Source organism: Ptychodera flava, chromosome 6 (genome assembly GCF_041260155.1).
Source record: "Ptychodera flava strain L36383 chromosome 6, AS_Pfla_20210202, whole genome shotgun sequence".
NCBI lineage: Eukaryota > Metazoa > Hemichordata > Enteropneusta > Ptychoderidae > Ptychodera > Ptychodera flava.
The window spans coordinates 11,322,097-11,439,530 of record NC_091933.1 but is presented as its reverse complement, the minus strand read 5'-3'; the positions used below and the strand labels follow the sequence as shown (position 1 = coordinate 11,439,530).

Genomic DNA, 117,434 nt, shown 5'->3' with positions numbered 1-117,434 from the left:
GAGAAAGTTAATATATAATATCGCATTTATGCAAATTAGGTACCCTTGTTAATTATGCAAATTAGGAGGTTAAGCCTGCCGCACACGAGAGAAATTAGCTGAGCAAAATTTCATTCGAGGCTGTTTGCTCAGCTAGTTTACTCTCGTGTGCGGTCGATTTTTCGTGAGTTTTTGTCCTCGCGAGGCGTTGAGCAAAATATCCGTGTTTGATATTTTTTGCCTCGCGAGGCAAATTCCTCACCGTGTGCGCTGGAGAAAGTCATTTTCCTCACGTCTTTTGACTAAAGCGCGCGTGTTGAGATCACATGACAGTGCAAAATGACCGCCCGTAGCCTGGCCCGTAGCATTGAAAACGCAGTCGCTTGCGGTTCGATACACGGTGACTGCCGTTAAAATACATGACAAAAAAGAAAAATTGACCTATCTTTCTAATGCGTACAGCAGCCTTCGCGTGTATTGAACCCAAGCGACTGCGTTTTCAGTAATACGGGCCAGGCTACGGGCGTTCATTCTCGTTCATTTTACACTGTCATGTGATCTCAACACGCGCGCTTTAGTAAAAAAAACGTGAGCAAAATGACTTTCTCCGGCGCACTAGTCAAAAAAAACGTGAGCAAAGTGACACAAAATTGGTCGAGCTTCGCTCTATGGGCAATCCCATACACGATCCCTCAGACAGGAGACACTACAAAAGTTTTTGTGATCAGTTTATTGATTTCCATTTTCACAGATCACGGTTCGAGCGCCTGAATAATACCACTCCGGTCGGGAGCCGCCATATTGATTTAAGAAAGCGTGCGCAAAGGACTGTGGGATCGGCCGAAAATAATTCGAGCAAACACATATAATTAATTCGAGCGAACACATATAATTAATTCGCTCAAACACATAATTAATTCGAGCGAACACACATAATTATTTCGACCGAACACAAAATTAATTCAAGACACTAGTAGAAATTAATTCTAGCACACATTAAATTAATTGCAGCATGTGAAAACATTTTGAACCCAAAATTAATTGAAGGAATTAATATATTAAATCTAGACTACATAAAATTAATTCCGGCACATAAAAAACATATAAATAATTTGAAATGTTAGCAAAATAATTCTAGATTATGTAAAATTAATTACAGCAAAGATAAGCAGAAATAATTAATTGGAACACATAAAATTAATTCGGCAATTAATTCGGCACTATACAAAATTAATTAAAGCATATAAAAATTAATTAAAAGAAACATACAATTAATTCGAGGTGCTAGTAAATTAATTCCAGTCTACATAAATTAATTCTAACATACTAAAATTAATAAAACATAATTTGACCAGAACGGGCCCCCATATATGGTCCTTTAAAATCCGTTCCGTGATTGAAATTTAGTTCACGCCTACGCATTTTTGTGTTTTTATTGCTGTGAAGCCCTGCGTACAATGCTGTGTGACATGTGATCCCGGCGTTATACAGCCACCACAGCCCTATAAGGTCCATTGACAACGGACCCTTTAGATACGTTCATGCGAGGTATGGTTGCCCACCGCACTGAGCAGTTAGTTGAGTGATTCGGATTAGCATAGATCTGAATCGACTTTATTTCGGCCAAAAGTAGTTAGAAAAGCAGTTTTTCTTGCGCGAGCAAAATTTGAGTGAGGTAAAATAAAGTAAGGTAAGATAAAATGCGAACATAACCAGCGGGAATAATTCAATTTCTTGGCCACACGCCCAGATCGAGACGGGCGCGGAACTCAGGTTTACTTCCGCATTTTACCTTTGATTGGGTGACGGGGTCAGCGACGGTACTATAGTCAGAGTGTGTTGCATGAACTCCTGTTTGCAAGGAGCTATATTTACACAATTGCGGCAAATTTTGGTGCCATGGGCAGCGAGCCCCTTGAAACCATCCAAAATTGACTTTGGCTCATAGCGTGCAAATGTCGGGGAAGCAGCGTCCGTCCCGGACCAAATGATTGGAGCGGATTTGCACATGAATTTACAATTGGCCGAGCTGTCCCTTGCTCAGACCTCGCGTATACTGTCCCTCTCTAGCTTCCAACAAAACCACAAGTACTAAAACAAGATTTCCCTTCTGCATAGGGCAAGGAAGCGTAGAAAGCATCGTCGAGCGACGACCGGTCTTTCAGTCTAGTGCCTAATGGGTAGAATATAATACAAACATTATCTTACTCACTTACAAAATCCTCTTTGTTATCGCTTCTGTTTAGTACCTGGTTGACGTAAAGGCTACATCCCACCTTCAGTGCTACAATGACAAACAACTGTCACATCTTCCATGGTGCAGCTGGACGTACTACAGTGAAAGTTCCTTTTACTGTAGGGCTGTTCATATGGACTAGAACTTTACTTGCCATCTCCTTAGCCCGGTTTTTAGAGAGGCTTTCTGTCTAATCTCTTTGAATATCTTATAATTTATTCTTATTTTCTGCAAATGTCTTCAAAGTTTCAAACTACGTCGACTGGTGTCATTTTATTTGGTTTGTCTTGCAACAGATACCTCGTTAGCGACAGTTCATTGGCGCCAAGATTAAACGTATTCCCATTTACTTTCTCAGCGCACAAAGGCCGTACTGTGATTCTTACCTTACCATAACGGGACACTGGCCACTTTGATTTTCGTCATTCTTGACCCGGACTGATCTTTGTAGCAGTGCCAAGTTACTCCGGGCTTTAGATATTTGTAGAATCATCATTCAAAAGTGATTGTCTCCGAGAATAGGATTTAGTTTTGTAATTGAAGTTGTCAAAAACATGCTGTGGTATCAAAAGTCATTATAATTGTTGAAATTAGAAAATGTTTGGTAAAAGTTACTTATACCATGGCTATTCTCTGCATCGCGAATGAGTGTACTATAAATAACTCAGCACAATGGCCACTCCACCTTGGAGACTTTTGTCATTTAAATTATACAAACAGCAGGAACGGGTAAGCGAAAACTAATCTTTGACACTTCGTGTTTCGTAAAAAGAGAAACTACTTGGTAAATCTCCACCTTTGCATCATAGCAGGCTAAGAATGAACCTGCCAACTTTGTAAACTCCATTCAAAATGATCTTGTCCATTGTATCCAGGTCAGGACTGGAAGAACTTCTTCGATTTTTGTACCAAATATGTAACACGTAGTTTTAAGGTCGATTCTAACTTTTGCATCTTAAAATCAGCTGTTTGTGTCTTTCTAAACTATTTGTTGTTGCTATTTTAACGTGTTATAATGTTGGCATGCAGACTTGTTAGTGGCATTTCGGTCTCATTGTACTCGTTTACTGGTTTGCGTGGAGCTTTGTTTATAAATACATGAAGTCGAGTAAGTGGTTTGCCATCTGCTATTGTGCCTTATAGACTGAAAGGGCACGTCGAGTAATTGGCCACTCCGCCTTGGAGACTTTTGTTATTTAAATTATACAACCAGCAGGAACGGGTAAGCGGGTAAGCCTTATAGACAGAAAGGGCACTTCATCTTAACGTGTTATAATGTTGGCATGCAGACTTGTTAGTGGCATTTCGGTCTCATTGTACTCGTTTACGGGTTTGCGTGGAGCTTTGTTTATAAATATATGAAGTAGAGTAAGTGGTTTGCCATCTTCTATTGTGCCTTATAGACAGAAAGGGCACGTCGAGTCTTTGAGCGACGGAACCTGCCCCCAATAAGCCCATTTGCAGTTCCGCTCAACAGCGTTCTATACCCATGATGCTTTGCGAAACTCTCGGGTTCGAGAAAAGTATCTTGTATTCTTTAGCAAGGGTCTGCTATAACCAGAATGATTTTTCGTGTGTTTTCAGACTCATTCTGCAAGGAAATGTGAGCTAGGCAGTCATATTTTATATGTCGATGTATTTATAGCTTTTGATGCAACAGTTTGCCAATTGCTCAACAATTTTACGGAAATCTGGAAAACGTTTGTTGGATTCGCGTTTGTTTTACATCTGCCGTCAGTGCAAATGTAGCAAGCATCCCTGATTTTGCAAAAATTAGATTTGTATAGATGCAACAAAACCTTTTCACGAGACACCTTCAGGACATGTCTCACCCAACTAACGTTGGAATAGTGTATTTCTCTTCTCCGGTCTAATGATTGCTGCTGTGTCGTATCAACTTTTACGTGTTTGTAAACATGAGCAGAGTTAGTCCAGTCAAAATAGGGTTAGACCCACAACAATTGAAACAGACTATTTTTCTTCGGAATGCATTTTAGAGAGGTACCAAGAACAACATATCAAAAGTTTACTCAAATCTACCTTGGGGAAATATGTCTAATTTGCATAAATCAAATATGGCTGCCTGCCGTCCTACAAAATAACATAATTGGCAATATATCACACGTTAAACAAGCTATTTCAGTGATTTCAAAGTCTGACACTACTGATTTGAAATGGGGAATCATTTTGGAGATATAATGTTGCGTATAGGCAGTTCATTAATTTGCATAATTCCAATATAGCTTCTAACATTCCTAAAGAATACATTTTTGGTCATATACCACGTATTAAACAAGCTATTTCAGTGATTTTAAAGTTAAAAGTATATTTCTTTGGCACGGACAAACAATTTTGGAGGTACAATGTTCTACACAGGCACTTTGTTAATTTGCATAAATCCAATATGGCGGCCAACATTTATACAAAGGACATTTGCGGTCATATACCACGTATTAAATAAGCTATTTCAGTGATTTTAAAGTTTAAATATACTTCATGAAGAAACACTTTTAGTGTTTCATTGTTTTGAAAGGCATTTTGAAAATTTGCATAAATTAAATATGGCTGCCAAATTAATACCGACTGCTTAATAGTTTTTAATATAAATAAGGTTCTGGTATAGTTTATAGCACTAAGAACCTATCAGAAAGAAGCTGTTAAGTCCTTGGACATTCGTGTTTGAAATGGTGGTTTATATGATGACTATTAATGATTGTTAGCCGTCTGAATAATTTTTTTTCTCAATAACATGGATTCACCTGTACACGACATAATTTGTACGTTGTATGGGTGTTTACTCTATACAGTGTCAAAACATTTAATCTGTTTTGTTTACTGTTAAAAGAAAAGACATTTTAATACTGATGTTTGGTTTATTTGATTCTCTTAGTTTTAATGTATGGACTTCATTGTTATGAAAACTAGACTATCTTCGTTGGTTTTATTTGCTACTTTTCGTTCCACTTGCCTTCTTGCTTTACGCACTTTTCCTCCGATGATATGTTCTATTTCCCGTTTTTGTAGTGTCGATCTTGTCGGGTTTCACACAGTATGTCACCTCTGTGTAAAATCATTTTTGTTTTTGCATGTTCTAATGTTCCCCAATGTTTCACTTTAAATGAGGCCCTTCAATGTTGCCCTAGCGTGACATGGCTTTCTGTGTTTTAACTGGAATGTATCAGTTGCTTTTGTGTATTCCGGTGGCAAGAATTTTCTTTGTTGTGTCGGTGACCTTTATAATAGACAATTGGGCCTGAATATGTTATTTCTTGATAAGAGTTTCAACCGAAAATTTAAAAGTTGATGCATTTTGTTGAAGATGTTCGATTTAAATTTATTGAGCTCTTGGTAAATTCCAATAAAGAAACATTCCATCTCAGAATCTCAGCCAAAAGATGTTTGTTAGGCATGTTGCTGTATTATTCCTATCTGTATTGTGATATGCAATATCACCTACTTATCCTGTGAAGCTGAAGATTCCATACAGCACCGTCTCAAATATTTTTCTTCCGAATTCATTGTCAAATTCAAACATGTTATTTCTCTATTTATCTCTAGCATGGCTGGCATATATTTTGTTTGTGTTTTTCGGATCATGTAGTTGTTTGGTAACGTGTCTAGATTTAATGCCCTGTTGACTGAGTCAAATACTTTATTATGTGATGTACTAGTACGTCCATTTACTCTTCCTGTAATGTTACCAGTTTCTTCTTGATAGATTTCTAGTGCTAAAAACTATACCAGAACTTTATTTATATTAAAACCTATTAAACAATGGGACATTAATTTGGCAGCTTAATTTAATTTATGCAAATTATAAAAGCGCCTTCTCAAAACATTGAACCACCCAGAGTGTTCCTTCATGCCCAAGAAATATATTCAAACTTTATATTCACTGACACAGTTTATTTAATACGTGGTATATGAAAGCAATTGTCCTTTGTAGGTATGTTGGCCGCCATATTGGATTTGTGCAAATTGACAAAGTGCCAACTCAACCCATTATAATCTCAGAAATTGTTTGTTTGTGCCAAAGAAATATACTTGTAACCTAAAAATCACTGAAATAGCCTTTTTAATACGTGGTATATGGCCGAAAATGTATTTTTTTAGGAATGTTAGCCGCCATATTCGAATTATGCAAATTAACGAACTGTCTATACACAACATTATATCTCCAAAATGATTCCCCGTGCAAAATAAGTAGTGTCAGACTTTGAAATCACTGAAATAGCTTGTTTAACATGTGATATATGGCCAATTATGTTATTTTGTAGGACGGCTTGCAGCCATATTTGATTCGGGTGGGTGCTAAAATCTCGTAGATTGACTGGACTAAGTCTCCCATTTATCTCAAAGCTAAAAATATTTTTAAACGGATTTCGTCAGTGGATATTAAAATCACCAGTGTTTTTTGTACTTACTCTTTACATGCTCAATGCTGCCTCTACATTCAATTTGACGACAGTAATATTATTGTATACTTTCGCGTGAAATCCAATGTCAAAAGCAACAGCCGATTATTGTGATCAACATCCACAGGTGTAAATAAATTAAAACGACACAAATTTCTTCCTCATTTCCATAAAACTGTAAAAATTTGGCGAACTTTATATTCAACAGCTTTCAAATAGACTTACATATACAAAATGACTAATTAGCGTACTTTTTTCGACAGAATAAGTCGGAAAACAAGCAAAAAATGATTCTGGTTATAGCAGACCTGTGTTAAAGAATCGGCGATACACTCAAAGTGGTACCCTCGAAGCAGTGAGTTTTGCAAAGCATCATGGGTATAGAACGCTGGTACGCGGAACTGTAAAGGGCTTCAGTTGAAAACTTAGAGTCACATGACTGTTATGGAGGCTGCCATCCATGTTGAATACATAGAGGATTTTTTTACATAAAATGGAAATGTGGCATTTTGTTTCGCAGTGTAATTAAACTGAAAATTCGAAACAAAGCCGAAACAGAAGAGGTTAAAACTGAAAATTCAAAAAAACAGTCAAACAAAAACTGCAAAAATCTCAATCAATGGTTTTGTAGTAACTGTTGAATTGAATGTTTACTCGGCGTTCGTCACTGTTGCGGTTTGAGGGGGGTTTGAGGTCAGAGTTGACTTACTCAAATTAATTTTTCTGTCACATCTTGGAGAGAAGCAAACTTTACTTTTGAATTAAAAAAAAAACAAGTTTTAAACACGCAAAAAACTAAACAAGTATTTGTTGCAGTTGCTTTGAAAAAAATCATCCATTTATCTAGAAATTTATAGAAAATAAAATATGGATATTGTTCAGTACAAGACATATAATAGCATGTTTGCTTACCCGAAATTCTGTAATATCGGTTTTATTGCGCAAACAAATATAAACTTTTGATCAGAGAAAAGTCTAAGTTCAATGTCTATCGATAGACTGCGTAATATCTTCCTAGGGCTGTGTCATCAAATTATATCTGAGAATTTTCTGCGTTTTGTCATCTACATTTGTACATCGAAATGTCTGATCAAACTTTGTGGGCGTGACGTTTTCAAATTATGAGGGGAAGTCGATAGTGCACTTATTAGATACGTCAACATTGCTGAGTCATCAACTCACCAAAAATTGCACTGGATACGTATACTGCAGCCAGACTTGTACTCTATGGTATTGTTCCTGTTTATATGTTTGACCTGATTTACCTAAAGGTTGCATCCTAACTTCTACGATCAAATCACGAATCCAATTTCATTCACGGGATTCTAGACCCAGACTGACCTTTGAATCAGTTCCAAAATTACCACGCACTGAGTATTTGTAGAATCATTTAAGTTATCGAAAAAATGACACAATAGGATAAGCCGTCACTTACTGTTCCGACTGATTTGGTCAATGGAGGCATCATGGGCCAGTGGCTAGAGCAGTGGACTCACGATCACAGGATGGTGAGTTCGAGCCCCGGCATGGCCATGGTGTTGTGTCCTTGAGCAAGGCACTTTATTCCTCATTGCTCCTCCCCACCCAGGAGTGATGGGTACCTGGTAGGACAGTGGTTGTAATGTGTGTGTTTAGCTCTGCTGCGCTTATTGGCTGCACATGTGAGCTGTAGTTTGCTCCCCAGGGAGTTGAGTGGTATCATATTAGGTCCAATGACCAGGGTAATAATAATTGTAAAGCGCCTTGAGCACATGTACTTGTGGATATGTGCACTGTATAAGAACCCAATATTATTATTATTATTATTAAATCTTTTGAGATCATAACTTAACAAGTCTTTGCATCGCGAAGTATAGAAAACAACTCAACTGTACGTTTACCTCACCCAGCAGTTTATTGTTATTTAAATTTTGTCACCAAGGAAAGATAAGCGAAAAATGATCCGGATGTGTCATATGGAACAGTAAAATTGTATCCGCGAATTTTCCACCTTATTGTCACAGCTAGACATGTTTCTGACAACGGATGTAATTAATGGGTCCAATTCGTACTCTCCCTTGTCTAATTTCCCCAGAACGGTATATTAGATGAACCCCTCCTGCTTGTTCCGTGTCAATCGTTACTTCACCTGTCATGTTGTGACCAACTTATGTGTGTCATTCTAATCTAATCGTTGCTGCTATTTGGTACTAAATGTTTCTGATTTGCAATACAAGGATATATATATATATATATATATATATATATATATATATATATATATATAATTTTCAATTACGTGTTCTTACCCAACCAACTCAACTCTCCACTGAGGATCAACTGCAAATGTTCTTAATGCTGAAAGCATTTGTCAGCACTTGGTGTCATGTCGGCACTGGCTGATCATGGTGTATAGCCTATCACATAAATCATTAAATGGGCAAATGAGCAAATTATGACTTACTATAGGTAAAACCAGTATAACTACAGAAATTTGATCAAATTCATTAAGTTTACTTTTGAGAAATAACCTGATATCAGAAAGTTAATAGATATGTACTATAATAAGCATACAGTATTTTCAAAAATCTCAGCATATAAATCTAAGAATTTCTTAAAATTCATTTGTGTTCAACTTTGGTGTATTAAAGGTCTAATTAAAGCAATTCATTAAATATTCAAATGAGCTAACTATCAGAATGTCATGCTCATCAAACTTACAGTAGTGATAGACCTTAGCATGATTAATTAATAGCAGTTTGGTCAAATTCAGTGTGTTAATTATTGATATAATTAATTCGAGGCTTCCTCAGACTTTGAAAAAGCTGATTTGTTCAGTAAATTTTTCAGTTCAGATTTCAAAAACAATATTGATGATGATTTTCTCAATGTCGCCGCTATAATTGATGACCAATGTTCTATTGATATTGATGTCGATAGTTTCAGGAAATTGTTGTGCATTAACACCAACAAAGCTATTGGTTATGATGGCATTCCCATTATACTTTTTAAGGAACATACAAATGAACTCGCTATTTCAATTACCATCTTATTCAACAGGTCAATCAATGAGGGGATTTTCTTGATATTTGGAAACGTGCCAACATTATCCCCATTTTCAAACCAGGAAGTCGTTCGAAAGTTGAAAATTACCGGCCGATACCCATGTTACCCAGTCCGTCCAAAATCTTTGAAAAGATAGTTCACAAATGACTTTTGCACCATGTTTCTAATGTCATATCTGCCAATCGGCATGGATTGTTCCAGGTAGATATTGTATCACTAATTTATCTATTCTTATGAAAGATCTCCTTTTGCAGTTAATAGCAAATCACAATGTGATATTTAATGCATATAAACTGATTTTGCTTGAGCATTCGATAGTATTAATCATAAATTTTACATCATAAGTTGACTTCTTTTGGTGTCCAGGGCACCTATCTGAAATGGTTCAATTCATATCTTCATAATAGGCTAAACAGAGTGATTATAAAAATGCCTTTTCTGTTGTTTCAGGTGTTCCCCAGGGATAGCACCTTGGTCCGCTTTTATTAATTTTTTTTTCATTAATGACATCTGTGACAATCTCGTGTCAGACTCGCTACTTTTGCTAATGACATAAAGATTTATTGCATTATTGATTGGATATGACTCTATAACACTGCAATCTGATATCGACAGAATTGTCAGCCGGTCTGAAACATGCTTATTGAGTCTTAATTCTACCAAATACAAGGTTTCAATTGTTGCATTGAAAAGAAATTCCTTTTTCCCTTAAAAACTCGATACCCATGCATTGAGTAGAGCTAATAGCATGAGAGATCTTGGTGTAATTATTGACCAAAGATCGAATTTTTGTGACCATGTGAATAGCATGATTCAGGGTGGAGAAAAGCTCTTGGATACATTATGAGGAATAGCTATTGTTTTTCAGTGAGCACGTTTTAAAATTGTTGTACTTTACCATGTAAGATCTAAACTTGAATGTGCTTCGGGTATCTGGAATAGCATAAGTATACACCAGTCTGACAGAATTGAAAGAGTGCAGCATAATTTTTTAAAATTTTTTCAATGGCATAAAAATATAACTGATTTTTACTGTTACGACGTTAACTTTTTGTGCAATATTCACATGCAAGTCTAGGCCTCTGCATAACGAATGAGTGTTATAAAAATAACACGGTGACTATGACCATCTACCAGACTTAATCATTGCGTAAATTGTGCCACCTTGGAAAAGATAAGATAAAAATTATCTTGTTTGTTTCATAAAATATATAAATTTATTTGGCATATTCTCCATCAACTCGTTATCATGGGTAAATTTGTACGCTCGATTGTCACTGACCTTCTCAATCTTCAAAGGTTAGGTAAGGCAGAAACACGTTTAATTTGTTCCTAACATACAGAATCGACGTCGAGCTAACTTTTGTGGTAGTCAATTTGCTTTTCGTTGTTGGAATCTATATTGCTAATACCGCGATGCTCTTTCTCTCCGTTTTATTATCATGGTTATAATGACTCGTTAGTGCTTGATCTCATTTCTGTAGTCTTATTGTAAATTTTCCTCAGTAAATGAATCCTCTCGCAGATTTCCATGACAGTTAAATTTATAAACATGTTTGTTGAATAAAGAGTCAGAACATGAAACTTTCGTATAATTCGAGCATTGGTAGTTGCCTTTTATCATTTACCTCTGAAGGTGTACATAACATTTTCCACGTTCCATGCACGGAGAATTTTCTGGTCAATTCCGCATTGGGATATGACATTCTTTGGTTTCGGTGTAATTAAATGGAAATTTGCAACATAAGCTAAACAAAATCGTTGAGAAAAGTCGGTCGAAGGTTTTAACAACTGTTAGTTCACCAGATAAGAGTGACACAAGTACACCACAACCACAGCCATCGACACCAACGACACCAACACCACGATAACATGACAGAATTTATCTTTTTGCACGAGCAGATTTGTTGCCTTCGCTTGACCTAATTTTGCATTTCTTTCAACAGAGAAACCTGTGCATTAGGCATGTCCCCGGATGCAACCATGGTTGAATGCACAACTGTATTGCTGGCGCTGCTCATACTACTTCTGAACAGCAATGGAGCTATGAGTTGTCCTTCAATGTGCAGCTGCGGTTCGAATAGCTATGTCGACTGTGACTTCAGATCCTTGACAGTGATACCCTCGGGTATTCCAGCTGAAACTGTCACCCTTGACCTTGATCACAATAGCATAACATCACTTCCCACAGAGGCGATCAGTTCTTTGACACGGCTGAAGAACTTATATCTCAACAGCAACGCGATTTCAGTCATTTCATCTGGAGCATTCCGTGGACTGACAAGTCTAGAGACATTATACCTTCACTACAATAACATCACGTCACTGTCATCTGACGCCTTCAATGGTTTATCCAGTTTACAGTATCTGTATTTGTACAACAACAAGATAGCAATATTACCATCAGGAATCTTTTCCGGTTAAGTTCGTTAACACGTCTTTACCTCTATAACAATGACATCACAACATTGTCATCTGACGCCTTCAATGGTTTATCCAGTTTACAGTATCTGTATTTGTACAACAACAAGATAGCAATATTATCGTCAGGAATCTTCTTTGGCTTAATTCGTTAACACGTCTTGACCTCTATAACACTGACATCACAACACTGTCATCTGACGACCTAACTGGTTTGTCCAGTTTACAGTATCTGTATTTGCACAACAACAAGATAGCAATATTACCATCAGGAATCTTTTCCGGTTTAAGTTCGTTAACACGTCTTTACCTCTATAACAATGACATCACAACAATGTCACCTGATGCCTTCAATGGTTTGTCCAGTTTACAGTATCTGTATTTGTACAACAACAAGATATCAACATTACCATCAGGAATCTTCTCTGGTTTAAATTCGTTAACACGTCTTCACCTCTATAACAATGACATCACAACAATGTCACCTGACGCCTTCAATGGTTTGTCCAGTTTACAGTATCTGTATTTGTACAACAACAAGATATCAACATTACCATCAGGAATCTTCTCCGGTTTAAATTCGTTAACACGTCTTTACCTCTATAACAATGACATCACAACAATGTCACCTGATGCCTTCAATGGTTTGTCAAGTTTACTATATCTGTATTTGTACAACAACAAGATATCAACATTGCCATCAGGAATCTTCTCTGGTTTAAATTCGTTAACACATCTTCACCTCTATAACAATGACATCACAACATTGCCATCTGACGCCTTCAATGGTTTGTCCAGTTTACGATATCTGTATTTGTACAACAACAAGATATCAACATTACCACCAGGAATCTTCTCTGGCTTAAATTCGTTAAGAAAGTTACGATTAGAAAGAAATGAAATCACAGCAGTTGCCAAGCTTACCAACTTACCACAGCTTACTTACTTGAACCTGAATAATAATAGCATCCCCACATTGCAAGATGGGGTGTTGAAAGATTGACGAAGCTAAGTACTCTTTACCTGCAAAACACCTGCATCGAAATATATCCCCTTCAGCATTCCGGGGATTGATTAATCTCACATATTTGTATCTTAACAACAACAAACTCCAAGCATTGCTAATTGCGGTCTTCGATGATATGAAAACAGGATCACACACCTACGTTTATCTACGTGACAATCCATGGGCATGTGATTGCCGCCTCCGTGGACTGCGACAGTGGGTCGAGGATAAAAGAGAGACAATCAACATTAACCTACATGGGTTCACGTGCCGAACACCACAGACTTATGTCGGACTTGATTTCATGGATATTTCAGAAGAGAATATGACATGTACATCTCCTGAGTTCTCCGAACTCATAAGATGGATTGACGTTGATGAAGGCGATACCGTAGAATTGACCTGTAATGCAACAGGTGTGCCTGAACCAAATGTTTCTTGGATGACCCCAAATGGAGACATTGTAAATAAAAGCAGCAACAACAACGACACAAGTGTTGAATTCGGCGATCTGGCGCTTAACAACCAAGGTACAATTGTTATATTGAGATCTCAGATGAAGCATTCCGGATTATATGCATGCATAGCTGTAAACTTACAAGGCAACGCGGCTTGCATTAAACATTTGCGTATCGTTCAGAAAGTGATATCTTCCACCAAATACAGTACGACGGCTATGGATCACAACGCTACAATACCGATTTCTAACGCAAAATCGATTTCAGAACACAAAAGCACCGTAGGCATAGCAACCGGAACATTCTTTGCCGGACTTTTTTTAGGTGTAGGTGTGATAATTATGATTTTGATGATCGCTGTTATAAGGAACCGCACGAGTACAGAAGGTAACTGTCAAGAACAAACATCAAACCTTACGGTCAGATTCAGTGACTTAAAGGACGCCTTCAAAAGTCGACACGATAGCGAAAAAAGCAATGATAGCATTGTTGATTTGAATACCACTGTCAAGAAAAATGAGGGTGCTGATGTAGCAAATCGAGGGGAAATAACTGATGGATATTTAAGCCTCCAGAAATATCTGATCAACTTTCACAAACGCAAATCTATGAAAATGCAAATGCGATGGAAACGGGTGATTCAACATACACCTCTATCTCACCTGATACAAGGGCTCCTGCTCATATGTATGAAACCGTTACATGAAATTAGATCAGGCAAGACGTCACAGTTCCTCAGATCGAAAAGTAAATTACTAGTAAAATAAAAATAGTCAAAGATTATCAACTGTTTCGCGATTATCAACACAAAGCTGAACGTATTGTGGCAACGTGACAAACAATACTCGATTTGAAAATAAGAATATGCTACTATACGAAATTGTGTTTATTAGACAATACTTGTCGAACGACGGTAATATGTAAATGACGAGAATATGTAAATGATGACAAATTGTAAAAAGGCAAGGCATACCCCTGATGAGGTGAAACAAAGCCGCAGTTCTAACGGATTTAAAATAAAGTTTACATACGTGAATTGACAAGGGTCATCGGTAAAATGATGTTATGTACATGATGTCAAGTATTCCTTTAAAAGACATCAAAGGAATATATGTAATGTTCCATTTCCATGGTATATATACTAGTATAGAGATTTACAATGCAATTCATTTTATATTCCTTTGATTCTAAGACTCTTTGCCCATCAGCTTTGCGTAAGCAGGGATTCACTGTACGACATATACATGAAGAACACTTTGCGAAATTATTGTTACGAGAGGAAATGTGTTTTCTCAAAGGTTTCTCCATATCGTTTTGCAGCAACTGGACCCCCTGGAAATACGCTAATTTGTAACACTCTACAGTATTGGCACAGTCTTCTTCAACTTTTCTTACTCTTATCCTTCAATTAATGTGGAATATAATGGTAATATTTGGATATTTGGGGGCTATAACAGCTCTACATCACTCTCGTTTTGCCGCTTGAGGATTTTTATCGTGTGTTCTATATGTTAGCAGCCTTTCTCGAGTCAATGATGTACGTATCCGTAGTGATAACCTCGTAATATGTTTAACGATACAAGTAATGTAGAACATGTATTTTGAACAAAGTAAATTCAATTATGGTTGATAACTAAAGGATAGCTTTCTTTCGAAGTATCTTGTAATGCTAGTTAAGTACGTTAAAAGATTTTGATCACATTTTAACATGAATTGTTGGCAGTGGTAAACTGATGTCGATTTTGGTGTGAGTAATTTCGCTTATTATATGTTGAATATTTCTGTTGTTAAGTTCAAGAAGTTACATTCAATTTTAGTTTAATTAGCATTTTTAGAAATGAGTTAACTTCCGAAATTTCACCTTGTATCACTAAAAGTTTGAATATTTTGTGGAACTATGACATGATGATATGGCCATTATCGTCATACTTTTCAGATATTAATATTTGCAACAGGTGTCAATACAAATACAGATCCGTGCAGAGTTTAGCCAGCTGTAGTAAAACTGAAGGAAACAATTAGGTTATTACTTTAATACATTTTGGTTTACTTTTTGAATTTGTACGTAATTGAAGTATATTATTAATATTTAGCTGTAATACGCTTGGAACTAATTCGGGATAATTGGATTTTCACATTTTTTTAAATTTCTCAAAAGTTTTAGGTGCCAGATAGTTGAATGTTGCAAAAATACAAATTACACATGAAAACAAGTGTGTAATGTTCAAAGAAAAGCAGATGAGATCACACTTGTAGATTAAATCGGCATAACTTCACCATCCAATTATCACAAACTTGTTCCAATCGTTTTTTGTTCCCTTATTGTAAGTAGTTCCCATATTTTAGTATTGATATTAATACCTGACACGAACCGAGAGATTTCTTTGGTCTTACAACCCATTTAATGTCTTTTTTAATCTTTTATACAGTAATGATATAAAGTTAATTTTCAGCAGTGTGCAGCAACATAAGGGTCAGATGATCATGCTTGTGAGTGGACGTTGATTTCCGTGCTGGACTTGTTCTCCTCCCTTTTCTCATAACCCCAACATACATACGTACGGACACACATACATAGACGCACACACACACACACACACACATCCATCCATCCATCCATCCATCCATCCGTCCGTCCGTCCGTCCGTCCGTCCGTCCATCCATCCATCCATCCATCCATCCATACATACATACATACATACATATATACATACATATGTCTCAGTGTGTGGTTTTACGAGTGCGCAATATACTTTGATTTGATTGGATACCAGGATAATTGTCTTATCGTGATTGGTCGTTTTGTATTTTATATGTTGGTTGAATGTGCGCTGAGTGTTTGTCACGTTTTCATCTGACTGACTTTCATTTAGCCAATCATTACACTGTACATATCGCATTTGTATCTTAATCCACCAATAGAAACACACACACGTCGCAGTACTTGCACGTTTTGTGTACATCTGTATGTCTCATTTGCATTTTTATCCACCAATAGTAATACAGACGTAGCATTACTTGCACCTTTTGCCACGTTTCAGTCCGTTAAAAGCAAAAGTGGGAGGAAACGTGCTTCAGTTCAAGCCTGTAGCCAGAACGGCAACATGTAAAACTGTGTTTCTGTATATTTCAGGTTAGTAGTTATATTTTTCACAGCCAGTTATATTTTCACAATTTTAATGTACTTTTGCAACTCAGTACTGGAATAATTCAGTTAGTTTCTGTTTAATGTTTAATGTGAAAGCGTTGTAATTAGTCTTTTGTCAAAATAGTTCTTTCTGTCGGGATTATATATGTATGTACGTGTATTTTCTTCTGCAAACAGTGTATTTTCTAATGAAAGTGTTTTGTGTTTTGTATAGTTCAGTTCAAGCCTGTAGCCAGAACGGCAACATGTAAAACTGTGTTTCTGTATATTTCAGCATAATAAAAGTTGGCTGTTTCAACTGCCATTGCTGGAGTGCCGTGTATCCATGTAAGAGCGGAACCGTGACAGATACATACATACATACATACATACATACATACATACATACATACATACATACATACATACATACATACATACATACATACATACATACATACATACATACACCAAAGTATACATGGACTTTAACTTTCCATTTTTTAAACTTAAAATTTTGAATAACAAATGAAATAAACAGAAAGGTGCGATCTTCTCTGTCAAAGTTTGTTTCTTTTGAAAAGGAGACAGGAAGATTCGATTCAGTCATCAAACTCTTCTGTAAATGTAATATAATAATCATTAATAAAGAGATCAAAGTGAGAATGTGAAGATGCATCTCTTTTTATTGACCTCCGTTCATTCAAATTCGATCAATGGACACACCACAGGTCAGTAATTGTTTGTACAGAGAAAGACTGTATGTTGTATTTGGCGATGCGTTTCAGTAGGTATACTCTCGGAAAAAGACCATCTATAGTTTTCAAGTTGTTACGTAACAATTACGTTTCTTCAATATGCTGGTCATCATTGTGAGCTGTTGTTGATACAGTTTCAGAATCGACTGAATATGAAAATAACAGGGAATAGATTGGCTTATGACTGTTATGATCGGTAAACCTAGACACAGATTCCTATTATGTGGAATTGAAATATCAAAAACTTCTTCTTGGGCATTATAACGTCACAGATATCGAGTGAGCAAAGTATGCGACATGAGGTAAAATTTACATTTCTTCTCGTTTTCAGCTGTTTATGTTGAGGAAATATAAGCATAAAACAGAAGACGACTTGTTTCAAGATTTACAACTTTTTATTTAATGAGCTATTCTGTTATTTGGTCGGAAATAGTTAATTTTATGACAGAGATTCAAATACCGTCAAAGTAATCGGTCCACAGTAAACCGATGTCAAGGTCTCGCACTTAAACAATTTCAAATCATTTGATTCATGATAGTTTGATCTAAGAGAAGATAAATTTCTCTTAAAATTTGTCACTTTCTCTAATGTCCATTTCCCTTTTGAAATTAGTGTCTGAGAAGACAGACATGAGTGGATTGTTTCGGTATGCCCCTCCGGGAAAGTTGTGATTTACTAGCAAATTATTTGTGATACCATAAGACGAAAATGAATCTCTTAAGTTGTCTATTTGACTAGTCAGTATTTTCTGCCAAGGTTCATATGAAAACAACAGTGAACTATAAAAGGGTAACGTTTGTACGTTATGCAGTTTTTTGGTGATTTGGCTCTTTAAAGAGGGCTAAATCTGACAACAGAATACCATGTGTAATTGTCTTTCTCATCTGCATTGTACAAAAAAACCCATCGCTATCAAGACTTTATGGATATAAACGAATGGTGATCGTTGATATCAGTATAACATCGCATACAGACGTACAGAGGAACCAGAAATAGAGGGCGAGGGCGAAAGCAAGGCAAAAACCGAGATGCATGGCTGAAGCAGTTGCCGGCAGTCTGCGTCAATATAGAGCCCATGGAGGTTTTTGATATATTGGAATTGGCAATGGCAATTTGAATCACAGACCCTCGAGAAAAGAGGGTGTGTTATGTCACTACCGCCTCGTCTCTGTGTAGTCTCATCTGTATCCTGAGCAAGCATTTCAGGCGTGAAATGCGACTTCATGACTGTTCTATCAAAAGTTTTATGTCCATTTCTGATCAATAGAGCTGACAAATCACTGAAAGCTGTTAGTATTCCTTAATATTGTGAAATCCTTCAGGTAAGGTTGTGTTCACAAAAACGGTGAGGGGTGGGCTGGAGGAATTCAGGGGAATTCGAAATTTTTGGGTAGTAGAGGGGGACTTGAAGTTTTGGTCTGCCAATGCGTGCAATGGGGGACCTGAAAATTTTTCATTCTCTTTTACTTTTTACATGTTCCGATTCAAAGGCTTTGTAGGTAATTCAATGAAAAATGAATAACATTTTAATGTCATCCAATTGTTCTAATGTTAGTTGTAATTAAACAAAATCTAGAACCATTCTGTCACATTTCATGACTTTCATCTCGAAAAATCTAAACATGTATGATTTGTCGTAAAAATACAAACTTGGGCCTAGTAACGGGGCAGAAGCTGCAACTGTTGAATGATTTTTGCAATATTTCTATGCAATATATCAACTACACTTTCTTGCTGTCTCCCTTCAGCATGCTGAAACAAACAATATTTAATTTAATTTTCTAAATTTTCACATTCTCATCGTAAACTATTGTAAAAGCAAACATTTGAACAGTAAAGACTAATTTAAATGAAAATAAATTGTGACTAAATTGGTTCATACATTTTCAACCAAATTTGCCGTTATTACACCCAAAATTTCTGAGATGAGGGCGTTTATTTGATGGAATAGTTTAAGTTGAACTTCCAGTATTGTCAATTTTGAGTAACATCTAAAACAACTTTAGAAACATTTTTGGTAGGTCACTGAGCTCAGTGTTTTACAATTTGGCAATAAGCCAGTGATTCACAATTTGCATACTCTCTCACGGTCGTTATTTTATGTGCTCTTTAGCAGGTGCCATTAACCTGGTCAGAGTTGGATAACGCAAGTCGGCTGAGACTGATAAATCCAAAGAAATTCACTGATGCGTTTAAAAATCAATTTAAGAACTTGCCTTAAGAATATAACTCTAAAAACTGCTAATATTTGGGGAGACTTGAAACATTGTGATCATATAGAGGGTGGATTTGAATTTTTTTAGGGTATTGAGGGGGGAATCAAGGAAAAAAATAAGATCTCAATCGCGATTCCTCCAAACCCCTTAATCGTTATTTTTCAACGTAGTCTAAAATGTTCATTTTTTTCGGAACAAAGGAAAAACTGCATGTAAAAATTTAATGCTCAGTCTCAGTCTACCTCCGTCAACAATGGTCCGATTTACGACGCGCTGCCAGACATTTCCCGATCTCTAGTAGTGGCAGATACATGTATACTACACTGGGCAAAGCTTTCATATAAATATAGCATGCAGATACCTCGCCCTAAACATGTTAAATTTCCTAAAAGTTGCACGATTAGAATGTTTTTTAGAGCATCCAAGAAAAATAAATGTTTCATTATGATACATGATATGTATACAAAAACATTTGCCATTGAGCTACATTTTTATCGACGAATCATTTTTACAGAAATGTAACGACTGTGTCAGTGACCTTAGCAACATTTCAGATGCATTTTGTTTAAATATGATGATGTTCGATCATTAGTAGACACTTTTTATTTTAGTTTTAAAGCAGGAATGTTCTCATAATGAATGTGTTACATGCAGGCTTATGAGGTATTGAGAAAATCATATATTAACTTTTTTTAAAAGTTGAATGCTGTTTCTAAAGTTGTTTTTAAATTATCAAGGTACGTACGTACGTAACTTTTAAAGAGACCTGTGGCCCTGAAGAATACCTAGAGGTAAATCTATGTCGGAGCCAGAGGTCTCTCATTGCTCAGTTGAGATCAGGTACGCTCCCCTTGCGTATTGAAACGGGTAGATTTCAAGACCTAGACGTAGAAGATAGAATTTGTGAATTTTGTGATTTGCGTACCCCAGAAACGGAAACGCATTTTCTGTTTTACTGTAAGGCATATGACCATCATCGTAGAATATTATATGACAAAATTATAGAAAAATTAGCAAACTTCAGTGACTTATCAGACCCTGAAAAGTTAAAATTTTTATTTACAAATTGTTGTAGACCGTTAGCACGCTTTGTTGAAGCAGCTTATACTGACAGGAAAACTTTTTTGTATCACCAGTGCTAATTTATTGTACTTTACTGCTTTGAAGTGACCTGTAAGCCCGTGTGGGCTGGTTGCACGTATTGTATTTTTACAGTTTTGCATTTTGTATTTTGTCTCAGTTGCAGCGGAGAGCTGCGAGTGCAAATGTCACTATAATAAATATCCATACCATACCATATTTATATCAGGCATAGACGTATGTTTCCACCATTCACTTGTAAAATCAAAAGTGCCGCACTTTGAAAACACCGAATGCTTGTTGAATACTGGAAATAAAGTTCGGGTGACCATTTTAACGAACAAACGTCTTTCTACATCATTGTACACATTGAACCGATGATGTTACACACTTAACAATTATATCGTGCATGTGTCTTCAGAAGGAAAATGAACTGGGAAGTATAATTGATAGAGTGAAAAATATTACTTTTTCGTGTGTACTGAGTCTCCCTATAAGGCGGACTGTGTTATCGGACAAAATAGCTTGAAAGGTGTAGGGTACTGTCTGTGGTAGTCTACGCACTTACAATAGCTGGCACTCAGTAAAAAATAGTATCGGTATCAACACAATTTACTGTTCATTGACCTTCCCTCACAAAGGTCGTCCTTTCATCTCCTTGACAGCAGGCTTTATTCATGAATCGCCTGAAGGCGAAAAGCGGCAGCCTGAGACTGCTTTCATTGTGTTCGAACTGTTTCCACCACAAACAGGTACACGGCGCCTCCATGCATTGGATCGTGGGAATAGCAAAATGTTTTGAGTGATAAATACATGTAGGTTCTCAGTTCATCGAGGTCAGGCGCAGATCCACCCATTGCTCTATTAAATTTAAATAGGTCGCCTACGCGAAAAGGACGTGTGGGGCGCATGAGGACATCTCGGACAACACTCTACATGGAAAAAGGCTTAAAGGAAATTGATATTGATGCATAACACAAGGACAAGCATACTGGACGTTAATGTGAACTAACAGTGAGTACAGTTAATTTTTAAACACTACAGCCCTCATTCTTCTTGTTAATAGGCCTTAACAAACAAAATGATGTCAAATAAATACTCCTCTTAACGGTATTGTCTAACAGCCTTTCAAATCACGGGCGCCTGGCTAGCCGCGAATCCACTATATCATGATACAACATAATTCGCGAAGCAACTAGCCAGACGCCTGTGTTTTACTAGTAAATGTGTTGACAGACTCGTCCAATCGAAACTAAGCCGTAACTCCACACCTTCAGCTGTTGATTTATCCTGTGTACATGGTCGATCATTACAAGGCACAAGATTATTCGGCTAAAACTGAACTGGTACGGAGTGGAATTGTTTAATAATGTCGTTCGTGTTCCTTATTCTTTTCATTCAGATCAAAAATGCTGGCACGACTTGGTGGCGTTCTTCTCGTCGTAGGTGTTGCGTTCTGTGTCAGTGCAAATGGATGTCCTACGGCATGCAGTTGTGACCTAAACACAGTTTACTGTGCGTCAAAATACCTTACAGAAATTCCATCGGATATTCCAAGCACGAAAGTACTAAATCTTAACCGGAATGCGATCACCTCTGTTCCAAATAACATTTTCGAGAACCTAACCACATTACATACACTCCAGGTCTCAAACAACGTGATAGACACGATTGACCAAGATGCATTTCGTGGGTTGTCAAGTCTCTGGATACTGGACCTTCATTCAAATGAGCTTAAAACGTTGCCACACGACGTCTTTAACCATTTAGAGAGTCTCGGCGTGTTGAATCTGAACAACAACCACCTCGTATCTTTGCCATTGTTATACAGTCGACCGAGTTTATCGAGCTTACAAGTGGAGAACAACGCCCTCGACGGGGTAGACACAATACAAGACCTTCCCAATTTACGTGTGTTAAATCTAAATGGAAACAAAATCACGCACTTTCCAGAGAATGCACTGTCTGGCTTACCAAGCCTGAAGAACGTTAAACTGGATGACAATTTCATAGAAGAAATCCCAGAGAATTTCTGCAACAACTCTTTAGATATTGACTATTTCTACATAAAGAACAACAAACTCAGTACAATTCCAAGTGATGAAACGTTCGGGTTATCACCGGTTCGATATCTCTACTTCAGCAAAAACGGCGTAACTTCGCTATCTGCAAATGCATTCGGGAAGTTCTATAGACTTACCTTTTTATATTTAGATAACAACGAACTTAAAAGTGTCCACAGCGACGCTTTCTCAAATCTAGCAACCCTGCAAATGTTGCATCTTGAAGGAAACGAGATTGGTTTCCTGCCGAACGACGTCTTCTCACGTCTCTCCAGCTTAAGATATCTATATATTCAAGACAATAAACTTCAACGCATCGCGGAAGGCACATTCCGAGGTCTTGAAGCGATGCAAACTTTAATTCTCCAAGACAACCTGATTTCTTCTCTTTCCAGTTACGGTTTCGCTGAACTTGGTAATTTGAGGTCACTGTACCTTCAGAACAATTATCTGGAATATTTTGAAGACAACGCGTTTTCTGGCCTAGACAGCTTGCAAACATTATACTTACAAAATAACAGCTTGAACATTATTCGCGAAAATGCCTTCAACGGACTGGTGAATTTGATATATCTCGATCTCCGAGATAATAAAATCGGTGATTTAGAAGACTATGCACTTAACGGATTAGAAGCTACGAAAACTATTTACCTCCAGAACAATAAACTCACGTCTCTCCGGAAAGACGCATTTGCTGGACTTACGAGTTTGGCTTTTCTTTATCTCCAGGACAACAAAATCGAATGGCTAGAAGATGGGGTCTTCAGAGGGCTGGAGAGACTGGAAAGTTTGCATCTACAAAACAATGAAATTAATTCTGTAAAAAGCGGCAATTTTGTGGAGCTCTCATCTTTAAAGTATTTGGATCTGCGTGACAATAGAATTAGATCGCTGCCTGGCGGTGCCTTTTCCGGATTGAACGATTTGCACACGCTTCATCTGCAACGCAACGTGATAAATTCGATAAATGGAAATGTTTTTGCAGGATCCGGTAAGTTAAAGTACTTGCATTTACAAGAGAACGAAATCGAATCTCTGTCGCAAGAGGTCTTTTCGGGATTGAGAAACCTGTACAGCCTTCATCTGAACCACAACAAGCTGAAATCTTTGCCTGAGACTACGTTTGCTGGGCTCGATAGTTTGAAAGAATTGTTCCTCAATGATAACCAACTCGAAACCCTCCCTGGTGAGATATTTTCCGGTATTGTGAGCCTAAAACGTCTCTACATACAGTCCAATATGTTGAAGACTCTGCCATCCGGGTTGCTGAGTAAGTTGGGAAACCTGACGAAATTAAAGCTGGGCGGCAACAACCTGGACGAACCACCGAATCTACATGGAACCCTTGAATTAGGCACCTTGAGTTTAGCTCACAATAACATCGAGTTCATCCCGGAGGGTTTTTTCGACGTCAGCGCAAACGTGAGGAAACTTGACATGAGTTTCAACAAACTGGCCAAAATACCAAATTTCTCAAGATCGTCATCATTTTTCTCGACGTCGAACTTTCAAACTATTGAAATTAATTTTAGCGGTAATCCCATAGGAATGCTCGAATCGCACGCATTCGATGGTCTGCGTCCGCGAGACGCCCTCGATCTAAAGCTTTACTTATCGAACATGAATCTTACTGAAATTAATAAGGGGGCTTTCCGAGGCCTGGATCTTAATGAGCTTTGGATTGATCTTCAAGAGAACCAACTTTCAACACTTGATGGTGAAACATTTTCTCATCTCTTCACGAATTCAGTCAACCCACTTTTGAATGCTAAGTTTGATGGGAACCCGTGGTCGTGTGATTGCTATCTCTCTGGTTTCAAGGATTGGTTGGACGATGTCGCCATTAATATGTCTGTTATCTTACATGGTATGCAATGTGAAAGTCCATATCCACACTCAGGATATGACGTCATTAGTATAAGTTCCAACGAACTGATATGTTCACCACCGATGATTAATAACACAGTACTGTCCGTATCCGCCTTTGAAAAGGATCAAATAATTTTGCACTGCAACGTCATCGGGTCGCCAAGTCCAGAATTATATTGGATCACTCCGCTGGGTGTCGAGGTGTCCTACGGTGAGCAGTTAGATCTGTCAATGATGCAAGTATCAAAAAACAACGATTTAATGATAAATACTGTACGGAAAGAAGATGCTGGGACTTATGTTTGCGTCGCACAGAATGTAAACGGCACGGCGGTCGGCCTGAGGAATCTCGAATTAGTTTACGAAGTCACGCCTACTGAACCCGTGTACTATATCAACGAGACGTGCGGGGATGTAAACGTAGGGGTGATTGCTGGGTCAACTGTCGCGGGCTTTATTCTCGGTATTGTCTGCACAATAATTGCGGCTGTTGTCATTGCCCGAGTGAACGCAAGGAAGAAATACAAAGTTGATGAACAATCCGAGAACGAAATGAAATTTAGCGATTTGAAACAAGAACAGGATAGAATCGACGAACTTTAGTGATGTAGCTTTGGAATACTGAAAGGGTTAATATCCAGGATAAGGGGTTCTACGACTAAACCCAGTCTTAAAGCCTTTTCCGTAGAAAAGACGTATGGTGAGATGATATGACCAACAAACACAACCAAATATCACACATTGAAACACGCAGCAAGAAATATAATTAGCATAATGTATAGACCTGCGCTGCAGACGTACGTACGTAAAGCCGATGTAGATCGAGGTACCTGCACTTGCAGATCAACAGCACCATAATAACTAAATGTTTGCATTGAATAGACAAGTGTATGTACAAGGGGCGATGCCCTATAAATTCAGATCTCAGTGTTGAGGTAATATATGCCTCCAAAGCGAAAGCGAAAGGCTTAAATTTTTTGCTAAACTTTCTTCAAGGAAACTTCCAACCATTCCATCAAGAATAACAATAAGGGGTCACTGTGCAAATCTTTTGTACTGTGGAAACATATTGCCTTAAATTTACAGATACTTGAAATTCAAAAGGGATGCAATCCCTGTATATCATGAGAAAACTATTCGATTGTCACAAAAATAAGACGGTGGAAATTTTATTCACTACAAGCGGATGTTTGGTGATTCTGAAAATAAATAAAGCGCAGATTATATGCAGATCCTCAACAAAGTTATTTAAATGAAGAAATAATAGAAATATACTTAGCTTTGAAGCCTCTATAGCTGCGAATTTTATGCATTAGTTTCATGATTTTATTTTCAAATCAAAGTTGGTTCGTGTAAACGTGCTACTGAAGAACGTGTATGGAAGTATCACTGCTCGCTGATTTGGACCATGCTTACACGTTTAAACAGGATGAAAAATAAATGGGTGCCGCACTTCATAAAATGGTGCCCCCACGTAAAAGGATAAAAAAACAGTATTTCCTACACATACACATCGTGATCATAAAAGTAACAAGCACGATGCCATTTACTTGACTGCACAACACATGATGGCTAACATTTTGTTGTTGTAATCTTTCCTTTCTCTGTCACATGATAATGACTTGTTTTTAAAAATGGCGAGAAGTCTATGATGTCAAAACGTTTGAATTTACATGCCACCTGAGAACATATTTACATGCTAAGAACATATGTGCTCTTTAAAACTGATTATAATGTAGAATGCTATGTGTCGATGTGTCTCTCTCGTAGACAGCGATCTTTATTGGCTCAATTTAGAACCGGTGTTTTGCCTTTACGAATAGAAACTGGAAGATATAGGGGAGAAGCTGTTGACAATAGAATCTGTATTTTCTGTAATCAAAATGCTGTAGAAAATGAGACGCACTTTCTTTTCCATTGTAATCTGTATGACGATTTGAGGGAAATGTATTTAAATTTAAATACTGATTATCAATCTTTGACATCAGATACTGAGAAATGTAAATTTTTGATGTCTAGAAACGTTAGGGGGATATCAAAGTTTATTGAACATGCATTTACAAGGAGAAAAGAGCGTTTATATGGGAATGTTTGAAAGCGTATTGTTTTCCGCTTAAAATGCCCTCGTGACCTATATTTTGAATTGTCTTAAAAGTGACATATAAGCCCATTGGGTGGAGATGTTAACCTTATGCTGAACTGTATTCTTTTGGAACCATTATATCTCATGTCACTATAATAAACTTAACTAACTAACTAACTACATGCCACCTTCGACACTTATGACAGGTGTATACACTTTTTCAGTCTCTAATGGGTCTTATTCAAAGAAAAATCTTTGAAAGCAAGATATTTTTTTAGATCATTTTATTACATTCGCAGCTATTGGGCTTTAAGGGGGAGTCAACAAATATTTCCCGATTTCAAGCACAAATGTACCACTGCAAGCATTTTGAATTGTAAATATTAAATTCTCTCGATTGATTCTTATACACATTAACTGTACACATAGGAGATACATGTTCCATGAGAATTGCACTTCTGTCAGGACATGTTTATTCCATAATGTTGTATGTTGATAGTAAATCTGTTGTAATTTCATATACAAGAGTGATTAAGAAATCTACATTTGTTAAGAAAAGTGTTCAAAGTTGCAAACAGCTTTCACTTTTCATTAAATCAGTTTGTTCATAATTCCATGGGAGAGCATATCACACCATGTCTACCCGCACGTTGTTTAAATCGGCTGGTTGACAACTCCAGGAATAGTAATGTACTGAATATTAGATTTCATGGTCTATCTGTCTATTATTAAAATGCAAATGTAAGTCAACCACATTGCTTCGAGCATCCAGTTCGATTCTTCTGTCTCAGTGTATCTCTCTATGCATGTCACATCTGTTTACCTACCTACATATTTATTTCATTTGAATATCTTTAATAGCCTGCGAATCTCGCAGTAACCTACTTTATCAGGAATAAACCCGCCCGATTCCCTTCACTTCCTTGGGTACCAGCCTGAGGTTGAAGTAAGAAAAATACGTGCCCAACAGCCAACGTAGTCAAATAACTAAGACATACAAAGGGTGGAAGGGACGGTTCTGAAATATTTCTTTTCGCCATCAAATATTTCCCCAATAATTCACCGCTAAACCTTCACATAAGCGATGCACGTCGTTGATGAGCATGGCAATATACTGACATCAGTATGACGACGACCAAACCTATGAAAATGCCAAAATTTCAGTGGCGACTGTACGCTGTACCTATACAAAGCAGAACACGGGGGCAATAGTTATAACGTGTGTTTTAGTTATCCTGATAGCTAGTGGTAAATTTAGAATTTTGTATATAGTATTAACGAAAGGTCTCCTGTTACTTTTGTTCAAAATTACCAACGTTGTCCGATTTGAGTCTGTTACTATCGACAAATGGGCCACAGAACATCACAGGACATTACTCAGTGGCTTCATAACTCAAATGGTCCGCATCAAACCAAATTTTTGACTTTGTTCTGACCAAAATGCAAGTGGACAACAAGTTTTGTCTATGAATGGGGTTAACCGTTTCAAACCATTATTTCTATGTGTATATTTAGGTAGTATGCGCCAAGAAAGTGAGCGACTTAAACTTTTACTCAAACTTTTCTAATTAAAATGAAACTTTCAAATGTTCTCTTAGGGAGCCTTTAGTAATTACAGGGGGTGGACCGGGGGAATCGGGCCCGGGGAGAGTCACTTTTTAGAAAACTGTCCAAGTGGGAGGGTCTCTTTTTATAAACCTATCGGGGGGGGGGGGGGGTTACATTTTACAGAAGCTGATTTTACGGCCAAACCTTTGACTGTCCATGTGATATTTCCTGAATAGGAAATCACCGACCAAATAGACCGATTCTTTTAAATACTTACTTCCCTCAAATGCATGAAATATCATGTCCCTTCAAAAATTCTTGCTTGGTAAATTGCGAATTCCTCGCAAAACACCACCCCTCCCGTAATTTGTCCCTAATTTAAATAACAAATAAACCAATTGTTATGTAAGTTAGCTAATACTGTTTCAGTCCCAGGGAGAATACTGCAGTAGTCAGGGGGGGGGGGGGTGTCAAGTTTTAGAATGTCGGACAGGGGGAGGTCACATTTTAGACAGGAGGATAGGGGAGGGTCACATTTTACAGTACAGTTGCACACGGAATTTTCCAGACCCACCCATGTATTTCCTGAAGGCTCCCTACCAATCAAGAATAAAATTTGGGTCACTATGCAAAATTTAGTACTAGAGAAACAAAAACAAATATTTAATGACACTTAAAATTAAAGATGGCCAACATACCAGTGTTCATCCTATGGAAAATATGAAATTTTCGAATTTTCAAAAAAAAATTGAGACTCTGAAAATATTTCTTACCAAAGGTGCTGAAAACATTTCTTACTCCAAGAGTTTTAAGATGTGCCTAACAAGTTGTAGAAGTGCAAAAAGAACTGAAAGTCATAATTGTAGATTTACATTTCAAGACAATTATTTCCAAGGCATCTTTTTGTGAAGGATGAAAAAATAGACAAAGGGAAAATGTGAACGGTAACATCATTTATAATGGGCATTGAAGAGTTCCAGACTTTTTTACTACTTGCATCTATGGTAAATGGTGGCTAAAGCCAAGAGAAGAGGACAGTGCAATTTATACAAATTGCCAATAACCTAGGGAGTCCATACTGTAAGGGACAGCGTGCTAACAAGAGCCCCAGGAAATCCCCTTTAGCTGCCATGGTATCAAGGTTGTGTGTACACTTTTTTAACAAGGTTAACTCATACCTTCAGCAAGGCTACATGCATCCACTCGCCAAACATGAAAATACTTGAATACAGACATTTGTGCTCTCTGGGTCTTTATGACCAGACATTGCTAGATAAGGTCAGAGTACTCGGTTTGTGACTTTTATTACCACATATTTATTGATTCGCTGGGTAAAGAATTAAAAAGGTAAACATATCAAAATATGACTTGGTACTCTGAAAATCATTTGCATAGACTATTTGTTTGCGAATGAGTAATGATTATGGGCCAAGACCAGATATTTTGAAAATATTACAAGTAAAGAAGTGATTTTATGGTGAGCTTTGATGAAGGCAAAAAATTAAGTCAGGCCATCTCTGTCCCCGCTAACACATGTCAAAATTACAATGACTGGCCTTTATTTACAATATTAACTCTAGTATTTGTTCATACTGTACATGCCTATGTACACTGTGTTTGTCAGGTTGAGATGTTAATCTCACAGTTGTGGGGTTATATCTTTTTATTGGTCAAGTTGTTACAGTTCAAAGGATTTTTCCATCTTGCCATAGAATATGATGAACAATTTCAAAGCACTGAAACAGTTTTGAGGAAATAACCCACCACATTTTTGTTGTCTGTGTTGTAACAGAATGAATCAACATGAAACTTATGAACATCATATCACTCACGGTCTCAAGTAACGTATGTAGTTTACAGAGTCAACCCAAGTTTCGGTGGATATTAAGCTCCAAGTAAAATATGCTGACACAAGCCACACCTTTGCATGGTACAACGGGATAAAAATACTGTTTAGCTGTACCATCTAACATACATTAGCATCAAGCTATGATAGTTTTTCACAATCTACAACTACACAATTTCTTTCTATTCAACGGCATTCAAGAAAATATCTACACGATACTTAAATTAAAATATTGCATCTTTTTTATGATATTAGAAATCCAAAGGCCTTGAAAACTGATACAAGATACCTTAACATGTTGATGGGTATTTTCATTCAAATTTGTTGGTTTTTACATTGATTGCCAGGGAGCATTATGAGAGACTGCTGTGTAATTATATATTTATATTAAATGCATGGCCCAAAACACAGAAAATCACACAAAAATATACCTGCCATGCTGACAAATGGTACATGTCACAAAAGGGGTTGACAACTTCACTTAACCATGGAAATTATTATACATATATGTGGCTTACAATTTTATCTGTCAAAGTTTGTTGAAATGAAGAATAAGAATGATTTGGGCAACCATACATGTAAAAAGTACAAATGACCTCAAAAGAGGGATAAAACTGCAGCAAGCAAAAATGAATACAGTAAAATATTGGCTGACCAGCGGGAGATACAATACTTGTTAAAACTAAAAGGCAGAGGATAAAAACTGCAACAAGTTCAAACAAATACAGTAAAATACTGACTGACCAGCGGGAAATAAAACACTTGCAAATTGCAATTAGTCTCTGCGATTTGCAAGTGTTTTATTTCCCACTGGTCGGCCAATTTTTTACTGTAATCATACATGTAGCTTGAGAAACAGTGTTGTCTTAGGAATATCTTTGAAATCACTTGACTATATATGTGTGTGGAAAGTTTGCCTAGGAGTAGACCTATCAAAAATATGTACGGAAACACTGGAGCATTTGGTTAGAGAGAGAAACAAAAGACTGTGTGTATTCTGAGACCTGTATTGAATTGAATGAACTGAAATAACAGTAGATACTACAAGTAAAAAGCCCTAGCCTAGTAAAATTTCATCAGCTAACGATGAGACATCGGGTGATGTTGGGTTACCACAATTAGCACATGACAGTCCATTTCAAACATTTGACTGTCCCTTTCCATGTGTGAATCATATACATTGTAAACATATGAAGCAATATGAAAATGTGGTACCCAGGATCTTAGTGACATGATTGCCCTGTATATCAGCCCTTCAAGTCAATTGTACTCTATAAGAAAAATCATTGGAAACTAACAGGTACACCACACCTTGACAGTGGTCACAACAACTTGAAGATTTCATGTACATGTACACTCTGTGCACTGATTCTGAGTACATGTACCTGTAGGTGTAGAATGTCATTGCCCTTGATCTACTCTACATGTATGCATAATGAATAATTTCACTGGTTTGCTACTGAAAATGAAGCTGAATGTGAAGCTTCAAAATAACCTAGAAAAACTGAGTGCTTGTAATGCTGAAATATTTGAATTGGTTATTATTTTATCACTTTACACCGGACTGTTCTCACCATATCTATTCAACACATTTGAAGTATTGCAGGTAAGTTTTTTCTTTTTTTGCAAAAAATATCTCATATACATAGAAATTCAACAACTCTACAAGTATATGCTTTTGACTCACTGTTAGGAAATCGTCAGAATAATTTCAAACACTCTTGTTGAAAAACTCAGGTTGAATTTCACTGAAAGCCATTTTCTGTCTATGGATTGGAATCTCAAAAACATTTCAAGTTCAATTTCAAAACAATTAAAGAAGAACAGTAAATGTAATTCTGTTAGTGTAGAAATCCCAAGAAATTAATCCTTCTACCGTATGTGATGAGAATTAAATGGATGATGTCAAATCACATGAAACTACACCATTTGAGGCCGAAGTTCACCGAATTTGAAAATATTCCATCAGTCCATTGTGAACCATGATTCCTAGGGGAAAGCAGATTCACTTCACGAGCACAAGAAGAACATGGAAGAAATGTTTCAAGTCTCTGAGCTTTTTTCAAAATAACTTCTCAGATCTTTCCCAAGTTTGACGTGGAATAGATGCTGGGGAAATTCTATTCTCGGTGCATATCTTCCGACATCATAGGCAATGGAATTCATCCCGGCTTGCACGCCTTCACACAAGTCTGTGTCCTCCGACTGGACCTGACTTGCTGGTGCGATGCTGTCATCGACGTAATCTTCCAGTTCTTTGTCAGAGAATTTATTAATCAGAGAGTTTTCAAGGAAGAAATCGTAGACGAAGTCAGCAGTGTCATGCCCCTTTGGTACAACGATATTGGTTTCAAACCAGGGACCATATCGACTGACCATGAAGTTTGGATAGATGTGTGTGTATGTTGGCCATTTTCCCACTCTCTCAACAGCATATTCATTGTCAGCTTTGACATCCACAGTCTGAGTTGAAAAATCCTCATTGGCGTGGATCATCTTCATGGTACTGAAATCATAGAAACTTGAAGTAAATTGTTTATGTGCAAAATCGATATGGTAACCACCGTCGATGAAGTTATCAACAATAACCTTCCAGTTACTCTTAATTGGGTACGTTTTTCTTCGGACAAATCCATACTTCTCTGGAACGTATCCAGATTCGGTCAACATCTCAGTGATAGGTTTCAGATGTTCAATTTCCGTGTGTGCATCCTCTTGGCCAGGTACTAAGCGAACTAACACCAGAGGACCCCAAGAGGTCACTGGCATTGGAATGAGTCCAAAGTCTTTAGCCTTGAAGTCCTGGATTCCCCTGAGTTTCCTAGCCTTGGTCAGCCTGCCATCCAAAGCGTAGGTCCAACCGTGGTATGGACATTCAAAATGGGTCAGTTTGCCTTCACCCTTTGCCACTGGCATTGCATGATGACGACAAACGTTGAAAAATGCTCGGAGTTTCTGGTTGTCATCTCTGCACACAATAAATGACTCATCTGCAAACTGTCCTGAATGAACAAAAACAAATTTACATGATATTAATAAAATTCTCACACAAAATTATCAAAGCCCAATAGAACCGCTTTCAGTCAATGTGCCATACATGTATGAAATACTGTCTCTCAAAAATTGCAAATATAATCAACTTGATCAAACAGTGATGAGTTTTGTGCTTCATGTTCCAAGTTTGCGATGAACAATGATGAGTGCAATTATTTCTCAACACTTCAACCTATTTAGATGTACCGAAAGACCCTCCACGAGGACTGTGATGTACCTTTGCAACCTACATGTGCTCAGCTGGCAACATCAACAGACAAACCTTTGTCTGTAGTGAAGGAGTCGTACAAAGTGTTAGATTTTAAAGCTTTACATGAACCATTGAGTCACCTTCACCTCAAACCGTTACTTGAATGAAATGGTCTTGATTTCATGGCAGGGATGAATAGAAAGAGGATTCCCAACAAACCGCATTATTGTGAGTTGATCAAGAAGCGCAGAGTTTGTTAAGATAAAGATTACTCACACATGTTACTGTACGTACAACAGAGAAACAGTCTCAAGGGAAGATCAAAGACGTCAAGTGTTTTTTCACTTTAATAATTACTTTTTGTTTTCCAGGACATTCTTGTTTGTTTTCATGTATTGTTTCTGTCTCTGAATGATTTTGTACAGATAATTCCATATGCACTGTACTCTATTGTACATTGCAGCTGTTGTAGTGTTTTCCTCCTGTTGTCAACAGATTTTTCTCAGCAAATGGAGTTTTGTTGCTTACATGCTCAGAGTATCAGTAAACATTGACAATCTTTAACTTGTAAATAAAAATGAGACTAGTAGTAATGGCAATTTTATATATATTTTTGGGGATAGGCTCAGACAGCCATCAACAATATTTAATTGGGTCAACAGATTCAGTGGTCAAAGGTCAAATACCAAAATATCAACTACACTTTAACCCTTTTCCCACAATGGTTTTGCCCAAAATCTACTGCTATCAATGGTGCTTGTGGTCCTTTTTAAAGGAATGGGAATGCCGGTTAAGGTCTATGTATTTGCAGGTCCATACATGTAGATGTGTAGAATATCAGTGAGTTGTGCAACAGCATTTGCATGTATCCATTCCTTTTCAATTATAAGTTATGCAGAATAGTGTATTCACAATTACAGCAAACTCAGCACAGCTTACATGTATGCACTTGTATGTATTGTACACATGCAATGGTGCTTGCTAACACTCTTATAGTTCTTACCTTCAAAGAATTGTCCTGGAGTAGCAACTTGATCTAACCTGCCAACAGCAACCCAGTTATTCCTGAACACTGTATTTTTCTCAAGTTTTAACAGATCTGGCTCTGTGTACCTGTAAGTAGATGCAATGAAATTCACGAGTCATCGTTTGGTTTAGTCATTTGAAGCAATGCAGTAGCAAAGACATGGACAAATTCATAGAATGTGGGAGTGGTCCACAGTCTTACATGTAGCTCTATCATTCATCATGTCGAAGGTCACACATATAGGGTTGAAACTACATGTATCTGTGACAGGAAGTCTTTATAAACTTTAACAAAATATCTGCAAAAGTGGAAATGACGATACTCTAACAATCATATCAAAACGAATACTGATTGAGAATGAGATCATCTCAAAGGATGCAAAACAAAGTAGAGAATGGCATTTTGGGTAATTATTTTGGGGTGGGGAGTAATAAAGTCATGAAAATCACAATGTAATCACTTTTTTCATATCTCCATGTTCTTGATTGTGAAGCTGCAACTATTTTCATGGATATCTGATTCTATATGACTGTGATGTACATGTATTGAGGGACAATAGATAATGAATACATGTACAAATGAAAGTCATTACATTTGACTTCACGCTGCTTTATCTTCTCCTCAATACAAGTTTGGAAGTGAGAAAATCTGACGACCAATTGGTTTGCATTTCTCTGAGTAGAACAAAGTGTTGAAAGAGGTTATTGTGAGTCTATACTTATGACAAGTCTTTGAACTGCAGCCATTTGAAAACATGTTGTAATTCCATTAGGTACTGTGAATATACACATTTTCAAAGGTGCAGCAGTGGCATACATGTACAGTACATGTGAATTTGTGTACAAAAATTGACAGTAAATGTAGCTATGCCACCTGCTCCTAAATGCGACGAGCTTCATTTGCCATATGAATGTTTTTATTATCCAGGGCCCCTCAGCCTGTCATTTACAGCTGTACTCCTCCAAGCGATGATCAAAACCAAAGTTGCCACAGTCCGAATCAGAGAATATTAGCTGTAGCAGTAAGCTACATGTAGCCCTTATACAGTTCAGTCAATCTAGAGCAAAATGCAGCCCAACATCAAAAAGTTTGCAACAACACTTTTCATGTGCATGTAGACTCTGCTTAGGGGACTCCCTTCATGGTATAGACAAGGGTGAAAAAACTTTATTTCTTTCTATTGATGTGCCTTCAGGAAACGGGATAAGTGCAGGTCCATCAGGAACCTTTTTGATTTTTTAAAATTTTTAATGGGGTGTGTGACTGATAAAAAATGCAAAATTAAAAAAGCTTGGGGTAAAAGTACATGTACATGTAGGTTGGGTCATCGCAAATACAATTATTTTTTACCTAACATACAGTGAAGTATTCTTACGGCATTGAACTTTGACTTTTACCAGGAGTAACTGTCACTGACTCAAACAATATTTTTGGTCAATAGCTAAAACATAACTTGGTGTAGTAAACCCTGTGAATTTGTGAAAAATATCAAAAATCATATCCACTCAACTGTAAACTTAGATGATATTTAATAATAATATGATAATGTTTGCTGTAAGTCCATTGAAAGTTCTTGTTTTAATCACAGAAGCCTTCAAACACTAAGCCTTTAGCTTATCAACACAGCATCTATATCATTAAAATGCACTGTTTTTGTCTACAATTGAATTCTAGTACTAGTAGACCAGAATTCACTTGTCAACAACAACAATCAGGCCACATACTGCCTCCTGTTGAGAGCTGATTAGGGGCCCAAGCCGACCGGCTGGGACCCTATTGTTATTGCTCAAGTTCTACTGACTTCCTCTTCTTCTTCTTCTGCCCTTTCTTTGCTCACCTAGATCTCTCGAACGGCTGAACGAAAACTTCTCAAACTTGCAGGGCTAATAGGAGCCAATAAGTACTCGTGCACCTGACCCTTGAAATTTTGATTGGTCACGTGACCTGGCGGCCATATTGGATTTTCCAAAAACCTAAAGATGGCTTCTCTAGAAGACCTAGGGGTCTAGTCGATTTGAAATTTTTTGTATAGCAAGCATGACCTAAGGTCTGAAAATTTGTAAATAAAATCGCATGCGGTCACGTGACCTTGGCCGCCATATTGGATATTCTAAAATACTCATTTAATCTTTAAAAATCTTCTTCTCCAGAACCAAAACACCAATTTAGCTCAAACTTTACTCATGTCATCCTTACAGTGATCTCTTTAAAGTTTGCAAAAAGCATTTTGATCGGTCACGTGGTTTGGCCGCCATATTGGATTTTGTGAAATCACAATTTAATCTTTAAAATCTTCTTCTCAAGAACCGATTCACTGATTGACCTAAAATTTTAAATATATCATCTGAAGTGTGATCTCTTTCAAGTTGCAAAATGCGTTTCGATCAGTCAAGTGGTTTGGACGCCATATTGGATTTTGCAAAAATCGTAATTTAATCTTTAAAAATCTTCTCCTCCAGAACAAAAACACCAATTAAGCTGAAATTTTACTCATGTCATTCTAACAGTGATCTCTGTCAAGTTTGCAAAAAGCATTTTGATCGGTCACGTGGTTTGGCCGCCATATTGGATTTTGTGAAATCACAATTTAATCTTTAAAAATCTTCTTCTCAAGAACCGATTCACCGATTGAACTAAAATTTTACATCTATCATCTAAAGTGTGATCTCTTTCAAGTTTGCAAAAGGCGTTTGGATCGGTCACGTGGTTTGGCCGCCATATTGGATTTTGCAAAAAATCGTTATTTAATCTTTAAAAATATTCTTCTCCAGAACCACAACACCGATTAAGCTCAAATTTTACTCATGTCATCCTTACAGTGATCTCTTTCAAGTTTGCAAAAAACACATTTCGATCGGTCACGTGGTGTGGCCGCCATATTGGATTTTGCGAAAATCGTAATTTCATCTTTAAAAATCTTCTTCTGTAGAACAAACATACCGAATCGACAGAAATTGTACATGCATCATCTATAGTGTTATCTCTTTCAAGTTTGTGAAAGGCATTTGGATAGGTCACCTGGTTTTGCCGCCATATTGAATTTTGCAAAAATCGTAATTTACTCTTAAAAATTGTCTACTCCAGAACAAACACACAGATTCAATTGAAATTTTATGTATATCATCTAAAGTGTGATCTCTTTCAAGTTTGCGAAAGGCGTTTGGATCGGTCACATGGTTTGGCTGCCGTATTTGATTTTGCAAAACTCGTAATTTAATCTTTAAAAACATTCTCCTCCAGAACCAATACACAGATTGAACTAAAATTTTACACTCATAATCCCTAGTGGTAGTTCTTTTTAATTTCCGAAAGGCGTTTGGGTCAGTCAGAAGGTTTGTTCGCCGTATTTGATATAGCGAAAATCGCAATTTAATCATTAACCCTTTGCCGCCGGAGGGCGTATAAATACGCCTCACTTCCGGTTCCCGTTGCTGCCGGTAGACGTATATATACGTATAACGTACGTTTGTAACCTTTAACCTTGTTTTTAGCGCCAATTGCCGCTATAGGGGGGTCTAATTAATACCATTGGCTAGGGAATCACGCCACCTCCATAATGATACGCAGTTTCCTGTTTGCCCGCTATCGTGTGTCACCGACCGTGGGAATTTCAAACTCGTTTTGGCGAAATTTATGAATGAACTGTTTAAAAATGGCGACTGGTGATGACGACATCGCTCTAGGACATAGAATTGCCGATATTTTTGAATCATCATCCGATTCTGAGACTGAATTTATGGGTTTCACGGAATCTGACTATGAGGACGACATTCCATTAGCTAGGTTGCCGCGATTACGGCGGGATTCCGATAATGAGGTAGGATCGGACTTTGAAATAGACACTCAAAGTGACGACGACTCGGCTGAGAATTCTGACAGCAGTGAAGACTTACAATGGAGTCGCTCGATCGAAGAACATGACGATGTTAATTTCACGGAACCTTCTCGAATAAAGAAAGATTTTTCAGGTAAATCGGCAAAAGATGTCTTTGATTGTCTGTTCACCCCTGAGCTTATGGGCTACATCGTTACTGAAACTAATCGTTACGCCGAACAGAAACGTCGCGATCCGGGAAACCGGAAGTCAGAATGGACAAATATGACCGTAGATCAGCTTGAGGTCTTTCTCGGTCTTACGCTAGCGATGGGTTTAGTCGACAAGAAAGGTTCGTTCAGAGAATATTGGTCAGAATATTGGCTAACTAATACTCCAGCCTTCGGAAATCATATGCCACGCGATTTGTACTGTCAAATTTTGCGATACATTCATTTTGTCGATAACGAAGCCATCCCAACCGACAGAAATGACCGTAGATACGATAAACTGCAGAAAATAAAACCGGTTATTGACAGCGTGTTGCCAAAGTTCCGGGAACTGTATTCGCCAGAAAGACAGCTTTCCCTCGATGAGAGTATGATTAAATTCAAGGGCAGATTATCGTTTAGACAATACATAAAAAATAAACCGACGAAGTGGGGCATCAAAGTTTTCAATGTAGCCGAGGCGACTTCTGGATATGTTTTGAATTTGAAAGTATACCAAGGCAGAGAATTGCAGCAAACTACTGAGGAATCTGTGACAGACAGGGTAGTGATGAGTTTAATGCAGCCCTACTTTGATAAGGGATATGAGCTGTATTGCGATAACTATTATACCAGTCCAACTTTATTTGAAAACCTTAAGAGTAGGAAGATTTTAGCTTGTGGAACAGTAAGGCCGAATAGGAAGGGACTTCCGTCAGAAATGAAACCAGCTAGTGCAGATGTCAAACGTCTAAGTCGCGGACAGTTTGTTCACTGGCAGAAAGGGAAACTAACAGCAGTAGCTTGGAAAGATTCTAGGATAGTCAATGTTCTTACAACTCTGCCCGTCACTGGAGATAGTAACCCTGTTCTGAGAGCAGTCAAAGTTCATGGCAGGTGGGAGCGTCAGGAAGTGCAACGTCCTATACTTGTTGAGAGATACAACAAGTATATGGGAGGCGTTGACCTTGCTGATCAGCGTCTGTCATCGTACAAACGTCACATGAAAGGGCTGACATGGTACTTGCAGATATTTTGGTACATACTTGAAGTGTGTGTCATCAACTCATACATTCTGTTCAAGAAAGCAAATCCGAATAAGCCCCCAACCCTTCGAGTCTTCCGTGGCCAGCTTTGTGAACAGCTAATTGCTGGGCGATCATATGTGAAGAGACCAGGCAGGAAGTCACTTAGTCAGAATACTGATGTCAGGTTAGACCGTAAACTCCAACATGCTCCAGCATTAGTGGAAACTCAGTCAAAATGTCAGGTTCATAAGCAGAGGAAAGATACTAAATACATATGTGGGGTGTGTAAAGTAAGGATGTGCCCTGTTCCATGCTTTCATCGCTATCACTACATGCAGGATTATAGCTTTGATGACCCGAAATGTGCAGGCAGGGAATTAGCCAGGAAAAGGAAAAAGCATTAGAATAGATAGAATAGACAGTATAGATATATAACACAAAGAAATCAGACTTTTGGTGAGTAAATAACCATTTTATTTCTGGCAAATGTCTTCTTTCAACAGGAATCTAGTTATGTAGCCAATGATTGATGTGTCCTAATTTGCATAACAAGTGACCAATTTGCATATGGAAAGAATTGATACATTTTCTATGTCATGTTCAACTAACATCACCTGTAGGGGTAAGCATTGTAGTCATTAAAACAAAGTTATAATCAATTTATTAAATCAATGTCATATTTATGTTGTAAATGCAAATTAATTCAGTTCCTAGGGGGTCTTTAACCTCTAAGTCTATGGGGGAAGGAAAGGGTGGGTTAAAAATCTTCTTCTCAAAAACCAACACACAGATTCAACTGACATTTTACTCATGTCTTTCTCAGTACGAGCACTTTCAAGTTTGCGAAAGGCATTTGGATCGGTTAAGTCGCCTCAATGTTCATAAGGCTGCAGTTTAACCTCGTCAGTCAGAAGATCGATCAGTGATGTACACTGTATGTTATATTGTACACTTGAAAGTCAAAGACGGCACAACAGACTGCAATGCCCGCTGTCAAATTCAGCTAGCAGTCACACGAACCCTAATCTCGGCCCCTTGTGTAAGGCAACTTGGCGACAAGCTTTTGTACGCCAGGTGACATTGTCAAGTATACTGCCACAGAAGTACTTAGAGGAGTGTGCCACTAGCTTTAAGGGGTGGCCGACTGCTGTGATTAACTGAATAAGAGCGGGACAATGTCCTGCCAGGGCACAATTACTGGGGTCTACGCACAGCTGATATGTGAGTGTCAAGGATCATAAATGAAGCTATTCGGCTAATTTTATATGTAGGTGTCTGAATGCACGCTCACTTATTCATCACAAATATAAAAGAAAGATACATGACATTGCAAGGTGTGGTGATTTGTTTATGATTATCTATCAGACATGCATGGAGTGGCCCTTGTGCGTTATGTACATGTAACTGAGAGCATGTAGCTGATTAAAGATGTAAACAAGACCACATCAAGCCCAGCTGTTTATGTCGTAAAAATCGCTGATACACATCGATTAAAACAACACCTTGTTTTATGAAGTTCTGTAGCTTGATCGTATTTCACTGTAATTGCTTTCTGCCATTGGGTCTGTGAAATCGCCGAAATTTACCCGATATTTATCAGCGATTTGGGGACTCTAATATCGATACTAGACGATACTAGAATGACTTGCCCTGTGCCTTGGTACGCCGGATCTGTGAAATCTGTGATATTTACCCGATATTTATCGGCAATTTGGGGACTTTAATATCGATACTAGATGATAGTAGAATGACTTGCCCTGTGCTTCGGTACGCCAGATCTGTGAAATCGCCGATATTTATTCCATGTTTGTAGGCAATTTGGGGACTGTATATCGATAGTAGACGACACTAGAATGACTTGCCCTGTGCCCCGGCACGCAAGGTTTGTGAAATCGCCGATATTTACCAGATATTTATCGGTGATTTGGGGACTCTTATATCGACACTAGACGATGCTAGATTCCGTCAAATCGTGGGTAAATATCCGATATATATCGGAGATTACACCACCTTACAGTTCTGGTCAAACCCGACTTCCAAGGACTTACTCTAACTTCGATACTGGACGATACCGGTACTAGATTTTGTCAAATCGCGGGTAAATATCCGATATATATCGAAGATTTCCCCACCTTACTGTTCTGGTCTAACCCGACTCCCAAGGACTGACTCTGACTTCGACACTAGGCGATACTAGATTCTGTTTAATCGCAGGTAAATATCCTATATCGGAGATTTCACCACCTAATAGATCTAGCCGAGCCAATCTAACTTCGACATTGTATAGTCTATTAGCCGTAACTATCGGATCATATAAAAGTGCAATGTCGCTGTGTCCTCCCCCTAACAGCCGGTGATAGACCAGTGCGAGAACGCACCAGAGTTGTCGACAACATGACAAGTTTTACTAAAGGCGGCAGCCAAGGAAACACGAAATCATAAGAAAATTTCTAACGTATCAGTGCAACGGGTGTCGATCATTCTGATGTGATCGTTGACCCACCAAACAGGTTGGAGTCACTGAACTGTTTCGAAGAGGCTGTTCAAGTTACGGATAAGTTTGGAAATCCGTGTTTGGCTGTAGGTGCCTGTGTGATTATGGATAATTGCGGTTTCCGCCATGCATGATATATTGAAAAAAATCTCCAACGACTTTTGCGGAAGTCTACCGTGAATTTGGAAAGTTAGGTCACGGCAAAAGCATACGGCTTTTTTAACAACGTAGAGCGAGTAAGGCACTCCTGAACGGCGAAATGTTGGTGGTGTATTGCTGCCAACAAGCAAATATCCCTACTGACGTTAGAAACTTGTGTGAATGGCTTCCTTAATGATGAATTCGCAAGAATTTTCAGTGTACTGTGACGTGATATCGTAAACAGGTTTTCAGAGAAGAAGCTCGCTCATCTGCCGAGTCGACGTACTTCCACATTCATGTCGTGCAAATGCCCAAGTCTTGTCGCGATATTTGAGCATTTAACTTGATCGTCAGTGAAACAAAAAGATGTTATTCCATATCAAAACATGTGTTTTTATATTTAGGGTTCTGTTTACGTAATAGACATGAACATTTGGATTTATGATCCGTGATTTCCGCGATCCGTGGCATGATTCAAGCTGGCCGTGAATACGCACTGACGTTTTTGATCATGACCCCTGACCCAAGTGTCATCGATACGCCGTGCGCTGTCCGAGCATCGCTTGCTAAATTCATGGAGCTTGAAAATTTTGCTCTACCTGTAGGGGGGCACTTGAAAATTTAGTGGTCCTTTTATGTTTTACATTTTCCGATTCCAAGTTTTTTGTAGGTAATTTAATGAAAAATGAATACCATCTTTATGTCATTCAAATGTTGTAATGTTAGTAATAATTTAACAGAATGTACAACCATTTTGTCACATTCCATGACTTTTATCTCGAAAAATCTAAACATGTGTGATTGTCATAAAAAAATCAAACTTTAGCCTAGTAACAGGGCAGAAGCTGCAACCGTTGATGATGTTTGCATTCTCTATCCAATATATCAACTACAATTTCTTTCGGTCTCCTTACAGCAGCTCAAACACACAATGTTCAGTTTGTCGACAAAGCCTGTATATATAAATATGTATTAGGTGATAGTTTAATTAGAGTCCAGACTGACAGTCAGTTGTCAGCACTGATGCATGGTACACATACACAGGCTGTGCTAGCAAGCTGAATACTGGACAGTTCAACATGCTGTTGAGAGTAGAACAAGAACACAGTTGTATAATAAACTGAACAAAAATATTGTCAAAATTATCAAAGTTAATACAGCTACTGCCTATTGGCAACTGTCACTATCAGATACCGCCCTGCTACTGTAGTGTCACTGTTACTGCATACGTGAGCAGTGACAGAGATAGCTCTGACTCTGATATACATGGTAGTTGAAGAAGAGTTTGTGTCAAATGAGGCTCATGATAGTGAAACATTACCTAAACAAGATCAGGCCAGAGAGCAACACAAGGAAGAACACATGGAAATTTTGAATTCTGGCATATGAGAATAATCAAATATTAAAGACAAAAGATGGGGTCACCATGCTTGATTTTCTAAATTTTCACAGTCTTGTCATAAAATTATACAAAAGTAAAACTTTGAACAGTAAAGATGAAATGAAAAAATATATGACTAAATGGAATTATTTATTTTTTAACCAAATTTGCAATTATTACGGCCTAAATTTCAGAGATGAATACATTCATTTGATGGAATATTTTAACCTTCCAGTATTGTCAATTTTGAGTAGCATCTAATTCATATATGTCTTGTACTTTTGAAACAAATTTTTGGTAGGTCACCGTGCTCAGTTTAAGACGCCATATTTGATTTCGTGAAAATCGCAATTTATCTCTAAAAATCTTCTTCTCCAGAACTAAAACACTGATGGAAGTGAAATTCCACTTTTGTCATTCTTAGTGAGAGCTCTTTCAAGTTTGTGAAAGGCAATTGGATCGGTCACATGGTTTTGTCCCCATATCGTATTTTGCATGAAACAGACAAATATGAGATGATGTTCAAAATTCTTCTTTACAAGAACTTGACTGTTTAGAAGCTAAAATTTTGCACATAATGTAATCAGTGCAAGAATTGGACACCATGTTAATCGCTTGGGCCCCGCCAACGCTGCTTGCAGCTTTAATTTTAAATTTGAATTCTTACATCCATAAATTGAGGGTTTTCTGTTACAAGTTCTTCATTTCATTGCCCTCTTTTTAATTCTAGTAATGGTACATGTAACATCTCATATAACTTATTGACTGTTGATTGGCTGTATATCATCAACACTCACTACGGAATATTTCAAAACAGCCAATCAGCTACATGTACGCCATACAACTTTCAATACTTCCATGTTGCTGCACGCATGCTCTCTATTTCATTAAAAAATAATTAACTGGCTGCAACTCCATAGAGTGTACATTTTGATTTATTTTCCATAAGGCCTAGCTCTGCATGGCAGGGCTGTGTGTTACCGGCGTTACACGGCCTCCCACCACGGTAACTAACGCTGGTAACACACAGCCCTACTATGCAGAGCTGCATAAGACCGTGCTTCTGCAAAATGTGGTCTTCTGGTGAAACATCATCATTTGTAATTATGCAAGTGTAAATGTAACATTAATCGTAGCGAGTGTGATACATGTACATGTACTTCATTGGAGGCTGGTGATGTTATCTGCACCTTCTGATCTAGCTCTGCATGGCAGGGCTGTGTGTTGCCGGCGTTATACGGCCTCCCACCACTGGCTGACTATATCAGTCTGCAGGGCTGTGGTGGAAGGCCGTATAACGCCGGTAACACACAGCCCTGCCATGCAGAACGACTTCTGATCTAGAATGGTTATGGGTGCTACTACATGTATTTGATCAGGTACTGCCATTAGACGGTTTTCAGAACTGGTTCACACCGTTGATTCGATACTGTGTAGGCGGTATTACAGCGCTGTAAAGCTCACAAATAGATTACACCATGGAGGTAGTAGAGACACTATGGAACTTCAGCAAAACCTGCCACATAGACTTGATAAACGCACAGCGGAATAGATTATTGCTGTAGACAACACTTACCATGATGCCGGTGGAGTAGTAGCCCTTTCAATAGGAATTTCGGGGTCGAAACGGATCACTTCTTTACGGACGTTAATCTGTTGCATGAGAGGCGCTTGTCTACAATGTGAGAACGATCGACGACCCCAAACGCTTACTTGAAGTGCAACTAGCTCCTGACACCTCCACAGCGGCCGAATATGTTTCATGATTGTGGCCGTATGGATATTGCTCCCTTTTAAACTTACGATTCGCAATGGTAGCATTACGTTGAACTCAAACTTTCAGCTCATCCAAAACAATTTACGACACAATTTAGTCCGTGCAAGCTACTCTTCCTTGCAGTATGGGCACTCGAATATTCAAGTCGCTGTGATCTGTCAGGTGACTAAACTGAACGTGATGCATTGTGGGACGGGGTAAAGGTTAAAACATGGGGCTCGAACAACAACACGTCAGTACGTAACGGATACCGTAGCGTACGGCAGATTATACATGTAAAATTATTTGATACTCGGCAGGCAGTCCTTCAGTCCCAGAAAATTGAAGCCCTGAAACCAAATCGGTGCGACACAGTCTGTGCCTACATGTATTGCCAAGTTCAACGACCTTTTCCCACTTACAAAGGGACAAAATTTAGGGTTATTTAGCCTATAAGCAATAAAGTACAACCAGCAACGGTATGCCACGAGATTTTGACCAGTTCACGACATATATGAAGTGAACTGGTCAAAATCGAGTGGTATACCGTCTCTGGGTGTGATTTATTGCTATTATACCATAACAGTATGAAATTCTGGCGTGTAAGGGAGCATTCGTTTTTTACAGGGGGGGGAGGGTCGGTGGAAATCAGGGGGTTGACTTTTATGAAACAGTTTTTTTAGGGGGTCAAATTTTACGATTAATGATTGGAAGGGGGTCAAATTTTACAAAGGTTTGTATGGAGTTATTGAAAGAAAAATTTGACTTTGGAATTTCACTGAAATGTTGCTTGGTCCTCCGATAATCTATCGGAGTAGTCTATAAGAAGCTATGAATAATTTCTTTTAAATACAAGACTAGCTAAATCTGTGTATTTATGTACGCTTGATCAATGTACTTGATCAGACTAGGGTAGTTACCGGTGCATGGGTGAGCAAGAAATTTGATTATGGAATTTCACCCGGCGAAATGTTGATACAGTATACATGTTGGTCTATGAAGAAACTACGAATAATTTTTTTCCAATGCAAAACTAGGTAAATTTGTGTATTTATGTACTCTTGATTACGGATGTTAGTGTACTTGATTAGACTAGGGCGATTACAAGTTCATGTGTGTACAAGAAATTTACTTTTGGAATTTCACCAAAAATGTTGATTCTCTATACATTTGTGGTATGTGAGGAAACTTTGAATAAGCTTATATTTTTACAATACAAAACTAGCTATTAAAATCTGTGCTTTAAAAAAGTTTGACAATTGACATAAATGTACGGGACGAGAATATTATATTTGAAAGAGCAGATCTGAAAAACCAATATGATATTGGAATTTTACCCAGTGATTATTTGTAGAGTTCAAAAAGGATTCTTTGAAAGTTCAAAGGTCAAATGGGAAATTATAAGTCAAGTAAAATGTTATTGATACAAACTGTGACATCTGGGGGAGGGTCACAGTTTTTGAGCATAAAAATTGGGGTGGGTAATTCTTTTTCTTGCAAACACTTTTGAAGGGCCTAATTTTTCAGCCTAGGGCCATAGGGTGCGAAGGGTTAATGAATCAAATCTGATGATTTTTTAAAGGGGTGTCACATTTTACGATTGATGAAATGGGGGGGGGGTCAAATTTTAGAAATTTGATTTGGAGGGGGGGTCGCTTTTTACATTTCATTTGTTGCTCAAGTTCCACCGACCCCCCCCCTCCCCGTAAACAACTAATGCTCCCTAACGTCAAAAAAGGATTTTTGCTCAAACTGAGAGCTCGCACGTATGCCAGCCAATATACCACGGCTCTTTTCGCGTCTCGACCAATCAGATGGCTGTACTTGTGGCATTAATATACTGCTCTGATATAATCAGTATAATTAAGCAATAAAAGCATACCCAGCCACGGTATACCACGAGATTTTGACCAGTTCACGATATATATGCACGAGCGATAGCCAGTGCATATATGAAGTGGACTGGTCAAAATCGAGTTGCTGTTACATCATAACAGTATATTGAAATTCTGGCGCGGAACGTGAAAAACGGATTTTTGCTTAAGCTGAGAGCTCGCTAGTATGCCAGCCGTGGTATATCGCCAATATACCACGGTTCCTTTCGCGTCTCGACCAATCAGATCGCTGTATTTGCGCCATCAATATACTGGTGTCATGTTTCTATAATTTGTACCGGTTACTGTAAATCTTCATTCTAGTAATTCACCAAATTTCAACATTTCGCCACTTGGGCTTGAATTCTCACGATTTACCGTAGGTGTAATTCTTCAAAATTGGTAGCAAATTACATTTTCAAGTCTCTTTTGTTTAAAGAGGAAAATAAAGTTTCGAGCGCAACGTTAATTTCCCAAGGTCAGCCTGATGGCTGCCTGGGGCAACTCTTAGCTCCGAGAGCCTGGAGATATGCTCACTCCAAGGCCCCCAAAGTCCGACCTCAAATTTACAATACTTTGTCGACAAGAAAACTTGCCAACGCTAGTTTCACAATGATTAATACGTAGTATGCATGAGACATGTCACAACACCATTGTTTTAAATCCAAGCTGTGAAAATATGAAAAGCGATACTTAACAGCTACAGTTCTGATAAAAGTTCGACTACTTTGTCTTTCTATTGTCCTACCTTGCGTGAGACATTTCATGCATAATCATAGGAATTCACGAGACACGCGGGTGCCTGGAATGGCGCTGCCATTGAATTTAAACAGAAGAGACTTGAAAATGTAAATTTGCCGCCAATTTTGAAGAATTACACCTCCGGCAAATCGTGGGAATTCAAGCCCGAGTGGCGAAATGTTGAAATTTGGTGAATTACTAGAATAAAGATTTACAGTAACCGGTACAAATATAGAAACATGACACTGGTATGATATAATAATGATTATATCATACCAGTATATTGCTATCGTACAAATTTTGTGAAATGCTCGAGTACAATATCAACTACTTCAGACTCAATATCGGCTGAATCAAAACTTGAGCGTTGTTGCAGTTTCGATATTCTGGTGAATATGATATATTACCTTAGACTTCTTTACAACACTGTTTTGTCACGTTCAGCTAAGTTTGAGCTCAGTGGTTTCAAGAAATGAAAGTGCAATGCCTTGTTATCTTCTTGTTTGTGTGGTATCCGTTTCGAAGTGTACAGGTCTTGGTATCCATGTCTTACAATTTTACTCAACAAATATTGCAGGATTTATCCGAAAACATTTGCCACAAGGCCGGTAATTCATATCACATGGCGTCCAAAGTGTCATTAAGGTAGCTGAAATGTTCCTATGTTTAAACATCCAGCGACCCGAATTCCGTTGACTGGTGTACGATTAGGGTAACCTTAGCTTGTACACTGGTCAAAATTTTGTTTCGAACGGTCCACGGAAAACTTGAGATATAAAGGGCCAAACTAGCGCTCTGAATGAAGATCTTGCAAAATTAAAGGCTCACTCACTCGTACTCTTGAGGTGGGTCTCACAACGAAACTGATTACGGCTCAATTATATTACGACCGGCCAAGCTCATGTGATTTTTGAATGAACTTTGTGCTATTCTTACTAAAATATCACAAACCCGTGGGCTTTGAGGTCTTCATAACAAAAAGATTGGCATTAATTTTCAACGGAACTATCTTCGCAAAGATACAGGAAGTGACTAAGTGGTCTATCGCCATATGAAATACATAGTGTGTCAATTAACGTTAACGAATAAATGACAGGTGTCTGCACTGTAAAAATAGTGGACGCTAGACGCGTCTTTACGCGTTCAAAATGTACATGTCGGTGTTCAAATTTGAACGGCTAGTGTTCATATTGTTAACACCAGTGTTCATAATATTAACAATGATGTTCTAAACTGAACACTATGTGTTAACAACCATCTCCTTCAAGTGTTCAAAAACTGAGCATCACAGAAATTTTACAATACTGTGAAACAATTAACAATCTTTTGTGTTTTTTACTTTACAATGGCTATATTAAATTTACTATTGCTTCACTGTCCGGTAAACGTACACGGATTTTGGTGTAACGAATTTCACACTAAGTGAAAAATATTTCCGGCCTACAATTGCTGAAAGCATATTTTTTCTAAAAAAGGAAGTATACAAAATAATTTTACACGTTTATTACGGGTTGAAAGTTCAAAAATTAGAAAGAAAATCTGAAAACCACCATGAACGTTTTAATTTTAACATCGGCGTGCAAGAGGCGTTCTACTTCTAAACACTTGGTGTTCAAGTTTGGTGCCTTTTTCCTATCCCATGATGCATCAAAACGGAAGTTGCGACATTTTTCTTGTAAGCGCACCCTGAAGTCGTGATCGTGCGGAAGCAAGACCAGAAAGGGTACGTTTCCTCTCCAAAATAGTAAAAGGTATTAGGGTATTAGATTTTGAAGCATCTATATCATCGTCCTTTGAAATTAATTGTATTGTACCTTGAAATAGCTTAACTACGTGAGGAAACCTTTTTTTCTTTCATGGCTGCTATACCAACAATTAGCTGTGACTACGCAGTGGTACTTTTGGCCATAGCCTATCGATCGATCTCACTCGGGTCAAGGGTCAACTCAACTCTGATGTAGCGATAACCCGTGACCTCAGCGCGATCGATACGCCTTGCATAGTACTGCTGCGTAATCACATCTAATACATGTCTTTTAGCAAACACAATCGCATGTAAAACATCAGTTAAACATCGTAGAGTATACAATGTATTGTTTCAGCATATGAGAGTTTGGCTATTTTATTTAATCAGTTGATGACAAGAAGCAGCAAATATTTTGTAACAGTATTGAAGAGAGGCACTGTATATGAAAGTCTCCGCTTTTCTTAACCTAATCAGCTCCTTGTCTTTCATTTAAAGTTTCATCTCGCCATATTACCTATTGTTGCATTTTTTCAGGATGTAAAAAGTTGGATTTAACTGAAAATCGAAGAGTTGTTATAGAAGCTGGTGGTACAGATAACGAAGAAGATGAGTGTACAGGTAGCTGTCTGGAAACAAGCTTGAGAACCTCAGTTCATCTCTAATGTACATTTAAACTTCCAAGGGTCAGTAACTGAATTTTGATAAATTTCTGTATTTTTCTTCTGAATTAATCTAAGCTTTGGTAGCATGCTATGATCAACTAAATGTTGCCGGAGAATAAGCTTTCACAGACGTGTAGTCTCCCTTATTTAAATTAAAGCTGAAAGCGACAGACCATTCAGAGTAAAAATGTCCGCTCAGAATTACTGATTTTTCTGAAATTTTCACTCTGAATTTTCTGTCACTTTCTGCTTCAATTTTTCATCCCCCCTTGCATCTGATGAAGGAGACTTCACGTCTTTGAAAGCTTATGCCCTTGTAACATTTAGTTGATCATGGCGTGCTACCAAACCGTAGATTATTTTGTATTGTAGCTCAACACGTCTCTTGTACTTAGCAACTGGTTTTTAGCTTTGCTGTCAGCTAAATAGGTGGATGTGTAGCATTGTCATCAAATTTGTATACATCCAAAGGTTTTTCTTCAAAACAGCCTGTACGAATCCTTAAATATTTGGATTAAAGGTCCTAAGGATTACCCTAATCAGATATGTTCAAATTATGATGAAATATGCAAATTTATATTTTTGAGGCTAATTTTGCTATTCTTTGGCAAAAATCTTCTTCTATTTTTCTGCCGTCTTCAATACTTGGTAAACATGTCCCTAAAATGACCTTAGTCAAATTTGTGCTAGTTGTGATGAAATATTCAAATTTTTATATTTCATGGCAATTTTTGTCATTTTTTGGTCGAAAAATCTTTAAAAAATCTCTTCAACACTGCTAATCGAACAGTTTTGATATTTAGGACATAGATCTCTACTGATAGTCGTTTTCAGATTGTTCAAATTATGCAGAAATTTGCAACATTGTAATTTTAGAACATTAAAGATATTTCAGACATTTTTAAGACATAAAGGGATTACCAGAATGTGATATATTCAAGTTATGATGAAATGTACATTTTTTCATTTTAAGGGTGATTTTTACCATTTTTGATAAAAAAAATTGTATAAAAATTAATAGCAGGTGACACCAGAATTTGAAAGGTCTTTATGAATATGTTTTAAATTTCTGAGAAGTATATTTTTAAATGTCACCCATTATTTCAGGGTTTATTTCAAGATATTACAAACAAACAAACTTTTTGTTTATGAAGGACTTTGTTGGACTAGGAAATAGGTTTTACCCTGCCAAGGACCCACTTTCCCCACTTTCTGCATGTTGTGCCTTACTGTGACACTTTGACAACTTGACATGTGTTTACTTTAGTGTGGACAACTATATACCATGTGCACCAGAGAAGCCTTGACTAACTTCTTTTTTCTTCAAAATTTACAATTGTCTATACAAGAGGAAATGTCTTTAAGAAACCATCTTACAAAAATGGAGTATGCATTTCATACATATACTTTTCAACACAATAAGTATGCCAAATTTTGAGCTTTTTCAGATTATTTTTGTACATTTTAAACAAGTATGAACATAAAACGTAATCCAAAATATGGTGATTTTTATTGCTTATGTTTTTGATAGGAAGGTGTTAACACTGTTGGTTTTTTCCCCTGACAAACTTTACATACAAATTGCAATGCTTATTTGCCCATTTCACAGTAAATTATTGTATTTTACTCTAGAAATGTTTCGTGTATTTTTAGAATAAAATAATTTTACTGGATATCAATGTCTGTAATGTTATTTCAAGGCTTGAACACCCCGTGAACGCCCAAAATTAAAGGTGTTCAACAAGCGCGCATCATGTGTTCTAGCCTTTAACACACTTATCGTTGAACGGCGTCCATGCGTTCAAAAAGTGTTACAGCCCTTTGAACGCGTAAAAGCGTTCAATTTTTTGAACACATTTCCTGTGCAACGTGTGTTCAGATATGGAACATCATGGTGTTCAATATAATGTCTGATGAACACGTAGCGTTCAAAATCTCCACACGTATGTTCAAAAATTGAACGTTGGTTGAACACGTAGTGTTAGATTTCTGAACGTCTAGAGGCGTTCAAAAAGTGTTACAAAAAGGCGTTTAATTGGTGTTCTATCCTTTAACACTTAACTTTACAGTGTGCAATTGAGACTATATATGGGGAGACTTTAACAAATTGCCATGTTGATATCTCAAAAAGACATGAGATAAATGATTAAAAACGCTAAAATTGAAGGATAGACCTCTTTCTCTACAGTGAGAACATTTAACCTAACATAATAACAAGATTTGCAAGCTTTGATCATTAGCGTTGGAACCACAAAATTTGAGCTGAAATTGTCAAAATAGGAAACTGTACAGGACGTGGGTAAAAATTATCTAAAACATATACTTCACCCGTAAGGCAAAACTTGCTGCGACAAAGAAAGATTGATGCGCATCAATAATTCAACAACTATTTTTCGCTTATCTTTATTGGTCAAATTGTGTGTCTCGTGTTCTTCTTCTAGGCGCGCTAAGTACCAAACATTTAAGATCCTTCAAAAAACAGTGGGAACCAACTCTAACTTTTCTGGTGACCTCACCTCGAGCACATTTGATCATTTATCAATTAAGGTTGTAAACATTTCCCGTTGGTGTTGGTATTAGTAGCAAATAACTGTCGTAAATCGTAAGCTTTTCATTGTGAAAACTGGTTTTATTAGCCTTTATCTTTGTCATTTGGAACACTGTTGAGCAGAAATTACATTTCTGACATTACTGCACATAGATAATACACTAGTTCTGTATGTTTGATTAAATGCTCGTAGCTCATATTTCTGGCGTTGAACTTTACCATAATTGATCAAAAGCTGCAGACAGCTTAAAGTGACACTAATAGAAATTTAGGACGGAAATTATCATCAAAAGAAAGATGTACGCGTTACAAATTTATAGGTAGAGGGACACCAAGATAGGACCAATATGATATGTATGATAAGCTGTAGGCAATATTGTGAGGTCATACCACGTTATCACCCCTTCGTTGGGTCGTATTGCCATGGGTGAGGATGCAGGCTGCGGCCCACTTCGTCACGAGTGATAAGATGACCAAACATGATGACATAGGATAATCTATCTATAGTATGTCCATGACCGCAATTTGAATGTGACTTTCCACGACATATTTCTGTATTATTCCGCTGAAGTGAGCGCATTTATTCCAGCACTGTTTAATGTGATCATTGAGGCCATCTTCGTGTCAGCGTAACTATGTTATGTTCATTCGTATACAAAGGGCTTATACCGCAGTATTTACTAAGTAAACTCATTCACTCAACTGGTGGGTAACGCTTACAGGGATATTACTTAAGTTTGAAATCACTTTCATAACGTTCAACTCATGTCAAAATACGGCTGACGTGACCATGCAGGGGAAATACCGTAACGACACTTAAAAGGCTGGATCGCAATTGGCAAGATGATTTTACTCTGGAAAACTCTACTCTCCATTGCTATACCACTCTACGGTTAAGTATTTGTTAACTTATCTGGCTCGTATTACTCTTAGACTACAAGATACAGCGACATATAACTAATAAAATCATAATTTCGTATACTCTGCACAAGTGCACAATTTTATTATTTTCAATCCTGCTTCCACAGGTTGACAACTTGTCTCCTGGTGGCTATAGGTAGCCAGAACGGCAACGGACGATCGACAATATCGCAAAAGTATGTTGCTTATCATATAGTTCGCTTAGCATGTTAGGATTAACAATAAACATATGTTCTGCAACAAAACAAAATAAAAGGACATGTCCTAAACACTGTCATCTCTTGTTTTTCTTATATCGCAACAGCCAACTTTTTTTCGGGATCGGACGTAACACAGAAAATGGAAAATGTTTGTTTTGTTATGATACTTATGTCGCCGTATTGGAACTAGTTCAGTCTATAACCACAGAGTCCATATGACTTGTAACACTGTCTGCATGGGACACACAAGTTTGCCTGATGCTATAGCAGTGACCTCATAAGAGTGTGTTGCCTTAATTATCCGTTAGAGGCTTTAATGAATGGAAGTGGTATCTTATGTCTCAATTTTTAACACAGAGTGCCAATCATTAGCTCTCATTTACAACCCTTGGCAAGGTCTATTTTGTCTTTATACAAGCAGAATTTCTGTCTGTATCACGTAGGCTTGATCAACACTAAAGTGGCCAAGGGGGTATAAAAGCTGATAATTTACGTTCCACATCAGAGGATACACCAAATATAGTCACACTCAGATGATTAATGTCTACGCTTAAATCCATGGTCGGGGAAGCGCTTCAACAAATTTTTAAAAACCATATATTATGTCTTGTGCATCCGCCTTTTCTTTATATATCTCTTCCTTTCGGTGTCTTCATGTTGAACGTAAAGGTTATTATACCACCTGTTGAAGGAAAGTCAATTAAGCATTTTGTTTAATTCGCTCTATATTTCGTTTGATGTGCAAAAGGATATGCTTAATGTATGCAAACTTGCAGGCATTTACACGTCAATTTTCAAAGTTTCTGAAAAAGTAATAATAATATGTGAAACTTATGAATAGTTTATATGTGATGCGTTTAAATAAAACTGTAACTGACCATAGAAATGGATCTGAATTAAGAGATTGTCCACAAATGCATATTTGGAGTATAAGTAGCACTGCATCCATTACTCCTGGAAGCCTGTAGAGCATGCGTTCATTTTGTAGGAATACCCAACTATTTCTCATGTTGCATGAAACATTTTGAGATAGCTCATTCCTTTAACACGGTACAACTGAATTCCGCTTTAAGCAGTACACTAAATCGTTTGTGTTTACTCAATTTAGTAGTATCGTACTAACCAGCAAGTGAACATCCCGCACAAAAATAAAAAAGACCAATCCATCCGATGCGTTCAGACAGGGTGCTAGCAAATAATGTTCCTGATACCGACGAAACCGTTACTGCAGTAAACAAAACGCCATAATTTGGCCCAGCGTTTTCTTCACCAAAGGACCTGCAATGGATTGGAGACATGCTTCAATACTCCACAGACGTTTAAATGCAAACAAGATTGGTTGTGCATAAATAATTCATAAGTGTTATGACAACGGTCAAATTACCATGTTCTGGCAAGTAAATCCGATACATTTTAACTGTATATGCACACGTTATCGGCAATGGGCGTCTTGCTGTCATCGAACTGCAGATCCTTTGGGTACAGCCTCATGACTATACTTTCTATTCGCTGTACTGGAAAACTTGCAATCGTCGACTCGTCGTTGACCGTGGAAATCAATTTAAATGGTTGTCGTTCCTCGGAAAGAAAAGGGTGATAGTCTATAATTGATCTTCAAGTCACTGTTTCCAATTCCTGTATCAGTCTCAGCATTGTACGGGGTCTGTCGCTCTTTGGACAGAATAATTGGAAAAGAGGAAGTTCATTTGTATTTCACTATCACCCTGTCGTCCACTCTTCCTCGATCTCCCTTTGATTTTTTAATTCCTTTCGTTCCTTTTATCTCTTCTTTGCTGATAACTAATGCATTAGATATAGCTTCGCTGCGATATTCACGATAAATAAGGCTATAGGTATGGTTGGTTTGTCAATTTAATACTGATGAACATCGGACACACGGGGAAAGTCAACTTGTGATCACTATCGGTACATGCTGCGGCTTCTGGCGCACTTCGCCTGAGTACCAACACTTTACCATAGCTCAATTGACCAGACAAACTTTTTGTTTAACGGAAACCGAAAAAATTCCCCCAAAAATGTATGTATTTTGCTATAATTTCAAGAAATCCGAATTAGGTAATTCCTACAAGCCTGCATACAAAATCAACCGGAGAAAGAGATTATTGGAACTTTGATGATTATTTTTGGAATATTGTTACGGCAAAAAAAAAACCAATATTGCCCCAAGATAAAGTTTATCAGATTTTCTTTTGCGATTTGTAAAAAAAAACCTGAATCATCCGGGCGGACCTTCCTACCAAATTTCTCAGAACATTTTGACCAAAAACATGAAAAATTGCTCCAAAATATAAAAATTACTACATAATTTATACATACATTACTGAAGTCAATCCAACAAATGATAATAACCAATTTCAAACCAATCGAATATTAAGCGGTTTTAAAGAAGATTATATTATAGCTTTGTCAATACCAGTGAATTTTGTGACGTCATACCCATACATTATTACTGATAATGTATTCCATTATTCAGCATTGCGGCCCCACAGCGAGCAAGTTTTGTTTTGGCAAACGAAAAAAGGACTGCGCATTTAAAAGAAGGGAAAGTATCGGATAAACCATGAAATACACAAAACCATAAATCTTGATAATGGTGCACAATATTGATAATAATGTTTTACTGAACGATTTATCACATTTTTTTAGTCCTCACGCACGCATTTGTCGTCTGTCTGGCTGGCGCTCAGCATGCAGTCCCCGTCCGATACGCTGGTTGTACTACCAAGTTTGTTGACAACATGGTTCGCTTCAGCTTCGTTACCGTATAGGTGAAACAGAACTCAGTACGTTTGCAAACTCCTAGACGATACTGGGTTTGACACATGGCATATTATGTATGTCAGTGGCCATGTAAACGATGCAAGCATGAAAGGCTACTCGAACCAGCCGTAAACGGGCCAACAACGGCAGCTTGCTGTCATCAGCAGGCGGTAGAAGTTGCAACTGAAAAATGACCTGAGGGCAGCGCTGCCCTCAGGGCAGCTCCAACATCTGCACAACATTCAATGACGTCACAAATTATTTGAAAATAGTCCCCGTCCGCGTAAGCGCGGCAAGTCATGGAAGTGCCGACGCACGCTGCAGAGAGCATACCTGCCGGGCATACCTGTAGTCGTACCTTACCCGGCACTGTGTCAGAACGATCTTTAGCTTGCTGGTGTGTTATTTCATAAAGGATGAAGCGTAAAGGTAAGTCAAATTTCCCAAGACAAGTTGAAAATACATAATATATCAACACGTTTGCCATGATCACACGGTCAACTTGCAAAAAGTAGTAATGCAAGGTGTTACTCCGTCATACCTCAATGGTCGATGGTACGTACTCTGATCGTTGATAGCTGCAATCATTGTTGCAGCGGTCGCTAGCAAGGCTTGATGACTTTGTACACGACTTTGTACGCCTTTTTACCATCCAATGTATCAGAGCTGCCCTTGGGGCAGACATATACATTCTCTATGCTATCTACCAATCTGCCCTGAGGGCAGCAATATATCAGAGCTGCCCTTGGGGCAGATATATACATTCTCTATGCTATCAACCTATCTGCCCTAAGGGCAGCAATATGTCAGAGCTGCCCTTGGGGCAGATATATACATTCTCTATGCTATGATCTACCTATCTGCCCTGAGGGCAGCAATGTATCAGAGCTGCCCTTGGGGCAGATATATACATTCTCTATGCTATCTACCTATCTGCCCTGAGGACAGCAATATATCAGAGCTGCCCTTGGGGCAGACATATACATTCTCTATGCTATCAACCTATCTGCCCTAAGGGCAGCAATATGTCAGAGCTGCCCTTGGGGCAGATATATACATTCTCTATGCTATCTACCTATCTGCCCTGAGGGCAGCAATGTATCAGAGCTGCCCTTGGGGCAGACATATACATTCTCTATGCTATCTACCTATCTGCCCTAAGGGCAGCAATATATCAGAGCTGCCCTTGGGGCAGACATATACATTCTCTATGCTATCTACCAATCTGCCCTGAGGGCAGCAATATATCAGAGCTGCCCTTGGGGCAGACATATACATTCTCTATGCTATCAACCTATCTGCCCTAAGGGCAGCAATATGTCAGAGCTGCCCTTGGGCAGATATATACATTCTCTATGCTATCTACCAATCTGCCCTGAGGGCAGCAATATAAGAGCTGCCCTTGGGGAAGACATACATTCTCTATGCTATCAACCTATCTGCCCTAAGGGCAGCAAATATGTCAGAGCTGCCTTTGGGGCAGATATATACATTCTCTATGCTATATAATCTACCTATCTGCCCTGAGGGCAGCAATGTATCAGAGCTGCCCTTGGGCAGACATATCCATTCTCTATGCTATCTAGCGATCTGCCCTAAGGGCATGAATATATCAGAGCCGCCCTTGGGACAGACGTATACATTGTCAATGCTATGTACCAATCTGCCCTAAGGGCAGCAATATGTCAGAGCTGCCCCTGGGTCAGATATATATAGATTCTCAATGCTATCTACCAATCTGCCCTGAGGGCAGCAATGTATCAGAGCTACCCTTTGGGCAGACATAGACATTCTCTATGCTATCTACCTATCTGCCATGAGGGCAGTAATGTATCAGAGCTGCCCTTAGGGCAAACATATACATTGTCTTTGCTATCTACCAATCTGCCCTGAGGGCAGCAATATATCAGAGCTGCCCTTTGGGCAGACATATACATTCTCTATGCTATCAACCTATCTGCCCTAAGGGCAGCAATATGTCAGAGCTGCAGCCCTGGGGCAGATATATACATTCTCTATGCTATAATCTACCTATCTGCCCTGAGGGCAGCAATGTATCAGAGCTGCCCTTGGGCAGACATATCCCTGATTCTCTATGCTATCTACCGATCTGCCCTAAGGGCAGCAATATATCAGAGCTGCCCTTTGGGCAGACTTACACATTCTCTATGCTATCTACCAATCTGCCCTGAGGGCAGCAATATATCAGAGCTGCCCTTTGGGCAGACTTATACATTCTCTATGCTATACCAATCTGCCCTGAGGGCAGCAATATATCAGACCTGCCCTTTTGGCAGACTTATACATTCTCAATGCTATCTACCAATCTACCCCAAGGGCAGCAATATATCAGACCTGCCCTTTGGGCAGACTTATACATTCTCAATGCTATCTACCAATCTACCCCAAGGGCTACAATTTATCAGAGCTGCCCTCAGGGCAGACATGTGTACATTCCCTATGCTATCTGCCGATCTGCCCTGAGGGCAGCAATATATCAGAGCTGCCCTTGGGGCAGATATATACATTCTCTATGCTATGATCTACCTATCTGCCCTGAGGGCAGCAATGTATCAGAGCTGCCCTTGGGGCAGACATATACATTCTCTATGCTATCTACCAATCTGCCCTGAGGGCAGCAATATATCAGAGCTGCCCTTTGGGCAGACTTATACATTCTCTATGCTATCTACCAATCTGCCCTGAGGGCAGCAATATATCAGAGCTGCCCTTTGGGCAGACTTATACATTCTCTACGCTATCTACCAATCTGCCCTGAGGGCAGCAATATATCAGAGCTGCCCTTGGGGCAGACATATACATTCTCTATGCTATCAACCTATCTGCCCTAAGGGCAGCAATATGTCAGAGCTGCCCTTGGGGCAGATATATACATTCTCTATGCTATAATCTACCTATCTGCCCTGAGGGCAGCAATGTATCAGAGCTGCCCTTGGGGCAGACATATACATTCTCTATGCTATCTACCGATCTGCCCTGAGGGCAGCAATATATCAGAGCTGCCCTTTGGGCAGACTTATACATTCTCTATGCTATCTACCAATCTGCCCTGAGGGCAGCAATATATCAGAGCTGCCCTTTGGGCAGACTTATACATTCTCAATGCTATCTACCAATCTACCCTAAGGGCAACAATTTATCAGAGCTGCCCTCAGGGCAGACATGTGTACATTCCCTATGCTATCTGCCGATCTGCCCTGAGGGCAACAATTTAGCAGACCTTCCATCAGGGCAGACATACATTTCTATCCTATCTACCAATCTGCCCTGAGGGCAGCAATATATCAGAGCTGCCCTGAGGGAAAAAATACATACAGCATTTGATATATGTATATATATCAGTGCTTCCCTTGGGGCATATATATACATTCTCTATGCTACCAACCTATCTGCCCTAAGGGCAGCAATGTATCAGAGCTGCCCTCAGGGCAAAAATACATTTTCTAACCTTACAGCATTTGATATATGTATATCTACCAATCTGCCCTAAGAGCAGCAAAATATCAGTGCTTCCCTTTGGGCAGACATATACATTCTCTATGCTATCTACCTATCTGCCCTAAGGGCAGCAATGTATCAGAGCTGCCCTTGGGGCAGACATATACATTCTCTATGCTATCTACCAATCTGCCCTTAGGGCAGCAATATATCAGAGCTGCCCTTGGGGCAGACATGTATACATTCCCTATGCTATCTACCAATCTGCCCTAAGGGCAGCAATTTTTCAGAGCTGCCCTCAGGGCAGACTTACAATTCTCCTATACCAATCTGCCGTAAGGGCAGCAAAATATCAGAGCTGCCCTCAGGGCAAACATACATTTCCTAACCTTACAGCAGTGGATAAGTGTATATCTAACATACAGCAGTGGATAAGTGTATCTACCAATCTGCCCTGAGGGGAGCAATATATCAGAGCTTCCCTCAAGGCAGACATATACTTTCTCAATGCTATCTACCAATTTGCCCTAAGGGCAGCATTATATCAGAGCTGCCCTTGGGGTACACATGTATACATTCCCTATGCTATCTACCAATCTGCCCTGTGGGCAGCAATTTATCACAGCTGCCCTCAGGGCAATCATACATTTCTTATCCTATCTACCAATCTGCTCTAAGGGCAGCAATATATCAGAGCTGCCCTCAAGGCAGACATTCTCTATGCTATCTATCAATTTGCCCTGAGGGCAGCATTATATCAGAGCTGCCCTTGGGGCACACATGTATACCGGTACATTCCCTATGCTATCTACCAATCTGCCCTGTGGGCAGCAATTTATCACAGCTGCCCTCAGGGCAATCATACATTTCTTATCCTATCTACCAATCTGCTCTAAGGGCAGCAATATATCAGAGCTGCCCTCAAGGCAGACATTCTCTATGCTATCTATCAATTTGCCCTGAGGGCAGCATTATATCAGAGCTGCCCTTTGGGCACACATGTATACATTCCCTATGCTATCTACCAATCTGTCCCGAGGGCAGCAATTTATCACAGCTGCCCTCAGGGCAACTATACATTTCTTATCCTCTCTACCAATCTGCCCTAAGGGTAGCAATATATCAGAGCTGCCCTGAGGGAAGACATATATTTCTATTCTTACAGCATTGCACAGTGTATTTACCAATCTGCCATGAGGGCAGCAATATATCAGAGCTGCCCTTAGGGCAGACATACATTTCTCATCCTATCTACCAATCTGCCCTGAGGGCAGCAATATACCATACATTTATGTTGTACTTCAAAGCATAAAATTCTCCCAAAGATGTTTGAGAAAATGACCCGAAGAAAGTTCAGGCTGTGTTTTTTTATGACAGCAAGTCCAATTTTGCCAGTTTGATCAAAGTGAACATATTGTTTTCATGAACTTTCTTTAATGTATATGCTTGACGAAATAATTGATATTTAAGTTGTTGCTTTGTTTTACAGATTCTCCGTTCCATGAAGTATCAGTTTTTGAAGGGAATTGCAAATAGGAGAATAGATGATCTCTTAAAATTAATTTCAGCTAAAGTTAAAATCTACTATAGGTAAGCTCAAATGTTATATACATGGATACTATTACCACAGACCATAGACAGTATAGTCTTCCCCCTCTACTGTCTATGCATGCACAGACCTTAACAAATTGACAAAGTTCTTGTGAAGTTACAGCTATTTGTTTCTCTGTTGTCTTCTTGATTTGTAAATTTTATTTAGAGGAATGAAATCAATATTTCTTAGGAGTGTGACACTTTCTTATCAATATTCTTCATTTTTTTTTCACCCAGTTCCAACTTTTTATCTATAGATCAAAACCCATTTTACATACAGCCATGTATCTTGTTGTCTTGTTTAGCCAAAGTTTTTAAGTTTAATACCCGGCTTAAGTCAAATGGAAATATAAGCCATATTAGGTTCTTAATGATAGTATTGTCCCAACACAGGTAACAGCCTGGTGGCACAAGTGGCCATGAACATTGGTCGTCACTTAGGTTAAGGGAAAGGTTACCCAGTGATCTGGTGTTCATCAATAAAATAATCTAAGAAAAAGTGGTGCGAAATCAGTCTTTTTTATTCCCTTGCAATTATTGATAGCGCATTGGGCCCTTTTAGAATTCTTTGGTTATAGGTAGAATGATGTAAGGGCCTAGTAAATACAATAGTCAACTGCTGGGGAAGCCCTATAAGCCTCAGTGCAGTGGGTATTACAAACTGAAGGCACTAGTGTGTTACATCACTTCCACTTGTAACCAGGGTCTATTAAAAGACACCATCGCAATATCACTATGTGAAAGTGAATAACAAAGACAGATTTCGCTCCAGTTTTTCATAGATTTTGTCTTGATGAACACAGAATTGCTGGGCGTCCTTCCCCTTTGACATCTGTGAATTCCATAGGTTTTACATGTGCTCATAAATATGTGTAAGGTTTCCGTACTGTGTGACGTCACACGTACCACTTGTGAAATGTGTCTCAACTGGTTTTCTACAGCAAAGTTTTCTTAGCAAATTGAGTATAATTTGAAGCCACAGTAATCAGGCATTGCAGGGATACGTTTCCACAATTCTGGTCTGTTTGTATTCAGGGTTTGTGGTATTACAGCGTATATGACATGTTCAACAAAAGTTTGATGCTGGGGAAAAAACGCTTATTTTTTTCAGATCTGACGCAAAATATTTTGCTCTCAACAGTATCTGTTTTCAGTCACAGACTGGAAACAGGTATTGTTAAAGGTGTCAATAACCTATACATTTGAAGTGTGATATGATTGGCTGTCACAATTATGCTCTCCTTTTCTTGCAATCTGGTGTTTCTTTGCATCAAAAATTGATGTAGTTAAGTTCACAGTATACTGTAGTTCCATTTTGAATCAAAATAATTCAGTAATGTAGATTTCAAAATGTCTGCAGGAAAATGTGTAATTTGTCTCTGTGAGATGCAAATAGGTTCTTAATAATATGCATGACTATTTGTCTCAACTTTCTGACACAAAAAGAAAGGTGTTCATCACTTGTTTGTCCATATGTCCTTTCACAAAGAAACCAGGCACGTTTCCAGACTGGTGGTAGAGAGACTGTGTTTCAATGCTGAATAATCTATGATTCATTGAACTGCATTGTCCTCATATCTGTCCCAGCTCTTAGGGACCGTTCAGTTTTTACGGCCGGGGGGGCCGGCAAAATCCAGGGGGGGTCATCGTAATTTTGGAATCCGCAAAGGGGGGGTCACCACATTTTCAAAAACATAATACCAACAATAAAGTTCACTTTATGCCATGGCCATGCTCGACCCTCTTTACCGGCCCACTACAATAAATATACATTATGTATTACCCATGACCCTCTTAACGGGCAGACGCCTTTGGCGGCCCACTCCAATTAGGTTTACTTCATGCAATTGCCATAATCCGACCCTCTTTACCGGCGGGCCGCCTGCGGCGGCCCACTACAATAAGGCCAAAGTAAGTAAATTCTTTGTTTTGCGTCCACTCTAAATGGGAAAAGGTACGCGTCTAAGCGGCTGAAAAACACACACAAGAAAATTAACACAATGTAATTTGATTGCAGCAAATAAAAAATTGTAACAAAATTTTAGTTCAGAAAAGCTAAGCGGCCATGTCCTAAAATTTCCTATTCAAATACACTGTGTTTTTTTTTATGAAAACCTTAAAAACCTAAGCGGGTTGGGACGCAAAACAAACAATTTAATTACTTTGGCCTAAATTGACTTTATGTAATACTCCACGGCAATCTTACTGTAAAATTCCCAATTGAAGCCGCGGCTTGTATTAGGAACGTTTTTGAGGGACCCCTGGGATCACGCACTGAATAATGGTAATGGCCGCGCGCCTTCAGCGGCCCTGTCCAGTAAAATCTACTTTATGCAATAGCCATGATCGACCCTCTTTACCGGCGGGCCACCTTTGGTGGCCCACTAGAATAAAGTTGACTTTACGTAATGGCCCATGACCCTCTTAACCAAAGGGCTGTCTTTGGCGAACCACTCCAATAAAGTTTACTTTATACAATGTCCATGGACATGAGTTGTCTATGGAAATGAAGTTAAAAATTGCCTTACAGTCGTCCTAATTAACAGACGTTTCAATGGATGTGGCTGAGAAGTTTGTGCACTGGCATCTCTGCTACACATATAAAGTGCGCCGCGTACCGGAGTTCAAATCCAAATCATGCGGGTAAATTTGACATATGGGTTTTGGTTATTTTTCAGGGGGGGGTCATCAATTTTTTTCGTCTGACAAGGGGGGGGGTCATCTTTTTTTCACAAAAAATGCAGGGGGGGTCTATATTTTTTTGAACACCAGCGACAAGATTTTGCCGGCCCCCCCCAGGCCGTAAAAACTGAACGCTCCCTTATTTGTCACTGCACATTCACTGAAATTATATGCTTTAATCATGTCACAAACTTGTATTCCTTGAAAAATTTGCATATGTGCATATAATTCTTAAAAACACTGCCCCCGCTCCATATTGTTTTCTCTCTGGCTAGATTATTGTGCACTTGAACTTTGCTTGTATAGCAATATCCATCCTGTCCTTTAGACACTAGAGGATACAGGACATACTTAGCTACAAAGCAAAGGCTTGTTTGAATACAAGAAATTATGCTGTTAGTTGATCATAGAATCATATTGTTAATTCTTCACGTGATGTGTAAATAATGTGTTTGTAGATGATAGTTTTACACACAAGGCTAGTTATTCATTCCAGGCATTTTCTATTTTTTTTGACATGAAACCAAATTGCTGAAATTCGCTGACATCATATTAGGTACCAGTGTAGTATGCACAAATCTTGTAAATGTACGATAACAATGCATTCACCAAGAGAGTGGGGCAAAATATTCATCAATGTCTTTGCTTTATTTTTTAGTCACCTTGAGGGGTTACAGCTGGCTGGCAGACTATCTAAAGTTAATAAGAGCAGCGAGGATGGTGCACAAAGAATGCTTGAATAGGGGTTTGACAAGCGTGTGAAGAAGACCACTACAGATGGTATTTTGGATGTGCCATCTGATGAAAAGTGTTTGTGTATACTAACATTGACCTGCATAAACATGTACAGTGAGCCCATGTATGCTGTATGTACAGCTGATGAAGTGTGTCAACAACCACAAACGTAGTGATGAGAAGCCGCTTCAGCTGACTTCAACAGACATGATCAGGGATTTGTTTGATTGGAGTTTGAGTGAGGATTTTGAGGATAGTCCTACATTGAACAGTTTGTTGGAAAAAGCTAACAATAAAGCTTTTCCAACATTTAAAGTGAAAAGTTAGGTTAAGCTCATAAAACTGCTACATCCATATAGGAAAAATATTAACAAGAATAAAAGAAAGAGAAACTCGGCTGATCATAGCTATGACTTTTCTTGTGAAAATTCTAAAAGACCAGTCAGATGTACATCTCAGGATGGAGACAGAGAATATGAAGTAAAGACAAATAAAAGACAAATTGATCTGTATTGAGATGCGAGAGGATGAAAAACAAACTTTTTATTAGCTCTGCTGTCAGCGATGCAGAACTTGTCAAATAGGCTGATTGTCTGTTGTCTGTCAACAATTGCCTTCTTCTCTGTAACCGCAAGTCCGATTGCTTTGAAATTCAATTTGCAGTGCACTTGGGGTGACCTCACTTAAGCTTATTCAAATTGTGGTGAAATTTGCATATTTGTAATTTTTGTCATTTTGAGTCAAATAATCTTTAAAAATCTTCAAAAGTACAGGTCAGATTAGCTTTGATACTTGGTACATAGGTCCCAAGGGATGATCTATTTCAGATTTCTTCAAATTGTGCAGAAATATGCAAATTTGCATTTTTAAGGCAATTTTTGCCATTTTTGGTCAAAAAATGTATTTCTCAAAAAGTACTGGTCTGATAGTTTTGGAATTCAGTATACAGGTTTCTATAGGTGAACTAAGTAATATATATTGAATTTCCTATGAAATCTGTAATTTTGTATTTTTGGGGCAATTTTTTCCAATTTTGGTCAAAAAATGAGTATTTCCAAAAGTACTCATATGATAGCTTTGCAATTTTGTATACACGTTCCTACAGATCACCTTTATGAATTTTATTGAAATTATGATGAAATCTGCAATTTTGTATTTTTGGGCAATTTTTTCCATTTTTGGTCAAAAAATGTGTTTCTCAAAAAGTACTGGTCTGAAAGCTTTGAGATTTGGTATGCAGGTTTCTACAGATGAGCTAAGTAATATATATTGAATTTCTGATGAAATCTGTAATTTTGTATTTTGTGGGCAATTTTAGCCATTTTTGGTCAAAACATATTTGTCAAAAAGTACTGGTCTAACAGCTTTGAAATTTGGTATACAGGTTTCTATAGATGAACTAAATTTGATCTTTTGAAATTATGATGAAATCTGCAATTTTTATTTTTAGGGGCAATTGTTGCCAAAAACTATTCATCAGATAGCTTTGGTTGACATGTTCTTAGGGATGATCCGCTGTGATATATTCAAAGTATGATGAAATCTTCAATTGTGTATTTTTGCAGCTATTTTTGCCACTTTTTTTCTGGCCACTGCATTTAGCTATCAAAGATTTCCACCTCCTTCATCAACATGTGTCAAAAATAGTTGTTTTCTATAAAACACAGCGGAGCTATATCGGCCGCTAGGTCGCTTGTTAATTGTAGCAATTATGTAGTTGGCTGTTCTAAACCAAACGAGTATATTCAGTTCTTATCTGTTCTAGTTTTCTATGTATTATGATTTTGAATTGAAAGTCCAATTTATGATTTATTTCTGAAGTTACATTTCGGTATATAATCATTTCAAGAAATGATAATAAACCCAAATGTAACTTCTGAAATAAATCATAAATAGAACACTCATATGTGGACATTACTTGGCATGACCACATTATTTAAAACAAATACACTGATATTTCAAGTCAATTCATTGACTGTTTTATTAGCATAACAGTACTAAAACACCTGTTGGAGAAGTCTAAAAAGCCAGGCAAAATTTTATGATGATCTTGGTCTGATGATGCCCTTCAGCCAGTTTTCTCTTTCTTGGAAGTCTAAAAAATAAAAAGTGTGGTAACAATTAGTCAGTTTTAACTGTAGTTTTTATGTTATCCAAAAATGTATTGCTGTGACTATACCAAGCACTGATACACACTTACTGATACACAAAGGATACACACTTTCTGATACACAAAGGATATACAAGTGACATACAAATGCTCAAAATACATGATGTACTTTGTATTGGCATGGAACACATTGATCAGGGTGTCATCTGCCATAGAGGTGTAGGGCAATACAGCCTTTGATACCATTTGGCTGAAGTACATCCTCCTTTCCATAAAAAGGAGGGATGCAATTGGCTCAATTTAATTAACCCTCAACCACTTGTACTGATACTATCTGCTTTTAGCTCTGGGCAAGAACAATTGTTTGATTTTAGATAGCCAAACAGTGTTGTGCCATCTTTTGATTTACAGGTGGATACAAAGCATACAGGGCAAACTACAGACCAATAAGTAAATGAGTGTAGAGATGAGTGGCATTTACTGTGGAATGCCATATTTTCACTGGAGTCACGTGACATGGTGGCCATTTTGAATTTTGTAAAATTGTAAACATTGCATATCTCGGAAACCACTAGGCTAATCACATTCTAATTGATGCATAGGAAGCAGTACTCATGCTCAGTACAGGAATTTACACACAGCAAAACAAGCTATTGTACTTATTGTTATAAATACATCATATATGAACTAACACTTACCAGGACATCGAGACACACCCTCCTTTAACAATCTGCAACTTTGGACAATAATTTTGAGACTGTGACAATCATTGGAGTCATCATTCCATGTGTGACCAAATCTGCCTCATGGCATGCTCCCTTTAACCTTGAAGATAGCTCAGCAAGGGTCTCCCTGTTAAAAATCAAATTTTCTTATTACAAGTGGATGATCACAAGGATGGATAGGGTCTCGACTCCTGGCAATTCTGAAGCTATGAGGCAAATGTATGGTTCTCCCCTCCAAACTTTTACCCACTCATATTGTATATTCAAAAAATTTGAAGTATAGAAGTACAGAAACTATCTTTGGAGCTGCTGCTTACAGTGGCACAAATACTGTCTGATATACCGGTATGCTTATTATCAAATTGTCGTTGAACTCTGAGCTACATGTAAATTTTTCTAAACTTGATTAATTCATTAGTTTCCTTTGAAACTTCCTATTGCAGTAATAAACTTCCTCAAAGGTCATTGACAATACCAACCACAAAATTATAAACATGGAGATACAAAGTATCTTTCTGCTACAATTTGATGGTGACATGATGAAAATTTAAAGTTATTTAGATGAAAGTTTATGCTAAGTAATGATTTGTAAAAAGAGCTATAAATTGTAAAATTTGGCTGTATTTATAGTTATTTTGCAAGCACCAGACCACCACCAAAGGTCAAGTATTTAAGTCCATGATCACGTTTGAGTTCCCTCGTAAACACCTCGTGGTTTTGCTGTCCATGGAGTGTTGAAAATTGGTTACTCTAAATTACTCTAGTTGGCATCTGCATTTCTATTTATTGTGCACTTCCAGTACTACATATATGGCATGCAAATAATTGTATCATTTTATGTAAAAGAGGATGAATTGGCAGGCATGACTGCAATGAATTAGTCATTTTAGTGTCACAAGACATCATTAAATATTTCATAGGATAAATGTGCCAAAATTTTAACTTCCGAGAACAGGTGGCATTTAATTGGTATTCAGAATATGCAAATCATGATCAAATCAACCACAGTTGTGGTTGGTGGTGGAGGTGTGGAGCACCAACAGGACTGTGCCTCAATCTATAAGACAATGTTCTTTCAAAATAATTACACAATGCACATTTTTTAAGCAAAAAGTTACAATTAATCTACTAGCATTGGCAAAAATTCATCCAGAGTGAGATCCAAGCTAGACCATAATACCTTTCACCAAATCATTCATTAGAATAATATAATTTTTTGTAAAATTTGAATACACTTTATATGGCTGTGTGTGTGATTTCTAGTTTGCTTTTTAACATTTGACATGTCAAACAGTTGTACTAGGAATTTTACAAGGCAATGGCAGTCAAAACAATGCCAGTATTTATACATTTTTTATCAGAATAACGCATCATGATCCACAAGGAAATTAGTAATTCATATAATGTGGATGTACAATTAGGTGATTATTTGGAACATTGTCATGTCAATCATTATGTCTTTTATTTGTTGTGATGTGCCACAAACATTTGAGCACATGCAGAAACGCGCAGTGATGCTACAGGTACAACTGTACGACAAATCATGCCAATAAATAGAGACAATACTTTAATTACTAACAACACAACTTACATTATCTTCCAACCATTTATCAGGTTTGATACTTTTTATCGTCCCAACAGTAATATTATGGGGTCCAATACTTCCAAGGATATTTTCATCACCTCCCTCACATCCCAAGAGGCACTGCACAGTTTCTAACATACAAAGAACATTGGTATTTTTTCTGAACAGTAAATGACAGTGTGTATGAGGAAATGACAAGTGTGAGGTAGATCACTAACATACAGAAGATTGAACAATAATAATTTAATATCATTAACAGAAGATACGCACACTTCATCACAGCTAATCTGAATTATATATAGGAATGTGTAAAATTTATATTAAAGCAACTGAAGAACTTTTTTTTTCAAAAAGCTTTCACTGCAAGAAATTTTGACATTAAGATATGTGTATGTGTCACAGCACAGCTAAGGGAGTGGAATATTCATCAGGCTGGGAAAAAACTTACCTTTCAGGGTCATTTTGCTGTATGTAGTTGATCTGGAAAAGATTTACAAACATATCATTCTTAAAAAATGTACGCAATATGATAAATGCAATGACAAACAACAACTCACATTGTACACAACTTCATTCTTGTCACCAGTACTTGAAGATTAATATATACTCGTGATCAGTTTCATTAATGGGTGCAAGTCGACAACCATGTCTAATTCACAAGATAAACAAAACAGTGTTTCTGGCCAATCCACAATACAAATGTACACATTCTAAAAGGAAAATATGACAGGCATTTTCCATGAGCAGTAAAAAGTTTGTTGCTCTGTTGCCTCCCACCGTTTTAAGTTTTGTTAATGTAGCCCAAGGACTCAATAATGTAACAGTATTGTGTATCTGCAAATCTTGGCTCCTAAGAGATATTGCTTCCCTCAGGGCAGATTGGTAGAAATACACTATGGAATGCTGTAAGGATAGGAAATGTATGTCTGCCCTGAGAACTGCCCTCAGGGTAGATGGTACATATACACTATGCAATGCTGTAAGGATAGGAAATATATGGCTGCCCTCAGGGCAGATTGGTAAATAGCATAGGAATCAATTTATGTCTGCCCTGAGGGCAGCTCTGATATATTGCTGCCCTCAGGGCAGATTAGTGCAATATATATACACATGTCCAATGCTGAAAAGATACAAAATGTATGTCTCCCCTGAGGGCAGCTCTGATATATTGCTGCCCTCAGGGCAGATTGGTAGATAGGATAAGAAATGTATGTCTACCCATAGGGCAGCTATAATATACACTGTGCAATGCTGTAAGGTCAGAATGTATATCTGCCCTGAGGGCAACTCACACATATTACTGCCCAAAGGGCAGTTTGGTAGATATACACTATGCAATGCTATAAGGATAGAAAATGTCTGTCTGTCCTGAGGACAGCTCTGAAACATTGTTGCCCTCAGGGCAGATTGGTAGAGATACACTAAACAATGCTGTCAGGATAGAAAAAACATGTCTGCTCTGATGGCAGTTATGATATATTGCTGCCCTTTGGGCAGATTGATAGATAGCATTATAGGGAATGTGCATGTCTGCCCTGAGGGCAGCTCTGATATATTGCTGCCCTCAGGGCAGATTGTAAATAGCATAGAGAATCTATGTCTGCCCAAAGGGCAGCTCTGATTATTGCTGCTCTGAGGGCAGATTGGTAAATATACACTTATCCAATGCTGTAAGGATACTGTGCAATGCTGCAAGGATAATAAATATATGTCTCCCCTGGGGGCAGCTCTGATATATTGCTGCCCTCAGAGCAGATTGAAAGATAGACACTATGCAATGCTGTAAGGATAGGAAATGTATGTTTGCCCTGAGGGCGGCTCTGAAATATTGCTGCCCTCAGGGCAGGTTGATAGAGAGCATAGGAAATGTATGTCTGCCCTACGGGCAGCTCTGAAATATTGCTGCCCTCAGGGCAGATTGGTAGATATGTTCTATACAATTCTGCATGGATAGGAAATATATGTTTGCCCTGAGGGCAGCTCTGAAATATTGCTTATTGCTGCCCTCAGGCACATTGATAGATAGCATAGGAAATGTATGTCTGCCCTACAGGCAGCTCTGAAATATTGCTGCCTGCAGGGCAGATTGCTAGATATGTACTATGCAATGCTGTAAGGATAGGAAATAAATATGTTGTCCCTGAGGGCAGCTCTGAAATATTGCTGCCCTCAGGGTAGATTGATAGATAGCATAGGAATTGTATGTCTGCCCTAAGGGCAGCTCTGATATATTGCTGCCCTCAGGGCAGATTGCAAGATATGTACTATGCAATGCTGCAAGGATAGGAAATGTATGTTTGCCCTGAGGGCAGCTCTGAAATATTGCTGCCCTCAGGGCAGATTGATAGATAGCATAGGAAATGTATGTCTGCCCTACGGGCAGCTCTGAAATATTGCTGCCTGCAGGGCAGATTGCTAGATATGTACTATGCAATGCTGCAAGGATAGGAAATATATGTCTGCCCTGAGGGCAGCTATGATATATTGCTGCCCTCAGGGCAGATTCCTAGATAACATAGGGAATGTATATGTCTGTCCTGAGGGCAGTTCTGAAATATTGCTGCCCTCGGAGCAGATTGGTAGATATACACTATGCAATGCTGTAAGGATAGGAAATGTTTGTCTGCCCTGAGGGCAGCTCTGAAATATTGTTGCCCTCAGGGCACATTGGTAGATACACATATCCAATGCTGTAAGGATACTGTGCGATGCTGTAAGGATAGGAAATATATGTCTGCCCTGAAGGCAGCTCTGATATATTGCTACCCTCAGGGCAGATTGGTAGATAGCATAGCAAATGTACATGTCTGCCCTGAGGGCAGCTCTGATGATATAGCTGCCCTCAGGGCAGATTGGTAGCTGGACACTATGCAATACTATAAGGATAGAAAATGTATGTCTGCCCTGAGGGCAGCTTAGATAAATCGCTGCTCTCGGGGCATATTGGTAGATATTCACTATGGAGGTCAAATAATATGCAATTTCTGAAATGTGAAAAGTTTTAATTGTTTGTCTGCACTCACTGGGAGGCGCTTGATTATTATGGTATTTCCATCAGGGCACTCAACGACCAAGCTGCAATGATTAGGCAAATGTAGCGGCGGTCGCTAGCCAGCATGACTTCTTACGCGACCCTACTGCGTACAAAGCGTACCAAGTCGTGTACAAAGTCATCAAGCGTTGCTGGCGACCGCCGCTTCAAAAATTGCTGCTATCCGCGATCAGGTTAATGCACCATACTGACCATCGACCATGGATGTATTACGAAGTAATACCACCATGCAATATCAACTACGTTTTGCAAGTTGACCGTGTGATCATGGCAACCTTGTTGATATATGTATTTTAAACTTGTCTCGGGAAATTTGACTTACCTTCACACTTCAGTCATTTGAAATAACACCAGCACGCTATTTGCAAGATCGTTCTGTCACAGTGCAGGGTCGGGTACGGATACGGGTATGCTCTCTGCAGCGTGCTTGGGTTCTTGCCGCGCTTACGCGGATGGGTACAATTTTCAAATAATTTGTGACGTCATTGAATGTTGTGCACATGTTTACTCGGCTTTGAGCTGCCCTGAGGGCAGCGCTGCCCTCAGGTCATTTTTCAGTTGCAACTTCTACCGCCTGCGCTGTGATCACCCTGACACGGAAGTGTCTACGGATATACTACGGAGCCATTCAAAGTCTCCGTCCAAGGTCAGCTACTACCAACAATCATGACGACCGTTGACTCTCCGTTGATCTAACATCTCGGCCACCTAATTCTGATGCACTGACTGTAATCGGAGACAACTTTCATTCATCGTTTTTTTCTCCATGTCTGTGATTTTACCTTGCCTTGTTCTCGATATCGCGACGGTACCGAAACCTTCCAGTATGTTTGTCAACTACCTTTCAAGCACCCGTTACGTCAAGTTCTGTTGTTCGCCGAAATAAAATAGCTCTTCTCAAGAAGCCATCGAAAATTAAATTTATAGACACAATTATTATTGAAATGTAAACATTTGAATAACAATGTTGAACTCTGTTGATATCGTTTGCAATGAATGCTGTACTACTAGCGACATAATAATGATCGTATTGATCAGCTGATACCATGGCATGCAGCTCGCTGATCATGCTGATGTCGATGCATGAACATTCCGTTTTCTTCATCTCTGGCATTTCACCGTGTCGGCTTTTTGAATGGCATGATATTTAAAGGTGATGTTTCAAGTTCGATATAGACGGTAGGGATGCAGTTACGTTTCATTTCCTTCGAAAATACATCGTTTTTCAATTCAAAATGAACCGTGAAAGTGCTGGTCATTTTTTGTGCTGAACGCGTGTTCAGTGAAGTGCACTGTGCAGTGTGGAGCACAGTTGCGAGTGGAGTGATACGTACCGGCCGCCGCGTACTATGCATATTATTATATGCATAGTACGCGGCGGCCGGTACGTATCACTCCACTCGCAACTGTGGTGTGGAGTGCATGTAATATGTACAGAGTCAGGGCCGATCATGCTGGACGACGCTCACTGGCTTCAAACTCAGTTTAAATTTCCTTTTTTATTCGTTTTCTACAACTACAAATTCACTGGCATTGCCAAAACTATAAAATAATAGCAATAATGCACCCCCTCCCGGCCCATAATGGACGAAAGCAAACTTTGCACGACATAGGCCTAATGTACGAGGCGAAGCCGAGTACATTATGGAGTGCAAAGTTTGCTTTCGTCCATTATGGGCCGGGAGGGGGTGCATTATTGCTTAAATATTGACATCAAACATACTTTACTGTCTTGCATACTTCTTAATGCATCATTTAAAATATTCAAATATTCAGTACGAAAAACTATTAAACGAGCAGCTTCAGAGAGGTAGTAATTTTTAATCCCACTAGGCCTATTGTATATTTAACCAAGAGGATGAGCGACTTTTTCAAAGAAATCTTTTTACAAAAATCCTAAAAGATCCTAAAATTACAATACTGATAATATCATCACGATTAGTGATGATGAGTACTTAAATGTTCTCGAAATAGCTGTTGCACCTTAACACTTAATTGCCATAGATGTATCATTTCATAACATCTTAATGTAAGGACATCCATGTATGCATGCATGTGTATACAAATGAAAAAAGCGCCGATACCATACAAATAGTTGACAGAATGGAGAACTATCGTTTGTTGGAGAGATTTGCCATGACTTATCTTTACAGTAAAAGGAATCATATTACACCAAAACACAAATTGTGATTATATAGTTGATATAATTCTTTGAGATGTTCGATTTAAAACATGCTTTATTAACAAGTCACATACCTTGCCGTTGCCATCGGAAATAGTGCAAAATTTCCAGAGAATGTGAAGAATATGGCACACACCCATATAGCAAACATTGCTTTTCCGGCTTCTTCAGTGGCTATAAATGTTACCATGAACGCAACACTGAACGTACATAAACCTAGCATTGCATCCTGTGACCAAAGAGATAATTATCAATTACCGTGTACTACAGATTATTTCAATATTTTGCGAGCGACTATATTCAAGTATATACTCTACCAAATCTCTCTCTCTCTCTCTCTCTCTCTCTCTCTCTCTCTCTCTCTCTCTCTCTCTCTCTCTCGCTCGCTCGCTCGCTAACACACAAACCCTCATTCCTACACAGATGTACATTTTCATGCATTAAAAGTCTTGATCTCGAGTCTAACCTCCTCTCGAAAGAATAAGTTTTTAAGGTACTAAATAACTTTTTACAATACACAAAAACAAAAATTTAATTTGATACTTACACGGAAGGAAAATCTGTCACCCAGGTATCCCCAAAATACACGACCGAGACAGTTGAAAACGGACGCAAAAGAACCCACTAGAGCTAAGAAATGATCATCAAAGATGAAGTTCTGCCCAAACGCCTGAAATAAAGTACAATCCCGGGTAAACCAAGGGAAATAAAGTCATATCGCCCTAAAATTGATTATCGCCCGACTTACATTTCCGCCAAGTTTATTCAACTCCAATAATCTTGCGACTGACTTCATTAACATAAGATAATATATCCGGGAGGTAAAATTCGAGTAACCCGTGCTGTCGAGACATTGACATATATTGCCTTAATTAATCCACCTGTAGTACTTACTTATTTTAGCAAGGATTATTAAGGCTTACAAAAAAGACACTAAAACCCTACTTAAATACACAACTAAAAGACATGTGTATACACTCTTCATTTACACAAACGCTATATAGCCAATGACAAACATTCGACAGTGTTGAAGATGTTAGTGAATTCAAGTCCCATTAGGTTTTTCATTGCTTGATGAAACTGAAGGATCATGAATAGCTTTTATTCATGCTATAGTTGAAGTCATTTGGTATTCTTTGGTACAATAACGGAGAAAAAATGCAAATATTTGAAGGAATTACGTTACGATCGATCATTACAAGTACTATAGCAGAACGGTTGGCGATATGTTTTATAAGCTTTCACATGACCTTGAAACTTCAACGATATTGAAAGAGTAGAGTGACCATACAAACGTGAGAAATTTCCAACGGATGGCATGTAAGGTAGAAGGGGATGTATAGGTTTGTTGGTAAGGATGGAGGGGCGATATGCTAAGAAAGACGAAAGCTAAGGTGAGAAGATGCTTAGACGAAAGCTTGTAAAAATGTTGTTTTCCTTTCACATTAACAAATATACTGTGTATATTAGGGAAAGTAGAGTGTTACGCAAAAGGCTAATAAAACCTCACCTTGTACAAAGAGGATACCAACACCTGGGTTTCTGTGTTGAGAACATACGTGAACCACATTGTCCAGAATGCCCTAGTTCGAACAACCGCGCTCGTTTTCAAATTATTGCCACTACATCTCGAGTCAATTTCTTCGCTTTCCTCATTAGATAGAAGGGATTGTCTTTCGGATTGATTCTCGCTCTGTAGAGACAATATCTTGAAACGAAATCAGAAGAACCATTCAGAGATGAAGGGCAAATATTGGCGTTTTTAATTTGAAAGCACCAAAATCAAATTACAATCTTCGATCTTGTCGGACGCGATGCAAATTAATTAAATGTCACAGATAAATTGTGAGACATAGAGGATCAAATTAAAGCACTTGTTTTTGCAACAGTATGTGACCCCCTCCCCTATAAGTTAATTACGAAAAGGGAATCATTTGTAAAAGACTTCCAAGGGAATTTATCAAGGACTGTTTACCTCAATAGCACTGTGTATACGTAATTTACCTCTGTCCTCCATAAAACTATCTCCCTTCGTGCTACATCAGCAACATATGGCAAATCTGTAGCCAGCAAATCAATTTTAAGGTGGCAGGGGAGATAAACTAAATACTAAATCCCTTTAAATGCGAGCTGTACGATGATGGGAAGTACAAAATATTGTTTTGTCAACATGGACATTAATTACTCGTTGATACTCTCACAGTTCTACAAGTACAAAAACATGATGCTTACTTCACTTCTCGGAGGGTCGACCACGAACAGCGTCCCAATAAGTTGGAGAACTATGTAGCAACCGCCAAGTAACAAAAAACATGTCGGTGTTCTATCTAATATTTCCTTTTGGTCAAAATATCTGTTTGGAAGTAATTAATATTTAGTTCCATTATCGACGATAAACAAACGTGCATTTCTGTAATAGTTTCAGTGCCATTCTGGTACAGTGGACAAGCCATTATTTATCTCTAGTTAGAGCTGAATGGGAAATATCAGTGTTTTACCGGTAGGCCTATTGTTTGGAATTAACGAAATCAAAGTAGAGAGATTCCAAGAAACAATCTGCGATGATGTCAGGCATGATGCATACAAATTGATGTGGTTGGTGAATTGTTTGGGAAACAAATTTCTGTGAGAAGTAATTGAACTGATAAAAATTAGTTTCATTATTGACATCATAAACTTGCAACAAAAACTTCTGTAATAGATTCAGTGCCATTTATCATACTGCTGACAATAACACTGCCTGAGATTCTTATATCATGGTCACATTTTTTAGATTTGAGATCCCGTTTTTGATAAAGTGCATAAAAATTTTATCCTATATCTGAGTCTTATTCTACGCCAGCTCGAGGGTCAGACGATAATTTGCTTTCTGTGAATGGGGTGAGTAAAGGAATACAACACCAGATTAACGAACATTCATAACCTTCCTGCAGCTACTTCTGATAGTGCCCAACATGATTCCTTTACAACTCTACCAAAGGTTGAGGTTAAGACAGGTTGAATAGACGAACGTGCCTGGGATACTCACTTTCCAGAGGGCGTCTCTTTCGGCAAGAGATTTTCAGGATTTATATATGCAGTCTGCACTTGGTTGAATATAAAGGCGCCGCCACCGAACCCAGCTACTACTAAACCACTAACAATGCCCTTGTGTTTGGGAAACCACTGTAAAAATGACAGATGAAAATAAGCATCAGTTGACAGAATTATTCTGTAGCACCATATTCATATTCATTTATTATTTATTTATTTATTTATGTATGTATGTATGTATGTATGTATGTATGTATTTATTTATTTATTTATTTATTTATTTATTTATTTATGTATGTATTTATTTATTTATTTATTTATTTATGTATTTATTTATTTATTATCATTCCTCTCTGCACAATACCCACTTTCGACAAGATACATTATTTTTGTGAACGTTACGTCCTTATTACTATATTATCCTCCTTCAGTGGGGTTAGCATTTCTGTACATGGCTGCATTTCCTCAACAACGCTGGCCAAAGGTTTCAAATGTGTCGAAGGGGTTTTGTTCCTCATTATAGGCATTACCACTATCATAGAACGCAAAATTGTCGACCCTACAGCTCTTACCCTCATTCCGCAAGTGATTGCTGCTCCATATGCCAAGGCGACACCTAGCCCAACTATTACTCCGTATGTGATAATTACCAGGTAAAATGAATGCTTGATGCTGAAATAGGTCAGGAAGACACCACAACTGCAGTCGTAGAAATAAAAGCAATGCTTTGTCGTGAATGCGACAGAAAAAAGGACGCTGACATTTGTGTGAAAGTAAATAACAGTCGTTATTTTCTTTATATGGTAAGATCTAACCATATTTACAAAGCCAAAAAATAATGACGTATTACTATATCCTGATCGGCCAGCCTATCCAAATATCATAACGACGGTCTTGTTGAATATATCTTTGAGTATTTGTTGAGTTTTTCTACTCTCCTATAGGGGTATAAGAATCTCATTGAAGATGACCAGGTTCACTCCCATTGTCACACGGACTTTGAATTGTAGTTTGTTCATAGCAAGGATAAAAGTGCTTTTCACCTTTGAATGATACTGCCGATGAGTACAGTCAGGCGGGCTCCTATCTTTTTATCGAGTAGACCGCCAAAATACATAAAGCTTCCCTGCATGACGCCAGCTGATGCAAATATCCATGTTGCCATCTGAAAGTTTGTCAGAAAATAGCAAAATTAGACGAAACATTTATGGCAATACTTTGAATAATGATTCGATGTTATAGCTTTGTTAGACAACTTGCACGTATGAGTATACTTCTTTGCAATTATTAATGAATTTGGCCACTTTGGTTGATTCTGCAAAATGTAATACTATTCAACCCCGGAGAAAACCCCAAATAAGCAATCAGTGAAGTGTATTGATTCTAATTTAACACTGGCTTCATCTTGCTCATTCAAAGGTGTTGTATCATGAACCGATGACCTTAATGTATGTGAAAACACTAAAATTATAGCAGCAAAAATGGAGTTAAGACTGAAGAATAGTGAACCCACGTTGACATTTTGTACAATATGACATCACTTTCTATGTGTTTCTGTTACAGGTATACTGTCGCCTCTTCCAATTTTGCCACAGTTAGCATGGAAAGAAATTCTAACCAATCATAGATTTTAAGCGGGTGGCCGCTTTAAAAAACAGCGCCCTCATATGCGAATTTTGAATACCAAGGAACACCCCTTTGACCATATATGAGCATATTTTGATTACAGGTGACTGTATACCTTTAAAGGCACCTTCAGGTGGTTGTGTCTAACTGTACTTCAAGTCTGCCATAATAGATCTATAACATTTGACTTCAAATACAGTACAAGGAATGGCACCTTCCCATTCACCTTTAAGACTAAAAACTTTTAGTTTTGAGATATAATTGTGTCTCACCTCGTATGTAAGATCGGATGGTTTGCTTCGTTCCCTTATATATGAGGTTAAGTATGGCGATAGATTACCTGTGCAGACCAGGAGAAAACGTAGCATATTAAAGTACATCCCAGCGGGAGGTAGATGAACGGCAAAATAATTATTTCATCGCACGGTTATTGCATTCAACTTCAAGTTATTGATTGAACTGATGATCGTTATTCTTCTGTGATGTCATAAATAATTTTATTGGTATCCCATCGGTTTCAGTAGACGTGATTTGTCAATTTAACAAAAAATGTAAATGTGGATTGTCTTGTGCAATATTCAGAAAGACAAAGGAATGTACCTACCAAAAGTATAAAATGTACCTAGTGTAAGATGAATCAATATTCCACCAACAACCGCCACCATTCCGCGCCATTTTTTGCGTCCCAGACCAATATTGGACATGTTTGGCGCTGACAAAGGAGAGAGGACACGTCGTGAGTAATGTTAAAGATGTATAGAATGCATGCACAATCTGCGACCCAGAACACAGTTCAGCAGAGCTCTTAAGCTTTCTTTGAGAGGGGCAGTAAATACATCGATTTCCATAAGTTTTGACTGCAGTAATTTTTCACGCAGGTATTTTGAAAAAATATATCTTCCAGAGCATTAAGGGAAAATAATCGCAATCATACCAATCCATAATCCAATAACACTAGGTCAGAATATGTAAGACAATAGTTGTAAACAAAACAGCACAGGACAGACAGTAAATAGACGGTACACAAACAAAGTCAAATTCATGAAAGAACTTCGCATCTGCCTTTCTGGGAAGATTTGAAAAAAACAACATTTCAAGCCCGCTTGTTAAAGCAAACATCGCCATCAAAGTTGCCTATATCGAGACTGCCCATGCAGCAAGTCATCAACGATGGCATAGTCCCCTCTGAATTGATTCAAATGTCACGGTGTTAGGAACTATCGATCCCTCTTTGGATTGTAATGATTCTTGTCTCTGATTGTTGAACTACAGTTGATTACTATTTAGAATCTGAAAGTCATTTAAAACTGATTAAACGCTACGAGCACACATAGATCGAATTTCATAGGAAAAAACGAATTTTGTTTTTCTCTCTGGCCTATGTATTTTATCAAGTTTTGCACTCCCTTGTATGTTAGAAAAACTGAGCTGAAATCCGTGACCTAGCTTGCAGACAGACTCCACATACAGCCATACGCTGCGTAGATCTGTCACAATTATTGTAGCTGTGATATCGCAGCTGCAGCAGCGGTACTTGTGGCGGCTATCGAACGCGCTTGGGTCAAGGGTCACCGCCACAGGGCACTTTTTCCATTACACAATAGAGTTCAATTTTAACAAACACTTAAAATCATATTCAAATTTTAAAAAAATGTATTTCAATTGAATTAATTTTGATAGAATAATTTCGTTCCATTAAAACAAGTTTTATTCCATGTATGTTAATTTGCCACTTTGAGAAAATTTGTTTTTCATTGATAAATTAATTTTATACTATGAAAATAAGTTTTTTCTTTAAACAATTTAGGTTTGCTACGCTAAAAAGATAAAGGTTATACCATCCGTTTAACAAAAAATCTTAAAAATTTTGCGTTGGTATCCTTGTACAATGTTTACCTCTGTTTTACAAAATAAAAAGTACTTTTGAGAAACAGATATTTTGTTTAAAGTTAAAGTTATGTGTATTATGTCATTTTTTTTATTTTTGTTAAAAGTTTTTTAAAACAGTTAATCCTAAAATAAAGTTTCCCGTACAGAATTAAATAATAGCTTTGGAGAAATGAAATCTCTTACAAATATTAAAGATATTGTCAAGGAAAATAAAGAGTTCAAATTCTTGATGATAATGTTCCGTGTGGCGTGTAAGGGCCACGATACGCATGTACAGTAACCAGAAAGACATCATCGACTGCTGATGGCTGTTGATTTAATCTATTACTCCAAAATCCAAGCATGGCATGTACTGCTATACTTGGAATGCATAGATGCTCATGAATATTCATGTCCTCTAAGGTCATGAACTCAACTACTCGAAAACACCCCCGTTCGAATTTTTGTTCCGAGCCAAAAGATTGTCTGTAGGCGCCGTTTAGCGTCGGCGGGCACTTTATAAGCGCCACATTCTGCATGTTATCACCTTAGAGCACGTCTCTGAAGGCCTAAGAGGTGTCACTGACCTCAAAGGTTCCAATCACCTATACTAGTCGAGTTTGTTGTTGGTATAGGATCTATGGCTGTATGTGGAGGGCGTGTTTGCGTTACTGATTAGATCTCCGAGTCCTGATACGGGTAGGCTATGCATATTAAGAAATCTGATTGAATACGATATCAAGGCCTGACAGCACTGGGGTAATGTAGGTTCAAGTACCCCAATAATACCAGAGTAAATTTACAAAAATTTATATTAAAATTTATATTTTTTAGTAAACTTCAACAGACTGTCGCGTTGGTGGTGGTTTGATCGCAAAATTGAAGCAACATACTTTGAGATGGTGGGGTTGACACACAACTTGGCCAGACAGTAACTATAGCTTTAATACGCCAGAAAAAGCCATACGACTAGTGGTCTACAGGAAACGCAAGCTATGGAACCGGAACTTTTCATAACTTTGGAACTGCTCGTTACTGCTGAAACTAGAATACGTATCAAAGGTTAACTGATCTTATTGAACTAACGTTCAGTGTTGGTTTTGGTCAAATAGGCCCATTAAAAATTTAACACCGTGCAAAATGTATCCAATAAAATACTTCGTTGTGCAGCCATAATGTCAAATATTCAAAGTCATATGTTGGCAAAAAAGTGCTATAAATGCTGTAATAAAATATTCAATCTTGCGTATTATTTGAAGTTGTAGCAGACTCCCAAAACTCATAACTTACGTGTTCAACAAGACGTGTTCTACTTGTCTGACGTTCCAATTGCAGCTCAGGCCGAGCCAGGTTGGGCCAACGTTGACGACTTGAACATCAGAAGTATATGCATGAGAATGGGTTTGCCGACAACATGTACAATTGAAGGTTAAACACATCATATGACCCTCGAAATGAGTTCAGATCAACAGGAAATGACGACGGTTTGTCAACATTCATGACCCCAACTGGAGGTCATTGATTAGGTTACGATCCTCCATAGCTTGTTAAACAGTTCGCCCGTATGTGAAAACACAGTTCTAAAGGAAGGTGTATTTGAACGACAAGGTAGTCTCATAAAAGTTTGTTTGATATTCTCACGAACGTACTACGCGTGTTATGGAACAAATTTCACTTAAAATAGACTACCGACTGAACTGTATGTTGTTGTGATTAATACCGAAAAAGCCTTCAGTCAGTTGAAAGCATTGTTTTGCACTGAGCAACAGTCATGCCATGGCTGAGAGTCAATATGTACATCGTATGACAGTCACATGGCGTTGGTATAGTGGGCGTTGTCCAACGTGTATGTAAATCGACAGCGGTCAGTATAAATTCTGTCACAGTCCACAGTGGGCATCGATAACAATGGATTTGTAGCAAACCCTATGGTTGTGAAATGGTAAACAGTACGAGTGGCAGCTACGCCGATCAATTTCGAAACCTGAAAATACAAATTGCCTTAGGTGGAGAAGCTTTGAAAATAATCTAGTGCCAAAGAGACGAGGCGCAAAAGTCGTTAGTACCAAGCTCTCGGAAATTTAAGCATACTTGGCAAAGAGTAAGAAAATGATTTCATTGAAACACCAATATCTTAATTAGAAACTCTAATAAACTATCCAAAATGGCAAAGTCGCTCTTTATTTTGTAATAGGACTACACCGCATCATGTTCGGGGGCCTAAAAGTCACTGGGACAAAAATGTGGCTAGCATTTCTTTTCCAAAGCTGACATATGAAGATGAGGAAGTCCTGCGGAGAAGCGATCGGTTTCTATGGGCGGGAAGGGCCTACAAGTAAGGGTGGGGGTAGTTTTAATTTGGAAAGCTGCAAAGCCTATGAGGAGAATCACGTATTACTCACACAGCACATATTAGACTCGCTTGATCTTCAAAATGTCCACCAAGTTAAAATAGCCTTGTTTCATTCTGAGAAAGATGGTTCATTCCGCTGCGTTAGGGAGCCTTCAGTTATTATGAGGTGTGTTATAAAACACCTATAACCTGGTCTTTATTCGGGCTATAGCGCCCGTTTATTACCTCTAGTGACCGTGTCTTACCATAAACACATCGCTATTTCCCTCGACCTACGGCCTCGGGGAATGGCGATGTGTTTCTGGTAACGCACGGCCCCTGGGAGTAATAAATGGGCGCTATAGCCCTTATGACCAGGTAATAGGTGTTTAATACTGAAACGAGGCTATTTTGACTGGATGGACATTATTAAAAATCGGTTGACATATCTGTGATGTGTGAAGAAAGCTATCACATTGCAGTTTTCGAATTAAAGATGGCTCTCCTGGAAAGTTTTGCTTCCCTACCCCTGCCATGATAAGTGAACCCTCCCTGTGACATTAGGAAGTGAAACCATCTGATGACGCACTAAGTTTCGCTCAAGCGTTGCAATGTATTTGTGTATGTCTGTCTTTATCAGAGTCATTCTGTTTTGCAGCCTACCAAATTTGTGTTTGTTTGTTTTGGGGTTTTTTTTTTTTGGGGGGGGGTTGTTGCTGTTGTTTTTCTTGTTTTTGTTTTTTGGAGGGCCCGGGCTGTTGTGGGTTTTTTGCTGTTGCTTTTTAAAGACATTTATTTGAATCACCAATCAAGGTTTAGGCCTACAGTGCTTATCACAAAGGTGTAACACTACATCTCTCAATTAGGCCTACCAGTCATTGCTGGTAGAATTTTAATTACGTTTCATCGATGCATGTGCATTTTTACATTCTAGGTGGCTGGCGTATTTAACTTGAAGCAAATATACAGCAAACGATGGTTTCGTGTAATTCATTTTCATTCCATAAATAAATCCTTTTGCTATGTACAATTTGCTAGATAATTGAAGTAAATGTGGCATCTGTATCTACACATCATGATGTTAGTTTCACAACAAGAAAATAGACTCTTTGTAGAAATCATAAAGCTCGTCCCAATGCCAGTATTTTGTTAGTCATGTGCACCTTAATAAGCTTATATACAATAGAGTTACACTATGCGGTCTCATTTGGCTATAACCCGCGGTTACGCAGCACTTGGATCAACCATAGACAGAAGAGGGGGAAGACCCCTCTCTACTGTCTATGGGATCAACCAACCAACAGAATGTTTTCACACAGAAGGTTTTGACGTCGTATTGCATTTGGCGGTAACATTAGAGATAGTTTTATGGCTTTTCAACATGGTTTCATAGTAAAAAAGTGGACCAACGTTTGTTTATTATCAATATGTGTGTGTGTGTGTGAGAGTGTGTGTGTGTGTGTGTGAGAGAGAGAGTGTAAGAGACAACAGCATATTGAAAAAAAGATTGAAATGATTGACTGAACAGCTCATGCAACACATAAACATGCAACGGCAGTACCACTGAGCATAGTGAGTAGTGGTATTGCCGTCGCAGGGTAGTGAGTCACCGCGTTTGTGAAAGTTGCAATAGGAGGTCACCCTTATTTCGAAAGTTGAAATGGGGGAGGGGGGTCAGCCACTTTTTTCCTCCGCAAAAAATAATCCACTCCCGGCCGAAGAAACTGACAAGTTCCTGAATGTATCAGTGGATTTTTTGTGTTATCAGTCTGAGCCGACTTGAGTTAATCCAACAAATCTGACAGGGTAAATGGGGTCCGCTGAAGAGCACCCATAATGACGATCATGAGAGAGTGTGCAAATCGTGAATTCCTTGCTATACTTTACCAATATTGTGAAAAAACTGAGCATGGTGACCCACCGAAAAAATATTATAATAAGTAAAATACCACTCATAAAGGTTTCGCAACCTTTTTACAATCGTGGAAAGTTGAAATATTACGTCAACTGAAGCTTTTCATCTGGGATCACATATTTACATTGAGTATGACTTTCTCCTATGTTATTTAAGAAAAACATGAATATTGCATGTATTACATGTTGTTGTCAAATATCTCAAATGTTAGGCTGTGAAAGGTAGCCTTCCCTGTGTAATCATACAAATGACTTAAGTGGGAATTTATCGGAGTAGATTACAGTAGTCGAAGAAAATGGTTGACACTATAGAAAGACTTATCTCGGACTGTAGGGACCTAACTATGGAAAAACAGCATAGAATACTTGCCCAATGTATAAACTGTCCATGCAGTACTGCACAACATGGAATGTACAACATACAAATCACTTTTTACAAAGTTTGTATTCCATCATTACTGTCAGGATTAGGATTTTCTAAATCTATAAATAAGCTATTACTTGATTAAACCTTGATTCAGCATGACTAATATTTTACATTTGCCACGCAACCAGCCACGCCCAGGGATTGCGAAAAATGCCTTTAACGAAGCTTTTGAACGCTTTTTGTGAATTGTGTCAGAATGCCCTCTCTGCGGAGTATTGTGTGTAAAGCCGTTGTCCAGCTCGCTTGACTCTGATGATTATTTTTGACTACTTTTTTCTCAGCTGCTGGTGGCTGATCTAACTCGAAAGTTATATCAATCTGGTCTCTCTGATTCGGTCATACTGGTGGAACGGTGTCTTCAAGCATGGACCCTAAAACGTCCGTTTTTAGAGTCTATGCTTCAAAGACGTCAGGGTCTAACATTGGCTAAATGTCATCCACGATAAGAAAATAATGATAGATTCACGTACAAGGCTTTATAAACATTGAGGTGTCAATGGGAATATAAGCCTTTTTAGTCATTTTATGAGGTTTGTCTCGCTTTCTTATTGCCTGGTGTATAGAGTGCTTGTTCGCCTTCTGTTTACTATTTAGTTGCGTAATTTGAATGTGTCCTGTGACATTGGCTTTTCGGGTTTTAGTTCCAGAATTATTTTGCTATTGAATTTTTAGTACCCAGTCGAAAATGTAATCTCCATTGGGAGTAATAGTGTTCTGCGTTGTAAAATAATTTCCACAAATTGGTTATGATCTCTTGTTATCTGGCAAGGAGGGTAAAGTGTTGTCCATCTATTTTAGTATGGAGAAGCTATATTGCGGATTAATGGTGACTGGTTTTGAGCGATAAAAGATTCTCTCGTGTTCCCGCGTGGTATTAAAAGTAATACTATTAATAGTGAGCTCTGATTCGCCCAGACGATCACGTGATTGTGTCTTTATTTATGATATACTGCACAGTTGGCCATTCCTATCTCCAAAGTGGGTTTCTTTCACATTGTTTTTATTTTCATAACAAGTTTCAATATACTGATATTATATAGCAGTAAACAACCCCTATAGGTTGGGTATACCACTCGGTTTTGACCATTTCACTCCTTGTACACACGAGTGGAGCTCGTGAGTATATGTTGTTTACCGGTCAAAACCGTGTGGTATCCCTTCTAAATGGTGCTTTATTGCTTCTATATCACTCGCGATACAATTAAAGAAAAGGGATTAATTATTGCTGCTGTCATATGAACTTAGCATGAAGACTATGAAATCTACTTTAGAGTTTGTTGGTGTGAAATACATTAAGTTTTGACATATAGTTTTAAAAATTGTGCGTATTGAACTTGTTTGCATCTTTAAAAAGTACTTTCATATTGATGCCTTATGCCGAAATTGCCCGAAAACACAAGCATAAATTCTGGTTCGAGGACCGTCACCACCCAGACAAATACTCTCTGGACAATCAACACCAGACATTTGCCCCCGGCTAATTACCAACAACCATTTACCACCGAGACATTTCCCCCAAAGACATTTACCACCCGGATATTTACCCCCCCCCCCCAGTACTATTTATAACGACAATATTGCTTTGTCGAAAATGATGACAAATGGGAAATGATGAAAAAGAAGGTTCCCGAACGATCGCGAAGACTGCGTTTGCATTTTTTCGAGTAATTTCTCCTGCTGGTGCCACATGACCTACTTTTTGCTACGCCTTGCAAGTGTTACCACACATTCTAAATTTTACCCTATGCCTAAACAGGGAAGCGAACCCGAACGCCCGATACTAAAGACCCTCTCTCTAACCCCTACGCCATGCAGAGTTGTCTGCGGCTGTCAGTTGAAATATTAATCTTGAACTTGAAAATGTATGTCTAACCATGCATTGTATAATAAATGAATACTATAAATGGATAATAATTATAATATTTATTTCTTTAAAAACGCACTTCACATACTTCACAGTGCGCTTTACACACTTAAATCGATAAAAAATACCAGAAAGCAAGACAAGAAACGTAAAGTGTAAAAACAATCAAATTAGGTAAAATTGTACATGGTGAAAAATGATCAAAATTTCTGCAGAGTAATAACAGTCCAAGTAAAAACATGATTAAAATTCTACGGAGTAGGCATCAGTAAACGTTAAAAATGAATCACGCATCAACGGTTACTGAAAAATGGTCACCCTTCCAATATATTGGGAATCGTGCTTTAAAAAAGTGAATCTTTAAATAGCGCTTATGACATTAAAATAACAACTATATGATGTTAACGGACTAAAATGATGTCTCTATACAATCATTTTATTGCCTTACCCTAAACCTAACCGTGACTCTAATAATATTTCTCTTTTTTCATTCTTGTTTCTCTAGTCAAAACGGGGTTGCATCGAAAGTTACATACATCTTCAGTTTGATGTTTTACGGTTAGAATGTGTGTCAGATGTTTCTTAAAATATATACCAATTTCTTCAGCACCAACATATGAAATACAGTCCATAAGGCTATTTGAATCATAGACAGTGTCTACGCTATGTCGAAACAAAGTTGAAATTGTTTGAAAATAAATATGATGAATCAGACATCCTTTAAAATTAATTTTAAAAAGAGGGGGTAATTGTCCGGGTGGTAAATGTCTTGCGTTGTATGTGTTCGAGTGGTAAGTGTCCGGTGGTAAATAGCCGGGGGTTAATGGTAGATGGCAAATGTTCGGGAACTAAATGTCCGGGGGTAACTGTCCTGTTCCCTAAATTCTTCCTGTGATGCCTCATCCAAAAGTTATATCAAATAAGCGATTTTGTTGAAATCCAAGCTGTTATATGGCTGTGAACTTTCTTTCCCTTGTTTGAGTTATCTAAATGAGTAAAACGTCTTTTATTTACCACCATTTAACTTTCTAGTGTTATTTCATGCCCTGAAGAGTATTTTTTATGTTCATTTTAACAAGTAAATATCAGTAAAGTAACATAAACTTTTGAATTTAGTCACGTGTTAAGAAAACAAGCTCATGCAACCACTAAATCTCAAGACACATACTTTTAATGTTGTTTTTCTTGCTTATTGCACTAAGTTCTTACCTTATGAAAAATTGTTTGGAGGAACAGGAACCTAATTAGTGGGTCTGAAATTTAGCAAATTTTATGATTTACGGTCAATGGCCTATATAAAGTCTAATCGACATTCGAATATTAATTTATCCACTTTAAGTTATGTAACAGTGGAAAGGCCACAATCTTGGCTTTAAAAATGTAAATTTATAGTATTTTATTGTTTCTGTTTCCGTCGAGCGGTAAATATGTGACCCCTACCCCATTGTTGAAATTCAAGATGGCGGCCAAGATGGCGCCAAATGAACGCCATGGGACAATATTTGATTTTGGGAACATCAAAATTCATTAACTATAGACCCTAAGGATTACAAAAATGTTGGTTAAAAATATATCCATGGGGTGCATGGGAATCCTACCTTCCGACCCGACTATAATACTATAATACTATAGACTATAATGTGTGAATAAGTTAGTACAGCGTTCCAACATGGATTTAAAAAAATTAAAAAGGAAAAATAACATAGATACACATACAATTTTGAAAAAATATCAAGTTTGGCATACCTTCTGATCATTTACATCTTTGTTACACTGTATGGAAAATGTATTGTAAAATGATAACAGGTACCCCGGAGTGGAAGTAAGCAGTACCATTACATTCAAGGAGATCTTTTGTGCACCGCAGTCTACACTATTTTGTGAACGTTGATACACCTATAGCACTTTACATTGATAAGTTTCTTCTTCGGCCTGGTCTCGTGTACAAGTGTGAAACTGTCCATCATATTAGACAGACAGACAGACAGACAGACAGACAGACAGACAGACAGACAGACAGACAGACAGACAGACAGACAGACAGACAGACAGAGACCGATAGGCAGAGAGACAGACAGACAGATAGATAGATAGATAGATAGATAGATAGATAGATAGATAGATAGATAGATAGATAGATAGATAGATAGATAGATAGATAGATAGATAGATAGATAGATAGATAGATAGATAGATACCACACACACCGAAGCGGGAGCTAATAAAGGCTGCACAGACACACACTCAACTTACACGACCAGAGTATGGTGAAATCGCATTTGTGTACGAGAAATTAGATAACTGACTTTCATCTGAAAGGGTCATTTCACTCTACATTGTTGTCTATGGCGCGAACTATGAACAAGTTTCCCCCAATACAAAACAAGATACACTTGTGCATATATGCTTGACAAGTAATGTAAGTGTATTGTAGTAGAATATAAAGATTAGAAGTGCACAAGTGTATAAGAAGTTTGATTTTGGAATTTCATCAAAAAGTGTCATTTCACTGAACATGGTTGTCTACGGCGCAAATTATGAACAGTGTTTTTCCAATAAAATATTACCTACATGTATATCTGCGCATTTACACATGTTTGGTAATTGACTTAGATGGACTTTACTGGAATGTATGGTGGTAAGATGGGCATTTGTGTACAAGAAATTTGATTTTTGAAAATGACTGCTTAAAGTGTCATATTTTCTCACTTATCCCCTCTACTAATTGTAGTCTATGGTACAAACTATGAACAATTTGTGTCCCTTAGTGCATTTGTAAAGGTTTGACAATTGACGAATATCTAATCCATTAGGATGAAGTGATCAGAAATGCTTACTACTAGATGTGTAACAAATATGATATCAAAATTTCATCAAAAGACATCAATGTGTTATACATATAAGCACATCGGGAAAACTATGAAAAATCCAATATAAACCTAGTTATATCTGTTAAATCATAGACTCTCGAACACTTCATCGAGGGTGTACGGTCAAATTGATTTATTTGCCTGCATGTCTTTCTCTCAAGCCCATTGTTTTAGTACCTCCATGATAGTCAACCGTCACTGTCATTTCTCGTTCCCATATTTGCGGTCAGCATTACACGTTTCAAAAGCACAAATGTTTATTCATTCATTGAAACACAGCTTTTTCATTGGATGACCTCTGAGTCAGAGAAGTGGTTATAAAAGAAGTGTTTTCCGCGCTATTCAGAGTGATTTATCGGTATATGATTTGCATTGAGTAAAATGTTGAAACTCCCTTAATATGAATTTTTAGGGCCCTCCTTGAACACCCGGGGGGTTTGTACCGTGCCAAAGTTTAATTTTCGGTGGAGATTTTTATTCAATGTAATGTTCGTGTAGTGTCGGCTTAATTTCATTTTCCCTGTGTTTAGACTTGCACTTGTCTAGGATCTCGACTACGTATTTGGCCTCCGTCCATACGAAAGCAAGAATACGTATAGTCGAGATCCTGGACAAGGCCTTGTGCTTTGAGCATTTTCTAAATATCCGCTATGCATGCCACACTCGAGGCTTGACTAAGTCGCATAGTCTGAGCGAGCTAAATAAATTTAAAGTAAACATTTGGTATTTATTGAGGGTTTAATGGTACTCTTGTTTATAAAGTGTCTCTGTTTATGTAAACAAGCAATAGTAAACTGTAATATCTCAGATCTGTAAATCACGTGCACCTGCTTTACAATCCAATTTGTTTTGTTTTGATTTAACTTATGTGAACATTCCTATCGCTGCGACTGATGATTTACACATTATATTGGCTCAAACACCGTTTTAAAGGAAAAAAATCCTACATGGTATATGATATTAACTCTAATCTGCACCGCTATCGTTTATACTTTTGAAATATTAAAAGAAAGACTGTTCATTGCAGAGTAGGTACTCTTATTTGCTGCATACATAGTTATGTTATATCGAGCCTCTAATGGGACGGTATTTTTCCGTGAACATTTAAGTGAAACAAATACGTTCAAACCGGCAAAAAACACTTAAATGCAGTGATGATAGTAGTTAAAGTTTTTCGTGACGATTTTTTGGTGAAATTCAGGTCAAATAAAGATTTCAACCGACTGGTCTCCCATTGATTCTGTAACCTGGCTGTAGTGTTCATTAATATCTGGTGTTGACACATCCTCCGGCCTTATGTTGTCAGGATGATGGCTTTCAAGCGTTTGGCTCTCCTCAGACACACGTTGTACATCTGTAAGAGACAGCTGCCCCAGATGAGAATTTGAGTGCGGTTCCAGTCGCAGCGCCGTTTCGTAAGTCGGTGGTGGTGGAATTTCGCTCTCCAAGGGAACGCCTGACACATAGTTGTCTCGCGGCTGTAAATCTAAGTCTTGCACTTCGTGTTGTTCTGACGTCATCGTCGTAGTCGATGGCAAACCTCTTTGTCCCGTCACCGCTGTATATGAAGGCGGATGGTCCATGTCGACTGTAGGTGATTGGTGTGGCGTAGCTTGCTCGGGGAAATTCGGCTGGTCAACATGGTGATCGACATGTGGGACAAGCGGAGAACTGCGAAAGCCGCCGTCATCTTCTCCAACATCAATTGGTCTTCGAATACTGTCTAATGAAATCCGAGCGGAGTTTTCAGCTCTGGTCCGAGTACCTTTAAAGATTGTACAACAAAGACATTCTGTCAATCGTGAAGAATCGTGATTACAGAAAATGGCCAGCTGCGGATGACAGTGGTATTGGCAAGTCAGTTTTTGGTTTCTTTAAAAGCACTGTCATCACCATCATAAACACAATGATTACAAACTTCTCTGCCTCCCAATCTCTCTCGCCCGGCCCCACCGTTATACCTGCCTTTGATTTGATATCGTAATACGGTACTCACGCACAACGTTCCTTCGATTTATCCAAGACTGTTGCTGCCACCAAGGTACATTTGGTTCAGGGTCTCGGCGCCGACATTTCCAGTCCCATGTCATTCGTACCATCCCCGTGAAAACGCAAATGTTGATGAGTGACACTATACAAGTGATGGTGTAGATAACGATCAACGAAACGCTTTTAATTTTGTCAGATTTTTCCGCATCCTCAAGTAGTTTAGATCTTTCGCAGTTGTCACCATAGAAACCATAATCACACTCACATTTGGTTCGATACCAGTAGCAACGGCCATGTTCCCCGCACCGATTAGGATCAGAACATAGACCTGAAGGGGAAACAGATATTACAGAGCATGGTTGAACGAACCCACTAGTATTTCCTCATTTAACACTTAGAAACTAATTGTTGGTATTTTCTAAGAAAGTACGACACATTAAATTTATACTTTCTGGATACCGAGATCGATAAAGCGGTTTGAGTTGTCTCCAATTTCAGAGCTTGTTCTGTAATAAGTTCCTTGTCACTCAAGCATTCAAGCTTTCTACGTAATGTTCTCATACGATAATACTGAAAAGGCTTTCGACCAAATCGCATGATATTTGATCCCAAAACTTTCGTTAATTTTCATCTGTGTGTATTTTTCAGTCGTTGACAAAGACTGTCACGGCACACTTAAAACAATGATAATACAATTGTCAGTGACTTGTCGAACTGGACTTGAATTTTTGACCAACGTTCGAAAAACAGCTCTTTTTTCTTTTTGAAACTTCGTTGCAGTTTTTGTTACGAACGACAGCTGTTGGACTGATCCTCAAACATTTTTACAAAGTCACATAAACTGTAGATTTACCTCTATTTATTGTTAAAATTGGCATTGTAGTGTCATCATGATAGCAGTTCCAACGGCAAACCTGACAGTGTCGTCCGCTGTATCCACTATAACAATAACAGGTTCCTTCGATACATAAGCCGTTTCCATTACAATCTTCACGCTGGGAACAATCTGTTCGAGTAGGTATTGAAATAAGATTGGAGCCATAACTTAAATTTTGATATGCGCTCAATGAAAAATAAACGACTCGTTTACATATAAATTTTAAAGTTTGTTCAGAAGTGGACCATGTCTCTGATGGGCGGGTAAATTTCATGTGACACGTGTCCATTCGCTGTCGTGTGATATGTATGTTTGGGTTATAAACTTATACAAGTTTTGCTACTCTGGCATCTGGATGAATACGGAAAATGAAAGGCTGAATGAAGTTCGAGATTCAATTCAGTTTAATTCATCAGTTTCTTGCTCAGCTTTTCGGCACCCTTTCTTGGAAAATCAAGTGAATAATCAGGGCTACATCAACAATAAAAAATAAGTTTTTCTCTCATATACAGTATACGTGTACGTGAACTACCGGAGCACCAAGAATTGGCCAGTGGAAGCGAGTCCGAGACTTAGCTACATTTCTAGAGAGTTTAATGAAATTCTCCATGGTTCTGGTCGATCAGGAACTGGGAATGCCAGTTGCGTACATGCAGTTGAATTTTGAAATATCTCAGGGCAATAGAATAGTTTTTATGTCTGATCTTAACTGAAATTAAAACCGAACAGAGAACTCAGTTATCTTCATAAAAACTTGTGTGAAGTTTCTTTTCCTAGAGCGAATGCAAATACAAGAATGCCTGTACAAAACAAGTGATTTGAATGACGTTAGAATTTAGAGGGGGAGTGGTGCCGGCCGAAACGGGTAAAAAACGGAAGAGTGCTTACCAGGAATGACTGTTGTTGTTGTTCTCGCGATCTGAACTTCACAATGTGTACCATTGAATCCATCAAAACAATTACATACTTCGTTTCTGCACAATCCTGACCAATTACAGTCGCGTGAAGTTAAACAATCTAATAACAGAGACAAACGAAATATATGACTACTCTGTAGTAGGGTAATCTTATAACTTTGCCTTCCTTTGACGTAAAATGCTGAAACTGAATTTGACTGTGTGCATTTATGAAAGGGATGATAGCTCTAACTTTTGATTGTATTTTTAGTCCCATTTTGTCACGCTTTGTTTCATGTCTTGAGCCATAACTCAGACATGTCTAATCGATTTTATTCAAAGTTTGTACATGGTACATGGACATTGACCTATGCCACACATACGCACGTCAATTGGTTGCACAATGCGATGTAACATGGCCGCCTGGCGGCCATTTTGTACGAATTTTTCATGTCCGGAGCCTCTAATACTCAGACATAATTCAACCAATATCATTCAAAGTTATCACAAGGACATTGACCAATGTCACACATATGAATATCAAGTTATTTCACGGTACGATACAATGAGGCTGCTTTGTGGCCATTTTGTAACGATTGTTTCATGCCCGGAGCTATATCTAAGACATATTTCAACAAATATCATTCAAAGTTGGTACAGGGATATTAACTTATGTCATACATATCCACGGCGATTTGCTTCACAATGCGATCTAATATGGCGGCCTGGTGGCCATTTTGTAATGATTGTTTCTTGTCCGGAGCCATAACTCAGACATGTCTTAACCGATCTTACTCAAAGTTTGTACAAGGGCATCGATGTATGTCATACATATGCAATTAATTTGTTTCGTGATACAATCCAATGTGCCGCCTGATGGCCATTTTGTAACTTTTTTCCTGTCTGGAGTCACAACTCAGACAAGTCTCAACCGATTTCATTTAAAGTTGGTGCAACAACGTTAATCTATGTCATACATGTGCACATTAATTTTGTCATGATATGATCCAGTATGGCCACCGTACCAATGACCATCAAAGATGCAAATATTTTTTCACCCAGAGTCGTCGCCCCACATTAGCTTGCCACCGTCTCAATATTTGAGGTATTGATGCATCACAGGCTGGACATGTGAACTTGTTCAAACAACCATGTTTGTATCAATAACATTCAAATGAGGTTAAAAAGACAGTTCTTCTCTCTGAGAAAGCCTGACGGTACGCTAAGCTCCCTCCGATCGTCTCTAGACTAGAGCCAAAATCACAGTCCTCAGCAAATTGTACAGTTGTTGAAGTCCAGTAGATGAATCATTACGTAAACAACGGAATCAAACCATAGGGCGCTCAGGCACCTTGTTTGTTTGTTTGCTTGTTTGTTTATGCGTGTTTGTTTCTTTATTGGTTACCTATGATTATTTCCTTATACAATAAAGAACCAATAAGAAGTTGTATTTGTGTTCATATTTATCGTGACGTAACAGATAAAAAAACACCCTTGAACAAACAAAACAAACAAAACCGTTTTTTTATTGACAAATATGAACACAAATACAACTCCTTATTGTTTCCTTATTGTATATTGAAATAATAATTTGTAACAAATAAACAGACTCATAAACACACAGGCAAACAAACAAAGAAGGAGTCTCTGTGCCCTGTGATCAAACCAAGAGGTTAGTTTGCTGTTGGGCCGACTGCGTATGGGGACGACTTTGCAGTGGGGCCGGAATCTATTGTATTCGGAGGAGCTCGATCGCAGCTAGCCGGTAATGCTATTGTTCCCAGACTACTACTATTCCTCGTGAGGATTAGATACCCGTTTCGATATTATTTAGAAATATTTCTTTTAAATTTAATATAAAGTCTTACTTATTTTAGTAAGACTTTTGTACTGCATTCAAGACATATTTTGTTCCTTTTTTAACGTTTTCAATTTCGGCAACGATATGCGAAGTTAATAGGCTGCGTTGCCTATCATGTTGGCCTACAGCGTAGTGTGTACCATATAAACCAAGGAGCATGGCCAAATACAAAAAATCGTTTAGTAGACAGAGCAGTGTCCCGTCATTTATTTTCGACGAGATTTTCATAATACTTCATAATGGAAGAAATGACTGGTTAAAATATTGCAACGGTGCAGTATTGAGTTTTTATTTGTATTTCTCTCTTCTCAAGTCATTCAGCAAACTTTATCTCCGTATGGTCGGTGACAATGTGTAATGCAGTGCAGGAAGTTTAGCATACCAGCCTATCAGCTACTTCCATCGTTAGAATAACTGCTAAGAACGTGTGTTTGGACAGCTCATTACAGTCGGAACACTCTGTAAACCACCTTAAATACTTAAATTTTGCGTCAGTATCTATCTCTTTCCGGTATTTCGCCGAACTTTTACGCGTTTCTTCGCCGAGTCGCCGGGTTTGGATGCCACGGTAAAAACAGGGTCACACAGGTGGTAATTGAAATATGAAAAAGAATAAAGAATACTGCTATTAAACCTTGTTTTGTGTACGAGCCTTTTTTTTCGTTTTCTCTTTTTTCTTGCTCTATGTTTCCTCGTTTCGTGCATTTGAGACCTGACGGTTCAGTGTTAGCATGTTATATGCAGTAAGTAGTGTGCCCTCTCTTGGCGAACTTTTCGTAAAAGGCTTCTGCTTTGACCTCCTTACAGTTGCCATATTTAACGTTTATTAAGGATATTGTACAGCTTGTCAAACGGTCAACAAGAAAGGGCGCACTACATACTGCATACATTATGCTAACACTGAACTGTCATATGCACAAAGCGAGGAAAACACAGGGCAAGAAGGGGGAGAACAAGGAAAAAAACATAGCAGTATTCTTTATTGTTTATCATACTTCAATCGCCACTTGTGTCACCCTGTGGTAAAACTTGCGTAGATGTGGTTGAGCATGCGCGGTATGGTGAGTACGTTGCGTTTCGTGTGTCAACAAAGCCTGAATTCCTGTCCGGACAAGAAGTCATTTTTCACTTGTTTTATTATAAATTGTAATATACGATTGTGAGTCTAGCTGGGCATGAATACTGTGCGATTCAGCACCATTTATCATGTACTTTTATAAATTGTAAATGCCATTTCAAAAAAAATGAAAAAAATGGTTTAAAGTTAGCATTACTGGCCCTTTAACAAGACGCAATAGGCATACCATGAAGGAAATATTAGAATACGTTGAAACCATGGCAAAATTATTTACTTATACATTTCTATGATGACAACTATAAGCAATACAGTGTCAGGTGTGGTAAGTCAAGGTCATTTCCGAGAACAAGACGATAGGAGTCGGACACACAAGTTACACGCATGTACACAGGATGAACAACACGCATCGTCAACACATACGCGACCACACCAGTCGATCTGTACTTGCCATAACTTTCTTCGCAGTGTTTACCCCGAAATCCACGATTACAAAAACATTTGCCAGTTCTATAAGATTCACACAGTCCGTTATCGTTGCAGTCGGCGTCACTGTAACAATCTGAAAAATCAAACAAACAAGTAAATAATCGCAAAATACACAGATAAACATAGAGTATACGATACGAAAATCTCTTCAGGTCTACTGAGAAGTTTTAATATTTTCAATATTTTTTTCAATTGTTGCCAGGCGACAACTTGAATACTTCTTTACATAGAATAATTCCTTAACGATAATGCGATGCACTAGTTAAACCTGCCAGAACCTTATAAAGCGAAAGTGACATACCTCGACCTTTGACATGTGGAAAAGTTAATAAAACGCACAGCACACCGAAAAGGATAGAAGGACGCTTACTCCGACTAGACTTCAAAGTGTATTTCAGCATTTGGTTAGTCACTGTGAGGTGCACGCCAAGTAATTTTAGTTCAAACAGAAGGCGGAAACTTAAACTTCCTAGTTGATCTGTGTATGTTGGAAAAAAATAGGTATTTACAATTCACTTGTAAATGTTAGGCTGTGTTCACAAATCATGGCGAGCGGGCTGGAGGAATCGCGATTGAAATCTTATATTTTTCAGATCCCCCTCAATATACTAAAAAACATTTCGAATCCCCCTCTATATGAGAAAAACTTTTCAAGTCCCCCAAAACTATCATATAGCCGCATATTTATAAGAGATGTAGACGATTCGGAAGGAAAATAAACGTGTATTGCGCAGTTTTGCTGGAAAGTCAGTGTTCGACACTACCTTGTTATGACTCACACATATAATATATTCTGTAGAGGTTATAAAATTGTTGCCAGAAGCTGTTTGTAGAACATATTCCTAAGGCAAGTTTTTTAAATTCATTTTTAAATGCACCAGTGGACGTTTTGGATTTATCACTCTAAGCCGACTTGAATTGAGTTATTCAAAATCTTGCTGAGTCAATGGTACCCGCTGAAGAGCATAATAAGAGAGCACGCAAAATGTGGACTTCTTGCTATATTTTCCAAAATAGTGAAAAACAGAGCAAGCTGACGACCGAAAAAAAAACTGTTCAAGACATATACGACCTAGACGCTAATTACAAACGTTTCACAAAATTTACAATACTGAAAGGTTGAAATATTCTGTAATAAAACTTTAATCTCTGAAATTTTGGTGAAAAATAAAAAAAAATCCATTTATTCACACATGCTTTCATTTAAAAGGCCATTATTTGTAACATTTGACCATTTTTTACCTTGGAAAATTCCATGTTGGAGGCTAATATTTGTTTCAAAATTTTGTTTTACGAAGAAACAACATGATTAGTGATGTTATAGCCACATAAAACTGCTAATTTTTGTTCAAACGTGTTGCCCTTCCGAGCTCGTTTGTTGACGTCTGGCATGCTCAGCGTGCCGGGAGAACGCAGATATGGTGACGCCGCGATCACGCCGGATGTACAAGTTCACGTTTATTGCGGGATCAAAACAACATTGCGTCGTGGATTGCCAGACATCTGGCTACGCAACGTGCTGGGACAATGGACTACGACGTAAGTACCGGGCATAAGTAATGAATATTTATTTTGAAATTGCTGTAAATGGCTCGCGCGGATGCAGAAGAATGCCTACGTTGCAATCCGCGTGTCAACAGAGTTTATATTTCTGTCCGGACAAAAATTGAAATTTTCGTTGTAAAATCACATGTAATTTAGTTGTAGGGCACGTAATGTTTCCGGATAATATGCGATTCTCTGTTATTTGACAGGCTATTCAACATGAGCCAGTGATCATTTCAATCAAAACTAATGGAAAAATCGCCAGAAGATACAGCTAATGGAACTTTAAAATAGAATCTTACTGATCAAAATTTTACTTTAAATTTATGTTTTGTGAATATGCGAACATTTCGTCACTGCATGAACTTGAAATGAATAGTTTTATATATAATATTGATTTTCAGTGATTGTCGTGAAAACAGTGACATTTAATCGTACGTTTGAGGAAAATCAAACATGGTGACTCCATCTTTAATATTTTGTTATTCTAATAAACAGAGTCAGACCTATCTCTGTCACTGCCGGTACAGTGACACTGCCCGCAGGCTGTAGCAGGATAGTTGTATTAACATCGATAATTTTGGCAAATTTTATTTTCGTATATACATCTGCGTTCTTGTTCTACTTCCTACAACATACTGAACTGTCCAGTTTTCAGCTTGCCAACACAGCCTGTTGTGCACAGTGCTTGTGTATCATTGTCAAATGACTTTCAGTCTGGACTCTAATTCAATTATCACCAACAGTTTTTACATTTACTGGCTTTTTTGACAAACTGAATTATTGTTTCAGCATTCACATATTTTTAAATGTTTTCGAAATAGAAGTCATGAAATGCGAATGTTTTCGAAATAGAAGTCATGAAATCCGACAAAATGGTGCTAGGTTTTGTTTAAAGTATTACTAACGTTACAACCATTGGATGGCATAAAAATGTTATTGGATTTTTCATTGAACTGCTTACCAACCAACATATTTTCAAGTCTCCCCTTAAACGCAGAGCAAATCTTTCAAGTTCCCCTCTACTACCCTCAGAATATTCGAATCCCCCTGAATTCCTCCAGGCCCCCTAACGTGAACAATAATATTTGTTTTATTGTAGTTTAAATGGGCCGGGTTCGAGGCTGTGGGTGGGACGGTCTCGGGACGAGGCCACCTAATAGTTAATCAGAATTGGCTTCGACCTCAGAGCGTTCACATGTGGATAGCCTTTGTCCACAGAGCTATTGTTCCCGCCAACAAATAGAAGTCCTCCACCCCCCCCCCCCCCCCCCCCCCGTTTAACAGTATTTGTAATTGCAGCCTTAGCCGGTAACTCAGTGAAGTTAAAAAACGTGATTTGCTTTAACTGATACTTCGCACCTGACGTGTATGTAAGCTTGAGCTCTGCCCATAACACTAGGAGTCAAATGTCAGCATTCTCTCCATCGTCAAATTCTTATATAAAACCGGGATGTTAACCACCAGGTCTTGTTTTTTTTTATTATGTAAGCTTTCCTTTAGGCCAGTCTGAACCCGACTAGTATCGCTGACATGACTTCCTGCCTTTGCCACTTTCATTGACATTTCAATAGCTGGTGAATATCAATATCCAAAGAGCTGATGAGGAAAGTAAGACAGACACTGCTTGCAGTTCATAATCAATTAACCTCTGGACATTCGCCCATCAAACATGTAACTTAATGCTGTGTTTCCGCTGCCGCTCGTTTTTTTCGCATTTTCAGAAGAAAATCATATGTTTACGAAAATATTCTAGTGTTCGTACATTTTGCGAAGACATTTGGCCTTCGAAACTGCAAAATATACCACTAACCACTTTAAAAAAAGTTCGAAGGAAATGTAAACATTGTTTTCGCGCCAAACCTTTCATTTTGCTGAGTTTGTAAAGCGAACCTGCAGCTTGCCCGGAAACTTCTTGGTTTTACACGCAATAGAACACGACTAACATTAACTAACACGACATTCTCCAAAATCTTCAACCAATCAGTGACCCTGTATTAACCATGATTAAGTCTCTGCGCTCGTAATGCACATGTTTGATGTCGGGACCACTTTCGGTATGGAAGCCGTCTTTTAATTGGACAATGCCTTTGCCACCGCGGACACATAGCAGATGTCACTCAGATTCGGAGCGATCGTTACTGCTTGCGATGACGATGACTAAACTAGTAAGAGATTCGATCTCCGAAACTTTATTAAGGCATTACCGGTGGTAAGCTTGATCAGACAAAGAAGGAGATCGTGTAGCTTCGGCTGCGAAGAGCCACAAACTGCGAAATTGCTGGAGATTTCGCAAAAAAGAGCATTACCGTTTTGAACTACGTGAGCTCGGCAAGATGCCGTCTCTGTGCAGCAGATTTGAACGTCATGTACGTTTGAAATCGAAGTTGGAATATAATTTTAACCAGTTCCGTAACGCAAATCTCATTTAGTAACATTATTCGAAGATTGACGGCACGCGGTTTTAGATATGTTCGGGGGTCTAATTTAACTTCGAAAATCATTTGATTTGTTTTGGGAGTGGGTGTAATGTACAATATTTATTTTTTTATTCGATCTTGTCTATTTTGACATCCCCATTTATTTTGTTCAGCGAGTCAAACCATTATCATAGTCTAAGATTGTATCTTTTTATTTTATGTGAATTATCGTCTTTCTGATGCGTTACTTGTAAAATCATTGACAGTCTTGCTTCTATACTATCCATGGTTCGTCCACTCAGCACAGCACTTTGTACTATGGTGCAACAAAGGTCAACATGTACGATCAATTTACATAAATATCAAAGCTCTCTTAAATCCCGGAATATGATCTCAAAAAGCGCGTCACCGCATCATTTTTGTAAGTGACCGAGGATGAGACCAAGGATGAGAAAAAACACATTTTTTTTGCCTTAATACCTGGTATTTTATTGTCAGTTAGGGAATATGACTGGACAACATTGCTGCACAGAACAAAATATTGAAAAATGCAGGTCTACATCGTTACTTTGACAGTCTTACATTTCAGTATTTTCACTGCAAATAAAGATATCGGACTTCACAAGTTCAAATTTATGAATGTATTATTTGCTTTAATTAACTGTACCAATTATGATCAATTCAAGAAATACAGTCATTTTGGGTATGCTGGGATGGCCTAATCATTAAGGAGGAAAAAAATTCTACGGTAATTATTGCATGAGAAAATTTTTCTCAAAATGAGAATCTTTAGTACACATTCTCATTTTTGCATGAGAACATAACCTGCTGACCAAGAGGAAACACAGTTTAATGGCATCGATATTCCTAGTCAGTAGCCTCATTCCAGGGCGATGGATGGAACAATATTCCGATAATAAGTATCCTGAGAGGTAACTTTTCCGATGCCTGACTCATACGCCAATGAAAGGGCAAACACTTGAGTACTTTTGACGGAGAGAAATGTTTCAAATAGCATGTTGTTTCTCTGACAGGCTGTAAGAAGCATGGTTGTGTGAACAAGGACAGACTGTATAATATGGTACTATTGCATATAACACTACTGCAAATAAGTTTAAATTACTCGAATTTAGAGTAAGGCAAATAGATAAATAAATAAATAAATTAATATTAACTAAAACGACTGAATTCAGGGTAGTCCAAGCACTGTATAAGAGTTACGACGGTGAGGTTCCAATTCAGTGTTGAGCCCAAAGTGTTTTAGAACTTGTGTCGACGTCAAGCATAAAAGCTTCTCTTTGGGTCTCACAATAATGCATATTCAATATATTTTGGGGTGACATGACAAACTTATAAGGCACATCTATTAGTTGAAACGCTATCTTGTTTTAGTAATTACAGTTATGGCCGTGCTGTAAATTTAAAACAGAGGAAATTGAGAACGACCACAAAGTCCTCTCCCTCATTTGGCGTTGCGTTACGATGTTTTCACTCCGCAATTTATGTGATTTACCAAATTTCAAATTACAAATCGGTTACATGAGCCATGCAAAGTGTTCTTTCGACAGAGACTGAGTCTATTTAATTCACTACAAGTAAGATGGTCCTGTAAGATGGTAAAAGAACATTGGTTTATCAGCTCAACAGTGAGCCCTGCCTATACGCATTAACGACGTCCATAGCTTTTGAACGTAGTCTGATTCTGCCCATGTGTGTTGTGTCATTGGCGGGAGGGCAGGTTTCATCGGAGCAAGGGTGATATGTCTGTAAAATTTACTGCGACCTTCGAAAGAAAAGTTGAAAGCTGAAACAAAGAGAGTGCATGGAGCGAGACGGATTTACGTTTCAATGAAGTATTGCAGGTCACTGACAGGACAAGGCGGGTGAGACATGCTGTGATATGAAACTCGATGAATGCTGACAAATGGTTTGACGGGACTATTTATTCAACACACAAACCAAGCTTGTGGGTATTTTGTGAATGATTGGACTTCGATAAATTTACATGTCGTGGTACATTACAAATACCATAGACAGTAGAAGTGTGAACGAAAATTATCCACGCTTACTGGGTAACAAATCGTAAAGCTCAGCGAGCGATAGCTGACCAGCCTAACTACCTTACTTAAAAGTGCAATTATGTAATTGAATGTTCATATCGTGGTGAAGGTATAACAACGCACGCAGGTCTCTCAGTCGCTGCAAATCACCCGTGCATGGGATATAGATACGAGGATTTAACAGAGCAGAGGCCCTAACTTAATAAAAATATTGGGCCTCTTGCTTCGATTATTTAAAGTGATTTGTAATCCAAAATTGTACATCAGCAAAGCGCTTACCTTGACTATTTCAACGAATCTAACTGCGATGCAGGAATAGCTTCTTATGACCACGTCATTCCGTGTTGGTGAGTGTTATGTTTGTGTTTTCGTGAGTATACTACGACGTCGTGCAAGCTGTGACGTCATACATTATGACGCGGTGTTAGTTTCACAGAAAAAACCACTTTGTGTACAGGATATGGTCCGCACTTCAGAACTCCCGCAGTGTGATATGAGACCTTGCTTATAACTGCTGCGTGGGGACATGCACGTGTCGCTCTCTGTAAAGTGCGTTCGACGACGTTTGTTTCATTGACCTTATTTCACCGCACTGACACTTTGACCCTGGGAAAACCTATGCATGGTGATGGTGGCGCTCATGCGCGGCAGCGTTGTGATGATCGTTCGTTATTCAGATGCCGCAGCCACCATCGAGAAATGATCACTAGCTGTACTTCTGTTTGTCTGCCTGTCCGTCATTCCGATCCGCCTGCCCAACCTATCCTGCCCGAAGTGTCAAGGCCAATGTCCAGAAGCTGCTGAGCACGGTCAACTGAAACTCGGTCACAACTTTATTAAGGCTGCGTTCACAAATAACGATGGGGGTGGTCGTCAGAGGAATCGCGACTGAATTCTTATTTTTTCAGATCCCCCATCCTAATTACTCTCAAACAATTTCAAATCCCCATCTATATGATCAAAATTTTTATCCCCCAAAGCTATCATGTAGAGCACCCAAAATGACGATAATGACAGAGTATTCAAATTGTGAATGTTTGGCTACATTTTTGCCGAATAGTGAAAAAAAAACTGAGCAAATTATTTTATAAGAAGTACAAGACATATATGACCTAGATGCCACTTATAAAAATTTTACAAAATTGACAATACTGAAAGGTTGAAATTCAGTCAAATAAAACTTTTAACTTCTAAAATTTTGGGTGTAATAACGACATATTTAATTTTTTGGTGAAAAATGCATTTATTCACACATTTTTTTTCATTTAAATAAGATTCTTTACTGTTCAAAAATTCACTTTTGTGTCATTGCATCGTACGATGAAAATGTGAACATATAATTCACTGAATGAACCTGAATGGTTTTATATATTGATTTTGAGTGATTCTCGTAAAAAATGATTTAATTTCAACTGGATGGCTTAGTAGAGAATTATTCTTCTCCCTCCCTCCCTCCCTCCCCTCTTTTTCTCATTATTTCGCTCATTTTACACATAACCTAAATATTGTACTTCATATATCCGAATAAAAAATATGGGAGCAACACCTTCTAATTAAATCTCTGCCAATTTTGAACAAGAATAGTTTTACTTTTGGAGAAACCAGCGCTCATTGCGCAACTCTATGGCGTTATTCATAGGTTCTGAACAGTCTAAGGATCTGAAAGGTCACTTACTGAGAAAACATCGGAACGGTGAAATTTTACATTGGGTTGTATTTTAGTAACAGCTCTGGTAGTATATGAGGACGAACTTCGATGAAATTCAAGGTTACACTCACCCGGGCAGCGCAGCCAAGTTACAGTGGTGGCATGTCTCGTAGAGCGAGTTGTTTTCAGGCTCGAAACGTAGCTAGTGAGTCCACCACCCCTGGACAAGCTTGAGTAGAGTTCAAAGGGCGCCATCTCAGCACAGAAAGAATGGCTCCGGTCAGCACGCGCCCGAACTTTCCATGAAAACTGCTCAAAAATGCAAGTAGTTTTAAACAAGATCATTAGAGAACGGCATTGAAAATGAAAATGGACATATGATATGTGGGGTCACATTTTATGGAATCTATGACAATCGTTTTAATGACGTCAAGGTGAATTCATTTCAAATTGTAACCACAATACTAATCTCAGACTGGTAACATATGGATATTTTGCATTTTTTGAACCTCAAATGTTAATCTTAAAGGGATACAGTCGTCGGAACTGCGCTTGTGCGAGTTTCCTGTTCACAAACAATGTATTACGTGCACAATATCTAGAATGATGCATCTCACATCATAGCTGCAACATTATACGATGTAGATAATAACTGACATGTTTTAACTTTAATCGATCACCATCGTACCTTGGATATAGTGTTTACATTGGTCGTATGGGTCCCAGTGAAGTAGGACAAAATTTGAAACAGTATGGAGACGTCGTTTGCTTCCACGGTATTTTCGTCCACGGTAGATAAAAGGCAACGCAGTGATATTAGGGAGCGCTCAGTTACTATGGCCGGGGTGGGCCGGCAAATTCTTCCTGCGTATCAGTCAAAATAAGTGAACCCCTACCCATTGCACCTAAAAATGTATGACCCCTTTTTAAGATGATAAAAACTTCATGACCCCCTTCCCCCCTTGTACACATAATATGCACCTTTAACCATCATATTCTAATCAAGTACAATTATGTTAATTATTCAACGTCTGTATATGCACAAGTATAGCAAGTTTTTCATTTGAAAAAAAATATTCACAATTTTATCATAGACTCCCATGTATAGTTGATGAACATTTTTGGCGAGATTCTAAAGTCATTTTTTTGTCCACATACCAGTTGTAACAACCCTATTCCAATCAAGTACTTTTATGTCAATTATCAAATATCTATAAATGCATAGATATAATTTTGTATTGATAAAGTATTACATAGTTTTCTAATAGACTATCATTTATAGTGCATCAACATTATCAACAGCTAATTATCAATTAAATCCAAATATCAAAATTTTGTACACACACGCTTCTGCAAAAATATTGCGATCCACCTGTAATTTCTGTCCAATCCCTTTGAGGGGTAATTCCAAAATTATAGCAAGTCAGAAGGGGAAATGTGAACATTAACACCTTGTGAGTTTGTAAAGGGGGTCATTAGAAAAAATCTGAGAATCTTGTTTTTGAGAATATACACCCCAGAGGTGTATGTGTGTGAACTTTACTCAAGCAATATGGGGGGGGGGGGGGGGGGTCATGAAATTTTTGTCATCTTAAAAGGGGGTTCATAATTTTTTGTTGCAATGGATAGGGGGGTTCACTTATTTTTACTGATGCGCAGGAAGAATTTGCCGGCCTACCCCCGGCTATAATAAATGAACGCTCCCTAAGTAATAGGAATTGTTCATTGCCCTCAGTGAGCTCGATTTACAATAAGACAAGCCTCAGAGTTGCCAAGGCAATATGTTCATGTGACAGATATTTATACTTTTGTTCAGACTAACAGTGAAATGACTTCAGCGAACCATTTTTATCTCCTAGAATATTTCTGAACACTGAAACTGCTTTTTGACGGGACGGATACTTATGAAAATTAAGTGACCCCCTCTGAGCTGTTTGAAAAATATATGACCCCCCCTTTTGCAGTTTTCAAATTTAAGGTCACCCCCTGGATTTTGCCGGCGCACCCCGGCCGTAATAACTGAACGCTCCCTTAACTGCGCATAAGATTGTCAAAGGACAAATGCATGACACAGTGAAGGGGGAGAAAAAATCTTTGCAAAACCAGTACTAACATGAGGTAGTATACTTATTATAGTCATACGTGTAAAAATAAAATAAACAATATCAAGAGAAATCCTGTGCCCAATCCCCACTCCTGGGGACGAAAATGTGAACTGCCCCTATGACATGTCTGTCTATCTATCTATCTATCTATCTATCTATCTATCTATCTATCTATCTATCTATCTATCTATCTATCTATCTATCTATCTATCTATCTATCTATCTATCTATCTATCTATCTATCTATCTATCTATCTTTCTTTCTTTCTTGCTGGCTAGCTAGCTAGCTTGCTATCTGTATGTATTGTACATTATTTTATACGTAGAGATAGATATACACACATATAGATAGATAAAGATATGCATGTAACACAACACACAACAGATAGACACACACATACATACACAGATAGCGGGAGCTAATTAAGGCTGTAAAGGGCGACGAATTCGGACGCGCACACGCTTTAGAACGTTTCTGCGCAGATTTAACTCCAGCCTGTCGCAAATGGGTTACTTTGTAGCGCATGTATTTAACATCACCTGTCATTGTTGAAATTGCGCTTTTACCTAATTGTTTGACCCAGTCTCTTAGAAATACATGTGACCTATAACCTTGTCATATTTTGACCCCCTAGGAAGCTGGTTTTTATTCAATATGAGCGAAAAATTAACATTTCTCTCCCATTTACATGGCGCATATTACCCATTCACCTGGCGATATTGTAAAAAGTAACGTGGTGACACCCTTTTATTAAAAATGTAAACTAAATGGTATTATGTCAGGATTCTATTCGCCAAGTTTGGTCAAAATGACACCATTCAAAGCGACAGGAAGAAAGTTCGAAAATTATGTAGTGATATAATTTCGATATCGTCATTTTGTAATCGATACTTATGTAAAAATTTCTTTACAAACATCATGAAAACTATACATTCGATAGATATGGATCTTAAGTCTTGGTATTTATTAAAATTACTCATTTGCTAAACTTTTATAATTGCTTTCTTTAGTTTAAGTGAATTATATCATTTTTATTTATTTCTAACGACGCCATTTTAACGTCCGTTTCCATGGAAACGAGCGTGGTGACCCCCATTTTTTATTTTATTTTTGCACTTGCACAACTTCCAAGAATATTTGTGCAAAGTTTCAAGAAAATGACACCACAACTTAATTTTGACGTAATTCGTAGTGCTTCACCTTAAGGCTGTACAGACTTGATTAGAGTATGGTGATTGAAAGCGCATTTGTGTATGAGAAATTAGATAATTGAATTTCACCTGGAAGGGTCATTTCACTTTACATGGTTGTCTACGACGCAAACTATGAACAACTATGAAGAAGATACAAATGTGCATATATGCTTGACAATTGATACGTATTTTACTAGAATATAGTGATTAGAAGTGCAAATGTATACAGAAATTTATTTGATTTTGGTATTTCACCTAAAAAGTAATTTCACGAACATGGTTGTCTATGGCGCAAACATTGAAGAGTTTTTTCCAATACAATATTAAACTATATCTGTGCATTAACATATTTATGTTTGCTGAATGATATGAATGTATTTTACTGAAACATGGTAATTAGAAGGGCATCTGTGTACAAGAAATTTGATTTTTTAAAATTACCTTAAAGTGTCATTTCACTACTTGTAGTCCTTGGTACAAACTATGAACAATTTGTGTCCCTTAGTGCATTTGTAAACGTTTGACAATTGACGTCTATCTAATCCACTAGGATGAAGCGATCAGAAGTGCTTAGATGTCTAAAATATATGATATCAAATATTCATCAAAAGACATCACCGTTATACATATGAGCATATCGGGAAAATTATGGAAAAACCCCAATAAACATTGTTATATCTGTTAAATCATAGACCCTCGAAGGATATTACCAAGGCTTGTCATTGCAAAAATTTCAACCGGAAATCGTGCAACGTGTTCGCTAAAGGGAGGATAAACCGAGTTTTGGATGATTCAGCGACGATTGACACGTGACTACTATCCAAATAATGATTGTGTACTATGCACGGTTGAATTGGATTTCCCAATATCAGGGCTTTTAGAAAATACATGTATACACTTTATTGGGGTTTAGGACTTCTATAACTGAGAAAAAAATAAATCTATGAAAGTGTCCATAAGGTATGTAGCTACGTTAAAGACGGGTCAAATAAAGATTTCACCCTACAGGTCTTTTCCCTCTTATTCTGTAACGTGACTGTTATGTTAATATCTGTCATAATGTTCATTAAAATCTGTCTTATTATGTCAGGATGATGGCTTTCAAGCGTTTGGCTCTCCTCAGACACACGTTGTCCATTTGTAAGAGAGAGCTGCTCAAGATGAGAATTTGAGTGCAGTTCCAGTCGCATCGCCGGTTCGTAAATCGGTGTTGATGGAATTTCACGCTCTGGCGAATTGCCTGAGACATAGTTGTCTCGCGGCTGTGTATCGACGTTTGGTATCCCATGATGTTCTGACGTCAGCGTTGTAGTCTATGGCAAAATTCTCTGTCCTGTCACCTCTACATATGAAGGCAGATGGTTTCCAATTGATTCTGTAACATGACTGTACTGTTCATTAGTATCTGTCGTTGACACATCCTCCGGTCTTATGTTGTCAGGATGACAGCTTTCAAGCCTTTGGCTCTCCTCAGACACACGTTGTACATCTGACAGAGATGGCTGCTCAAGATGAGAATTTGAGTGCGGTCCCAGTCGCATCGCCGTTTCGTAAGTCGGTGGTGGTGGAATTTCGTTCTCTAAGGGAACGCCTGAGACATTGAGGTCTCGCGGCTGTAAATCTAGGTCTGGAATTCCACATTGTTCTGACGTCATCGTGAGCGCCCATGGCATGCCTCTTTGTTCCATCACCTCTGCATATGATGGCGGTTGGTCCGAGTCAACCGTAGGTGTATAGTCACGTTGGTGGTGTACCATGACGGTGGTGGTGTTTGGAGATGACGCATCACGCTCGGAGAAATCTGGCGGGTGAAGATGGTTATCGATATCTGTTGCAAGCGGAGAAATGCGACAGCCGACGTTATCATCTCCAACATCTGTTCGCCTTGGAATACTGTCTAATGACAATAAAACAGCTGCTCTGGTCCGATCTACCTTAAACATTGTACAACAAAAACGTTCTGTCAATCATGAAGGTAAGGATAACAGAAAATGGTTGCGAATGGCAGCGGGCAAGTCAGTTTGAAGATTTCCTCGATGATAGCACTGTCATCACCATGTTCTTTTTGCTCGATACAGTAATGTATTATGGTTCTGCTTTTTTGTTATCCATTGTGTCTCATTTTGATCACCTTTTGTCATGTAACAACAATTGCCCACCCTACTAGAGGTGTGACAAGTGTTATGACAATAAAGGTAAAGTTTGATTTCATAAACACAATAATTATAAACTTCTCTCCCTCCCAATCTCTCTCGCCCCGCCCTCAGCGTTATACCTGGCTTTGATTTTACATTTTAATACGGACGTTAGGGACTGGTCAGTTTCTTCGGCCTGGGGGGGGGGGGCCGGTGGATTATCTTTTGCCGACGTCAAAAAGTGGCTGACCCCCCCCCCTATTCCAAATTTTGTAAACAGGGTGACCCCCCTATTCCAATTTTGAAAACAGGGTGACCCCCCCCGCACGCGACAACTGTAATATGTAATAATACAATACTGTAATATATATATATATATATATATATATATATATATATATATATATATATATATGTAAATATATATGTTATATTTTACAATCATTTATATTTTAAGTCATTCTGTGTTTTAATGAAATTGTTGGCATGTCAGTTGTAAGATAGGAATTTCAAAGTAACAATCTTAAAGTTTGTCTGTGAATGTATTTCACACTTTCTATGCTTAACCAGATGTCCTGAACTGTTGTACAGAAATGGATGTCAATCATTAATATCAAACAGGAAAAAGCAGTAAATCAAAAACTTTGATGGGTGTTAAGACTTGCCAGCCATCCAATTAAATCTCCTGAGGAACAATAGGGAGGCATTTTAGCCAAATCTGATGTGTGCAGAGTCTGAGATGACCTTTCTTGTAACATTGATATTTGTGCATGTTGCTTTCTCATACTGAATTCTCATAGAGAGAACAGAAAGGTATCAGGAATTTGTCATGCTTTTCATATGAAATGCAGATTTCATAATTGTACACTTTCACTTAGCAAACATCAAGATATCTCTGGCATATATCTCTAATTTATTAAAGTATGGCGCCCGAAGGGCGCGGAGAAAAATATGAAACATCCTGATATCTCTGATATATATGTCTTGTATATTAAAGTAATGCACAGGAAGGATGTGCTGAAAAATGTCTGATATATTAAAGTAATGCGCTTGAAGAGCATGCTGAAAAATATTGAACATACATATATCTCTGATATATGTATGCCTGATATGTTAAAGTTGGGCGTGCTGAAAAATATGTCTGATTATTAAAGTTACGCGCCCGAAGGGCGCGCCGAAAAATGCAACTGGATGAAATTTGTGGCTGACACGATGCATTTTAGGCAATGATGAGCCTGTGTCGAAATTCAATAACACACTGACCCCCTATGACGTGAAAAGAAAAATCATTTCAACTCTTGGCCACAAAACTAAGCTGGCAACATATGGATTTTTTTTTGCATTTTTAAACCACAAATATTGATTTTAACAAATTGTATAATTTAAACAATAACAATTGACACTACAGGTATATGTATACACATTGTGTTGACATTAAAGCCCCTGTAGCTGTAACTCTTGAAATTTGTTGATCTGAAAAAGGCTTAAAGTTTCTATTTTCTCTGGTTTCCTTTAAATTCTACAAATTTAAAGGATATAGTTCTTTACTACTGAAAAATTGGATAAGTAAATTTGAATTTGAACCGTTGTTTTGATTTCCCGCCATTTTATAAAAAACTGGTAATATTACAAAGAAAACATAGCATATGGTGTCCCAGTGGAAAACATTCAGTGCTGTACATTATATTTGAATATTCTGTTGTTTCTGTGAAGATTCCAATGCATGTATGCACAGCGTACAGTGTTTTTGCTTTATTTACATGAGGGCGCCATTTTATGTTTGGGCAAAGATTTATTATTTATCTTGCTCAAATTTGCACATACAGTCCCAGTTTGCAGTTAGTATACTTGTATAATCACCTCTCAATGAGTACATTCTCACGAACGTGTTTTAGTTTGGAAATAAAATCTCAAAAATAATGCTAAAAGATACAGCTATTGGGCCTTTAACATCATCTAAAGATGCTTGCTACTGAGACCAGCACTCTTCTTCCAAATCTAGGACATACAGTTTGATATACATGTTGTATCTAAGGAAATGTAAGAACTTTTTATGCCTAAAGAGGGCGTCAGAGATATTTTATTTTGCTTGAGACTGTTTCTGTAAGTTTCGTTTAGCTGAATATCTGAATGTATAGCGATTGCAATGTAATATAGTCGGGCTGCCTAAGCTGAGTGTTCACAAATGGAGATTTTTTGCTGAAAAGTCGTTTTTTGATTTCCTATTGAAAATGAAGAAATGCTGTTACACTTTTATGACATGTATGAAACCATTTTCAAATAAAATCCACAGTATACAAAAACAGCATTATCTGAAAGATTTTCAAATTTTTACCAATTCTGAAGTGTCGACAGTCACGCGTGCACTTTTTATTAAAAACAGAGAGCAAATTTCCCGTTTTGCCTAAAAGTTTATCTGAAATGAAATATTTAAAGTATTTGTGGACAATTTTAATTGATGGAATATTTTACCAACATTGTTCCTTAACTTTCTAAACCAAGTTCAAAGACAAAACTGCAAATTTAAACCATTACCTATGACTTACTCAGAACATTAGATTGATCAATTTAAAAAGGGGTTAATAATTAATGTTTTATTTAAACTGCATCTTTTTTCCTTCATATTAACCCAATATGAAGAAATCATCATGGCAATGGATTCCTTTGCTGTTGTCAATGCTATTGTTGACATCACTTATCATGATGTGCACCGCGTGAACAGTGAAAACCCTTCTCTCTGTTTCTTCATTTTCTGCGTGCAACACATGTAATTGCATTTGCTCACTTTTTCTTTGGTTGACAGGTTTCCATGATGATTTCTGTCATGTCCCGAAATGCCCGTATGTCACTTTCAACTGTGATTTTCACAGAAATATTTTTTTTAACAGAAAACTGCACTTCGAAAAATCTAACATAAATGGCCGTATGGTGGTTGAATGATGACACAAAAATCACCCCATAATAGATGATTTTAAAAAGCAGAGAATCCAAAGTTAAATATCTTTTTACTTTAAAGATGAAAGTGTTGATATTTGGGGTAGAAAACCTCAATTTTGATATTAAAACTTGATACAACGAGGTTAACGCCATGGCTATCTAGAGCCGCTTCCTGGCTTGGTCTGCAACAACGCCTTTATTTCACATGTACAGATAGTAAATATGTCCTGGATCATATTCAATACCTGAACGAACTTCAAACAGATTGCAGCTGCCCCTGACTTGGGACGGACCGTGGTGGGTTAAGCGCTTTGGCCCCGGATACCCTCCCTTTCCACTGCCATGTTGTTGTCCTTCCGGTCTGTGTGCCAACTCCCAACTTTCAAAGATTTTATTATTCCTTGCCAGCAAGAGTGTTTAGGTTGCTCTCAGGGCTGTCATGAAGATGCAATGTACTTAATTTATCATTCGAAACTAGAGTATATGTTTCGCTTTTTTTTAATTGTCTAGACTGACATTCAAAAAATGATAAAAATAATCATAAGCAAAATTATAATGACTTTTATTGAAAACGTAAGAATTTTATTTCCAAACAACATAGTCTCTTTGTTATAAAGCATTTAAAACGCAAAATGTAAAGAACTCACACAATGTGACCCAGCCAGACTGAGAGTGGAGTTAGAGTTTTGAAATGTTGAAAACGGAAGTAAAAAGAAGCTAGAAAATCGGGTGATTTGTATACATTTGCGTAGATGTACATTTTTTTCTCACCTAACATACAGTTGCTTGTCATGCTAAAAAGTGAACCTTACCAATATTTTAATCATGGTTAACATTTACAATGAAAGTTGAATGGATCTTTGCAGAAAATAAAAACAGTGATTTTGAGCAACGTACACCATGATATATGCAACGACACCTTTTAAAGACAACAATGCAAAATCATATACTGATATACGGCGGATTCCAATATAATATTGATGCTGAAAAACCGAGGTCAAAGACATTTACCATTTACATTCCCTGTTGTTATTTCCCAAGATCAGTTTTTTGTATCAGATTCTTTAATATTAATGATTAGATATCGTCAGTATATAAATGCCAGGACTACGCTTAATGTTTTTGCCTGCAACCTGGACGCCAACTTTAATCAAAGAATACCGAGAACTCGGTATTTCCACTCTTTTAGGTACAATTTACGGCATGGCATGGCAAGCCTCCGTAGACTTGCCAGTCCAAGAAGTTAATTCGATACGTGTAATATATGCAATTTTACTCTAATTATAGAGAGATGACGTCAGTATGACATTTTATGGAGAGTCTCTGTTTCCATTTTTTTAGTATTCTGAGACGAGGTATTTTGACAGGTTGCGAGATCTTGTTTGTGATTCACATGAGCGACGTCGTCTTGGGATTCTCTGAGCGTATTCAGATCACACAGGTAAATTAGATATCAGCCAGGGTGACTTTTGTATCGGCATTCTGTGAATTTAGCATATAAAAGGAATGAAAACATAAAAGACCTCTTTAAACAAAAATGAAAGACGAGGATACAAACGAATGGTCTGAGCAACAAACCAAGCAATAGTCACACCACAACATAACGATTTTAAAATTTCTCTTTAATGAACAATGGCTGCAATCAAACTTAATCTGTAAGAATGCAAAAACCATTCGAGTGACTAATGAAGGGACCCCACTTTGGTCCAAAAACACTGTAAGGGCGAACCAAAATGAATAGAACCGCTCTTCGGGGACGCAGGTTGTATAACCAGGGTTAAAGCACAATCGATTCACCGGTGTCTCGCCATGTTTACCGTTACCATGAAACCCTATTGATCTATTCACTGCACTATATATCACTAATAAAAGTACACCCGATGTGTGAAATTGCATTCACTTTATTTATATCTGTATTGGTGTTGTCTGACTTCTAGAATATACAGACCAACTATGCCCAACATCAACATTACTCTCACCATGCATGCTGAATATACACTTTTATGTAAATTTTGGACCTTATGAAAGCTTTTGTAACATTAATTTGGGTGTTTTTCATAAAGATAAAGATGACAGCTTCTCTTGCACTATCTATCATGGCCAGTTCTTAAAAGTCTGCCTACGCCAATTAAGACCCTTGTTTTGGAATTTCATTTGAGGCAGATGCAGAGGTCTGACCATCAATTCTTATTTTCATAAAATATTTCAACATTTCCTGATATGACTGATAATCATTTTGATTTATATTGTTATAAAGAAACGTTGTTTTAAATCAACGATTGAAGCAGAATGATTTCCCATTTATAGCATAATGTAAAATATTCACACAATGTAACGGCAAGCCAGAGTGGAGTTAGATTTTGAAAACGTTGAAAACGGGAGAAAAAAAAGCTAGAAAATCGGGTGACTTGTATACATTTGCATAGATGTACACTTTTTTCTAACCCACTATGCAGTTGCTTGTTATGCTAAAAAGTGAATCTTACCAATATTTTAATCATGGTCAACATTTACTATGAAAGTTGATGGGTCAATGCAAAAATAAAAAAATAATTTCGAGCAACATACGCCGTTATATGCAACGACATTTCCCCAGATCAGTCTTTTTGTATCTGATTCTCTAATATTAATAATTAGATATCGGCATTATATAAATGCCAGGACTACGCTTGACATTTTTACCTTCAACCTGGACGCAAACTTTATTCAGGGCATACCGAGAACTCGGTATTTCCACGCTTTTAGGTATAATGTAAGGAATGGCAAGCCTCCGTAGACTTGCTAGTCAAAGATGTTAGCTATACGTATAATATATACAATTTTACTCTAATTATAGAGAGAGAGCGTCATATGCAATTTTATGGAGAATCTTCTCTGTTTCCAATTTTTTAAGTATTCTCAAAAAAGGTATTTTGACAGGTTGCTAGATCATGTTCATGATTCACACGAGCGACGTTGTCTTGGGATTCTCTGAGCGTATTCATATCACAGGTAAATTAGATATCAGCCAGGGTGACTTTTGTATCGGCATTTTTGACTGAAATTAGACAAAGCGCAGGGTGATGTGACAACTTACTCCATGCTTTCTTCGACGTGGCCACGGTCCTTAATACAAATACCACGTCAATCAGAACCCTTTAGAGTTACATTCTTGTTATATGCTCACTTTGACCCGAAGAAAATTGAACGGCAAATTAACTTGTTATTGCTGAACTTACAACACTCAATTATATTAAGGGACCCAACAGTGCGTAATAAACCTGGTTGGTGTAAGGACTTGTTTGACCAGCGTAGACTGTAGAAGTACGTTTCGTGAATTTGGCCAAGCGTCATGGCCAAGGATATGCAGGAAGATCAACGCAGCAAATACATAAGGCTTTGTTGACATCCAAGTTAAACTTTGGGTATTTCGGCGTGATTTGGGAA

At 38.0% G+C, this 117,434-nt stretch overlaps 4 protein-coding genes and 2 long non-coding RNA genes across 8 annotated transcripts; 1 reads left to right on the top strand and 5 right to left on the bottom strand.

Moving 5' to 3' along the window:
* The first annotated feature begins 21,508 nt into the window (after positions 1-21,508).
* Positions 21,509-25,944, top strand: LOC139134822 (chondroadherin-like protein). The gene is made up of 2 exons (XM_070701885.1): positions 21,509-21,756; positions 22,145-25,944. Exon 2 carries the CDS (start codon positions 22,152-22,154, stop codon positions 25,275-25,277), a length of 3,126 nt encoding a protein of 1,041 aa, XP_070557986.1. The 5' UTR covers positions 21,509-21,756; positions 22,145-22,151; the 3' UTR covers positions 25,278-25,944.
* On the bottom strand, positions 24,223-27,779 carry LOC139134823 (uncharacterized). Its single transcript, XR_011552883.1, has 2 exons — positions 26,946-27,779; positions 24,223-26,354 (listed from the first exon to the last, which is right to left on the bottom strand). It is a non-coding gene; the product is annotated as an uncharacterized lncRNA (long non-coding RNA).
* A 1,818-nt stretch (positions 27,780-29,597) lies between these two features.
* On the bottom strand, positions 29,598-45,437 carry LOC139134841 (uncharacterized). Its single transcript, XM_070701901.1, has 3 exons — positions 45,066-45,437; positions 34,399-34,508; positions 29,598-33,153 (listed from the first exon to the last, which is right to left on the bottom strand). The coding sequence occupies exons 1-3, from the start codon at positions 45,308-45,310 to the stop codon at positions 32,195-32,197; spliced, it is 1,314 nt and encodes a 437-aa protein (XP_070558002.1). The 5' UTR covers positions 45,311-45,437; the 3' UTR covers positions 29,598-32,194.
* Positions 45,438-53,789: 8,352 nt separating this feature from the next.
* On the bottom strand, positions 53,790-83,200 carry LOC139134821 (apicoplast pyruvate carrier 1-like). 3 transcript variants are annotated; one of them, XM_070701881.1, is made up of 12 exons: positions 82,661-83,200; positions 80,106-80,213; positions 79,774-79,841; positions 78,919-79,040; positions 78,448-78,574; positions 77,871-78,007; positions 77,075-77,195; positions 76,353-76,550; positions 75,390-75,512; positions 74,917-75,071; positions 55,062-55,216; positions 53,790-54,620 (listed from the first exon to the last, which is right to left on the bottom strand). In XM_070701881.1, the coding sequence occupies exons 2-12, from the start codon at positions 80,203-80,205 to the stop codon at positions 54,565-54,567; spliced, it is 1,362 nt and encodes a 453-aa protein (XP_070557982.1). In that variant the 5' UTR covers positions 80,206-80,213; positions 82,661-83,200; the 3' UTR covers positions 53,790-54,564. The 3 variants fall into 3 exon arrangements, with proteins under 3 accessions (XP_070557982.1, XP_070557984.1, XP_070557985.1); XM_070701883.1 differs by having other exon boundaries at positions 78,448-78,547; positions 82,661-83,164; XM_070701884.1 differs by lacking the exons at positions 79,774-79,841; positions 82,661-83,200 and having other exon boundaries at positions 80,106-80,216.
* LOC139134820 (uncharacterized) lies at positions 67,126-73,965 on the bottom strand. The gene is made up of 5 exons (XR_011552882.1): positions 72,983-73,965; positions 70,057-70,088; positions 69,615-69,739; positions 67,997-68,150; positions 67,126-67,283 (listed from the first exon to the last, which is right to left on the bottom strand). It is a non-coding gene; the product is annotated as an uncharacterized lncRNA (long non-coding RNA).
* A 7,553-nt stretch (positions 83,201-90,753) lies between the features above and the next one.
* Positions 90,754-104,559, bottom strand: LOC139134819 (uncharacterized). Its single transcript, XM_070701880.1, has 7 exons — positions 104,269-104,559; positions 98,266-98,442; positions 97,927-98,037; positions 94,532-94,660; positions 93,620-93,772; positions 92,774-93,094; positions 90,754-92,542 (listed from the first exon to the last, which is right to left on the bottom strand). The coding sequence occupies exons 2-7, from the start codon at positions 98,363-98,365 to the stop codon at positions 91,980-91,982; spliced, it is 1,377 nt and encodes a 458-aa protein (XP_070557981.1). The 5' UTR covers positions 98,366-98,442; positions 104,269-104,559; the 3' UTR covers positions 90,754-91,979.
* Positions 104,560-117,434: the final 12,875 nt, after the last annotated feature.

What these genes read in the sequence shown, in the direction of transcription:
- LOC139134822 (XM_070701885.1), top strand. Translation starts at nt 22,152, where the DNA reads ATGCTGGCACGACTTGGTGGCGTTCTTCTCGTCGTAGGTGTTGCGTTC.
- LOC139134841 (XM_070701901.1), bottom strand. Translation starts at nt 45,310, where the DNA reads ATGCTACCATTGCGAATCGTAAGTTTAAAAGGGAGCAATATCCATACG. An exon ending in ACTACTCCACCGGCATCATG is followed by an intron (nt 34,509 to 45,065) that starts GTAAGTGTTGTC and finishes ATCTACTTACAG; the next exon opens with GTACACAGAGCCAGATCTGT. An exon ending in TCCAGGACAATTCTTTGAAG is followed by an intron (nt 33,154 to 34,398) that starts GTAAGAACTATA and finishes TTGTTCATTCAG; the next exon opens with GACAGTTTGCAGATGAGTCA.
- LOC139134821 (XM_070701881.1), bottom strand. Translation starts at nt 80,205, where the DNA reads ATGTCCAATATTGGTCTGGGACGCAAAAAATGGCGCGGAATGGTGGCG. An exon ending in CATCCGATCTTACATACGAG is followed by an intron (nt 79,041 to 79,773) that starts GTGAGACACAAT and finishes ACAAACTTTCAG; the next exon opens with ATGGCAACATGGATATTTGC. An exon ending in AAAGAGACGCCCTCTGGAAA is followed by an intron (nt 77,196 to 77,870) that starts GTGAGTATCCCA and finishes ACTTCCAAACAG; the next exon opens with ATATTTTGACCAAAAGGAAA.
- LOC139134819 (XM_070701880.1), bottom strand. Translation starts at nt 98,365, where the DNA reads ATGCTGAAATACACTTTGAAGTCTAGTCGGAGTAAGCGTCCTTCTATC. An exon ending in AACAACAACAGTCATTCCTG is followed by an intron (nt 93,773 to 94,531) that starts GTAAGCACTCTT and finishes CTACTCGAACAG; the next exon opens with ATTGTTCCCAGCGTGAAGAT. An exon ending in AATTTTAACAATAAATAGAG is followed by an intron (nt 93,095 to 93,619) that starts GTAAATCTACAG and finishes TTTCCCCTTCAG; the next exon opens with GTCTATGTTCTGATCCTAAT.